We start from the raw sequence: 143500 nt of genomic DNA, 5'->3' as shown, positions 1-143500 counted from the left end.
CACAAGATACACTAGTGATCTGTCTCCATAGAACTGAAGTGTAATTGTGAACCACACACACGCAGACAGAGTTTCCAGCCCAAAGAGGGCAGAAACACCTTCAGTAACCCTTGGTTGTGTCTTACCCATGTAGTCTTTGCTGGCGGAGTGTCTGGCCAGATTTCTCAGCAGGCCGGTCAGGGGCCTCAGCTCCATGTCACTGTTGGTGTCCAACAGATCCAGCAGGATGGGCAGCATCCTCTCCTGCTCCACCACCACACCGCTCAGCACTGAGGCCCACTGGCAGAGAGGAGCAAAGATCAAATGAGTCTGTACTGAGTTCTGTTGATTGTTTGCTGTCGTTTTGGTTTTCTTAATAAGGAAGAATCCAATTTCCAAAACAATTTTATGATTTTCATTTTGGAATGTGAACATGCGTAGTTCACATTTCTGTGGCGTGTGAGGTCCTACCCTGGCCTCTCCTGCAGTGATGTTTTGCAGGGCTCCTATGGCCGCCTCGCGGCAGTTGGAGCTGCTGTCGCTGTTCTGCAGAACAAGCTTGTACAGCGCCACCACATTAGGGTGCCACAGCCACTCAGCCCCCTTAGGCTGTCGGGACACCTCGGACAGTATGGACAGATTCTGGTTACGCTGTGGGGGAGGAGGTGAAGGAGAGATCGATATTATTTACCACTCGTTAAATCTTTTAACCAACCAACAGTCCTGATCAACACAACCAAATATTTTATGACACAATACAAGTTTGACAAAATTAGCTGCAAGCAAAACCATAGAAATGGTCATTTTTTGTCTAGATCTGTGCAAAAAGGATCGATTGAAGGTATCGTTTGACTGGCGAAGTTTCGATACTACTAGCTACTGGGCTATTTCTGTTGATACCTTAATTAAGGATATTGAGTAATGATACCCAGCACTTGATGCACAAGGGTTAAGCTAATGTTAGCTGATGGAAAACTGACTCTTTAAAATGAGAATCTTGTAAAATGGGTCTTAAATATGCACTCAATCGCTACATACAGGACATTGTGCTAATGGGCGATGCTAAAGCTACATGCCGCATGCAAAAAGTCACCATCCTCAACACTTGCTGACTCACGTAGAAGCCTTTGTAAAAAAATAATAAGAGCACTGTTCCTGTATTTCTGTCCTAGTATACTAAGTGTGACTAGACTGCTGTGACCTGCCTTTGGTCTGAGACAGAATATCTTGAAAACCCAATGGCCAAATATACTGTGTGCTAAGCCCCTCCCCGGAGCAGTGATTGTACTATCATAGCTTAGCAACGGTAACTGGCACTGCTGGCCTGCCAAGCTTTTTATTTCCCCCCACAAACTGACGCAATGCGCATGGGGGCTGTACTGAGAGTGATACTCTGCATTTAAAGAGTTCAGAGGGTGGTGTCTTGTTGAGCTTTCCCAAAACCAAAAGCACAAGAGAAAGCAGTATGTCTGTCTGTTCATGTGCTAACGTTCTCATTGAAACGTACGGTTTGAAATGTGATGAATAAATCTCACCTCAGTCTCTTTAGTCCAAGTATGTAAGATATGCAGCCAAACAGGGTTATGTCATGGTGCCTTATCAGGAGTTGTCAAGATATCTGTGACTATACAGATCAATGTCCTCAGGTCCCACTAAAGTGAGATAAATCCTCCCTGTTCAGCCTCTTTGTAATGATCTGCTCTAAGCGACATGGAAAAGCATGTCTTATATTCAAACAGGTACTCTAAGGATGACTATGAGTACATACATGTGACAGTGGACCTCTCCATACTCCATACATACTCTCCGTAAGCCTCCGCTGCTTGCCGTTGAAATGAGTAATGTGATCTGCCGATTGTGTGTGTCGTACTGGAAACTGATCCTCCCTGAGGATCCGAGGCCACTTCTAGAGTTTCTATCTGCCGGGCCACTCATTATCTGGAGATTAATGAGATACCTGAGAGAGCCCTGACCTGCTGGATGTCACCGGCTTGACTGTTTCAGGCTCCAAAAGTGGAATATCTTTAAAATCACTTGTACGAAAATGACTCAACGTCTGATAATGATGGCGCATCTGACAAAGAGCGAGTGAGGTGAGGTAAGATGCATGTGCACGGGCAGTGTGGTCTGTATCTGGCTACATGAAGAAGACAGGCAGTTAAATGACCCGGATACACACAACCTGTATACGATACAGGCAGATCCCCATTGGCAAAATAAGTCATCTGACATGTAAACATTGAGTATGTTGTTGAGCGTGCGGAATAAAAACAATGGTTGTGTGGATGCTGTCTGCAGGACACCAAAAGAGAGTGAGATCGGTAAAGAATCAGCAGAAAACGTATTTAGATGGAAAGCATTGGAGAATCACAAGCAGACAGCAGGAATAGCAGTGACATCCCTAGAGGGATGTGGTGGGTGTGGCAGATATGCTGGTAGGCTGACATAATATCCAACACGTTTCTGATTATATCAGCTTTGGATCTAAAAAGTGGATGCATTTGGGACAAACTTATAGTCATGTTGATTGGTAAGTAATGCAACATTAAATCAATATATAAATATATCAAATGTGAAAAAATGGAAGAAAGACAACTCTTTTGGTAAAATCCCATAATGTCGGATTTGCATGCGTTTAACTGAATCACTGACTGAATATAATGCTGATAATTTCTATAAAGAATTCTAGTGACATAAATTGCCATTAACTCTTTTCTTAGAGTTAATTGATTATTAAATGTGATGCAGTATTAATAGATGTTTTTTTCTGGCCACTAAGGGAAACGGAACAACATTGACACATCTTCTAAAGTAGAACATCAACAGCAAACGGTTGTCCATTATTGACACATCTTGCAGATACAGAGCATCATCAGGATTGAATTTGTGTTTCCGTTGTGTAATTTCACGACGTTTGATGAATCTTACCTCTGTGTTTTTTTTGTTGTACAGAGAGAAGCAGCTGATGGCCTCGCCCTTTTCAGAGGCAGAGGCTCTCGTTGGGCCCTCCAGACGGAGTCGGACTGAGGGAGGAAGCTCCGTGTACAGCTGGTAGGACAGATTCCTCATCACACACAGTGAATTCTCCAAACCCTAAACATGAAGACAGACGGAGAGAAGAGACGAACGGGGGCAGAAGTGGAAAAATAAATAAACTACTGACCTGAGTGGACGCTGAAACATGTAAACTGCACAACTGGTAGAATAAGCTGAGAAGCTCATACTCTGATCCTATGGAATCTAATTTGAATGCCTGATGTCCTTTGATGTAAGAGATTACTGAGGCATTGAAACATCTCTTTTGAAGTGGGGTTGTATGAGGTACTCATCCATAATCAGAGTACTTCCTATAGTAGATGACGGTCGGCACGCCCTCAGTTCAAAGAGACAGACAGGAGTACCAGCACGGGAGCAAAACAACCGAAGCGAATCCACATCAGTTGAAGCGTACGCTATATTTAGAACATTTTAACAGGTTTACCTTGCCGTCAGACAGCTGTACAGTCTATGTTTTCGATGGGGAACTGTAACCGTGGTTTTCACCCTGTTTCCAGTTAGTGAAAGTCAACTGTAACATTTTGTTCGCCTAAGAACGTCTTGTTCAGCGCTCATAGTAGTTCCACCCTCTCGTGTCATAAAAAACAAAATGGCGACAGCATAAATGCCAAACTCGAGTCTTCAAAACCGTGGTCCACAAAACACTGTCACTAGTTCCACTTCTTATAGTGAACACTAGACTACATGACCTTTTCCCGCTTCTCAACATTGTTCAGATTTTGGTGAAGAATTGAGATGAAGTGTGACATTTCCAGAACAGCCACCTTGTTTTCTCCCTTTTAAAACCGAGGACATCCCCCCATGGCATGTTCGTCCAATCAGACGCAAGGAAGGGTTCACGTTGATGTTTAATTGAAGCAGTGCGTTTATCAATCATCTGCCAGGTGGTTAAATGTTTATGCCAAGTATTTCCCAAGAAATTGTGGGTCTGTTGGCTGTTGACAGTGCTCCTTAGTCAACGCCTGATGAAACGAGCCAAACCACAGTGAGTGGGGAAGAATGTAAGAGGAAAGGAACAGTCGGTGACAAGTCATGCAAGGACTTACTGTGCAGTCAGAATCAGAATCCCCTTTATTGGCAAAGTACATGTGCAAATACAAAGACTTTTCTCTGTGCTGTAGAGCTCCATTGTCCAAAAACTATTACAAACATTCAGTGAGCCACAACCTTGCACTGTGTGCAAAACTACACACATTGTTGTTTATATTGACTCGACCTCACATATACCGTCCTCACTACAGCTACAAATGTGGATTCAACTTTTTTTCTCCCGATTTGGAAACAGTTGCTAAAAACAACATTTTCAAGCGGTTTTAGGAAATTACTGAGAATTAGTGAAAATATATTGGTGAGCTTTTAAAGATTCACATCCTCAGTAGTGTTGTATCAGTATCAGGCAGATCCATACATATTTTAATGAGTCGGTATCGGCTAAAATAAAGCAGATCAAATTCCGTTCCTTTCATCTCTGAGCTCTGCTATTCTGTCCACTGTGAGTGGAGGTGAAGTTTTTCTGACTAACACTGAGTTCAGACACAGATGTTGGCAAATTACACGGATCCACTAAGCTCCAACACTACAAGGAGCGGTCTCCAAAAGATTCCAATAGCAGCTCCTTGTTTTTAGGTGTCGCTGACGGTGGCAGGTCGTATCAGCTGACGCTAATCAATATTGATTCTGTGAGTAACTTGATGACGGGACAAAATGAAACCGGTCGGTTGGAGTTAAAGTGCTTTCTGCAGCCGGAGGCTTTACTTGACCAAAGATTGTTTGTGAGGGAAGTTCCCCCACTCTGTAACACCACTGTACCATGTGAGTGGACTGAGTGGACTTTCTGTCTCTCTTCTGAGATGTCGTCTCGCAAGATGATTGAACCACGTCAATGTCTGGAGATGCATTCTCCCAGTAAATCTTTCCTAAATACTATATTGACAATTTAAGGTGATCAACTTTATAATACTGAACCAGGACCGTGCGTATCTGGATCTAGTAAGTACGGTTTGTCAGATTTATTAGTGGTCGCTATCACTGTGTCAGAAACATATGTAGTCAACATTTATCTGTATCTGATTGGACTCGGCAGGTTGCCAATATTAAAGGACTTGGATCGGGATCGGGATCCCTCGTAGGAACCAATGGGCTTGGGGTTGAGTCCAATGGACAAGGTAGGGGGGGTCAGAAAGTGTTGAGAACATGATTAAACTTCACATTGTTGGTTTTGGTCTTGGGTCCTTCGTTGACAATAAGAAAAGCATATAAAAACACATTCCTTATTATTTAACAATAATACGTTATTAAATATCCTAAGATGCCGTAAAGTCTTTCATTTGGTGTAATCTTGGCTTTTTGGTCTTTTGATCTCCAGCTCTGGTGCTCATAGCTTCTAATGTTGTGAAGGGTGCCGTAGCCATAACGACCATAGTGATAGTAATCAGACATTGTTATCTACGGTGTGTGAAAACGTCACAGGCTATAGCGGTGCAGGTCGGGGTTACCTTGTCGTCTGCTCTCTCCTCTTGTTGAATGTAGGACACCAGGGAGTCTACCAGGCCTCGCATTTCTCTCATCTTCTGCCTCGTCCTCTCGTTCACTGAGCTCAGGTTCCTTTGCACACAAACACACAGATAGAGACATAAACCCACGAGGCTATCACAACGTAACGCAGTAAAGCTGTCTCACTGGAATTCATCTCGGAGGGATTTTATGAATCTCATCTAAGACCCTTCAGTAGCAACTTCACCACTTTGGAAAAAAAAAGTACTTTTTGGATCTTACTGCACTTGCATGTAATTCTAACTCTTTACATCTCTAAAGTCAGAGACTGCATTCAGTGAAAGTCAGCACAAAGCGATCTTCTATTCAAATGTGCCTTTGAGGGGAGGCGCTTTAATGAATCAACGACTGGTCCAATAAATTATGTTGGCGTTTTGTTTCCAATAGAAGCAACCAAGTGCTGTCCCTATTCTCAACTCTGATTTGTGCCTCTGCCTTGCCAGCAGCTCCATAGCAACGGCAGTCGAGGTTCATGGATTCTAGTATTTAGTGCCATTCAGCAGACCGAACTGAGGGAAACAACATGGAGCAGCATTAGAACATTGGTTTTTGGAGTATCATTGTTACTCTTCAATCCTCGCTAGCAGCTCCTCAGACTTTTCATCTAGCTCCATCGTCACGTCAAGATTTTGATTTATCAATACTTTGATTGATGACAAATAACTGCTAAACATGACTCTCATCGGCCTCTGAAGGCGGCGGACTACGCCGTCGGGAAGTTAGGAATGACCTACGAATAATTCCAAGCTGAACCGGCCGGGGGTCATAGATATTTTATTTCTTTTATTTCTGATGTCAGTAGTTAGTGTATGGTCCTCGCAGACAGCACAGAGCCTGTCAGACTGGGCCAGTCTAACACTTTTAATATGTAGAAGGGGGATACGAGCGGTTCCTCCCAGTTTGGATCGAGCCTCGTTTTTGTTGTAATCTAATTGGCGTTTTCATCCTGAACATGACAAACTGTGACTACTAGTGTTTCGGCTCGCCTCAGCTTGTCCAACCGGTCTTGTTGTGATTTAGAGCAGTGATGGCGTGTTTATAAAAACTGAGGAGGCAGGTGTCAGCAAGACATCCTAGAGTCTCCCGAAGGGTCTTCAGCATCATCTACCACAAAAACTGTATTAATGCTAAAATGACTGCCAAAAGATTTGCAGCTCGCATAAAAGGCTTGTCCCTCTCAAAGTCCCGGTGCGTCTCTGAGCCTCAGCTGTACTTTGTGTACAGTGCTAATTGGCAAATTGGACAAATTGAAACTTTTGGTATGATGACACTGTCTAACCCATAGTGTTGAATCAGAGCCAGTGTTAGACACCAGGCTCTCCCGTGGAGTCACCTGAGGCAGCCGCTGGTGTTGTAGAAGATGTCTCTCTCAGGTGGACTCAGTGGGACGCTGCTGCACAGAGGAATCAGTACTTTCTCCGTCAGCTCTGACAAAGCTTCTTTGGACAGCTTCTCCTTCAGGTTGTCTCTGGAGGACAGATTCCATAGGACACCTGCAGTCAAAAACAAACTGGTTTTTATTCAGCTGTCTGAATACCTGAGTATTTTGAACCAGTAATATATGGATCGAGAGGACTCAGTTGCGATGCCTCATCAATGCACGGACATAAGGTCATATCGGGGTTGGAACCAGTCTGAGGTCAAAGACCAGTACTACCTGTGATGGTCTTCCGAAGCTCCTCGTCAGGTTTGTCGAGGATGCTGACGAGGCGCATCACTCCACCGGCGTCTATGAGCGCTGCCTTGTTGTCAGCGTTCTCGTAGATGAGGTTCCGCGCGGCGCCGGTGGCAAAACACTGCACTTCTTGGTTGTCACTGGAGAAGAGCTGAACTAGAGCTGGAACGCCATGCAGAACACGGACCTGAGAGAGAGAGAGAGAGAGAGAGAGAGAGAGAGAGAGAGAGAGAGAGAGAGAGAGAGAGAGAGAGAGAGAGAGAGACAGCATCAGGAACAACACACACCAAATACACACATATGGAGATGAGGTGCTGGTAATGGACACCAGGCAGACTAAATGAAAAAAGAGCAGACGGACAATTAAACACATAAATAAATTGCAGCAAGTGAGGGAAATATGACCAAACGCGTCAACGTGCAACCGTGTTACCTGGTTTTTAGCATCGTTGCAATGGTAACACTTGTGTTGTATGTATGCAGCTCCCAGAACTTGCAAGGCAGCATCTGACTCGGACAGATATCTGACAGCTGTAGCCATGTCCAGACTCAGCATACTGCACACACACACACACACACACACACACACACACACACAATTAATCAGATAAACATAAAAGTTTTTTCAAAATGTCATAATGGAGTGAGACTCCTTCAGCCTTTCATATGTATGCTGTGGAAACAGCATACATATACGTATTTGACAGGGCTACGATTGAAGATTACCCGGGCCAGAGGTGGCCCAGATGTTTACCCGGGTAAATGAATGAATGATGTGCCTCACCCTTCCAGTGGGTCATTGCTGTGTATCGACGCTCCGTCCAAGATATCCACTCCTTTCCCGACGCTCCTCACACTGCGGAGCGAGGCGGCCCGGTGGAGGGTGGCCTGGCACTGCCCTGTCCCCATGCCGTGGCTGGCCCTGGACACGTGCTGCTGCCACTGTGTCCCCCAGCCGTCCCCTGCCATGGGGACCCCCCTGCCGGTCCCCACCCAGCCCTCCTGGCCGAAGGCAGAGCCCTGCTGCTGCTGCTGCTGCTGCTGCTGCTGCTGGTAGTGCTGCTGTCGGTTGGTGATGCGACTGATGGTGCGGTGGGAGGGGCCCTTGTAGGTGTACTGACACGGCTGCTCCTCCTCCTGCCAGTAGCCTCTTTCCTGGGCCAGTGTCCCGCTGAGGCTGCGCCTTAGGGAGCCGAGGGGAGGCACAGTGATCACGTAGGAGGCGTTCTCTGGAGGAGGCGACACGGTGATAGAAGGTGCCTCCTGGTCGCCTTGGCACAGTGACTTGGAGCGTCTGCTTCTGCTGTGTGACTGATGGGAGGACTGGAAGCTGTTCTGGACCATGCTGGTTTGTTTATGGCCTGCCTTGGAACTGGTTTCCACAGCAGAGCGAGAGGAGAAACCAGAGGAGCGAAGGGGTACTGTGGGCATCTGCAAGGTGGAGATAAAAGGGTGACACAGAAAGATGAATACCTTTTCCCCAGCATTTCAGATATAAAAAGACAAATTGGCATATAACTTCCCCTGTACTGCAAAAAGTACTAGAGAGAAGCTTTCACAGTACAAACAAGAAAAAAAGTACCACTAGTATTTTCTTTTCTTAAAGGTGCTCAATATGGAATAAGGAGAATATCGATTGCCTCCACACGGCTCTAAACGTGGACAAGGCTGAGCGGCTAGCAGCTAACGGTGCTAACTACGGCAACAGTGCTGACAGAGCTACCGCTGTTAACCTGAGGAGGAACCGTAGGGTGGGGACGGCATTATCAGCTGTAGCCGCATGAGAGCAGCGTAGCGTCGCGGTGGTATGCTGGTGCCGGTCCCGGCTGCATACACAAAGCACAGAGAAACTCAGTTTAAAACACACACAGAGGGAGAACGACTTCCTTATCTGCTCAGGTACATCACTCCACTACGTCTTTATGTAGCACATAGTAGTTTGCTGCTATATTAGCGTCCTTAATAGTTTTTTACAAGAAACCGTGCTTGAGGCTAATGAAACTGTCTACAACAGCACAAAGGTGTTGTGAGACGTTCCACAGTAAACAGCTCTTCCTTCTCTCCTTCATCAAAGCTTGGCTACTGTAAGCTGCAGGAAGCTCACTGCTGCCTCTGCATTGTGAGACCGGCCTGTTAAAAGCCAAGAGAACAGCATCCTGTTTATATTTTTCTTGTCTTTACATTGTTCTGGATTTTGGTCAGCCAGGTTGGACAATTCGAACAGAGAGGAAACGTTATTCATACACATTACTGGCGCATTGCATTCCAGCGTGTGTGTGTGTGTGTGTGTGTGTGTGATGAACAACATCCCACTCTTTTAGAGGAATGTTAATGTTTTAGATAGCTAGAGTTAAATACTATTATGAATTACAACTTTGGTCTTATTTCATGGTTTTGACATCTTGGAACACACTGACATCTGAAGTGTCAGTCAGACAGTTTATCCAGATTATGTAAATCACTTTATTTGGAGATAAAAATGAAGGTAATACACTGTTGCTAAGAATCCCTCTTTGCACATGAAACCCTTCAGGAGACCTGCACTCAGTACAGTAGGTCAAAGTTCAAACCAGTCTGTAAACTGTTGGATGGTGTTTACAACAGACAGTTATTCATTTTGTCTTCTTTCTTTTTTTCTAACTCATTTTATCTACCCTGGGTGTGTCTGATAGTACAGACCGCTTGTGTTCTGTCAGACATAGCGATGCAGCTGCCCTCCCATAGCTCAGCCAGGGTCACAGCTATCACCGAGGTCATGTCAGGATAGTCAGACTCACCAGGATGTAGACTGTGAGTATAACAAGCCCGCCATTGGCTGCCTTTTTCAGACAGAATTCTTCCCACTCACACTATCTGTTTGTTACATTTTTGCAAGGGCACCAAAGAGTATAGAGGCAAAGAGACGAAACTCCGATGCTTTTTTGACAACTGCCACTAGATGTTGCTGCAGTTGTGTTGCGGCCATTTTGCACTGATCGCGCCAGTGAATCTGTCGCCATAGATGCACGCAGAGACGTCTGTAGATCGGAGGATTCTTTTTTAGGCTAACCAACTTCCCAGGATGAATACGTTAAATACCCCTTATTTATAGCTGGTTCTGCCGGCTTCCTGCTAGCTGTGTGCGGCTGTAATAATGTACATAAGCACATCCATGGGCTGTATGCTGTAAAGCCTGTGCCGTGGTGTAACGTCTCTGTTCCCAAACAACCTGCTATCGGCTAGAAGTTAGTAGCGTGTTCTTCCATGTATGTCCATTGCTCACTTTATGCTCCTCTGGGAAAAAGTAAAGCGAGTAGACAAATACGTAACTAAGTTAATAGTTACAAAAGTATGCATATTTATAATATTTAGGCTGACGTTTTACTGGCGTACTTTGATAATATGGTCGCTTTCCGTGCAAAATGGTGTAGCTCTGCTGCTTCACTTATTATCAATGTCTCGATAGTACAAAAATAAAAGCCGCCGCCCAAGATGATTGTGATGTGTGAAGAAATATAAACAACCCAGAGCTTGGGTTTTTTTTTCCTTAATGTGGAATTTTGATGGGATCACCCAGACCTTTCTTCAGCACTGGTATAGAGATAAAGCAAAGTGACAAAGAGACCGTCGTGCATTCAGTACTTGACATTTTTCGATACCTAATGCTACAAACACATAACAATTAAGCTGAGGGCATTGGAGGGGGGGGGGGGGGGACTATTTTCTTAAATCCTGGCAACGGACCAGATCTCAGCAAATAACTTGGGTAGTTCAATCTCACAACCAGGTTGCTTGTGTTGTGTATCTTTGGACTGCATGAGTAAACTCCACAAAGAAAACCATCAGTCAAACTTACAAGTCTCTGGCTGGGAGACTACAATGACTCCTCACAAGTCCACAAAGAATATAATACCTAAACCATCCACCAGTTCTTGTAGTAATATCAAAGAGCCATCCTTACAGGACACTGTAAGTGTAAAGTTTTAAGTTGTTGTGTTAATATGTTCTTGCATATTTACAGTGTAATGCAGTACTGGCAGGCGGTACTCACAGCCATGACGCGGCTGGGTGTGTGTATCATGGATCTGGAACTGAAACCAAGGGTGTGGGAAAAGCTCTTGGCCTCAGGATGGTTGTAGTCTAGAAAAAGGAAAGAAAGAAATATTAGTGTTTTTGATCATCATGCCATTGATGGTTCTATGTATAACCCTTTATGATCGTTTTTACAGATATTCAGTTTTATAAAAAGCACAGACCAACTATTAATGATAAGAAGACGTAGAAGATTATTACTTGCAAGACTCCATACTCTCTTTCTAACTGATGTCACCAGTTGGAAGGAAAACTAGCTTTTTTTTGGTTTCGGCTGGGAACCAACTTTTCGGGTTCTGAACAAATTTAGTTTTGATGAAAATGCTCATGACGTTTCAAACTTAGGTGTGCAAACCGTAACGGAACTCGTTGAATGTTGGTGGAAAAGGGATGTGATAGTTTGATCCGAACCCGTCTCCCAAACGTTCTCTATTGTATTGTATCTCTGAGAGGAAGGGCTGCTGAGATTTGTCTACGAGATTGACCCAAGGAAACAACGAAAAGTCGTTCGTAAGCATATTAACATGCCGTTGTTATCACTAAACAGAAATCATCATGTAAATCACATTTAAGTCTTTGTAGATAACAGTGATTGGGCAGAACTACTGTAAAACAAATGAATTCCCTGAACTTCACAGATGCTAATAATGTACTCAGACATCAAGGGACCTTAATATAGATTGCAGGATGTAACCGCACGTTTCACACTCTCAGAGTCTTGAGCACATTATACTGTAAAACAATATACACGAGTGAGCTGCTAAGAGTTGAGCAGAGAGAGGAAGGTGGGCGCTGCCTGAAGTTAACGGCTTGGAGAAAGAAACAACACACGCCATCCGGGTCCAGCAGGACGGAAGGAAAGGGGGGAGGAGGGGGGGGGGGGGGGGGGGGGGGGCCTGGCCCTGCATGCCTGAACGTAAGCATCATCAGGTCAGGGGTGAGGGAAGCTCAGACACGACCATCGCAGTAAGGAGAACACACACATAGTATATGTAATCCGGATCTCTTATTACACAGCAACAGAACCACAGGGATGGCAAACACCTTTACATATAAGGAAGATTTAATTTGCACAAAGTAAGCCAATTAGATTCAATGTATCAATATTTAACCGAACGCGCCTCCATTTTTCAAATCTTATCCTCAGCCCTACCTTTTTTTTTTTTATGTAGCTAGTAGTGATCCACGGGTCGACCCGTGGGTTCTGAGAAACTAAGAAAATACCACGAGTTTGGGCGGGCAGGTCAAAAAGTGACAAAGCAGCGCCCCGAGTAAGTTAGAAATAGTCCAGCTTCTGTTCCCTTCTCTCTTTCAAACACACACACACACACACACACACTCTGGACAGCTCCCGGGTTGGAGCTGCAGCAGGATCAGCATCAGAGCCGCAGCACTCAGTCCTATATATAATGCATGAATTTGGCACTTGACGGGTCGGGTAGTTAATTGACATATATTGTGATGAGCCGAAAAACAATCTAATCTGGCAACTCTGCTAGTGGATGTGTTTGGACGTGCATGATGATGGCGGACAGATCAAGTGTCTTCACGTGGAGATAGTCTCACTTCCTAACGTTTGTACAGCCTACGTTGCTTAGTAGATCTCATTGATGTGATATGATTACAAATGAAAACTGTGTCAAATTGAAAAATAAAACACAATACACTTTTTCAGATTCCACATATTGGAAATACAGAGTACATGCAATATACTGCTATATATGACATTTAGAGCATTAATATAGCAGCAAACAACCATTTGCTATGTAGAGATATAGTGGAGTAACGTCTACCTGAGCAGAGAATGTAGTCACTATCCCTCCCGTGTGTGTTGTAATCAGAGCTTCTCCTTGCTTTGTTGAAATGGCCCAGACCTTTTAGTGCATGTTAGTGCATGTTAGTGCACGTGAGTGTGCCCCACTGGCTGGCTCACGGCCGCCCCTCTGCACTGCGCTCATGTGACGGTCACGGTCGACAGCATATCATCCGACCTCCGGTTCCCCCTCAGGTAAACACGTTTTGCTCTGTCAGCACGTTTGCCGTAGTTTGTACCGTTAGCGCTGTCAGTAACGTTTGCTAGGAGCCGCCAGCACAGGCGTGGCCATGTTGAGAGCCGCTGAGAGGCAATCGAAGCGCTCCCAATCTTGTACAATGCACCTTTAAATTACCCCAGATGAGACCCCTTATTACCCTGCCTTCAAACTTGTCTCACAACACGCCATACAAACTCCTTCTGTTCAAGCATAACATGAGCTTTTCTGTGTATGTTTCTGACCTAGCTATCTATCTTGGTCATGATCCAGGAGAGTGGGAGTGTGTCCAGTAGGGGATCTATTGGAACGCCTTGCAATTATCCAGACTTCTCTGTCAGGGTGTCTGGTGTTGTCTCCAATCTACCCTAGATGTGTCTTTTAGCTCTTCGTTGAAGGTTTGTGAATCACATATCCGTTGTATTACTGCTTCAAATACTGAGAGAAGTAAGTCAAATGGTTAGGTAACAAAAACCACACTTGCATGCCATGAGAAATCCATAATATGGGAGTGCTGCTATCTTTAGTATGTTTTTAATCAACTCCTCTCTCAAAGTTTTATGACGCTGATTAAGCCCAGATGGCTCCTACAAAACAAGAAGCCTCTCAGTGATTTATGTATGTGTTGCGTATGGAATGTGCGCTTCTTCTCTCATTCGCCAGTATTTGGTCATTGTATCCAGCCGAGCCTTTCTCAGCCCCGTGTTCTCTCAATCCGTTCTTCGTCGCAAACTCATTTTTCCGCTGTCCCATGACATCCAAAAAAACAACCTCCAACACCTTGGTCTCCGGCACTCTAAACTCCACCCACAATAACCAGAGTCTTATAACTGCACGCAACATTAGTTACTCTCAACAATGCAAAAGCGTGGGGTGAAATGCGCAACATACTGACGATCCTTCAGGCTAAAAGGCCTAAAAGATTTGCATTAAAAGAGGCTCATATGAGATTTGCAAGCATTTTGATCGTCGCTCCACGGCTCTCAACATGGCAACGCGTGAGCCTGCGGCTTGTAGTAACGATGCTAACAGCGCAGTACAAACTATGGCAAACAGAGCTAACAAAGTTTACCAGAGGGGGGAGCTGGAGGTTGGGCGCTACGCTTCTGCGACTGCGCTGTCGGTCGGGATGCCGTTATTAGCTGTAACCGCACACCATCAACACACACAGAGGGAGAGGGACCTCATCCTCTGCTCAGGACATTAGGTTTTTGCTGCTAAATTAATGCTCTGAATGTCGAATAGCTCCTTTAAGCAGAACAGTTGAGACGGGGATGTGTATAGAATTGACTCTTTGTCATTTCGTTGGATCAAAGGTTGGACCTTGGCCTTGGTGGTTAGGATGGTTACTATGTGCCCTTTGCTTGTTATCTTACTCAACTGTGAATCTAACTTTATTCACAACAGATGAGAATATGGATGTTTTCACAAGCTGTCAAACGTGGTAGTTTTTATTACCTCAGGTAGTGAAAAACGACACGGCTCTGAGTTTCTGACAGTATGTCCAACACTCGTTATTTTAGGTCACAGGATAATAAAAGGCCAGAGGTGCTTTAACCGTTATTGTGTTATCAAAATGTAAGTACATCCAATTTTCTCTGATGCTTAGCCCTCTGACTCAGTGATAAATATGAGACAATGACAGCAGGCCCGACCCCACCGGCCAAAGTGCACACCGGTCTAAAATAGACTCTGATAACGGGCTGTGAAGAGGGGATTGGAAAGGAATGTTCCACACACTGGGTGGTCAATGAGCTTCGGAAGGGTGATGAACCACACATCAGCTAACTTTTTTTAAATGACAATTTAAAGAGTAGAGTTCATTCACACTCACCCACAGTAGCGTCTCTTGTGACTGCACTCATTTCCTCCTAAGTTTAGCATTATGTTGCTCAGCTCACCCTCTCCATCTGTTTCCTTTGCTTTCTTTTTTTTTAGTTTTTTGTAGCTGGACTGCCTCCAGATTATGTTGAGTTCAGACTACAATGTGTGAACTTCATCCAACTTTTTTCTCTTTCAGTGGCATCCAACTTGAAATGTCACACAAAAGAAGTTCCAAACTAAGGTCACAGCAGGTAATGTGCTGATTTCCTGACAGAATTGTACTTATTTGGACTATAGAAAAAAATAAACTACAATATGCTTACCTAACTTTAAACACCACACCTCTTTACCGTAAAACACATTTAAAGTCAAACTCACACTTCAATGCTCCTTACTTTTTGTGTTAGGAAATCTAAATTAAAGCAATGCTGCAGTTATTGTGCATGTTTATACATTTTAACACCGTTATTTGGCATATTTCAGGAAACAGCATCTCAGCCTCGAAATGCCACCTGGGCGTTTCCCATCCAGGCGCAGCAGATGACATGGATGGATGCCTAATGTTTGATTGAATCCATATTATAGTTATGAGCATTTTAATTTCAATATAATAATGACATCCATCAATCAATCAGTCTCTAACTTTTAGCGACATGGGAGGTGTGTGTGGATTCACAGTCCTCCGTACTTCCGTATTGCAATACATTCTAAACTACATTCCTACTTTTGGGGCTCCAATCAGATGGAGTGTAGCTCCCGTTGTCTGGTGCCGTCCTTTAAACATCTTTAGGCTGTGTGTGTGGAGGCAACGAGTCATTTGGGGTAAAACTCTACGTTACAGAAAGAAAATAATATCAAATCGTAAAACTGCGAATGCGTAATAGAACATTTCTAATGAAAAGGGATCCTTGTTGGCTTGGAGATATGCCGTTAGTCAGTCATTTTACTAGTGAAAGGAGGCCTCGCTCAAGCTTACATGCAGCTCTCAGAACAACACCCTGACCCCCGTGATGGGTCACACTGAGGTGCGGCTGTCTTATCAGACAGGAGAGGGAGTAGCGGTCCATTTCTCCTTCCTCTCCCTCACTTTCCTTTTAAAAAAGACGAATGCGAGGTCACGACTCGGCCCGCGGTGAGACGGATGAGGATCATCTGAGAGGCTGACTGGAGCAGAGACTATCAAGAGGTGGTTCTGTGTGCTCAATATTCACTTCTTAATTAATGGAGCAGCTGTTCTCATTCAACGTGTGAACAGTCATAACTATGAGACCGTCCTGACCGGACCTCTGATGTCATAATTAATGTTTCCATAGAGAGGGAAAAAAACAGGAAATGAGCAGGAAGTAACACACTCATGGTGCGGTTCTCATACTGCACAAATACCAACCTGTGTAGCAGACGAACTATACAGAACTATACATAAACAGCTATTCTGCCCTCTTTTACATACATTCTGGGTAAAACTGTGACATTTTATACATTTATAAATGTGTCATCTGCTATCAAAAAACTACGAAATGGCTTTTTAAAGTAAAATAACAAGAATAAACGTTGTGTTTTTTTCCACCAAAGTGCTGTAACATCAATCCTCTGGAGACTTTTGGAACAAACTGGACGACAATAATAACCGTGTGCATGCTTAGCTTTAACACAGGGATGCTAACAGCTCTCTGGCTGCGCCCCTGTCATATTATTAGAGCCAAAGCTGGAGCCCAACATAGTCCTGAGGTCCCTATTTTGTTCAAAATTCCACACCATGACGAGAACGTTCGTGACTGCATGCACAATAATGTTGCAGCGGTGCGCTTATATTCTCTCCAGACAGTTGGGTACGTGACATTTGATTTTGGTATGCGGCTCTGCTTGTCCTCAGAAACAAAATAATTAGCCGTTGGCTTAATTTGGCCCAATGACGTCTACATCTTCGAAAATTCAGGAGATACAGTTCTTCGAAGCAACAGAATCATTACATTTTCCCATAATGCAACTGTATGGCATCCCTCATTTGACCCTCCCTGCCTCCTAAATGCCCACTTCCGTCACGCTTTCTTTCGCCTCCGGTCTGTATCGCAGATCTTCTGTAAAACACGAGCTGAGTTGACCCCTGATGACGTCGTCGGGGTTGGAAAACTAAAGGTAGAGCATTGCTGACTTATTGACTTTTTTCTTAGTCTTTGTTATCGACCGGGCGCCAACACTTCAGAGGCTTATCTTTTAGAGTAAGACCGTTTAATGGTTACATTTACCCCCAAAACCCTTCCTGCCTCTGGAGCCAAACCCAGAAGCCCCCTCTTGTGTGTTCAAAGGGTGTACACTTACACTACAGGAAAGTGATACGTTTAACCCTCAGAGTACTCGGATCAAAGAAAAACGGCATATTTTATACACTGGCCTAAAACAGATACCTGCAGTTTCGTCTCTAACTTACAGAAAGTCACATCAAACTGCACGAGATTAATGTTTAATGAGCTGCTCTGTCAATGAATGCCAAACTTACAAGTTGACCCCCTGAGAACAGATGTTAAGTCATGTTGCATGACATCGTGGGGTGGTAATGGTGAGGATGCATGGTAATTACACCATAAACAGGGTAAGAATGTAACACAGCCAAAAAAAAAAGACAACATTGTGAAGTAATGCTATAATGCACAACACTGTAAACCCATGGACACTTTAGAGTCCCTGTAAAATAAAAGTGCCACACAAAATATCATAAAAGTATGTGTTGTTAACACGCCACAGACACTATTATAATGTAGCTCTTACTGGAATAAATAGGAACAACAGCCAGAGTATTAAACAATCAAATCAAGTTTGATACAATAAATACAATACAATAAACTCAGGATGGAGAAGAAAAGGCACTATGGGGATATTTACAGGAGCAATGTGGTAAATACGGATTCATAAAAGTGTTAAAGAGCGAACAACGGTTCACCAAACCCACAATTCAATCCGCATAGTGTCTAACATTTCACTGGTTTCAGTTGGTTTCACCATCTATCTATGAAATCACTCGCCTGTGCCCTGGTTTAAAAGTTAAAGTGTTTCTCATTGGAAAACAAATGTTGAACTTCAATATCGTTTATATTAATAACAACCGCTCATGTGACTAAATCATTCACAAAGGATTGCACAAAAATAGGCTTTACCACATAGTTATTTCACAGAGACTATCTATTTAATGAAGTGCCAGAAAGCACGCTATATATCGTGATATGTGTATCACTGCCAAAGCTGGCAACGAAGTTTACGCAGCCAAGTGATCGGACGTTTGCTGGAGGAGATGGTGGAGACTAAACACGGAGCTAAAAAGGAGACCGGACGTTAGACTTTACACCCATCAGGTGGCCAGACGACTCCAAAAACTAATGTTATTGGCTGATAATAAGTCACTGTTGTGTTAACAACTTGTTCCATCGCCAAAGTGGTAAAAAAAAAGACTATAGCAGCAGTAATTCTTCATTCCAGTAGTGAAGCCTATTGATCACTCAGACAAAGTGGCATTAACAGCCCAAATGTTGGTCTGTCTGTGTGAGTACAGCTACACTTTACATCACCCTGCTTTTTAATTCCATATCAGTTTTTTACTGGTGATTCTGTCCATGTTATTGCATAACATGTATTTCATGGCGCTTCAACCTGCTGTATGTTGGCTGGAAAACAACATCTAGAGGAGGACTGGCTCACCTGTTGATCCGATCAGCGCGTCGTCCAGTCGGGGCAGGGAGGAGGACCTCTTCTCCGCCAGCCGCATCCGGACCTGCTCCCGGACCCTCCTGGCTTTGGCCACCGGGTCCGGAGACGGGCCGTCCGAGGGAACCACGTAAGCGGTGCATGAGGTTTTGGGCTGCAGAGCGGACAGAAAACAACCCTCCGCCACCGCCACACTCATGTTCACAGTGTTAACAAAAAAACAAGCTCACACTCGGAACAAGAAAAGAAAAGTAAAAGTAGGGGGGGGGCACAAGGTCCTGCAGCGGAGAGGGGGAGGGAGGGGGGGCGCCTCGAACCGGTGTGAGGCTCCGCTGTCTGCGCGTCTGCTGTGAAATGGAGACCGGTCAGCGACTTTAACTGTCTGGAGGCGGGACGTTCAGGGGGGGGGGGGGCAACAGCGACCCACCTACTGTCAGCACGAGCGCGTCTCCGAGAAATGATGTTCACGACTGACTTGCGACAGCAGATGAAATGTCACGCCACCCGGTTTACGGTTTTCTTTTCAATTAACACCGGCTACTGATGAAATGTTGTTTATCACCACGTCCACATGCAATACAGGCAGGTCTTATTGCTGGTGGCGAGTTGCAAAAATAACCAGCTATAAAATGTTCTCTCTGTTTTTTTTGCAACATTTTATCTGCTTGTAGCTGATGTAAGCGATCACGTGTCGCAATATATCAATATGAAAGATGTTCGAATTAATGGAACCGTTCTTAAAGAAATGTTGCGCAGCCTTTTTTTCCCATAATCAAGTTTGTAGCTAGTGTGTTGCCCCTGGCCATGGACGAGTGATCCAACACACCTCATGTGAACTGAGGTTCTTGGCAAAGTAAACAAACTCAAGCTGACTTGCAACATACACTTTCCCAGAGAGGAGGGCCGTTGCAGAAGTGCACGGTGGGTACAGCTTATCAGCAGGTCTGATGAAATCCAGATGATTGGAAGTGGATGGCTCTGGTGTCCTCACTCTTTTTCTTTTCTTCTTTATCATCTGTCAGCCTGAATCTGACAGCTGCTGTGTAGGCCTCCTGTGTAGGATGTGTGACTTTGGTGACTCCCAGAGCAACAAACACAAAGTGGCAGACAATGCAAAATAATAATAATGATGAAAACTATTTGTAGGGCCTATTTAGGATGATTTAAGTCAGACAATGAGAGCCTAAAACTCAGAGTGGAGACGGTCTATTGTGTGGAGAGTTTCTGAGGTGAAAGAGGATCACGAGGAGTGCAAGAGGAGTGTCCAAAACTGGAAAGAGTGAATCGTGCGCTGTGTGAACTCCTCGCACTCTTGTTTGAATCTCCAGTGATCTCAGGCAGAAAAAAACGCACGCTCACTGTGACCAAATGTAATAAATGTGTCATCAAATGTTAGTAAACCTCGATATTACGTCACACGTGTGTATGTTGCGCAATACCTTGAAAATAATCATTCCTATCCCAACCGAGATGATGACTGGAGCCGTCGGGAGGGACAGGGTGGAGTGAAGTTCAGCTGAAACAATAATAATAAAATATTGCTCCCAATGCTCATGAGAAGCAGAGGAACATGTTTCCATGTAAACACAAAATGCTACTGGTGAGGTGAGGTGATCCAACTCTTACATAATGTTCTTCTTTGGCCAACACTTCAAATGAGTGACAGTTTTGCTAGAATAAGAGCCGCTTTCTTTGTTGATCAGGACTGGGTTGTTTCAGGGCTCAGGAATGTGGAAATGACCTCATCACCCCGGAAGCTGACATGAGAGTTGTTGGGGGTTTGGTCTGAGGAGCAGCAATAAGTCAGGGGGAAGAGAGCCTCTTCCCTGGGAAACAACCCTGAGACCCATGAGGCTTTCACACAAACAGAGAAAACCACTGACCCCCACTGTGGGTGTGGACGCACTGAGGTGGCGTTCTGAGGACAAGCTATGAAAAAAATGTCAAAGTAAATTCATTCCAGCTGAATTTCCCCCCTAATTGGATCATTTTGGGGGTAATCACAGGCTATTCAGACTGTGTTTTAATCGTCAGGATCCCACAGAATTGCAGCTTTAATGTACGGCTGTGCTCTTATGTTATTTACTTGTCGTGCGTCCAAGAAGGTTTAAGAGTATTTCTGAGCAGTATTTTTTCAAATGACTCCAGATAACAAAGAAACAAACGCGTCCTCATCCAGAATAACATCAAAGTCACAGAGACTACATTAAAATGGGATCTTCCTTTTTATGTCAGGGATTTTAAAGATTATAACAAATTAGCAACAGCAATAATAATAAATAAAACATACATTGATAAAAAAGAAATTACGGTTTATCTGTTTTCGGAAAAACGGTTCCCAAATCGTTTCATTTCATACGTTCCTTATTTTTACACTGGGTTTGGGACCAACCTCTTCGATAAGCTCCCCTAAGTCCTCACCCAGAGGAAAATGCCTGTAAGTGCTGACAGATTTGGTAAGATGGCCGAACCTGTCAAAGGTACGAACTCCCAGCATCACGACTTATATCGACCCGTTGATTGGAAGCAACGCTCCCAAGATGTTTGAACCTTGGTCGTTCATTGGCAGCCATGGGGACGGCCCATGTGCTATAAGAACAGCGCTGGGATTAGTCATTCGTGGTCTTTCAGAAGTTGCCTCCAGGATTGCTCTGTGTCGGTTGGAAGAAATGCTGAGTAAGCAGAACAACCATGCTTTCAAACGAAAGAGCTATGTGGTTGAAGGAGAAATGGAGAAGAAACTGGCAGAACTGTAATTTGAGGAGGAGGCTGAGCTCAAACGGAAGAAGAGGAGGAAGCAGAGAGAGAAGGTGCAGCAGAGACGGAGAGAGCTGGAGATCAAGGCCCAGAAGAAGAAAGTAAAGTTGAAAAGGAAGGAGATCGTCGCCTGGCTGATCAAACGGGTTCCTGAGGCCAGGTCCAGGAAGAAAAGGAGAAATCTAAAGCCTGCAGATATCGTGGTCAGGATGGATCCTGCTGGCCCACAAGGGTCCTGGCCACTCGGACGAGTCATGGAGGCCTCCGTGATCACACTTGTGTGTTCAGCACGTATGCAGACAAAGTCTTATGTCCTTGAAAGGCCGGTGAATGTGCCTCAGAAGCGGGTCGTCACTCAAATCAAAACATTGGCGGTTCGATCCCCGGCTCCTCTAGTCCGCGTCGATGCGTCCTTGGGCAAGACACTTAATCACAAGTGGCTTCCGAAGGCTGTGGCATCGGTGTGTGAATGGGTGTGAATGCTTCGATAGTCCTTATGAGTAAAGGAAGTCCATTTAATATCTACCATTCAAACTTTGCCCGCTCTATGAGACTTCAGGGTAGCAGGTCTTCTCAAGTATCCTGTGTAAATGGAACTGAAATGTATTCATCGCTGTATTATTTTGATTATGGCACCTTAAATTGTAATTCCTAGAATTGTATTGATGGCTGGTCATTACAATTTGGGGCTGGTATGTAGGAGCCATTTCTGGAGAGTGTGTGTAAGGACATAATCGGACAACACACAGAGTGACTTAAAAAAAAAAAAAAATGAGTTACTGCAAGCCTATATATTTATAACAAGCATGATGTATGATGCATGTGTAACGCAAGCTTACTTAGTTTTTTACGTTAAAATGACTGTGTTACTCTCAACCCGGCATGTACAAAATGAACATTCTGCAGGTTCTGATCTCCAGCCAACACCCATCACATGTCTGTAAATACAACTTTATGTCACTGTACATTGTCTGTCACATCAGCTTCTGTTTGTGTATAAAATGTTAAATGAAATGACAGCAGCATCGGCCCTAGTTCTGTCTCTTGTATTTGCACTGTTGAAGTCAACAAAGGAACGGTTTCCAGGGTGTGTAGCTTCAAAGGCATAACTAGCGCCAGATGTGTTGTAGGAGCTCACCTGGATCCCATTGTCCATGGTTCTGAAAAGAGGGAACGCCCTCTGATTCATCCGATCATTGTTTGATGTCGCGCTCCATCCAGAATGTGTTACTTCACTTAACTCTGAATTACGAAAAGATCACATATAGCTAGTGTTTCGTGATGTTAGGTGTCGTTACAGAAATCATTCTACATTTTGGGAAATTTTCTTTCCTGCCTAGAATTACATGAGAAGATCGATGGCACCTACATGGTCTGTTGGCTACATATTACGACAGCCAGGTGACAGTTAGCTTAGCATAAAGAGCGGAAACAGTTAACCTGGATCAGTCCAAAGATCAATACACGACATATAACGTGTTATTGGTAAGCTTTAGGGTAAAATGTTTTATCTCAATCACAATCTCTTTTGCACAAAATCAGTTTAGTCATGATAATAATAGAATTTGAATTTGTTATCTAATAACATTAAATGATGAAACTAGAATTGTTGGCGAGTGTCACTTTCGCTCACAATGGTCATTGATTAACGCTAAATGACCAAATACGTTTCAAAATCCATCACTGACGCAGACAGAACAGAAAACAGTCTTCTTCCTAACTGTCTCTGTCCACACTCCCTCTTGTGCACCAGGTGACAATATTAGTATACATATATATAAATATATATATACAGTAAGTACAGTGACAAAAGATTTGAGAGAGCAAATTGTGAGTACTACTGTATGCAGGTCGACATTTGAGTGTGGATCTGCACTGTAGATTGAAGTTCTGTAAGATAACTCTGGATAACACCAAATACAGCTCTATGTCTCCATCTGGTGGTTAGAAAACGCCACTGCACCCGCTAAAAGGATGAGCCTTCACTTCCTGGTCAAATTGAGCAGGTGACACAGCTCTCAGTGGAAGTTTGTGCTCAGGGCCCTCAGACTGACGGCTCAGATAGCGCTACACGAGTCCTCTTGCTGATCAAATCATCACATTTCATTCACAGTTCTGTCCCGGTACACAAATGTATTTCTACTGTGATCTGCGCATGTGCACTCGTAAAAGTTTGATTTACAGACCGAGTAGTGCTTAGACTTTGTTTTGTGCTCTTTCAAATCTTTTGTCATCACTAAACTCCCATAGAGGTTTCTTGTCCTGTCAGAGTAAAGCTATGAGAAGCATACACGTCAAAGTCACCCACGTCTGAATCACTTTAACAGACAGATTAAACAAGCAGTGTTTTGTATTCCTTGTCTGGAAAAAGGGCTCTACTCTATATGGAGGACATTGTCTAACATAGTAAAAAATAAAGCCTATTCAAGTTTAAATGATTAGCCCTATTCACACAATACTAGTATTACCTGGGGATATATGGTTTGTATTCATTGTAGAGGTCGGCTTCTTCTTAATTCCGTGAGAATCTGACCCGTCTGTAATCTGTCATGTAAATAATTCCGCGATATTTCACCAAACACAGAGCTCGTGTGATAACATTGGTCCAGTGTGCATCTTGGTTTGGTAGAAGTTTTGACGCCATCTTTGGTGCAAATTCTGGAGGCCGAAATAGTCCTGTATAATATGATAGTAATTGTCATAGTATATATAAATAAAATATAGCATTATATTTGTGATGTAAGTGGGTGTTATGCAGAGCCTTGATGTCATTTCTGTAAAATACAGACGCTACTTATCCCATGTGAATGGGTCACATGTCCCACAGACATGGGGGGTCATTTCTAAATCCAATGAAGTTACTAGCCTGGAGATAACAGGGCTATTGTCTACGATGACATCTACGAGAGGCAATGTTTTAATTTAGTTAAATCCCTAATAATAAATTAACAAAACCTTTTAGAAATATTACTCTCATTCTTTTTGTAGTCACCTTACGATGCAAGAACGGGCCTTGTTAGTCACCTTGTTACAGACATCACTGGCTCCGGTGATCCTCGACGAGGATGGCCGGTTTCCATTTCTTTTGTTATCATCCTTGTAATTTAAGTCGCAGTTGCTACTTTTCACAATGAGAAATCCTAAAAACAAAAGACAAGACCACCGGTTTTATTTGTAAAATACATTTAATCCCTTTATATTTGGGCAAACCGAAGTCTACAAGAGTAGAAAGGGGCTGAGATCCAAGTGGCAGTGGGTCCCGAGTGTCACTTCCCAAAATTCAAAAAAAAAAAAAAAAGGGCGGCAACGCGGACAACACTGTGGGGAAACACAGCTAGTGTCCTCGTCATTGGGGAACACCGCACTGGTGGCTGTTGTCATAATTCTTTATTTGATTCAATTATTCCATTGACTTCTTCTCAGTCACCACTGCCACAAAATATCTCCCTTTCTTTCTTGACTCCTTTGACGACGTACCAAACACTGATATCACAATACAGGAAGAAAAAAAAAAAAAAAAAAAGGCATACATTGTCTTTCTACAGCCTTCATGATTTTTGTTAGTACGTCAGAGCTGTAAATATTACAAGACACTATTTATTTTACTGTTTCTCGGTTTAAGTATGAGATGTTAACGAGACATTTTTTTATTTAGTCTACCGACAAAAAGCTGTGATGATACGCGAGGTTACACGAGACGATGTGACTTCATGTGCGGGTGCAGCTGTGCGTAGGAACAGACCTCAGGACAACAACATTTTGCGGTGGAGTAAAAAAGAAGCACTGCTGGACTAAATGAACGGCACGTTCGGTTGACCGGGTGGGAGGGATCTGATTGGCTGAACTTCAGCAGGCAGGTGAGACCGACTTGTGGTCAGTGTGGTCAGTGTCACCAATGCAATCAGCCTGCGACAGTCACAGAAGCAGAATCAAGTGACCACTTGTGAAATTAAATGCAATCCAATACAGCAGCCCACATGTAATGATACGGGGGTTTAGTGCGACTTGGTCAGGTATTAATCACGAGATACCGCGGATAGGTTTTGCATTTTAAGGGGAGCTACATGCTGGAACTACTTCTTCTCCGGGTGTTGTGACTTCCAGGAGTCTCCGCTCTTTATTTTCCTGGCTTTCGACCCGCTTCTCTCGCCCTGCACCGGGAACAGTTACCACCACGAGCGGGGACAACGAGGAGGGATAGTACGACGACACAAGCATGTCAGACGAGACGCGACTAGTCGGGACTAAACTTAACCAGACGAGGCAAAACCCCGATTTTCAGAGCGTCAAACCAAGGCTCTTTCTGCGGCAGCGCTGGCTACGGGCTGGAGTCTCGCCGTGCGCTTCCTCTACGAGCATGTTGTTAATTAAGTTCCTCCAGAGCTAAGCAACCTGGTACAGGCGGCCAATACATGGATGCATCAGGAGCACAGCTAGATGTGAGGCAACTTGCTTTAAATTATGGGCCATATTTCAATCTGAGTCCTCTGATTTAGGAGATTATAGTGTTAAGCGAGTTGCCTCCACAAAGAAGTGCACAGTTGTATAAAACGTATAAGGTTTTTTTTCCTCTTTTTGATTAATCATAGTTATGTAATAAAGATTGCACCAAAGGGGCGGCTTTCCAGAAATATTTCAAACCGATTTCCCAGTCCGGCAAAGCGCAGTGAAGAGATAACACTCAGAAGGAATGGCTTTTTGTTTACCACACAGTTGAAACTTCTTTGACTAAATTTGTGATGCAGGTGGTGATTCCTAAGTCTGGGACCAGGCTAGGCCAAACTTTCCTTAAAAGGTTTTCATACAACTGAGCACTCGAGACAATTTTGGACACACAATGAACAACAAACGGCCGAAGACAAATGGTCAACAAAAACCTCCACGGGACCAAAACGACAGACATCGGGCACTTTGACTTTGGTTCCAGCTTCCAAGAAATAACTGCGATTCCTTCTTTAGTCAGTTCCCGCAGACATCACACAGCGGCGTGGGTGTGAACCAGGACAACGGTCTTGTAGGACAGGGGCTGCGTGTGTGTGTGTTCGCCTCTCGTGTGGCGCGACGAGGCCAACACCAGCGCTTCACTGGTGTCGGTCACGTGCGCCATCATCTGGTTTAGTCTAGAGCAAGACGGACAAGCAGAGAGAGCGGGAAGGATACAGGAGAAGGATCTACTGCAATGCAATTTGCATGCTTCGGCAGTCATAAAGCACTGTTAATATATATATTTATATACAGTTTATACATAAAACAGTGAAAAAACATCCATTAAATCCAAGAATATAAGAGCATGTTCATAGGCGGAGGAAGCAGTAAAACCACTAATGCGTCACTAAAGGATTAGAGCACGAGCACCGGTGGACGTCATTCATGTGTGACAGTGTGATATAATATCTACATATCGGGGTTAGGAAAGCACTGGTCAAATATGCACAACAGCATTTGTCACTAACAAAACAAAACAAAAAAGACCGTAATTGAAATGCTCAATAGAGAATGGTCTACGTTGTCTTCTCAAAGAGCCGACTAAATCCAGCAAGCAATATATGTGACGTTTCCTGCTTTTATAAAAGAAAATGAAAAAGAGCGAGACGGGAGACGCTGCGCGCTCGTCCCTCCTTCTGCGGCGCGTCGCTTTAGTACACCGGGCTGTTGCGGATCCCGCAGCACAACACCATGCTGAAGATCATCTCGAAGATCTAGGACGACGAAACACGGGACAGAAGTGCTGATTAGAAATCATTGTCCTCAATAGAAACAAATATTCACATATTGTCTATGCATAAAGAAGTATTTAAAAACACACCCAAATAAGACCCAAACCAACAACGAAACAGTCCTATTGAGGATTGTTTGTGTAGCCAACACCTGATATTTCTGTGACATGAAGTCTTAACTCCATTAACGAACGACGATGAAGAAATAAAGTTTGTCACCAAACTTTATTTTGGGTTTGATCTTGTGCGATTTGTTGACAGCAGTATAGATTTCAAAGAAGACAAGTGTCATCCTTTAATCCAGACCAAGTAGTTTAAAATGTCCAATAGACAGACAACGAGAAACAGAGAAACTTACCTTACATTCAGGAATATAAACATGTTGAACGTCTAAACACTAGCAGTCATACAAAGCCTACTTCATTCAAATAAGAAAATGTTCTGGTCAATAAAATGTGTCTTGGCCACAGCTGTCAGCCTCCATGTAGCTACAGCTACTGAACTTGTGTTATGGCGGTTATGTTATGGCTCCTTCTGTACGCTTTTGGAAGGATTCATGGAATAAGTACACCGTGTCTCACCATAATAACTGCGACCACCAGGGCGGCGATACCAATCAGGTAGATCTTATCTGTGAACAACTCGGAGATCCTCGAGTGGCAATTCTGCAAAGGAGAGCCGAGAAAACACGTCATTTATAAACGCTTCAAAGCAGCAATCATTTATTTACTTTAGCCTCATATTTAAGTACTATTTCATAGTTGTACCAGTGACCAGTTAGCCCTCGAATTTGTTGGCTGGACTGACGAAGTCATTGGCGCCATACCACTTTAAACTAATGCTGCAAAGTGTGTGAAATCAATCGTTGCAGAATTCTATATACCTAACCCTTGCATTTAGTCTATTATGATTACACACACAGTCAAAAAATAAAAGATTTTCAGTCCATGTTTTCTGTCGCCCATTACTTTTGGGGTAAAAGGCCAGTGCTTTTATTTTGTAAAGATATTGGCTACATGTGCTGGAAAAAAACACCAGTTCCATATAACGGAACACAAGACAGCCCTGGCACACCGGGGTCTTGGATGGGACTCCGGTTCATTTCAGTAATGTCGATGTGCTGCCAAGAAATCAAGTTTAAGGCCCCCGTGCAGCACAAGTGGTGAATACAGATAACTCCCCCCCCCCCCCCGCATATCTTTCCATGAAGACTTTGCACTGAAGCAGCCCTCGGTGATTCTCCACACCGCAGAGTTCTGTTGGAACTCTATACTCCCATTGGTTATCCCATCAACAGACGACGGCACGTCAGTGTTCCTCAACCTTTTTCAGGCCCCCCCCCCCCCCACCGACCCCACAGAGCTTTCTCACAGCAGAGTAACAGAAAACACCAAAGAAATAGTTTGACGCCATGGCAAAATACGCTCATTCACCTTCTACATGACAAGATTAATACCACTCTTATATTTGAGTATGAAGCTGGAGCCAGAAGAATATATAACACACAAATGTAGCTGTTTTCCAAAGGCTTTCCTGTCCGTGACGTAAGCTCTGTCGTGTGTGTGTGTGTGTGTGTGTGTGTGTGTGTGTGTCTGTCTGTGTGAGAATGGAGCTGGAGAAGAAGACGCTGTGTTTGCTGAGACACTTAACATTACATTACAGTCATTTAGCAGACGCTTTCATCCAAAGCGACTTACAATAAGTGTATTCAACATCGGTATTCAAGAGAACTACTAGTCACCAGAAGCCATAAGTGCATCTCCTTTGTTAAACAAGCATCTAAGAGCATAAACCAGAGCAAACGTACAGAGCAGAAACAAACAAATACAATAAGTGCAATGAACTAATACCAATACAATAAGTGCTGAGTGGAAGGCTCAGGGCAGCACTTCTTTGTTTTCCTGCCACTATTTTGTGTGATTCAACCAACGGGTTCGTGGGAGAACTTCACTCTTTGTCTCCGACCCGTCAGTGGAACATTACAAATGTTCATCCAGTCACACTCTCTGTGCCTACAATGCATTATAAACATAGTGACAATGTGTTACAATCTGCTTTATAGCACTGTATAAATATATAAATAAGTACTCGTAAATATTCATGTTTCATAACAACAATCACAACAAATAATAAAGCATTCTAGAATGACTTATTGTCACTCTATTATCTATTATATTTTTTGCAAGAATCATAGTGTATTGTAATTCTCATAGTTGTCTTCTTCAGAATCACTGCAGTGATGCGTTATAATGTGATTATAAGTTACTATAAGGGTCATTGTTTGCTTTAAGTTAAACAAATATTAAATATCTATACAACTAATAAATTGTGGTGTCATAATTTGTACTTTACTTACAGCAAACAATAACCACTTACAGTAACTTGTAATCACATTATAATGCATTATAACAGTGATTATAATGTATTACAACTATGGGAATAATAATAATGATCCTTGCTAAAAGAAAAGGTCAGTGACCAGCGATCATGAAGTCTTTTGATACATGATATAAGTCATTATAAAATGCTTTATAATGTGTTTATGATTAAAGCATTGTGAATATTTATGAGTGCTTGTAACTATACAGCGCTATCAGACGATCATGGAGCATTTATAGTAATGTTTAAAATGCATTATAGACATGGGCGTGTTACATTTCATTCTTCAACGCTCCATTACATCTCGATGACATGAATAATAAATGAATACTGAATAATGATTGGTGTTAACTTTGACTATTTGATGTAACTCAGAATGTCTCGTGACAGTCGGAGCGTGAAAGTGTTGACGATCACACTTACGACTGACGTCCCTTTGCTGGGGCAGATGTCAGTCAGGCCGAGCTTGTCCGTCATCTGCGTCAGGAAGGAGGTCGCGTGGCCTTTCCCGCAGCAGCTCAGCTGAAACACACAAAGCAACACAGTGATGATCCCTGTGCTCTACATGGTGTCCTCTTACTCAGTTTAAAGCACTTCACATTGTCAGGTTTGTCTTTTAATAACTTATATGATTATTATTAATAAGCTCCCCAGGTGGGGGAAACTGGTTTGCAGAACTTCTCCCTATTCTCAATTCCTCTTTCGAATGTTTCCTGTGAGGATATAATTATTAAGTCTCTGATATAATGTAACAATGCTATAGGTTTATGTTAGTTCAGCTGCGTTTATGAGAAGTAGGGCTGGGTGTCGGTATTCCATATATATATTTTTGGTGTCAACAGAAATAACCCAGCACCAAGTAGTATCCAGACGTCTCCAGTCAAACGATACCCGTATGCAAATCTTTTTGTACCCAGATCTAGAAAAAAAGAAGACTTATTCGTGTGGTTTGGCTCACTGCCGCTACTCGATTTAAAGCGACGTGTGATTGGCCCCTGCAGATTGTGGTGTGGCGAAGTGGAGCACGGCGTATTTGACGGCGCTCGGCGGTTCAGCGTGCCAGGATTCCACCGGAATGTTGGAAAGCGCGGCTTTGCTACACGCCTGTGGCATCTGATGGAAATAAATGAGGCGGCGGCGGCGGCGGCGGCAATCAACGCAACTGAATGGTTCCATTCACGGGACGGGTATCGAATGAAGTAGTATGAAAATAAAGTACTCTATTGGTATCAATATCTCTTTAAGGGTACAGGTCATTTTTTTTAAAAACACCCAGCCGCGGTCATGTGGAACGGCAGATGTCTCAAAACACTACATTACCCACATATTAACAAAACAAGATGGCCTAGTTTAAATTAATAAAAAGATGACCCCCATTTTAATGAGCTATTTTTTAACACATCTGTTGTGCTGATAAACCAGGTGCGTTTTTTAGCTCCATCCAAACAGTGGAAGCGCTCCAACTGTGAGTCAACGAATATCATTGGTCTCAACATCATCCGTTAAAATCGCGGAACACGCACCTCGCCGCGTGTTCCGTCACATCAGTGGAGAGTTTAGGCTGCTATTTCACAGATATCCTTTATCCGTTATTTCAACGAGTGCTTCATCAACGCGTGTTGTCTTCCACCGAGTGGAACATTCCATTCAGGATGAATTAAGTTCTATCTCAACAGTAATTAGGAAGCCACTCAAAGCTGATTCTTTGACTTTTAGATATTTATCATTTTAGTAACTTTCACAAGTTGAACGCTAAACATAAATAGGTTCACAAAAAAGTTGAAAGGATTCAAATTAAAATTGCCTACAAATCATTTTTCGACTCTCCGAAGTACATCTTATGTTTCTCCTAGTTAAAAATACACACACAAAAAAGTAACACATTTACAGTACAATCGACTTGAACACAAAGTGAAACATTTGAGAGTGCATGTTCGTACCGTGTCGTGGAAGACCTTGAGCACGGAGGCGGCGGCCTGTCTCTTGCTCAGGTCGGTGGTCAGGGTGTCTGACATGGCCTTTTCGTACACGGAGTCATAGTAGTTGATCATCTCCTTCGACACCTAAATCGGGAAACAGAGGTTTCTCTGGGCTCGGCCTCAAACTTAAAAAAGTGTCCCGGGACAGAGACACTAAAAACATTCAGCATCGAATGACATGAAAGGGCATTCGTACAGAGAACCACTGCGTTTTAAAACAGGTCTGACAAGTGAAGCTTGTGTAGAAGTGTCTGAAAGCTGCATTCTTTATAGTAGCCCAATAGTCAACGCCTCTGATTATAGTCTATGTATAGAAGTCTATGAGAAAATGACTCTACTTCTCTCTTGATTTATTCCCTCAGTAAACATTGTAAACATGAGTTTATGGTCTCAATCTCTAGTTTCAAGTCTTCTTCAATACAGCATGATGTTCATTTAGTAGATTATGGTTCATTTAGAAAACAGAAAAGATAAAGCAGGTTAAGCTTTAAGGCGTGACCATCTTGTGATTGACAGGTCACTACCACGGCGTTGTCTAATCTGGGAGTTAATAATAATAATAATAATAATAATAATAGTAGTAGTAATAATAATAGTTGTCCGTGTTTCTGTCTTCAACCCTTTCACGGTGTGTTTTCAGCTCATGAAGGTTCATTGTAACATTGTTAGCTCCACCCTCTCCCTCACTTCTGGTTGCTTTTTACGTTCAAAGCCTCTATTGAGGTATAAGAAATAAGCTTTCAATATCTGTTCGTCACCTTAAAGAAACAGGTTAAAAAAATAGATTTTGTGTTATTGTGGTTGTATAATACAGGCGCGTGCCTCCCTGTGTGTGCGGCGTTATTTTTAATTCTAGTCTATTCTTCCTGTTTAAAGCCGACCTGTAGTTCTGCAGAGTTGTGCAGATAAAGATCCGGCTGCACTAATGTTATTAGTATTAAACTATTTGTAGAATTAGATTCCAGTGGTGACTGCCTTTTGGATCGTTTCTGACTCATGTGATCCAAACAGTTCCAGAAACTGCAGAGTATTGTATCCTGTATCCTGTGGGTGTTTTGCAGTCTTACGGTCTCTTTGTGCATGAAGCCCCAGATTCCGGCTGCGACTTCGCAGGCGAACAGGATGACCAGGCAGGCGAAGAACTGCGGGACAGAACAGAAAACGTCAGATTACCGGAGGGATTTAGCAAACAAAAGGTTTTACTTTTGAAACAAGAGATAAAATAAGGCCCCGTGGAGTTTTCACAATCAGCGTTACTCACCAGAACACACTGTGTGAATCCCTCAGCTCTAACTATCATGTTGAGTGCATTTCCATCCTCACAGAACATTTGCACTGACGCTTTTTTTTTAATTTTTTAGGTATTTTAAAATCCAGCATTGTTTAAATTCATGTTAACTGGCTTGCAGTCTTCTTCTTCCCTGCTCTTGCTGACACACTGCAGCATATCTTGGCATGTTTGCCGCCCACCTGTTGATCAGTGGAACAGCGTGAAACCATTGGTAGGGCCGAGGACGCCGTCAACCGCATGTGCACGGGTGTACACAACAAAAACGGGGACCCACCCAAAAATGTCAAGACAACTTTTATTTATTTACAGAGCGCCAAATCATAACAGAGGTTACCTCATGACACTTTTCAAAAAAGAGCAGGTCTAGACTGTACTCTTTATAAACAGCTCCATGCCGCTACTTGAAATCTAAAACTCCACAGGGAACCTTTAAATGTGACTCACAGTTCCCAAAAGACACTGGGACTCTTGGATGGCGCCGTAGCATCCGAGGAAACCGACCACCATCATCACGGCGCCGACGGCGATCAGGATGTGGACACCTGGACAGAAAGACAGACTTGATTAACATCCGTCGGCATCGCGCACACATTAACAGGTTTGAAATAAGAGGGCTGATAGGAACGCTGCAGTGACAACCCGGCGTTCTTGAGGAGCTTTCTAAGTCCCCTCTGCTTCTCAGAGACAAACAAGGTACTGCAGACAGCAGTTACAAGAATGGAGACCACTATAAGGCTTTCAAACCGCCGTGGAAGTCTTTTTTAATACCTCTGTGCATGCAATAGTGTCTGACGGGCAGCAGACGGCACAGTCTTGTGTCGGTGCCAGTAGAATAAAGTGAGTCATGTTACAGTTATGTTCACAGGAAGTTCTTTTTTTTCTTGTTTTTTTTTTGCTGGCTCCCTAATTCATTTATTTTTTATTCATCCTGGACATAAAACAGGTGCTGCACTTGTTTCTTCTTTTTGTATTACTCTCCTCACCCAGAGCGTGTTTCCTGTGTTAGGCTGTCAGATGCTTGCAGGTTAATATTGGACTTATTCATACAAATATGTATTCTTTCTGAATGTCTTCCATATCAATTGCTTTGAATAAGCCTGTGAGGAAAGTAAAAAAGCACTCTAATCTGCAGAAAATCACTTCGGTCTTGTTTTCTCCAATCTTTTTTTTTGGTGAGTTTCAGTCCAATAAATATAAATGATTGCCCAAAGACCTTCCTGTGTTGTAGATGGTTGAATGGGTTTTTCCATACAGTCGTTTTAGTTTCCATTCACTGCGGTTAACATGAAAAAAAAAAACCTACGCGCAGGCAGAGATTTGTTTTGGGTGAGGTCATTTATCACGGTGATTACATCTGGTTTTAACCGTGCTGGATGCATTTCAGAAGGAAACTGTTAATTGGTGGTGTGTTCGTGTGCAGATGAAAGGCCTGGAAAGGTCAGATATTAGTTGATTAGTTGATGCTTTCACAGACCAAAGAAAGCAAACATGAACATGGTGAGAAGGAAAATTAATTTGAGGGCTCCTTGTTTTAAAATGGTGCAAGTCAGCCCCCTACTTTCCTGTTTACTCACTATACTCGCTCTTCTTTCACATCACTTTTCATCACACGCCTCCCGCCGCTGTTAAACAAGCAGCAACTGCTTCCAAATGAATCCCGTTAAACCTAATTAACTCAAGCAGCTGCCGGCAACACAGTACACGGACACAACAGCTAGCCTAACAGCTAACTCGAGAGCCAGTATTAAAAGTTAAAAGCAGCAACTAGCTGGTTAATTGTGGGGTTCGCCGTCTTGATTTTCACTGTGTTGATTGTGAAGATGCCCCCCCCCCCCCCCAGCCAGACCTTTCAGGTCTACGTCCACGTTGTGCTCGTGTTGGGCGTATCGGGGAGTGCAGCTCTTTGTGCGTTCAGCACCAGCATCATTACTCCTGCTTGTCAGCTCTCACACATAATTTGATTCTGGACCACTAACTGCTCCCATACCACATTCCCCCATCCCCCACCTCTTTCTCTACCCACAGAGCCACTCACACGAAGGCTAATTTGTAAATCGATATCTTGGAGACCGACCAAGTGCTCCCTCCATCTCTTACGTTGTGGCCCTCCAGTCTGACATGGTCCCCCCCCCCCGACCCTCCTTGGATGCCGCTCGGCCCTCCCAGTCGCTCCCTCTCTTCGCCACCGCCCATCTGTCCTTTCTATTTAATGCATCTGCTCGTTCAAAATGATGCTCTCAATAATTCCATTTACTTAAAATGTCTTTTCCTGTCTGCCTTGATTTAATCTTCCCATGGATCCTCTTCCATTATGCTCTCTCTCTCTCTCTCTCTCTCTCTGCTTCCTCTCACCATCCAAACTCTGCGTCCGCCTTGTTCGGTCCGTAGAGGAGCTGACGGGCTACGTGACTCTCAGCGTTGCAGCACGGCCATGAGATGTGGAAAGATCATCTCAAACATATCCTAGTCTTGACCGTTTTCAGCGACTTTGATTCACATGTTTTGGATCTGCGCCAGCCTTCGTGTTTGGATCTCTAATCCACACTAATTGTGCGATTTTTGTTTTAAAATAGGCGTGCCTCCTGCGCATTTAGGCAGTAGCAGCATTGTAAAATGCAGAATGTATCTGCGCAGCAGCTGCTGGCAAAGACAACGATTCGTTGTCGTTTGTTGAATTAATCGCTGGTAATCATGGCCGACGTCGTTTTGTTTTCTTCTGGAAGGTGATAGGGTGTGACGAATCAGGGAAGGGCACGCTGTGACGGGAGACTGTATATAAGAAGTAGTCGTGACGTCACCCATTGGTTTGTGGGTTGCCGTTTTGAAGCCTCGAGTTTCGCCATCTTGGCTTTTTTGCATCCGATGAACATAAGTTACTAGATTTGGAATGCGGAGGAGTGACGTAGAGACACCGTATACGGCTGTAGTAGCGGCAGCGACCTGTCAATCCCAATAAGCCCGCCCTAAAGTATAATCCTCTTGATGGTCTGTTTGACTCTAAATGGAGCATCATTTATTAAATGAACATCATGCTGTATTGAAGAAGACTTGAAACTAGAGCTTGAGACCATAAACTCATGTTTACTGAGGTAATAAATCAAGTGAGAAGTGAGTCATTTTCCCATAGACATCTATACAATCTGACTTCTTTTTACAACTGTAGGAGTCGCCCCCTGTTGGTCAGCAGAGATAATAGAAGTTTAAAGACAACTAAAAAAAGTTTTTTAAACGTCTCCGTTTTCTCAACTTGTCATGACCATTGAGGTAGTGTGGATGCGTAGACATAAACACAGCAAAAGTTATGAGTTTCAGTGCAGATGTGGCCTTAGTGAGACACCTGGTATCACTATCGATGTGCAACCTATTTGCCCTGCCCTATTTGGTGTCGATGGTAATTGGTCACCTAATATTCATTATGCGATTACGTTCCCAACACATCTGGCCTCATTCTGTTAAACTGGAAGGAGTCTAGACCTCCATATCACGCCAGATGGCTTAAAGATGTACTGTTTTGCTTAAAGCTGGTTAAAATGTGGGAGATTAAGTCGAGATTTTACCGAGGTATGCGGGCCATTTTTTAAATATTATTTGTAAGCATGTTGAACAATACTAGAAAGTAGGTTACACATCTGGATTATTTGTCTTCTGTGTCCGTAAACATATTATTACGGTAGCTGTAGCACGATCTGAATAATGTACGTTCCTGAAATTCAGCCTATTGTGTTTCATCCGCTCACTGCTCCAAATAACATGTAGAGCAGGTGGGGTTTCCCTTAAGTGATGGAAGCTAGCAGAACAACGCACCTCCAAATATTTTATCCAGATGCTGCGGCGGAGTCATCCGACTATTGTTTCTTATACAATGCCAGCCTTCCTTTCTGCTGTTGGAAGTTTATTATTAATACTGCAATCCAGCCATGTAAGGACACCAGAAGTTCTTGTCTTCAGACTGGTGCCAACGCTGTGGAAAAGAACCCTTTTAAGATGGAACTTCACGGAGGACACCGAAAGACTCGTCAACCCGCAGACGGCGTGTCAGCGCTGCAGACTAAACTGTAAACGCTCGCACACAGCTACTTTGTTTTATTCAGTTTTTATCTGTCTTTCAAAGCTTTTGTTTTTTCATTTTCCCCGCTTAATGTTTTTACTTTACTCTCTTGTCTTCCAGAGAACCTAACAGACGTGCAGTTACACGTCCGTGGTGACAGATATGGTGGTTTGTTTGTAGCAGCGGGTTTCTACGCACCGCTCTATCTGAGATCACCATCCAGCGGCATTCTGACTTCAAATGTAACACAATAAAACACAGCGACCTTGCAGCTTAATAAGAGACAAACAATATCATCTACACACACACGATTGTGTCTGTGGTTGTTTCTTTATCAAAGTTTGTAGCTCTTTGCTCGTCAATAATATGTGCGGTCAGTTGTTGTTTTGTTTCTCCTTACATTATAATAAGACCGTTTGTTCTTATTTTACCCACATATAGTTATCCTCTAGTCCTAGAAATGTGAATCTGTGGTTTAAAGTTGGGAAGAACAACCTATGACAATGAACATGTGGAGCACAACTCTTGATCATGAGCGGAATATACAGTTGAATACTTTAATCTGAAGTTTCAGTACCTTCCTGTATGAGTCTATTACTCCGCCCCAAAAAAGCCCCGCCTACATGTGAAGAGGGAACGCTCCTCTGACTCTGGTTCTATTTGTGGTGAGGTGGTACCGAACGCTGCAGGTCTGGTGCAGCTGTGGGACTTCCCAACAGTGAGTCACGCTGGTTTCGTGTTCTGGGAATCAGCTCAGTTGTCCCGGCGACATTAAAACGTGTCAGCCAGTTCGATGCGTTTGCTGCTGAATAGCAAAGTGAGAAGTGGTTGAAGTGATAACTTCCTGAAGCTCCTCCGGCCTCGGCCACTGTATGCAGTGTGTGAGCCCAGAACCCAGAACCAAACGTGATCATCTGTCATGAACTTAATGTACGTTTTAACAGTTATAACCACTCTGTAACTAAGAATTACAAGCTCCAGTCTTGTGACTTATTTAGATTATGAAATTAAATGATTTTTATTTGTTGAATGACTTTAAAGGGCAGCACCCTAGCACAACTAAGGCAGGTATGGTAGGCCTAAGTTAAACCATGAAAATAAGTCTTTCATCTGTAGGGCTGACACGAAAACAAAAGAACTAATTCAGACGAATTAATGTGAACACATCCCGCGTGGCCGCCAGGGCATGGTGTTCATTTTAGACGCATAACCGAGAGTCATAAGTCTGCTCTATGATAAAAAATAAAAAAGGGAAGCGTTTCTAACCAAATTCATTCAGGAATAGTATCGTCTTACTCATACTGACGACCACAGACGCTGTAAAGATCATGTAACCCGTGAGGAAGCTGACCCTTCAACTCCTTTACTGCTTAGAGAACCGATGTAGCTGGAAAACAACATGACGTAACAGGAACCAAGACGTCTCAGAAGCATGAGCAACATTACATTTCTTCATTCACTTCACTTTCAACGGATCATTCAGCTGCAGTTCAGCTCCTTTTCTGTTCAGTTGAGATAGTTTAGAGAACAGACTTCAGTGAAAAAGTGATCCGTCTATGAACCGACACACTCACGGTGCGGTTAGTGCTGTAGAGAGGCGAGAGGCGGCCCCCGCCATCGGGCTATTGTGTCTGCGAGCGGGTATGGGTGAGAGAAAGGAGAGAAGCAGATGTGGGGACTCATGTGGGGGGATGAAGAGGGGAGAGGGAGGGGAGGGGGAGAAAAAGGGCAGACGGAGATAGACGGAGGGAGGGAGGGGAAGGACTAAAGGAAAAAATAAGGAGAAGTGAGACTCTGACACTAACCACAACCAGATGGGCTTGTAAGAGGGGGGGGTGGAAAGAAAGCAGGCGGAGTGAGGGAGAGGAAAACTTTCACAGAGGAGGGAGGAAGAGGGTGGGGCCGGTGAGGAGGAGGAGAAGAAGAAGAAGGGAGGGCCAGTGAGGAATTTTTTCCTAGACCGACGAGGCTTTTTCTCCCCTCCTCGGGAATGAGAGGGAGGCTTTATGTAACGGGGAGGATGCAATCATTGAGGCTGGAGAAGAGAAAGTCCCTAATGTAGTTCCTCTCTGATTTCTTTTTTTTTGTTGCATTGAACAACCACAGCTATGCTGCCTCGGAGGACGGAGACGAAAACAATGACTCAAACACACCCTCCATTTTTTTCCCGGTTCTGTAGCCGTGTTTCAGAAGGAGACGGGCGAGCGCTCACTTGTATTTAGTAATTACACCGTCATCCTATCGTCATCCCTTTTCATCCCTCCTCTTCCTCGCGGGGCAGATGACTAATGCTGGTTTGAGCAACTTTTAAGGGAGTCAGATGATGAGCCGTGTGTCCTCCGTTAGCAGTGGTCACACATCGCTGGTGAAACTGGGCGAGGCGGGGCGGCGGCGACTCATCGTCCTGACGCATTTTAACACCAGTTTAATAATGAAGGTCCGCTTTGTACGTCCCGTGCTGTGATTGACTCTGCTCAGCTGAAACAATCAGTCGATCAATCAACACAAAATTACGCTTTTCTTTATTTTATATCGCGGGATACTTGTAGGCAAAGGAGTTAAATAATGAATTAAAAATATATTTGATGTAATAAAAAGGTACAGGAAGAAGAAAAACGCAAATCTGAGCGAGATGTAAATTGTTTCTTATTTTGCCTAAATTACTTTCTCTGTAGTTTCTGGTTCAGACGCTGAGTTTTAAGCCCGTTTGGCTCCATTTTGTCATAGAACACGAGCGTTTTAGATTACAAACAGTGGGGAGCATATTTCTACTCTTTTTAACATTTCAGAGTAGCCTATTTCGTTTTCTTTTGTGCTGCAATATATCAGATTAAATCGACTAATCCCTAAAATAGTTGATAGATTAAATCGATAGAAAGTTAGTCGGTAGCTGCAGACCTATTCATTTATATGTTAAAGTCCTACACTCCATCTCTAACTTTTTAATAATTAATATCATATTCATCTGAATCATAGGACTCTAAAGGAGATCCACCTATTGTGTCCATTAATAGTCAGATACATTATCACATGCTTTTCTTTAAGCAGCATACTAAAAGGGGAACCTGCTGAAACTCTTTTTATTTGGCTTTGACAGAAATCCACGATCAAATCACGCTGCGATAAATATTAAATGTAAACTTATTTTGAAAATTCAGGCCAATGTCACATCCTGTGGTCTGAACTCCCTAATATGGGCGTGTACTGTATTTTGTGCTATTTTGAGCATAGCTCCAATTGTTTTACCCTTTCAGTAAAATAGAAAGACATAAACATAGAATGGGGTTGTGCAATACGAGTTTCCTGTCTCCATGCTGTGACTTTATGGCTTTTTCTTTGAGCTCATAAAGCGGTCTTTCCACAACCAGAGCAGAATGAGAATAAAGAAAAGACTAAAAAGCACAGAGGAGCATTTCCATTTGAATGAGTGACATGTAACTGGGCCTTGTTGGCAGACAAAGGACAGTGTCGCCGTGTGGAAATAACAGAAATGAGCAGAAACACCGACACATCGCGAGTGTGGCAACAGGTTTTTTTTTTTTTTACTGAACTGTGTCCAAAGGTTTGAGCAAGAGGTTTCCCACCAGACAGAGACAGATGAGGTACGTACTGATGTAGAAGGTGCTGGGGGCGTGGGCTCCATCAAACTCCAGCTCCAGCAGGTTGCTGGTGTTGGGGTCGTGCCTCAACCACAGGGCCACGCCCAGGATGACACCTCCCGCGAGCTGCAACACAAAACACACAACACAGGCACTTCCTTCAGTTCACCACATCACACTACATCGTGCTGCTTACATTAGAATCTGATTTTTCTCATTTTCACACTCGAGTTCTTGCAAAAGCAGCCGTGGTCACTTTAAATGACACAAACATTCACTGAAGGAAAAGTTCTACATTTTGGGAAAGAAGTTCATTCACTTTCTCACTGAAAGTTAAATAAGAGATCGACACTCGACACTAAACATGAAGCTGCCGCCGGCAGCTGGCTAGCCTAGCTTAGCACAAAGACTGGAAACTACACTTATAGAAGCGTAGTGTAGTAATGAAATGTTCGGTGTCTTTTTGAAGCACCCAGGCAAACACAATAGCATCTAACATCTGGACCCGGGGCTTCAGTCGAACTATTCCACTGGTAGCATTCCCAGTTTCTCTCTTCTTCACTGGCTCAGTCGGTCTCTCCCTGACCGCACTTCCATCATCAGTGTCTGAGGTGGAACCTCTCGTCGTCTCTCTCTCTCTCTCTCTCTCTCTCTCTCCTTATTCTGTCCCTATTAACATTTGTTGGGGGGAGGGGCTTCTGGGCTTTAGTGGTAATCAACGGCAAAATATTCGAACCTTCGGCAGGAAACACTCACTCACTGTGACCAGAAAGATCACCACCGACCCTTTTAATAGAAAAAATGTTTGTACTTCATCTTCTAACAGGAAAGCCCTGCACATGCAATGTGTCCCCGAGTAGCTGCAATGTATTGTTCTTCAGGGGCGGTTTACATTGACAGAAGTCTGCCGGAGCCCTCTTGTTTGGCCCGGGACAAAGACGTCCTAAACAAGCCAACTAGAGTTAGCATAAACCTCAGCAGGCACACAGCAACAAGCAGCAAAATAAACCACAGACGGACCCCGCCCCCCCCCCCCCATACTTCGATACGTTCAAAATAGAGAACGTGGCCAAAGAGAATATCTATATAGAACCAGTTTCTGTGAATAGATTTGAACCAAAACAACCTCAGCCGCCGCCCCCCCTCCTCTCCCTCTCTTAGTGAAGTTCATTCCAGAGCGAAGGCCAGCTGCTGCCAAGCAACCAGATCAACACCATAACTGGCAGGAGTGCAGCAATTCAACACACACACCCACACACACCAGCACCACAAAATGACTCACTAACTTCAAGAGAACCCCCCCCCCCACCAGCGAATTACTCGTCACTGAGATGTCTGACGGTTTAAACAGATTTCTGAGAGGCTTTCATTTGCAGCGTTTCTATGAAGTGATGAGTAGAGGGGGAGCCCGACAGAACATGTTTAGGACCAGGATGTTTATGCTTCGCCTGAGACGCAACTGAGGCTGGAGCAGCTCCAACTACCGGCGACTGAGGTCAGGAACAGTGCTGGTCCCAGGTCACGACCTTAGGGACACGACGCTAACGGGTGTGACTCAGTAACTCATCTACCAGCAGGAGGTTTAGGAGAAAGTAATAAACCACGAGACGGCATTTGGGCAAAAAAAAAAAAATACGGTATCTGGGATCTTTGAGTCAGAGGAACTGGCGGATTTTTGAAAAGATCAACCACAGATCTCAAACTGTTTCAGACCAAATGTAGAGAATCGCTGAAACTTGAGTGATGTTCTGCTATAGTACTTAGAAGACTCAAGATTTTAAAAGAGGAGCCAAAAGGTCCTCTACCGGCCACTAATGACTGAGTGGTTAAGTAGAGCTGAAACAGTGCTAACAGTGTCAACGACGGCAACGGCGCTGAAAGAGCTAACGGTGTTAACCTGGGAAGGTGAACCTGGGGGGGGGGGGGGGGGCACTGTGCTTCCGCAACACAATGCCGATTAGCTAACCAGCGGGGCACGCTAACATGCGCCAACATGGAGCAAAGGCACGGCCGACCCGGCTACGTAAACAAGGCACAGAGAAGCTCGGATTACAGTACAATACAATATATACAATACAATAGTTGTTTGATGCTATATTCATGCTCTAAATATCAAACCTAGCGCCTTTAACGTCATTTCTTTAACTTAGTGTGTGTTTGGGCTCTTTTCTTTTTTTGGGCAAATGAATTACACTCAAAATACGAGTGTAGGGATTATTTTTCAAGATATTATCATTAGTGTATTATTAACATGATATTAATATTTCCTTTTTTATATATATATATCACGGTTATCGTCAATCGATATCATCGCGTATCGCGTCACCCCTACCCTTTAATAATGACTGCATTCATTTGAAGGGCCTCAGTATCAGAACCCTGGCAGGGCTTTGTAGGACTTTAAGGAGCATACCCATCAGTAATGTTGTTAGTGAGCAGTCCAACCAGAGCAAGTCAAAATGTCTGACGAAACAAAGCCTTTTGTCTGAAAAATCTAAACTGAGAGGCAAGAGGACGTGCGGCCGCTATGTGTCTTAAGTAGGTAATGACGTTAGGGCAGACGAGCAGATAGGCTAACCTGCTCCGGTTTTCACCGCATTTTTATTGTCTCACATTCCACACCGAGGGGTCGCCGTGTCTTCCTACAACCTTGTCTTCCTACACATGGGGGTCGCCGTGTCTTCCTACAACCTCGCCTGCCGTCCCCACAGAGAGACGGCTCCTTCTGAGCAAAACCCAAGACTAAACGTTCAGAGTCGAGTTGAACTTGTGTGTCGTAAAGACGGGTAAAAGGTCCTAACAGCTGTGACGGTATCCTCACACTTAAAGAGAAACTCTGAAAGGTATCATCCAGTGTGAGATCAGCACAGATCAGCCCCCCCCCCCCCTGTGTCTATTTCTGCCTGATGCCCCCGCGAGTACATGGGGGTTGTAGAATGCTGGGCATGCTGGAGGTCTGCTGTTCCCATAAGTCTGCTATATCACCACACTGATGCTCTCCCCCTATAGCCTCTTAACCCTCTCAGTGTCTTGTGTGATTTATGGAAACAGGAGGTGTCCCCCCCCCCCACCTTTCTTTTAAAGAGACAGACTCCGCGGGGCCGGGCCGCTCAACGACCGCACGCCGCAGTTTAAAAGTGTTTCTTCACATCCACCGGACTCGTCCGCTCTGACGGAACCCTCCCTCTCAAGAGCTCTTTAGAAGCAGTCAATACAATGCTAAAAGGGTTAAAGTGGAGTACGCGTTGAAAAGAAAGGAGGAGACGCCGTGGTGCATTAACGGTCACGTTAAACGTCACTTCTCAGGAGTGTTGCCAACACTTCTTTATCGGTGGCTAGTTCGAGTCAGGACTTGGACCCGTGTCACGAATTGCAAGCTTCTTAACTCCAGCTGAAAACCTTCAACACTGACTACTAATGTGTGTGTGTGTGTGTGTGGCTGCGACATTACCATATGTACGATGTAAAAACCATCACGCTGCCCACGCATGTGTGCATTTGACTGATTGGTGCAGCTAGACTGGAGTCGTGTGCCGGACTGAGTCTATGTGGCCGGTGTACTTTTAACAAGAACCTCTTTTAACATTAATACCACTAGAAGGTCGGGTCCACTTTCTCATCAGAAGCCGTCGATTAGCAACACAAAAGGCTGTTTCTTTAGCTTTCTTAAGCAGAAAACGAACCCAGAGTAAGGGTGCTTCCATTAAAAAAAAGCCTTTTAAATGCTACAATGCTTGTCATATTGTGACTTGGCAATTCATGAAAAGTAACAGAAATCTTTATGGTGTTCAATTTGAAAATAAATAAATCATGATTTGATAGTTTTGCCATATCGCCAACCCCTTGCCTCTAAGGACCCTCATTTTTAACAACCGATACTAGCATATTAAATTCACGAAAAGGTCTCAATAGCAAAGGTAACAGAAGCTAGAGGTAAATCTAATGGTCACTGACACTTTACACACAGGCCTTTAAGATGCAAATTAAGGAAATTAGTACATCTTTGAAGGGACATTTGTTGTTCTAACGTGGATATGATACCTGAAGGCATCGTGTGTAGACGCAGACAGCTGGAGCTGTTATCTGTGTGAGATAGTGGTGGAACTGTGGCTTAATCATTAGCTCTCAGGTCCCTGAACAGTTAGACTGAGGTAAAGTGCAGCCAACTGCTTCCTTCTTCAACACCAGCACTTTAGTTGTCATTCATAATGGATGACGGCAATCAGGCTGTGGACGGTAGTCGCAGGTAACAGCATTTCCTGGTGAGGTTTCCTGGGCCTTAAAGTGTCGGCCAGGTGTAAAAAAAAACACCAATATGAAAAAACAAGTGTTGTTCAAGCTAAATGTTTCAAACGTAATCTCTATTCAGATTTCGCCATACTGAGCTGACCATGACCGTTCTTTGTAACATGGTAGAGCTATGTTGCCCTCAGGTGCCCGCTGGAAATATCAGAATTACAAGATTTAATGTATTTAAACATTATAAACATTGCAAATAATACATGTATAATACATGTTATAGAAATGTATTTATTGGCCATGTAAATGTGGAGACATTTCCAAAAAAAAAAAAAAGGAAAACACAAGACAAATAAATGTGACATTTAAAAGCAAACAAGGATAAATCGATAATAAAAAATGTGATGAAACATGACAAAACTCTGCCTTTCAATTTGATAAAATCCTAAATCCGACACGGAGTCGAATAATTTATTATTCAATTGACAGAATATCAATCTGCAACATGTTCTCTAAACAAGAGCTCTGTAGAAGTCCAAACTTGTGACTCATCACTACTTTCCATAGAAAATGAATGCTGTATTTGACAGAGTCTACTGCTGCGTGAAACAGTGACACAGCGAAAGTTATGCACGTCTAACTGGACAACACCGGGACAAAGAAATGCAAATATCTCAAGAAGCATGGGGGGGGGGGGGGACGTTACAATTACGCCTTTTTTTTAACGTGGAACCAATATTGACTGCAACACTTTAGAACTTTCACCACTAGCTTGCCTACGGTCTGCAACATGTCAGCCTCTACTGCACCTACTTAACATCCTCTGTTGTGTCTCCATTTCTCTCTGCAAAGAGGCTGGAAGTGTGACCTTTATCAGAGTGATTGATGAGTGGGCGACACCCCCCGCTTTAATCTGAAAGTTGCTATGGAAGAGTGTATATTTAAAACGAATAGAAATGACCAACAAAGACATCGTCTGCTCTTATAATCACCTTCTGTTCACCCCCCCCTCATTTCTGCTCGTCCTAAAGACAGATGACTTTCTCTTTTCCTCCCCTGAAATGATTGGTCTTGTCATACTATTGTCGCATTTGTATGACGTTGTACGTAAAAGGGTCTGTTGACCGCCATGAAATTTCGTTCAGGTATCATGGTCCCCAGAGGATGAACCCGACTGATTTTGGTGATCCTCTGACTTTTCCACGAGCACCGCCGTGGCATTTTTGGCTTGACAACTATCACATGGGTTGCCATGAAATATGGGAAATACATTCTGCTTTCTTTAAAAACATTTTTAAATATAAATGGCACACGCCATTGCTACAGATCGTGCGAAAATGAAACACGGTATCTGTGATGTTTGGTCCTTGCTGTGGATTTAGTAGAACAAAACGTCCATTCACTGACAGTTTAGTTCTATTTGAGGCGATGCCATCTTGTTTGGATGATGATGATGAATATTCATTCAACGCGAGTTGATTGGAGGGAGAGAGAGAAAGACATTGACTGCTGGTCAGATTGACTTTAAACGAGAGAGAGCGGCGCACTGCGCTGTCAATTATTTCGATGCTTTCTAGGGGATATAGAAACGGTGAATTCAGGCTTCTTCGATTTTTTTTCCCAGCTCCCATCTTGCCTACAATGTTTATAGCTTCTTGCTATAACATTAGACAGTGACTGCATGTGCATTGTAAACCGCTGACAGACACATTCTACACAGCTGGAAAATGTAACCAACACAGAACACTTTCTGAAAGCTGCAATAAAAACGCACAAAAAAACAAATCTCTTATTCGCAGGCGACGCATTTATTAAAAAAAGAATTTAAATTCTGAACACGGCTGATTTTTTTCTTTGCCTTTTTGTATTCTATATAAAATATCTAAACTACTGCAGACGCCGCGTCGACGGCCTGTTGCGATTGGTCCAGACTCCACACATGACGTGCGTTTTTTACTTTGTCTGAGTGGGGGAAACGACGTTTTAGTTTTTATTGTGTATCGTAAATATGAATTGTAATTATTAAAATGTAAAAGTTTCCAAAAAATATATGTTCTCCCAGTCATTTAGGATGGGCCGGCTGTACAAGTGGGCGGGCCTAGACCCGTACGGCCCCGCCCACATTCTTGGTAGATCGTGAAAGCGAACCGCGTATTTCTACCGTTTACCATGCGACAAAAAATACAGTTACCGTAAAATTCTGTGTCAGGGTATTATAAACCCTCGAGATCCGGGGTTATGTTTTACTGTCTCAACAACACCACAACAACAACAACACGCCCCCCCCCGCCCCTTCTGTCTTCTGTCCGACTTTATTTATATAGTGGCACAATTTGATTTCAGGACAGAAAGAAAAGAACAAATAGAGCAGAAGGAGCTACAGCAGCTCTCACACGGGAAGAGCGAAAGCTAAACACACGCACATTTTTTTCCACGACCCATCACCCAACACGGGGCCTGGACTCAGCAAATGGAAACCACCACGACGAACCCCCTCCCCACAGAAATTGGGTGGAGGATGTAATCCAAACAAAGCCATTCTCCAAACCCGAGCGAGGCAGTCTTCACCGCAGACCCCTCAAATTACAAGATGTTTCTACCGGCTTATTATCGGCCCATATTGTTATTAAGAACCTCCGTCGGTGATTCTAAACGGTTGAACCGTGAGTTTGATTTCACAACAAACTAAAACTATCGCGTGAACTTATCCTTTTTTGGGGCTAAACGCACTATTTGTCTCCCGTTTGCTTTTCTTTCTTAATGCTGATTTAACACGTGAGGCGGCTCTACCTCCGCACGTTAGGGTTTTTCTGTATAAACTATGATTTTCACCAGCTCGCGGATGTTTATTATAGTTATGTAAATTAAACACACACACACACACACGCATTTTCTACCTATTTATTTTGGCCAAACATAATTTCGCCATAGTCTCCCCTAGTGGCGAAGAAAAAAAAGAAGCCCTCACGCGGTTCTTCGGGCGGTAGAACGGCCGAACGTACTAAATCCACGAGATGGAACGTTACCGTGGATGTTATCCCGGTGTCGTTCATCCATACAACGGGCCGGCAGCCGAAACAAACAGACCGCTTACAGACCGCTAAGCGCAGAGAGAAGAAGGCGGAGGCACCGAAGTGAACGCCTAATGTGTTAAATAAAAATAAAACCGAGGCTTGCTGCTCACCCAGAAGATGAAGTTGAAGAAGAAAAGCAGGTACTTGATACATTTGGTGCAGCCTTCGACTCCCATGGTGGTCTGTTTAGTCGAATGTATTCGGAGAAAGAGTTTATACGGGACGGCGGCAGTGTATGCGGGCCGGGTGTCTCGCGACGTGTGTAACGGGGACTGAGTCTCGACTGGGAATCCTGACTTGAGCTCGGAAACCGAGGCAACACCCAACTCCTCCCGCCCTCCCTTCTTCTGTCCAGTCCAAAACACAGTGGACTTCCGGTAAACGCCTTCAAAATAAAACGTCGATTTGCTAACATGCTTCGACACTTTGGGAGGGAGAGGTCTGCTTTGCTTCTGTAAATTAATCTCCCACCGTTAAAAAAAACAAAACCTTCTGTCTTACCAGTCAGGTTAGTATGGAAGACTATTCACGCAGAATAATTAACTGAGTTTACACACGCTGTAAACTCATTGCCATATTACTTATAACGGTGCCCTGGCAGCATTTATGGAGGTAGGTGGTAAATGTTAGTTCCCACGCAAACAAGACAAAGAAGAACTGAGTGTTGGGCATCAATAATATCTCATGGACCCGATCGTACACGGCTTTGTGAGCTGTAAATGTATTTGATAAAACATGCCCTCCCCTCACACTCTCGACCCTATAATACTCACCACGTTTATGATTTAATACTTGATACTTTATACTTTCTGTTATTATTGAACAACTTGCCAACTCTATAATTTTAAAATCACAAACTGGGAGGAGACCCCGGGGAAGACCCAGAACACGCTGGAGGGATTATATCTCCCGGCTGGCCTGGGAACGCCTCGGGATCCCCCAGTATGAGCTGGAAAATGTTGCGGGCGAGAGGGCAGTCTGAGTCAGCCTGCTTGGCCTGCTGCCACCGCGACCCACCCCGGATAAGAGGAGGAGAATGGATGGATGGATGGATGGATGGATGGATGGATGGATGAATAATAAGTGGCAATGTGTGCATTACATGTCCTGTTCAAACATGTCCTCACTTGCCAAATGTGTTATCAATCTTAATGGAACATTTTATAATACATTTGTGATTTCTTTATAGGGTTTTATCAGAGAATTTGAATTGTTTGTTGAATATTTAGACTTTTCACTGCAGTCATTCTCGAATACCTCCATTGTGGTAAGTTCAGTCTCCCCAATGTGGGACCAATTAAGTTCCAAAACCACCATTGTTTATGACTAATGTGTCACCCGTTCAACTGTAAATACTTTAAATCACATATTGATACAATTTCATGTCTATTCGTCCATTACAGATAATGCTCGCTTTGTTACATATTGGTTGCTGGTCATTCTAATTAGGCCCACTTAGTTGCAACTGAGTGTCTGCGGTGTTAGCTTACCTGTGCTGAGCCTGTAGTTGATGTCAGTAACGTGCATTCAACGTGCCCTCTTTCAACCATTTCTCATGTGTAAACGAGCTTGTTGAATTGCATTCACATGTTATCTACAAATATGTTAATTGTTACAGTTACTGTGCCTTGGCTTGCTAATATCAGTTTGATACAAACACCATAGGCACGGATCTGTATTGTAAATTGCTGCCTACTTTGATAAAGGAGTGGTTCCTCTGCTCTTCAGCTGTCGAAGGGATAATTGAGTGTGGATAGTTGGCACCACGGTTCCACCTTGTGGAAAAGTTGTGCATAGTAGTAAATCAAAATCCGATCGCGTGACAAGACTTAATCCAGTATTCCATTTCCCTAAATGTAATATTCTTGTAATCAGTACACCAGGTCTGAGATTAGTTGTCATTTTGATGCGATGCTGCACAAACCACACACACACACACACCAGTCTGAGACGAAAATGGAAGTGAGGAAAGAAAGCAGACGACTAAAATCAATATGCGCACACACAGACAGGCTTGTCTCATGTTTCATCCTCATCTCAACTGATTCAAGGGCAACGTTTTAGCCCAAACACAGGAGACGTGAGGCTGTCGGTTTTATGTGTATCCGGGCCTCTAGACACGCACCCTGTGTGACTGCAAGGTTACCGGTTTGAAAGCAGCTCGGGAGCATCGGTGTGTTGTCTGAATCCTCCGGTTTCTCCTAACTGAACTCTCAAAAAAACAATGTGCTCGGCCGCCACTTGCAGCTATATTTTTTTTATTGGATTGATATCCACTCCATGAAAGCATGCTCCACACCCGTTTAACAAACCACATTGTAATCCATTGTCGTCAACAACGCCTCATAGGGCTCCATTAACAGAGGAAAGGTACAAATAAGCAGCGGCGAACAGAAACACCAAGGATCCATCTTTACAGTGTGAATTGGAGACATTAACCTTCACATTGTGGCAACAAAGTCGGGATTTTGGTGTTATATTTATAGTTAAAAAATGTATATTTTTAACTTTATTGTACATTTATACAAATTCAGACTCATAGGTGTTTGTTGAGTCGGTTCAGGGCGTCTTCTACAATGTCCAGCTCATGCCGGATGTCTTTCAGCATGCTATTGATGCTGTTGGTGTCCTTCAGGACGTCCACACTCTGGGTGTAGGGGTCGTAGCGTACTGTGAATGGCCGCCAAATGGTCTTGGCAAACTCCCTGCAGACACACAAAAAGTGAGTTACGTCAATAGCCCAGTTTAACCTTTGACATCTCTGAAACATTGTAGCTACAAAATCATTCAACCAAAGTTTTGTGTGTAGTCATTTAAAGGCAATTCCAGGATCCATCACCACAGTGTAAAAGACTTCAGGACTTTCACATACTCAGAAGTTGAATTGACTTGAATATATCAACATAAACAACAACACTGAGTTACCGCCTTGGGAAAAATATTTTTACAGCTAAGCTAAGGTCCAGATGCTTGGGATGCTAATTGTCACCGCACGAAGAACAAAAACTAATTTTGCTGTGATACAGTAGATGCTGCTGGTGAAGAACTTTTTGGGGAATGCACTCGTTTACGTGACCTGAGAAGATTGATAACACATTCCATGTCTGTGCACCAAGTATGGAACTAGAGCCATGAGGTGATAAGCCTAGCTTAGCATAAAGACTAAAAGCAGGGATAAAAAGGCTAGCCTGGCTCATCCAACTCCACGAAGGACAGTAAATGATGAAACTTTTATCTGATAATGTTACTACAGTGCTGGTGTAATGACAGAAGTGACCCTTTGCTATGCCCCGCTCCCTTGCTACTACTCTGCCAAGCTAGCTTCGAGCCCACACTGTCACTAACTGCACTCCCTGCATAAATACAGGACTGTCTCAGAAAATTAGAATATTGTGATAATCCCCATACGTGTGATTTAGTTTACTGAACCAAGCTGAGTGTTTTTCAAGGCTCAGGAAACCCTTGCAGGTGTTTCGAGTTAATTAGACGATTCAAGTGATTAGTTGAATACCCTACTAGTATACTTTTTCATGATATTCTAATATTTAGAGATAGGATATTTGAGTTTTCTTAAGCTGTAAGCCATAATCAGCAATATTAAAAGAATAAAAGGCTTGCAATATTTCAGTTGATTTGTAATGAATCCAGAATGCATGACATTTTTGTTTTTTTAATTGCATTACACAAAATAAAGAACTTTATCACAATATTCTAATTTTCTGAGACAGTCCTGTATATGACAAAAAGTGAAAGCAGCATGTATACAGTCAGTATACCTTCAGTAGTCTGTATACCTTCACTAGCTTGTGTAACACTATATATATGGCAACACTAACTAACGTACTATGCTGATGTTAGCGCCGCAGATTTTTATGTAAAAATGTGACATTTTAGAAACGCATCTCCTTCCAACCTCTCTGGGTAACTAGTATAACTATTACACGTTTAACCATGACCTGCTACAAAATTTTAAAACCAGCCTGAAAATAAGGCAAATCTGAAATTGCATGAGAGTCTATGGAGCAGTTGTCGGTCCTTGGTCGAAGCTGGCCAATGCTGCACTATGATTTGCCAGTCTGCGTTTGAGGGTGGGACTTAATGGAGGGTGGGTTGGTTGGATTAGCTGCTAACTGCAACAATGATGTTGTAAAATCTCAAAATCAGAGAGTTGATCAGAGCTACATTTTTAACTGACCTCATTTTGTTCTTGGCATCCTCAAAACTCTCAGAAACAAAGTACACGTCCTGGAACGTAGTTATCATGCACTCCTGATTACAGGTCACCACAGGGTCAAAGGGAAGGATATGGGCCTTGTCAGACAAAGCATGCTGAAAGAAAACAGAGACGTGTTGTGTGGTCACATTCACATACTGAGAGAATGCCCCTCTGGACCTGGTTGGTCAAGTAACATGTTTTTGGCTGACTGCATGTAAATGCAATTACAGAATTAAAGTAACCTGGATTGCTACATAGGAGAAATGTAAAGTATTTTTTTTTAATTCTCATAAGTGGTAGTGAAAGCTAGATAAGAACTTCCTCTGAACACCTTTTGCTGGATATGAGCTGATGCTACAGAAATGTGATTTAGGTCAGTATTGGTTTATTCATTTAAATCATGAAACAAATTCAGATGTACACTTAAATGTCTAACTTATTACATATGTAGGAAAACCTGAGTAGGATCAATTGGCAGCTACTCATACAGAAGTTCACAGTGTAAGCAACAAGTGCAGCAGATGAACTTGCACTGAAGACAGCAGGTCGAGTGTTACCTTGAGTTCACTGATGGAGGACAGGAGTCCAGCTCCATAGGCCCTTAGCCTGCCAGCCTGCTTACATAGGCCAAACTCCACTGTGAAGAAATAACACTAGAACAAAACAGGTTTTCATTTGTACATCATCCTTTTCAAACACAGTATGAGAATGTAGTAGATGTCACTAACTGAGTTAGGTGTGCGAGTTTGTGCCTATGGTAGGGATGTTATTGTCTTTATCAGTACTGCGTCGTCTCGGTTCTTTTTCAGGTGTATTGATAAAGGATTCACTTCATCAATACACCTAAACCTTTGGTTTTATTGCATTTACAGTACAAGTGTATTGTGCGCACGTGCGTGCGTGCGTGCGTGTATTTTTCTCACTGTGGCCAGTTTCTGCACAGCATCATCTGAAGCTCCCAGCGATGCTAAACCAATTTCTTGAGAGAACTGGGCGAAGCTGGGCTCAGCGAGCAGAGGAACGTGACCCAGCAGCTCATGGCATGTGTCTCTACATCCAAACATGAGAAGGCAAATGCAGGTATTGCTTCACTGAAGCGCTTACAAAATAAACAGTAGTATGAAGTGAATGCCGTTTGTGCGTAAACGTGTGTACTCACGGTTCAGGTGTGTACAAAGGCTCGGAGCTGTGGCGGACATACTGAGTGCAGTGGAACACTCTGAAGGCCAGGCCCGCTAGGAAGTCCCTGGGGGAGAGGTACCCAGCTACTGGCCGAATGATGAAGCCTGAGCGCTCTATACACACACACACACACACACACACAATATCTTAGTTTCTTTGGTAGAGAGAAGTTCCGTTGAAAACTGTCGACAGTGAAATCTATGAATTACCAAGCTAACCAGGATCAATTGGCCCTTAATCAAGAACCATGAACAGATTTACACTGAAGTGACACGTACGAGTGATTTAAAGGTCATATTGATAACATTATTACGTTGACGAATAATAATTAATTAACATACAGAGCTTTTACAAAGGCAGTGAATGAATGTGTCATGAATGAGTACTGACGTTGCTTCTAGGACACGTTGCCGTTGAAATTTGAATTTCACCAAAATCAAAAGTCCATTAACCTCCATTGTAAAGGTGCTGAAGCATAACTTATTCTTGAAGTTAGGCGATGGAACCTTAGCCTTTTCCTTGGAAACGTTTGGCAGAAAATAATGTACTTTTTAAGATCGTAAATAAAATAAACAACTATAAGGCACGGTAGAAGAAAAGATCATGAAATTCATGTTTTGTCTTCCAATCTTTCAAAGCTGGCATCTTCTTGTCATTAGATAAACTGCTGCGTAAGCACTCGGCCCTGGCAAATGCTGAAACACACTTGTCCACAGTTTTGTCCACACTTAAATACGACCCACCTGATCGGAAAGAGATCGGATACAAGAAGCGGCTGTAAAAGGCTGGATAAACACTTGAAATTTTCCGTAAATTCTATACAATAAAAGTCTGTCGTCATTTTCTGTCGTCTTCCTCCCTGCGGTATTAGTAAACCTGTTTTATTGAAGAATAGTTGCTAACAAAGCTCCACTAATTCGTTTTTTCCCTACAGAATCCCTAAAAAAAAAGCTTTTAATTTGAAACAGCAAAATTGGGAAATGTTGAGTTTGTGTCAGCCTAAACGGGGCTCAGCTGGGCCCAGCCCCAGTTTTTTGTTTTGGCGGAAGGATGATTGATAAATTGTCCGGATTGTTCCCACGTGCTGTCCACACCTCACTCAGTTTTTGAACTCCATGAGAGCCAGACCACCTCGGCGTGTTCGTCTGACCGAGCGAACAGACTTGACGGTCAATGTGTCCGTTGGGCGTGATCGGGTGACAAAAAGTCGCATTGAAGAGACAAGTGTGACCTCGGGATTCAAACAGTTACCCTTGAGGAAGTGCGAGACGTCCTCCAGCTGGGGGATGTTGTCTTCGCTGTAGTTGCAGTGTTTGGTCAGCAGGGGGAGGTTCTTCAGGTGCTCCTTGCATGCGTGGCTCGGGTACAGCTTGTTGAGCTCCCTGAACACCACTCCCCAGGTACGCACCTCCTCTGCTGTGAAGTCGACACGAAGAATAGGATCGCCACTGACCAAACATGAAGAGGGAGTTAGCTTATATCAAATAGAACTTTGAGAGATCGAACATAAAGATGGGAGAAACAATGTGAATTCATTTACAACGTCATTTTGTGGTACAGTATTAGCATATCTCAACAAGCTGTGATTTAACTCTTAACCATCAACAGTGTGTTTCTTTCATCTAGTTGGTCAGATTAACACTATTACTTCTTTATTGGTATTTTTTTTACCATTTTCCAACTGAGAAAACTAGTTTTGTCACAGAATTATTTCCAATCATCGGTGACATAAAACAGCAACTTCAAAACACATCTTCATCTTCAAATGTAGTTTATAATCAGGGCCGTAACCAGCGGTTGTATGATGCGTTTAACTGGTTCCCACTTGACTCTGAGGCATTTCCGTCAGTTACTTTTTGTTTTTAACGCATTTTCGTCAACAATTCTTAATATTTAAAATAAAAATTTCATCCATTTAGCTTATTATTTACCAGTTCTTTGTTGTTTTTAATGATTCCTAAAGAAATTGGGGGGGAAAGCCTTTTTAAAAAAAAAAAAAAAATCACACATTACTATTAGCCTTCTTATTTTCCTGACTTCAAGACTTTTTGGCTTGTTTACCCAAATATGTGTGACATCATTTTATTTGGTCTGGCAGTTGTTAATTCATTTTCTTTCTTGTCAGCTTTTGTGCACATGACGCTTATAAAAGAGATGTAGCAGATGTGGCATTGACTGCTATTGTCCATGATCCCCCTCCAAGACGAGATGGCACAAATCCTTTCTCTCCTCGAAAGACCTGGAGAAAGTTATTCATGCTGTTGTAATTCTGTATATACTGGAATCGGCACAAATCTTTTATCACACCTTCAGTTGGTGCAGAACTCTGCAGCAAGACTTTTAACTGGTGAACACATTTCATATTAGGTTGTCATCCACCTTACCAATGTTTAAAAGCCGTTTTAAAAACCTATTTATTTTCCCTGCCTATCCGCTTTGATCTTAACTTGGCACTTGTGTGATTTGTGTTAGTTTGTTTTGATTTTAAGGTTACTTTTAGTAATCCAGTCGTTTCAAATGTATGACTGCTTATCAATGTGCAGCACTTTGTTGTGTGTTAAAATGTGCTATACAAATACATTTTGATTGATTGATTCCGGAGGGTTTCACCCTTACATTTCGAAATATATCACCTAAATCAATTTTATACATCAAATCAAAACGAAACAGTGGATCTCACAGTTTGTAGCTCATAGCCAAATCAGCAAAATACTTTCTTCTTTTACGGTACATGTTGTCTTTAAATCCCTGCAAAAAAAAAAGAAAGAAAGAAAGAAAAGAAAAGACAGACTCACAATGTCAGTTTTCACAATTCCCCATATTATAAAAGTAAAGAATGTATCAGAGCTGCTCTGTAACTGTGTAAACTGCGTACGTCCTTACCGGATGGTCGGCGTCTAGTTCAGAGCCATACATCAAAACCCTGTTCGCAGACTGATCCAAATCAGAGATCTTCTTAGGGAACCAGGGCACATCAGCCATAACTGTAACACAATTCAGGTCCAGTTCAATTAGAGGTCTGCTTGCATCTCATTACGTTAATGTCTGCGCTTGTTGACGGGCCTTGGTTATGGTATCTACTGCTATTTAAACATGAATTATCTTATTGTAGATCATGTGGGCCTACTGTCATCGGGTAGAGTGGAGTTCTCAAATGGAGTAATCTCAACAACATCGGTGTGCGTCCTTAGCAGCTGAGTCAGCTCCTTGAGCTGTTCATGGTCAGTGTCGCAATCCACAAAGATCTCAAAGTCTGAATTCCTCCGCTTGGACTTGCGGGACTCGATATGAACGAGGTTGATGTGTTTTTCCTGCACATACATAACATGCAAGATGAACAGAACATGTGGAATAAGCTTCCGTGCATGATCAGACTCATCCAGGTTAGATCACTACAACAAACAAAGATTAAACAATTTGAATTTAAAGATAACAGCATGCATTTTAAAAAAACAACTTTCAAAATAAAACACCCACCTGGAAAAGCCGAAGTGCCCTGACGAGACCACCGACTTCATTTTTCAGTGAGAATATGATGGTTGAAACTCTTTTCGCAGAGCCGGTGGGCCTTCCAGTGGAGATGCTCCTGTTGTCCTGCTTCTCACCAAATTTACTGAACGCAACCTCAAAGAAAATAAGACATCTATGCATCAGTGATTTTCCTACAGTCTGAAAAAAAACCAACAACCATATTCTTCAACGCTTACTGAGCTACGGATCAGATCACTCAGCAGCAAGACAAACTTATGCTCGCATGGGTTCGCAAAGAGTCAGTGAGTTTCCGGAGATTTTCCAAGGTGAGTTAAGTGGGGACTGCCCATTGTTCCGAAAATACACACTCTCCCTGCTACAAACAGAAGAACATTGCAAATGATTATGCAGAATGAGGACATCGGAATGATACACTTAGGTTTCGGGTAAAAATACCAGGGGCAGAGTAGGGCAGGTCATGCCTTCGCCATGGTTGGAGGAAAACAAATATTGCCACTGCAACAGCCTTTAGCGTAATAATTAGCCATGCACTGTTGTTTGTTGCAGGGAGAGTTTGTGTTTTGTGGCATCGTGCCTTCTGAACAAAGGAAGTTTGTTAACTTTGGGATAACGGGCTGTAGGACAAATGGACTTTCAGTCCGATGGGATCATTGTTTAGGAATAATGGCCCGGCACCAGTTAAGCTGGGGAATTCTGCTCAAATATGAAAATCCTACACTGTTGTCCGGTTTGGATGTTCATAACATCTTGGTCGCCTTAAAAATGTCTTGTTCAGCATTCGGTTGAACTCTTGTGTCACTTCTCTTTCAAAAAAACAAGATGGCAACGACTAAAAAATAAGATTGTGACGGCCAAAAGCCAAGATGCCCGAACTCAAGGCATCAAAACGTTAGTTAACAAACCTATAGTTGTCTTCACAGTGACTACATCCGCTTCTCATATACGGTCTGTGACTACGTCTTGATTGGCTTTGTTGCAAGTTGTAGTGAAATGAATCAACACAGAAAAAAAAAAATGGCTCAAATGATCCCTTAAAGTCCAATTTAATTTAAAAGGTGCAATCAGAGCATTAATATAACAGCCAACAACTACTTGCTATTTAAAGCAACGGGCCACACTGTTAGTGCATTGGTGCATGTTTGTGCATGTCAGTGTGTCCCACTGCTTAGGTCACGGCTGCCTCTGCACTGCTCCCATGTGGCGGTCACAGCTGTTAACACCACCCTGACCACCATAAGCTGCAAGCCGCCGGCTCAGCCTTCGCCATGTTGAGAGCCATGTTGATTGTGACAGGGAAATTTATGTTCACATTATCTTACTAACATTATTCAAATGTAGTGAGTAATTCATGTTTAAACTGTGAATCCTACATTTATGGGTTCAGCATTAAACGGTTGTATTGTATGTTGATATTGAAAAGCTAAAAACTGAACAGTTAGAGTTGAATGGATTGCGTATGCTATAAAAGCCTGTTATGTTATACAGGCTAGGTTTTTTGGATACCCCTGAATCCTGGATTGGATTTTGGACTCACTGGATTGGATTTTCTCCCTGACGAGGGAGATGGCGAGCCACTCACGTGAACTGGATTAAGGATCCTAGGAATTCTTCACCTGCCCTGCTATCAGTGTGGTAGGACTGAGTGGAGAGGCCTCAGAGAACAATTGAACAGAACATTCTTTTTGGGAGGAGAAACATTTTATTTTATTTAGGGTGCACCCAGTTTAAAAAAAGACATTTCGAACAGAAAAAGGTTGAATGCTGGCATTACTAAAATTGTTCTATTAAGTGTATGTTATTACAATCATCTTGCTCTAAACTTAACTTTGTGTCCTGTTACTCATTGCGGTGTCCTGTTGTTCATTACCTCTCCTTTACCAATCTAGATACTGGTCCAGTGAGCACTTACCCCACAGGTGGGCTACATAAACATATTGCAAATGTAATCTGAGTCTGGTTAGAGAGCTGCTGTGGGCCAAACTCTTCAATACTACTAACAACACTTCGCCCATGACACGTCGGCTACAACGTGACTTTAAAAAAAAAAAAAAAATCTGTCTCTCTTTCCCCACCGGCACTCTTGTCAAACACAGATATTGAGATGAAAAAGGCACTTCTGATATTTTCCCAAATACCTTTTAACAATCAAAACCCATTACCAATAATACCAGTGATATAAAAACACGTTGACATTATTTTTGTCTTCAAAAAGCGACCTCATTTCCATTTCCACTTCAGAGAAATAATAATTTGACAGTTTTGATGGGCCGCCACAGAGCCATGCCAGCTCTAGTCGTCAACTAACCAATCAGGAGGTCACCTCAAAGAAACATCAAACCACTAATGGAAAATAACAGAACTCAAGCATTATCAGGGCTACTTACTTCATTGTTGAGCTGCTTCTCCTCATAAGCAGGATTAACCGAGTCAAAAGACCCTTCTCTGCGTGACTCGTGTTCTTCGGAATTCTTGGCGTACATGCCTGTCTCCAGATCAGTAGTAGAACTGCAATTGTTGCTCGGTCAATTTGTGTATTCTGCCCCAAGCTACAGCTCAGCTTGAAACTGGATGGGTTCTCTGAAAGGAAGACGTCTCTTTCAGCAGTTGAAGGCTTTCCAGATCAGCTCCAGTGTGAGTTTCCAGCCGTACTGTATCACGGAGTGAAATGCTGTGGTGTTTATGAGGCTGTAGTGGAGGGGAGGGAGCAGCAATTTGTTTCAGCAGGACGGAGATTAGTACAGGTCATTATTGACTTCAGGGCGGACCCATCACATGGCCTGACACACACACACACTGTCATGATTAGGCTTTGCCTCTGTGTGCTGTGTGTCTGTTATTCCACTCTACCTGTCAGTCACTCCCTCAGCCTAATTCCCTTCACCTGTCTCTGATCATTAATCAAGCACTTCCCCCTCATCAGCACAACTCTTCTCACCTGTTCTTCCCTCTACATAAACTCCTGCCCCTCAGTCACTCATTGCCAGATCCTTGTAATGTCTACCCGCCTGTTCGGCTTGTCCTGTTCCCGGGTTTCCAGTCTGCCTTCCCTGTCTCATTCCTGCTGGATTTTACCCCCCTCGTCTCTTGTTTGTTCTGTGGATCTCCTGCCGAGTCCTGTAAATCTTCTGTTGGATTATTGTTCATTAAATTACCTTCTTCATGCTACTCTGCCTGGTCTGCGTTTGAGTCCTCCATCATGCCCCGTGACATGCACGCACACACAACACAGGTGGCAACCTGTGGGTTCTGAAGAGTGAAGCCAATGCGAAAGTGTCTTTAATCTTGCATTCTCTCTACTGGCCATCAGGGGGCGACTCCTCTGATTGTATAGAAGTCTATGAGAAAATGACTCTACTTCTCTCTTGATTTATTACCTCAGTAAACATGAGTTTATGGTCTCAATCTCTAGTTTCAATACAGCATGATGTTCATTTAGTAAATTATGGTCCATTTAGAGTCAAATAGACCATAAAGCGGAGTATACTTTAGGGCGGGTCTACTGTGATTGACAGGTCGCTACCACTACCAAAGGCCTATACGGCTACTCTACCAGTGCCTCACTCAGCAACAGTCCAAATATGGTCACTTCCGTGAAAAACGAAGATGGCGGCGGCCAAAATGCCAAACTTAAGGCTTCACAACTGCAGTCCACAAATCAATGGGTGTCGTCACGATGACTACGTCCACTTCTTCCATGCTGCTACATTATGAGGCTGTGAAGCACTTATTGAATGATAGGTTAGTAGCATAAGAATCTTTACGTGTGTGTGTATATATATATATATATATATATATATATATATATATATATATATATATATACACACACAAAACGCTTTTCCTTTTTCCAAAGTTACGAGCTCCAGAGGAAAGACTCAACCACCGAGGGAGGAATGTAAAAGAAGCTCCGGTCGGTCCGGTCACAGCAGAGAGTGGAGTCTCCAAATATGTGGTTCAAGGTTTCGGGTTTATTTCAAAGTGAGAAACTCTTGACCCTTCGTGAATGACAAATGATGATGAATAAAAGTTGTTCTAATTGATGCCCTATGAGGGAATTTTATTTTACAAACCATTAATGATATCATTAGTTAGAAAATATGAGACCTTTGTAAAGGATGACTTAATAGACACTTGTTCCAATCATTAGCTTTGATCGGCCTAATGTTTTTTTTATGTGTGGCATAATTTCAGGTTGCTGTCTCGATGAACCAGGCAGGAAGGCTGAGAGACCAAACCTTGCTTGCACGTTGTCACTTATAGTTGCATCGTAAATTTTTGCATTTCACTTACATGTAAAGTTTTGCAAAGTTGTAGGCAACATCGAGGATTGTTGAGTGTGATACTTTCTGTTGGTCAATGTTGGTCAATTCCTTAAAAAGGGAAGTGGTTTTCAGCTGATCGGCCACAACTGGCCACCGATCGGTCTCATATTTCCAATTTTTTGTCGCATTATAGTTTTACTTTGGAGCACAGCAGCACAGACGATAACTTTCCAGGTCCAAAATAAGCCGCGGAGGAGCATCCATAAAACATTTTCAACAACTAACTTCATCAGATATTTCTTAGTACTCAGTAAAACGAGTATTGAGCAAAGGTTAATTTTAACGTTAGCGTGACGTGTTCAAATGTAAAATGTTTTTTTTCTGTTGAGAAACAAGATAACAGTTTAAAGGAGATGTTTTCACGGCAATATAAAATAGGTATCGGAGAGGGAATTATGACAGGTTTAACTTCTTAACACTAGCTGTAAGCAGCTTATAATACTTCATTAGTACTACTAATGCTTGGATTAAAACACAAATTAAAGCGTATATTCCAATGATTTAAATTGTGTTTTAATGCAACTAACTAATATAGATGACGGTAACAAAATAAAAGGATGACATTTCGAAATTCAAGACGGTTGGCGTTGGTAAAAAAAAGCTTAGTCTGGAGCCTTAATGTCAATGAAAGTTTGTAGAAAGAAAATCCCAATCGTCGAATCAGACTTTTAGACAATCTGATATCGGAATGGGCCAAAGAAATTGCAGTCAGTGCGTCTGTGGTTGTTTTTGTACTGTTACCAAGGTAACAATAACAGCTTTAGTGGGTGACTCCTAAAAATGTGTTAACGATGTTGCTATTATGTGCAACCAACATGTTTACGAGCTCTCACCCTCGGTAGCCACATTAGGGGTGAAATTAATGAGATGTCCTCTATCGCAAAAAAAAACGGACTAATGAGTGAATCAGACATTCTCCCTGAACAGCTTCACACACGTCAGACCTATAAACTGGACTTCCAATGGATCACAATAGGGCGTTGATTCCCGACGTTCAAGAGACGAGTAAAGCCAGGTGCTTGTTTAACTGTTCGCAGCATTATCTGCTGTTACACGAGTCAGACTGAGGACGTGGCTTCGTGATGTGCTCGCACACGATGATCGTGGGTTTCTGAATCACAGGGATGTCAGAGGGGGGTAGGCCACACGGACTTACCTCTTGAATAGAGTTCTGCAGGAATGAGTCCTAAAAGCCTGAAATGACTCAGCATTTTGCACCTCCGGATCCCTAGCATCTGAAATAAGGTCTGGGATTAACGCAAGTTTAACATATTTTAACGTTTTGTTCGACAATATGATATGTCACTAAATACCCCTGTAGTGATGTTTCTTTAAAAAAGGCGTGGCCAAGTGAGACTCCCGAATGTCATCATGCCGAACACTAGTCCTCCTTCAGCTTAGTGGCGGTGAAGTGAAGACATGTCAGAGTGGTGTAGTTGGTTTCACTAACTAATCCAATCCGACAGCAGAAGACGGACATCGTTAACCGGGAGAGTGACAGGACTTCTGTAGATATCTTAACACTCATAACACTCCACGGGGAACCTTTAAACAATCCGCTGATGCCGCTCAACTTTCAGAAATGTGTATTCAGTCCTTCATTGCATTTAGCGCACTACACTCGTGATTTCTGTGTAATTCCTGGTTATATTATTTCATAATCTCCCTCTCCACATAACATCGCGTATTCTAGTGTGGAGACAATAGATATACTCCTACATCACGTTGGTTCACAAGTTTTCTTTATTGAATAACAAATCAGTAAATGGGGAAGAATAGCTTAATATTAACATATTTTAGGTTGTACCTAAACTAGGAGACAATTCAGGGCATCTGAGGCAGCCAAAGCAAACGAACAAATGCACAATGAGCAGCTAAGTCTTCAGTATTCAGTGGTGGCCTCATCCTCCTGCCCTGAGATGATGCGCCTTTTGTTGATGGGTGCTTGGACCCCGCTTCAAGGATAATTAATTGTAATTATGCAACACAGGGATGGGCAACAATATTCAGTTGTAGCTCATTTGAAACGCAACAAACACACGACAGACAAAACAAAAACAGCAGTACATTCCTGTAGTGCTTTTTTTAATTTTTAAATGTGCATCATAAGGAACAGTCACCGACCTCCCGCTGCTGCCATCCATCTTATTTTCCTTCGACGGGGCATCAGACAGCCAGGAGCATGCTGGGTAGTGGAGTAGCCTCAGGTCCTATAGCTAGGTCAGCTTAGCTGTCCATCTCTGCTCTCCTCCCTCTCCTCCAGGGCCAGGTTAGTGGCGTTTGGTCCGGCAGGTCTGGCTGGTTGGTCGTCTCAAAGTCCCCTGCACTTAATCCCCACACCTCCTTTTCAGATGTTGATGAATGTATTCTGTCATATGTCATTAGTGATAAACACAAGAAACAACAAAAAAGGACGAAAATGTAGAGAAATTCATGGGAGCTGCAGCATGAGCCGCCGCCGTTGCCATAGCTAAGAGGTCTTGCAGGTCTATTTTTTTTTTCCATGTTGAAAACATCAGTTGACACATATTTTCCGCTCAGAAAATTTTTCAATCGGCTAATTTGCGTCACAGTATTTTTATTTTGGCCTACTCCGATATAAGAAGGGGGCGGGGTCCTTGGCCTTTTTTCTAACCCCCCCACACCTTCACTCCAGGGCCCTGGCACATGCCCGCGTTGCCCACGCAGTTATCCATCTATATGATGAGTAATTGTAATTACAGCAAGAGACAGGAAGTCTCCATCTGGTTCTTTAATTTTTGTCTGTAAACGGTAGCCTGTCTCTAGGAGGCCTCCATACGAGACCTGGTGCATTTAAACACATTTACAGCCGGATATGACCTTCAGCAACCCTCTTGACAAGAGAATCACTGGTGCAGGTTTGTTCACTTTAGTAACAAGTTATCTGCAGCCAGGAGGTTCTATTCTTCTTTTTTTCTGAGAGGTAAATCTGACCATCGGTGCAATCCATCTGCGATCCATTTGCTCTCTGATTACACAATCAGAGAGCCCAGGCCCTTTGTGGTTGTGGCAGGTATTTTACAATGTCCAATTTGTTGCTCGATTTCATTCTGCTGCGCTGGAACATTTAGACAACTGGAATTGCGGTCAGAGTCGGATTCATAACGTACATATAGCAAGAGATTAGTTGCACTCTCACTGCAGGTGACCTAGACTGGTGACCTATCCAGAGTGCATCTGTCTCTTCCTCAATGCATGATGGCTTGGCAAAATACCAGGGTGGTGGGGACCAAAATGTATAACCATAGCTGATACAATCACAGGTTAAGCCCTGCTTACCTCGTTCTTACCTGCTGCCATTTTGGTTCAGCTAATTGTGTGTCCCAATTATGTAATAATGTTATTTATAATACATTGTTTCCTTGTTTTCTCTCTGGCTTACTTCCCCGTTTACTGTATTCAAATATATTTGAATGTTTGACTGCCTCCTGAAACCGTCTGCAAGTATCTTTCTCATAAAGACTGACGTACTACTACATAAGGCATGATTACCTTCTAGATTTTTCTGATCTTTTAAGAAAAAAGAAGAAAGGATAGAAAGGTTGCTAAAAGGTTTTCCTTGTATTGACTTTAGATGTAGTTGCCCTTCTCCACGACTAGATGCTGCTGAATTGCACATTCATGCAGTTCAGCGATTGCCTCGCCAGTTGGTCCCAAACTGGAGTTTCCAAATAAAAGCCCAATATATTTCCTTAAAGTACTGTATAACAGACCAAATCATTATCACCACCGTCGTATCATTCAGAGACTCATTTATTCAGTGTGGAAAGTTGTAGACAGTACATGGACTTGTGTCCAGTCCATTTTTAACCAATTAACTTCTCCCTCTTCACTACATATGAAAGGCAAAGATTGTACTGTGTACTCCACTACATTTATTTACCAGGAATATTTACTAATCACTTTCATTTTACGTACAAAATGTGCTTATGAAATATAAAATATGATGCATTCTTATAGATTAGATGCCACGCATGCCCACATAGGTATTTGTTTTGAACGCAGGGCTTTTATTTGCAATTCATTTTAAAATGTGTGTGATTGTAACTTTGCCTTAAGAAAATGATCTGAATATTCCGTCTCAGGATGATTTGAGCCCCACTGGGTCTCTATGGAATTTAATTTCCTCTTTTACACATGAAACACGACACCCGTCTTAAAAAAATGTATAACAAATGTATTGAGGATGAACCCTTTATGATTTCAAGTATGTCCTGCTGCATTGTGCTCTACTGTGGCCACTGTGGTTTGAATTATTTATTATTTATTAATTATGACTACAGGATCAGATGAGAAGGATGGAGGAGCTCAGGACCAGATGGAGAGCAGCAGTCTCCTTTCTGAAGTAGGCTCTCTCCTGTGTGCTTGGTGTGAATATTTTCAGTGCGTATGTGCTTGTTTTCAGTGTGTGTTAACATTTCAGTGTGTGTGTGCTCCTCTCCAGTACATGTGTGCTTGTTTTCAGTGCATTTGTGAACATTTTTAGTGCCTACGTCAAATTCTTTCAGCGGCCGTGTGCTCATTTTCAGAGCTGGTTTGAATATTTTCAGTGCGTTTGTGCACATTTTCAGTGTTACTCACTGAAAACCGTTCTAATGTTGTTCACTACGTACGTCAGTAAGTGAACGCATCACCATTTGAATGCACTTCAGTAGCCTACATATGTCAGTAAGTGAACGTATCACCGTTCATATGCACTTCAGTGCTGGCTTCCGCAAGATTTTAATCATCTTTTCCAGAGGGAATTTATGTACTGTGAATTACTGCCAACTTGCTCTCAGTCACCGGTGAGCAGCTCCACTGATAAAAGCGACTGATTCGGTCAACTCTAAGTCATCGCAGATTTACCTTTGGTTGGAGGCATGACCTTTGGGACTGGGCTCTGGAGCCTGGAAGCATTACATTGATAGGACGAGGGGAATACTGTAATTAAAGGTGAAAATACAAAAAAGGGAAAAGTCTCAACTGAGGAATGACCTAAGGTGTTTGTGTACCATCTGAGGAGGATGCTTACTTTGTAGATGTGTATGAAGTGTGCATGTTCCTGCTTTGTATGGCCTCGCTTTGTATGGCCTCGCTGGGGTTTATCACACCGCTTTCTAATGCCGCTCTGTGTTGCAGGATGTGTAAAGCACTGGCAGAGCAGCTAATGGTCTGCTGGACACAATAAGATTTGAAAATAATACAGTTTTAACGACAATTGCAAATGACAAATTCTTTGAAATATTTTTCCCTCCAAAATGTTGCTGTTGAGGCTTTCAAGGAGGGTCTCAAGTGTCAATCAAGTGATTGTCTAAGTCCATTCATCATAGCACTCGTGTACAAGGCTCTCAGACACGCTCAGGGAATTACCAGCAGACAACTGCTATGTCCATTCACACAGCATCTGTAATCTTACAGATTATCAATAATTTACATATTTAAAAATTGTTCAAATGTACTCAGTTGCCATTGTCTTACATTTCCATCGCACCTTAACTATGCACCAATACTGCTTTTATCGTGGTTGACAAACGCCACATGTACGGAACGCGGCCCTCCTGTAGGCTGTAGTAGTTAGGTGTAAGCGCGATGTACGGAATGCGGCCGCAGCTTGTCTGGTTCCTGTCTCCGTCACATATCGGGTCTCCCTGTCGGATACAGCACTTTACGAGCTACCTTAGCAAACTTTGAAACAAAGTTGCTCTACATAGCTAGGCTGTCTGAAATATAAAAGAGAACGCGTCCCATTAGCAGGGAGTGGACAACATGCCTGCCGTTTCTAAAGGCGATGGGATGCGTGGCCTGGCCGTGTTCATCTCCGACATCAGGAACTGTAAGTTGTGTTTATCACCTTCACAGACCGCTCTTGGTCCGGCTAGTGACAAGCTAGCTGGTGCAATGTTGACTAGCTACGCGACCGGCGGTTTCCAGAACGCATCAGAAAAGCGTGTCCCTTTGCCCGTTAGCCGCGATGGCAACTTTAATTTATCAAAGCGGGGTTAGACGACCACTCAGCTGCGCTAGCCCTACACGAGCTAACCAACGTTAGCCGCTAGCTTCCAGTTGCTAACGTCACGTCGAAGGGCGTGGACGGCACGGCTAACCGGAGATAACGTCTAAAACGGCCGTTTGTATTTTGGAAGTGAGCGTTTCAAGTTTGTAGTTTACGAACAGGGTCCTGCGAAAAGCCGTTCACACAATTCACATATAGAGTGACCGTTTAGTCCCTGTGAGGGCTATTTCAGGTGGCGTTAGCGTCAAGAGGACGTGCATATGTTTTAATGAGGCGCAGCTGTGGTGTGTTTGACGTGTCTTGTTGCCCCAGGTTTTGTATCCTAAAGTGGGCCTAAAACCCGCCCAGCACGCGCTTAAACGTTCTCATTGGGTTTAAGCGTCCAAGCCGGAGACCTCCAGAGGAGCTGTCTGTCAGTTTAAAGTCACATACAAATATCACACATTCAAGAGTATTTCTAGAGGGCGGAACTGTTGCCAAATACGTTGCTCAACATTTCCCTTCTCACAAAGTGTTGATCAAGCATTGTAGAAGTATCCACAGACTCGTGCTGGTCAGAGTACCAAATGTAGCCTATCCAAGCACATTGCACTGTGCTATTATCACAAGTTTATTTAAACGTCCCATAATCATGATGTATAATCTTGTTATTAGGGGGAAAAAGCGTAAACATAGTTATTCCAAATAGAACTTGGAATGATATGGCTTTATAATAGCGATAACACTAATTTAGGGACAATGCAAAAAGTCATCTGATACTACACTGATCTATGGTGGTGTTGTCAGTAACTGGTCCCAGCTCCTACATATCACAGTTTTGAGCAGAAGTTTCTTGTTTCAGTGTATACTGTCAGCAGCCGTCATAACCTAGATAACCAGCACCATAAAGGTGTACCTAATAAAGTGGCCCCTGAGTGTAGCTAACATGTCTGTTTACATGGGGCTCCACTGTTCTTTATAGAGGGCTGCAGGCATGACCTAGTTTTTGATCGCCAACCAGGAAGTCAGCATCGCCCTGGTTACCGCGACATAAAGCCGATGCGCTGTTCCCATAACATTGTGTTGAGTTACACATCCTTTCATTCTGATGATCACAGCAAGTAGAGTTTCTTTCCCTCAGCTCGACAAAAAGCAGCGAAAACAAGGAAGAAGTATTGTATTCAAATTGGGTGATCGCAGCACTACGTAACATAACAAATGTCTTCATCTGTTTGCAGGTAAAAGTAAAGAAGCAGAGGTGAAGAGGATAAACAAAGAACTGGCCAACATCCGTTCCAAATTTAAAGGTAGGTGAACGAGCTAAACTACAGTGTGTGGCATGGATGGCCACTGGTTCTCCTTCCAGCCAAAGACTGATTTGTAGTACCTGGTGTGTGTTTTGTTGTTGTTAATTGGAATAAAAACTGTTGCTTTGCATGATGCAAGTTGCTGTTTAATCTGCTTCGCTAACTCATCTTGTGACCGAAGTTCTTTCCCATTTCCTAGTTTGTACGTCCTCGATTTCTTCAGCCCTTCCCACGAAATATGTGTGACGAGGAGAGCGGACACAAAGCTAACTGGCATTTAACAAATAAGACGTCCTTGTCCCGTAGCCGTCATTTTAACGCGACGTCAACTGAATATGACGCGCGTCACAGCTGCATCAGCTGTCCCACTGTTTTGTTATAACACTGTATTTTATGATCTCTCTCTCAGATGAGCATAACAGTGTTCATGACAACTTATATATTTACTTTTAATTCCATTCACAACATGACAAGAACATTGCAGTCCTGTCTATACGTCAACGTGAAATACAACAAATTAGTGCTAATTGCAAAAGATAGTTATTGAAATAATAATTTGTCGTTAGCAGCTGTTTGCACGAAACATCATGTAGCGATTATAGCAGTTGAATTGGATTCAGCCTTCATTCCAGATAAAGACACAAGTATTATCAAGGTGAAATGTCCGTTAGAACAGAGCCTTCCGAGGCGAAATGGCGAAGGCCAGAAAGTTTGATCGTGCATCTGAACGTCTGAATATCTACAACTTATGAATTAAAAAGGAAGTTACATTTGGGTGCCGCCGTGGTTTGAGACCATCCCAGCTGTGTGTCACGCCTCTTTAATATGTCACGGTGCCGGAAAGACTTCCGGCGTACCCTCACTTAAAGCTCCTCTAACAAGTCTCCTCGCTCTCTGAGATGCATGTTAGGAATCGGGCCGTTCGTCAAGGCTGAGCGCTGAGATCGATCCTCCGGACCTCACACCGTGTCTCTGCTTCGCCCCTTTTCAGTTGCTTCATAGTTTTTTTGTTTTTTTTTAATGGCTGTCGCTGTGTCTGCACTTTTTTAAAAGTTCCCACACCTCACCGTCTATGTCTGCCTCCACGTTGTGTTGGTGTTGTTCCTCATGCCACCTGTTCCACACTGCTCATTCTGGCCTGTGCACATTCTAGCATATTCCCTATGTGATCCCTCCTGCCCCCCTGTATTATGCCCAGGTTTGACCCAGTATCATTAGCAGTGATTGTTCTTCCTATGTGCTCTTTAAAAGTCTAAAAGGCCAAACCAAATCCAGCGCTGGAAAGCTATGGAGGGAGGAGGTTCCAGACATTGTTTGACAATCCATCGAGCACTCGCTTTCAAGCACACTGACCCTTTTACTAAAACGTTTACGATTGTGTTTTAGTGCCCTGTGGGGTCGCCCAAGTGATCCGTTGAGCCTCTGTAATGCATTTGCACTTGGGCTGAACAGTTTAAAGTGTTGTAAGGGGTCTGATATCAGTATAACGAGCAACACTACTGTAGTCTCTGAATACATGCGTCCTGTGTGTAGAAATACTGCAGTTCACTGCGTAACACTTCACGTTGATTGTTTGACCCTTCCTCTGAACAGAAACTGTCTGTCCTGCAGTGAGTTTAGCTCTGTTAGCCGTTAGCTCTGTTAGCCAAACACACGGCAGGACTCTGCTGCTCACCGGCTGCTAACAGCTAGCTAGCTCTCCTCCAATCAACATGACGCGCTCTGTTGTAGTCAGTGTTTGTTTCAGTTTGTCATTTGCTAAGATTTAGTTATACATACATACATATATGGATGCACCGTGTCAGACTTACTTTTGGGTACTTTCCAATACATATTTCTATCAGATGTTCCTCACTCTCTGACTGTAACAAATTAAATATACAGCATGATGCTGTTTTTTTTAAAGTTCACCTTTGTGTTGTGCTGATACAAACAGCATAGTTTGCAGTAGGGATGTTAATAATGAACCGCTTAACAGACATTTTGACTTAATGCAGTTGAAACCGTAGTGGTCAGTCCACCTTAAGTGAGCCTGGGCTTAAGTTGTCGCTAGCTTCGGGGCTAACCCCCTTGGCCAATCACCGATCATGGATCATGGATCATGGATCATGGATGGATTAAAATTGATTATTTGACCATACAAATGATTTCAAAGTTTCTTCTTCTCTTCCATTACTCACTGGTTTGTATACAAAGACTGAATGTACTGATATGGCGATGTCAGACCATTGAAATCCCTGCGTTTTTAACTTCATGTAGACATTCATATCCATATTTATTTGTGTGTGTGTGTGTGTGTCTGTAGGAGACAAGGCTCTAGACGGCTACAGTAAAAAGAAGTATGTCTGCAAGCTGCTCTTTATCTTTCTTCTGGGCCATGACATCGACTTCGGACACATGGAGGCTGTCAACCTCCTCAGCTCCAACAAGTACACGGAGAAACAAATTGTAAGTTTGTCCTCGCGTTCATCCAGTGCCTGAAGTTGTCACGCAAATATGTTTGTGCGAAGGGACTAAGGGGCATACAAATAACCTGACGTGTATTGTTTCTCCTGTGTGTGTGTGTGTGTGTGTGTGTGTGTGTGTGTGTGTGTGTGTGTGTGTGTGTGTGTGTGTGTGTGTGTGTGGTGGAATTGTGCTTTGAATCCATTTCCTGCTTTTCTAGGGTTACCTGTTCATCTCAGTGCTGGTGAACTCGAACAGCGACCTGATCCGTCTCATCAACAACGGCCTCAAGAACGACCTGAACAGCCGCAACCCGACCTTCATGAACCTGGCCCTGCACTGCATCGCTAATGTGGGCAGCAGAGAAATGGCCGAGGCTTTTGCTTCTCAAATCCCCAGCATCTTGGTGGCAGGGTTTGTACATGAACGTTTATGCATCGATGTTTCAGCTGATGTGACGTCTCTGAGAAAACACAAAGTTGGGACTGTTGAACATAAAAAAAATAAAAAACATCAATAGACTGTCCATGCGAGGTCTAAAATGACGCATTCATGTGCTCATCATTGCACATTTTGATAAAATAATACTAACTGAAATTTTAAATTGCTCTTTCATTCACGCCGTTTTTTTACCGCTTTGCCTTGCCAGCTCTTTTCTTCCCCACGGGGAACTGAAGCAGTCATGTCCATCTATGCTCTCTTCAAAGACAGTAATCTTACCTTGCAGAACACAGGGGTGGCTGGTTTGTTTATGTTATTGTGTGACTTTGGTGTTTTAAAGGGTTCAGATTCACCAAGGTCAACTGTAGACGGTCATTAATACACTAACTATGGATAAGTACCTCATACAAACCCACTTTCACATTTTTTTTATATCCTTAAGATTTCTATTATTTCAGACCAAACTTCTGTTTTATTATCAGCATTTCTTCTGCAATAGCTATCCCACTGTATTTGCATTGTGTCATTGCCTCTTATATAGCGGTTTGCCATTTAAATCATGATCATTTGAATATCAATTACTCACCCTGTTATTTGGAATTCTTGTATACAACTTAGTTTTTCTCACACGCTGAATGGAGAATCAAGAGCGGAGAAAAGTCTAGAATGAATTGCAGTGAATGCCGTGTTTAACAACAACATACCTATATCAACTTAATCTCTCACACAACTCGTGCAGAATAATCAAAATCTCCTTTATCCGGCTCTATGCTCAGTGCTCGCTATTTAAAACACTTTAGACTCGTCCGGACTGTTGATGAGATTAAGATTGCAGGACTGAAATCTTAAGGATTATAACTTTTAGTTTTGAAGTTTTGACCTTGACCATTCGTGATGGATTAGGATGAATCAAGTCGTGTTGTGCTTGCCTCCATCAGGGACACAATGGACAGCGTGAAGCAGAGTGCGGCACTGTGTCTGCTGCGGCTCAACAGGACGTGCCCTGACCTGATCCCCATGGGTGAATGGACAGCACGAGTGGTCCATCTGCTCAATGATCAGCACCTGGTAAGACTATATATATATATATATATATACTATCTAAGCGAGTTTTGAGTGTGTAGGTGTGTGGCGGTACACGGAGGTCACGGTTGGGTTCATACCCGGGGTTTAGGAGTCATGATGCGGTGCGACTTCGGTGTAGGGGGAACAAAACAAAACGAGTGCATAATGACACGCTTCTTATTCATTTATTTTGAACAGACACTAGTGCAAGTGTCAAAAACGGACAGAATCCTTTTGCTGGGCACTGGGGATTCACTTTGCCCTCTTGTAACTTTGGTAAACTATTTCATTATAAAAAAAGCTCCAAAAACCCAAAAGGTTACATTTCACTAAAAGGCTCTGAAACTGAATAGCATCTCTTATGTTTTGAAATAATGGTTTGGCACGAATGCATGAGCAGTGTTAATTCTAGGGATGTGACGAAATAAAGTATGCTCAAAGCAGACATATGCATACTAGATATGTTTTCTGGGTGTGCTGTGGATGCACACTATTGTCCCACAATGAAATGTACAAAGGAAGTAGAGTCGCTCACAGCTGGAAAAAGGTTGCACGCACTATCATTTTACTATCATGTACTAGCTGCTAAAGCAGTACACTGTGACGATTAGCACGTAGTACATATGTATAAATTAGTATGTAGTATGGACTCTGTGAACCTGAAACGCAGGGTGATGAAGCAATGTGTCGGTTGGTCTGTGATTGATGTGTCAGGTGTGTCTGTCTGTTGTCAGGGAGTGGTGACATCAGCCGCCAGCCTCATTACCACTCTAGCCCAGAAGAGTCCCGAGGACTTCAAAACATCCATCGCACTGGCGGTGGCCCGGCTCAGTAGGGTGGGTGTCTCTCTGTAACTTCATCTCACTGAGATCAGCGATGCACTGATGTGTTGTGTTGTTCTTGCTGGTCCAGATCGTGACTTCGGCATCCATCGACCTACAGGACTACACTTACTACTTTGTTGCAGCGCCGTGGCTGTCCGTCAAACTGCTGCGCCTGCTGCAGTGCTACACTCCACCCGGTATGGTACTGTGTGTGTGTGTGTGTGTGTGTGCGTGATTAGAGTTTCAGAAATCCTCCAATAGAGACTAATAATGTTCATCCTGAGCTTACAATTCTTGGCATAATTCAACATTTTGGAAAATGTATTTTAGTATATATATATTTTTTGTTCTGAGAGTGAGACAAGTTCAATATCAATCTCATACAATAAGTTCAGAGCAGGAATATAGAATGTGTGTAGCCTAGCTTAGCATAAAGACCGTAGGCGGGGGAACAGCTGGTCTGGCTGCTCTGTCCAAAATGAAAAACACACAGACCTACAGATCTAAAGGGCAACTCATTGTCACTCATTGTCACAATGACCCATGGTGGTATCTGTATTATTTATCTTTTTCCACCCCAAATCACAAAAGCTTCTCTTTTTTTTCACATTTCTGTTCATGCACAGGTTGAAAAAACAAAATACATCTTGTAAGTAAGGCTGCGTTAAAAAGCATCTTTTCCACTTTGGAGAAGAGCCACTGTATGTACCACTACCTCCTACCCCTAAAACAAGAGTCATCATTTCCATCTTTAAGCATAGAGCACAGCTGCAGGAGGTGATCTTTGACACTAGATGGCACCAGAGTAGAAACAGTCAAATGGAAAAAAAACAACTAATGCTGTGAGCTTTGAGATAATATATCAGTTCATCTGATTATTTTGAACAATGAGGTGATAAAAACATTGCCTGAGTTTAGTGAGAACCAGCAACGTGGGCATTTGTCTCTGTTTGTGGACGTTATTATGTGGTGAGACTGAGTCAAAGCTATGAGGTGTTCAGAACATAATCTTTGTCGCTGCAGAGGATGCGGCGCTGCGAAGTCGTCTGACGGAGTGTCTGGAGACCATCCTCAACAAAGCCCAGGAGCCACCCAAGTCCAAGAAGGTCCAGCACTCCAACGCAAAGAACGCCGTTCTGTTCGAGGCCATCGCCCTCATCATCCACTACGACAGGTTGGCCACGTCCGCCGTGAATTCCCCCCATTGGGTCACTAGATGGGCTTTAAGCTAACCGTATTTGCCTCCCGACATGTTGCATTGGGTGTTAGTTTTCAGTCTGTAGACGCCGGACTGTAACATTAATAACACTAAGCTTTATGAACCTCTCATCTAGGTCACAAGGCAAACCCAGCCTCATTAGTTCACATTCCAGTGTTGCGCAGCGTTGGGTGTGTTTTTTTTGGAAGTTGAAATGTGTGTTGGCATTCGGACCCTGCAGCTTAGTCGTTGTATCTCGTCCGTTGCAGCGAGCCCACCCTGTTGGTACGAGCCTGCAACCAGCTGGGCCAGTTTCTGCAGCACAGGGAAACCAACCTCCGTTACTTGGCTTTGGAGAGCATGTGCACGCTGGCCAGCTCCGAGTTCTCTCACGAGGCAGTGAAGACGCACATAGACACTGTGATCAACGCTCTGAAGGTGAGTCCTCCTGCAGCTGTCTGCCTTTTGACAAGCTCTGGTAGGTTAATGTGGAAATGCTGAAACCTGGTGGGTGGGTGGTTGTTTTTAATCCATCTGATCAGTGGGGAGCTATGGAGTCTTGAAAGTGCCCCTGGAATTGTTTTGCACTTTTTCAGTGGTTATCTATGATCACTTAATTGGTTGTTGCCTCTAAAAGCAAGTTATCGAGTGGAGTTTTGCTCTATGGAGGATTCATAAAACGTTCTCGTACTAAAATAGTGTTGAAGAGAAGTTAGAGAAAAGCGCCTTTCGCCCTTAAACAGGAAGTTGTTTTAACAATCTGCTCCATTCCGCCCTCAGCACGCAGGAAGGTGCGAGGTCCCGTTCGTTCTTTAATTCTGTTTGTTGTTATAATTCTGTTCTCATTCCGTTAAGGGTCATTGTAGCGGATAATAATAGTGTAATGTCGTATACCGTGGAATAGTGACATTTTCTGAGATGGTTATCATACCATGAAAATCTTAAACATTACAACCCTAGAAGTTAAATCATGCAAATCATTTTCCCACATCGCTCTATGTAACAGTTTCACATAAAATGAGTCATTGCTTATAAAGCTGTTGGTCAATTTATAGTTATTTATGATAATTCAACATAATCCACACTGTGGTTGTCTGTGACACTAATGAACCGAGACGTCACTCAAGCTCCGCTTTGTAAACGTTTCCGTTTTTTTCTCTGGAACCTTCTGACCAAGCTGATTAATTAAATCTCCACGACACATAAATACACCTTCTTTACACAGATGGATCATTAGTACTGTGGATGTATTACTCAGCAGAACTGTGTGTGCGTCCACCACCAGCTCCTCTGGTTCTAAGTGCTTCTGAGCGATCAAAAGATTCTGTTCATTTCAGTCTTGGAGTATTTAAAGGCATAATTTACCCCAATTTGCAATAGCCTGGATTTCATTCAGCAATTCGGTCAAATCGATCGGCTGCAGTGGGATTTAAGTAGCTACAGTAGACATTTGTCATACATTCTGTTGGTGTTTGTTTTCCTCACAGACGGAGCGAGATGTGAGCGTCCGCCAGCGGGCCGTGGATCTGCTCTATGCCATGTGCGACCGAAGCAACGCCAAGCAGATCGTGGCAGAGATGCTGAGCTACCTGGAGAACGCCGACTACTCGATCAGAGAGGAGATAGTGGGTCACCAGCGCAGGCCTGTTCACCATTCGCCCCCCCGCCTTCTCTGTGTGCGGCTCCCACCCTCAGCCGGTTGCTTTTTCTCCCTCAGGTGCTCAAGGTGGCGATCCTGGCGGAGAAGTACGCCGTGGACTACACCTGGTACGTGGATACCATTCTCAACCTCATCCGCATGGCCGGTGACTACGTCAGCGAGGAGGTGTGGTACCGCGTCATCCAGATCGTCATAAACCGAGACGAAGTCCAAGGCTACGCGGCCAAGACCGTCTTTGAGGTGAAGATTTATTGAAGTCAAGCTGGGACGCATCTTTGTCTTAATGCACTGTGTACTACCAGTGAGGGATTGTACCCTTGTTGCTGGACTATGTGAGGTCCACATGGACATTGTTGGCTGGCGGGTTACCACCTGTTCCATAGTAAAAGCATACTTGCAGTAGGTAGCAGTGTATATTCCTAACGTCGTCATGCTTTGTGAACCTTCGTAGGCGCTGCAGGCTCCCGCCTGCCACGAGAACCTGGTCAAGGTGGGAGGCTACATCCTGGGAGAGTTTGGCAACCTTATTGCCGGTGACTCGCGCTCCAGGTAAACAGCATCCACATACAGGACAGAGCACTCCACCCTTTTGAAAATCTAATTTCAATATATAGGGTTGGTTCTCCCAATCTACAAAGAGAGTTTTTGTTTTGGTGCTCAAAGCATTAAGCAATTCCACAGCAATGTCTCTTGTTCCCCTTGTTTTTAGACCTCATTTTTAGACCTATTTTTTCCTTAAGAAGTATTTTTATGAAGCCAAACTATCTGCATGGCTAGATACAACCAGCCTTATGTTAGAAAATATGTATTTGGGTGAACCAAACCTTTAAAGAAATGCTACTGGCATCAATATGCTGTCTTACAACTAAACATGGTGCTGTGTTGACCACAGGAAACGAGTAGAATGTCATATACAAGGGCAGTATTGACTTCATTTTGTGACCGGAGCTGAATGTGAACGTCCGGAGGTTTCACCGCTTCGTGTCGTCTTCTCCTTCAGCCCGCTGGTCCAGTTCGACCTCCTCCACTCCAAGTTCCACCTGTGCTCCGTGCCAACTCGGGCGCTGCTGCTGTCGGCCTACATCAAGTTCATCAACTTGTTCCCTGAAGTGAAGGCCACGATCCAAGAGGTCCTGCGCTCAGACAGCCAGCTCCGCAACGCCGACGTGGAGCTTCAGCAGAGAGCCATCGAGTACCTGAGGCTCAGCTGCATCGCCAGCACCGACATCCTGGTTAGTGAGTTGTAAATGAAATACTGACCACGCTTAACTGTCTCACACACGCTCAAGCGTTCACAGACACACTGTTAGAAAAATTCATTTGGTTTTGCTTCTGCTACTTCAGTCACTTGGTTGTTCTGTGTCATTCTTCCTGTGCCAGCTATGTGAGCTATTATTCCATGACTTTCTCTGTAAGGCTCCCTTTTGGAGATACACATACTTTTCAGCTTCCCGACATGTACCCACATTAACTCACACACACTCTTTACGGTAACCTGCTACATCGAATAAATCTGCCGTCTGAAATCAATACAAAGATTGTAAAACTAAAACCTTCAGGGAGAAACGGCAGAGACGCTACATCACGCAGTAAAAGCCAATGCATTTAATGAGTGAGGACTAGATCTGTCACGTCCAGTTTAAATACGATCAGCAGGTTACAGTGGTTGAGTGAGCGATCACGTCGTGCAATTGCTTTCACAGTAATTAGTAGTTAATTAGAGCAGCATGTTGCTCTGGTTCATTTATTTTCTGTGAAGTCGAGACACAAACACACAGTCGGTCACAATAAAGTTAAGATAGGGTTTAAAACGCAGGTCAAAGTCTCCGCCAGTCTGGAAAGTTTGATAACCACCAGCAGGGACACATTTAGCCGAGTCTGCATGAGTCTCATCCTATTTGCTAAGGGGGCTCCGATCGGGATTTTAAGGGCCGATGGCTGGAAACAGCCTCAGCTGGTCTTGATCACAGGGGTCTACTTGCAGCCCTTATTGTGTAGCACTATTTATTTATTTAAATAAAACACACACACACACAGGCACAATTTACAACTCTGTTGAGGCGCTTTTAGTGTCGAGATATTGTCTCGTGTGTTTTGCGTCGTCTTATCGGCTCCCCTGATCGGCTCCCCTGATCGGCCTTAATAGAGCCCGTCCATCAATCTATTTAGAACGACTATCGTCCGATAACAATCGATGTCCAATAGATCGGAGCGCGCCTAATGTTTGCTTATCTTTGTTTTTGTACCTGTGACATGTCGTGCAGTCGGAGTTGGTTCATTGGTTTCTTTACACTTACCTGGCAGTCCTTTACAAACGCCCAAAAAGCGTAGCTATGCTCCGACCCGAGGTGTCTGAACAGGACATTTGAGTCATTCTTGCGTCTGCCCCTCCTCCCGCATGCTTTTCCGCCCTCTGCCATTTGGAACAGCCATAAACATTTTGTTGCCCTCAGACGTGGTCATGTGACACGTTGCTTGGAGCATCAACGTGTAGTAAAAAAACATTAGCACCCTGCCTGTCTCTACTGCGGGATGCACTATGATCTACTACTTGTAGGATTTTAATAAGTTATAAAAACTTAAAAGTGACTTGTGAGTCGTGAGAACCACTCTTTGTATCATGTTGTGCCATGTGATTTTATGCTATTTCTCTAGACCTGTGAATCAGCATTGCTATTTGCTGTTTGTATTGCACAGGTTTAAGGCTTTACAGTATTATCTCTCTCTCTCCGCAGGCCACGGTCTTAGAAGAGATGCCTCCGTTCCCAGAGAGAGAGTCGTCGATCCTGGCGAAGCTGAAGAGGAAGAAGGGCCCGGGCAACGTGCCCGACATCGACGACGCCCGGTGGAATGTCAACGGCAACGCCAACGCCAACGCCGAGCACAGCGAGAACGATGAAGCCACCAACAAGGTAAACCCCGCAGTGGAGCTGTAGAAGTCGCTGTGAAGGAAATCTGGCCAGCAGAGCTTTTTACCAAAAAACGTTCATTCCGAACAAGTAAAGAAATGTCACCAGTTTCTCATGCAAATGAGCTCGTTTAAGGATTTCTGAATGTGTTCGACTGGTAGCATTCATCCCTAAAACAAGCCTGCATCACACTAACGATATTCTTAAAGTCATGTTCTTTTAGTGTTTCCTTGTTCTTCACCTTTTACTTGTCTTCTCTCCTTCCTTCCCGTTTTCCCCCCTCTGTCCTTGTTCTCCTCTCTCGTTCCTTTTCTCTTCTTTTCTTTCTCCATCAGTTCTCTCCTTCACTGATGGCAGACCTTCTCCCTACCAACAGACCCCGCCCTGTCTCCTCTAGTCCCACCATGCTCTCTGCTGGGACCATGGTACACCGATAGCTAGGAAAGACACATCGTATGATCAGTTACATAATTATTCATTGTCACTGGAGTGGCAGGCAGCCGCTTTTGTCTCTCATATATCCCACATTATATTAGTCATGTTCCTTCCCCTTACTTTGTTCTTATTTACACAAACCAGCACTGAAGAGGTTTGGGTTTTGTTTGCTTGCATTTCTAAGGTTTTGGCAAATCTTATTTTACTTTCTTTGAAATCCCCACGCGTTACACTGCATTAAAGTCAAACGTAAAGTCAATTTTAAAGCTACAGAGGGCTGAAGCCACAGGACTACCAAAGGGTTTTGATGTTCTTCTAGCCATCACCAACACACCTGCTCATCTCCATAACGTGGGACGAACACAACGCATGAGTGTGCTGGGTTAACCAGCATCTACTTTTATCAGTGGAATACAAACTGAACAGCACAGCGTTGAAGGTTTTAAAGTGACACAAAAGTATCAACATTAGCGTTGTAACGATTCTCCAAATCCACGGTTCTGTTCATACCGCAGGTTTTCTTTTCTTTGTTTTCGGAAACCGTTTCCGTCTCGGTTTCAGAACCGTTACACCATCAACATACATGATGACGTTCCTCAGCCAATAGCGCTTCACAGAAGCTGGCAGTGTGTCACTTACAATGTCATCTCTCAGTCAACCAACCACACGGGACAAGCCTAAACACACAATAGCTGTAGTGTCATTATAGCACATGTTTTATTACACAGAAAGGGATCTCAAGCTTGAGTTTGTCTTAAATGTTCGAGCTCTAGAAACCAGGGAATTAAATATATAAAAACCTATACACTTGTGTTCAGACGTTGATGGGCTTTGTATGTTGAAGTGGATATTTCTTTATGTTTCTCTGCCAGGGTTCCGCCCACCCCTTCACAGACCTGCTGAATCTAAACTCCAGTCCTTCAGCAGGAGCCAGCCTGCTAGTGGATGTGTTGTCCGACAGCTCCGCCCCTGCATCCGCAGACGTGTCTGAGGAGAACTTTTCCAGGTGGGACCGTACTGTGAGCTTAGTTGATGAAATCGGCAGAAAGCGCGGTTTCACGTACTGTAGAGTAATCCACATTCCATGAAGTATTACTGGGACAGTTGGATCACACACAAGAGACACGCTAAATATAAGAACGGTCAAAATCCAAACCGCAGAGGTATCCTGACTTTTAATCAAAACTCTGTAAACACGGGATCTTGCATTCTCAAAATGGAACTGGATGGTGACTTTTATTGTGTTTTAGGGGTTGTAGGTACGTCTGTCCGTACGTCTGATGTCTCAGGAACGTCTGGAGGGAATTCCTTCTAATATGGCACAAACGTCCGCTTGTACTCAAGGATGAACTGATTAGAATTTCTTCGTCAAAGGTCACTGTTACTTCACAAAAAACGTGGCACCCTATCTGGCCCGCAGGCCATAAGTTAGTTATCACCTTGCCTGGTAAACACTCTACTTCCCCAGTTTGTAACATAGGCTTAAAGGGATAGTTCAGGTGTTTTGAAGTGAGGCTGCTGCCCTCATCCTCAGTAGTACATTGCTTTGCTTGGGGGCGTGCCAACATCTCCTGTGGGGTAACACCACAGCAAGTTCTCAAGAGTTCTTCGTTGTAAATTTGTAATTGTGTGCTTGTGAATTCCAGGTTTGTGTGTAAGAACAACGGCGTTATCTTTGAGAACCAGCTGTTGCAGATTGGACTGAAGTCCGAGTACAGGCAGAACCTGGGTGAGCAGCTTTACTAATCGTCTCCAATGTGCTTGAGTTCTGCATCTTTTACTTTTGTGAAATCTCATCAGACCTCATCAGTTTTTAAGGATGCTTCTCACCGGCTGGCATTATTTATATCACTTTAAATGTCGTGGTCACATGTTGTTACTATAAGAACGAACTCAAACATAGTTTACCTGCTGTCGTCCCACAGGTCGCATGTATGTGTTCTTCGGCAACAAGACCTCCACCCAGTTCCTCAGCTTCTCCTCATCGGTCACCAGTAGCGACACCCTCAAGACTCATATCCTGACCACTGCTTGGTAGCTTCTTGTCACAGACTTGACTGTCCCTGTCCAGCCCACAGTAAAGCCCTGCGGTTTACTTAACACTTGCAACTGAATCAACAACCAGATGTATGCTAGTGTCCTTTATGTATCTGTAGAGTCCTTGACCCGCCGTCTCCACAGCTGAATATCCACGCCAAGCCGGTCGACCCCACAGTAGAAGGCGGGGCTCAGCTCCAGCAGATCCTCAACATCGAGTGCGTGTCGGATTTCACAGATGCACCGGTCCTCGACATCCAGTTCAGGTCGGTGTCTGGATGCGTACTTTATTCTTCACGTCTTTTAGTTTAGTTCCACGTGCTAATTTCTGACGGTTTGTGTGAACAGATACGGCGGAGCTCTTCAGAACATTGCCGTGAAACTCCCCGTGATGCTGAACAAGTTTTTTCAGCCCACGGAGATGGCATCCCAAGACTTCTTCCAACGCTGGAAACAGCTCGGAGTGTAAGGCTCACTTTACATTATCAACGCTCCATGGTGTCCTGGTTCCTATCAGCATCTGTCCCTGTCAGGAAACAAAAGGAAGATTTCTTTAATAATCAATATCATTGGATCGACAGTGATCTGAAAGTATAAAACACAAGTATTTAGTGTTTTATGGCTGAATGTGGCTGCAATCAGAAGGTCAGTTCTTAAAGGTACGGTTCACCCGTCCTCCTCGGCTGAGCTGTAACGTTAGCTAGCTCAGTGGTGCTAGGTGAGCTAGCAGTGTCTGTTAGCTTTAAACTATAAACATGAGCCTCAGGTAGCCAGTTCTATTTTGGATCGTGTTCCAAGTCGATAAAATACCTTATGGAATCTTTTGTCTCTCCTCTCGCTGTTTCTTAACGTTGTTCATCACACTCTGAAAGCAGGCTTCCTGTCTTTAGCTAGAGTTGCATCCTCTGGTTTTTGTCAGTGGCAGATTTATTCAGCTGTAACTAATTCAAAGTAAGTAAGGTACTAAGTAAAAGGGAAAGACTCCGAGCTGGCGTCTGTACTCGGCCAAAGATCATATGTAAGGTTAAAAGAAGCAACGTCACACTTCACCTGAGTGGACGGGGAGTTTTTGTAGTTCAACAAGGCAGACAGTGTGCTACATCTTCACTCGTGAAATAATCTCTCTGAAACACGAAGCAGTGTGACGTGCTTTGGACTGCTCTTGGCATTTAGGTCATGTATAAATGTTAAGCTATTGACAGAACGAGGTTCAAACAGGTCATTTATATTGTAAGTAGACTATCATTCTATAGTAACATGTCCTGTTCCTGTCCTGCTGGAGATAAGTGAGTCTCTCTCTCTCTCTCTCTCCTCTGTGTCCTCAGTCCTCAGCAAGAGGTTCAGACAATCTTCAAAGCCAAACACCCAATGGACACAGATGTCACCAACGCCAAGGTAACAACACTCACTTCTTTAAGGGTAACTGCTCAGCATCAGCCATTCAGTGAGAAAATCTGCATGAAAGATTTGATGATTTATAATGCTGAATTTATAGCAGCTTTTCTAAAAAATGCCAACGCTGTTTTGGACTTTTTTTGTTATTTTGCTATTACACTACTGTAGTTTCTTTAAAACAAAGTGGGGCGTTTTAACTCACAGGATGGTCTTGAATCTATTTAGTTCCCATAATAGAAACGTGTACCAATAGCATGAATGCTATAGTTGTGTATATAACTTACTAACTCGTCAACCTGAACGGATTGTGACCGTCCCTTTAATAGTTGGTGGGCGACGGTCTTTGTCATCCAGGATGAGGGATGCCACGGTGAGGGCGTTTTCTCGTGGGTTCATAAAGTTGCGACAGCGCCGGTGTTACCGATTACACAGACATGTTACAAGATGAAGTATTTGTTGGGACCCTACGCTATTTGAATGCAGGGCTTTCGTTTCCCTCTGAATCCCTGATAACTCTTGTTCTGGACCTTTCAACCGTACTTGCAGACTGTTTGTGCACTAAAAGTACAAATTCAGCATTCAGTCGCCAACTTTAAGACTTAATTTGGTGAAGTTGAGGTATTGAAATGACTGGTGCATTGAGACTTGGTCTATGATTTCCTTAAACCAGATTATTCCCCTCATCAATCTGCGGGTTTGTCTCCGTACAATCATGATGTTTGTTTAATTTCTCTTCTGTAACGTATCTTGCAGATCTTAGGTTTTGGTGTAGCTCTGCTGGATGGGGTGGATCCCAGTCCTGCCAACTTTGTCGGAGCCGGAGTCATTCACACTAAGAACACTCAGGTGGGCTGCCTGCTCAGACTGGAGCCCAACACACAAGCACTGGTAAAGAGACACACACACACACACACACACTCACAGACTCATCCTTGTATTGAACCTTCATATAGCTGGTGCAACCGTGTGTGTGTGTGTGTGTGTGTGTGTGTGTGTGTGTGTGTGTGTGTGTGTGTGTGTGTGTGTGTGTGTGTGTGTGTGTGTGTGTGTGTGTGTGTGTGTGTGTGTGTGTGTGTGTGTGTGTGTGTGTGTGTGTGTGTGTGTTTTTTCCTGTTCAGATGTACCGTCTCACCCTCCGGACCAGCAGGGAGTCTGTGTCTCAGCGACTGTGTGATCTGCTCTCTGACCAGTTTTAGACTCAACACAGCTCCAGTATTTCTACACCTTTTACTCTCCTAGTCTCTCTTTACATAGAATTGATGTATTGTACAGTGTAAATTCTTTTCTTTTTTTTTTTATTTGACTAACTCCACATGTAAATGAAGTGAAATGTATTTTTTTCCGCACATAGCTTTACTAATATATCACTGCTTTAAACCTGCCTTTATGTACTCACACTGAGCACCTTAGCCGAGAGGGGGGAAAGGCTCTGGATGCTTCTCTGCAGTGTTCCGCAGCTCCACACTTTTGAACAGTTTATGAAATATTGTGTTTTATTGCTCGGGTACTGCCTCTCTCATCCAAACCAAGAGTTGGTTTGGATGCATTAGTGAGATTGAGTTAGTTGAAAATCTCAGTAACATTGTAAGCTTACCAGTGATCTCAACAATGACATCCGTTGTTCCGGCAGCCTTCCTATGACACTTTTGTGTGTTTGAAGAAAGAAAAAAAATAATGCACAGAAATGGGAGGTTTTCCTCGACTTCTCGGCCATTTTGCACTTGATAGTTTAAAAAAAAAAACTAGTACGGAAGTCATGAGACGGCAAAATTATTTTGGGTGGAGAAAGTTCCTGGGATCCATTTTCTAAGTCTGATCGAAATAGTTTTCTCTCCTGTGCTTGAAAAAAAGTTTTGGCCAAGATAATCTTCCCAAGTTCCTTAATTATTTCTAATTCACCTTTGGAACAGGTGAAAGGTGTGTTTTTGTAATTCCTATTTTGGTCACATGGGGCAGAAGTGCACCACTTCCTCATGTTCTAAACAGGACTAAAAGCATTGTTTTCCTCGAGGTGAGTCTTATTTTGCGTAACTTGCGAACACACAGTAAATGTTTAGAGCACATGGAGACATTAACACTCACCTGGAAGAAAACATGAATGCGTTTGGTGAAGACTGCCGATCGAAATGGAAAACAATTTCAGATCAGACTTGGAAAATCGATAACCAGAAAAACATTTTTTTTCCTCACTTGCTTCTCTGGGCTTCCGTACTGATAGATATAGATGAGGTCATCTTTACTTCAGTGTCAGAATTCTCAAATATTTCACTCATTTTACACGTCTGTCATCTCAGGAGTAAAAAAGCAAAGCTTTGCATTGTGGTATTGTTTAGCAAAAAAAAAAAATCTCTTTGGATGCTAGAATTTTTGCTGGTGGCATTTTTTTGAGCTACACTGTGCACAAAGTTTACACATCGAATTCAGGCACTCCGATAAAACGGGAAAGAAAATCAATATAGAACACTAGGTAGCACACGGATATGAATGTCTGATTCTGTTTCCAGTATATAGTAGTCTGATTCACGTACTCCTCCGCTTTCTGCGCTTTCTATTTGTGAGGGCGACGTTGCTGCATCCTGCGCTCAGTGCCGCCATAGACGACTGTGATCGGTGTAACGAAGTGCAAACGAGCCGGAGTGTGTTTGTTCTCCCAATAGCAGAAGGATGAGCGGTGACACCAGACCGTTCTCCAGTGCTGACACAAAGCTGTGGAGACAGGTCCACAATATCTACTCAACTCCACACAGTGCCTGTGAACAGAACAAACCTTCAAATAGTAAAGAGTAATATTTCATATATATATATATATATATATACTTTCACCTAAATGCATTTATTCACAGAACACTGCCAAACTGTTAGAATTTCTACATTTCAATAACGTATGGTGTATTTTCTGTTTTATAAAATGTACTTTTATCATAATCCTTGATTGCGTGTTTGATGCTTTACATGAAGACCGGCTCAGTTCAGAGGCGATTTAAAAACGATCGTCCTACCGCCGCCTCGGTAGCAGTGTGCGCGCGACAAGCAGTTGTGTTCCGCAGCAAGACTCCAGAAAGTCTTTGTGCCCGACGATCAGAAGTAGTCATAAACCCAGTAAAACGCCAACTTGTCACTTTTACGCTGCTTTTTTTTGTACGTATTAAATAAACAAGACATAGACAGGTTGGTGACATGTTTTGATTGGATTGAGCTACACTGGCTTAATGCTTAGCTTAATGTTTAATTAATGCTAAGCTAACCAACTCATGGCTGTAGCTTCATATTCACTAGATGAGAGCGATATTGATCCTCTTATCTAACGCTCAGCAAGAAAAGTGAATAAGGGTATCAAAATGTTAAACTATTCTATAACAGTTTAATGTCCGAGCTGTTGCTCGGTTGCTGGAAACACGACTCCAGTTAAAATGCTAACGTTGCTCAGAATTAGCTGTAGCTAAGCTACTGTTGGCTAACACATTTCTACAAGGTGATAGGTCGGTGTTGTGTTTACAGCTTGTTTCCGTGGCTCACTGGTGGCAAAAAGAAACATACAGGTGTAAAGGCAATTGTGTTGTTTTATAACCTGGGTCTTGTTTTCATATTTTTTGTCCGGTAAACTCCCGTTCTGTGCACAGCTTTATACCCGGGTCCATTAAAATACAAGCCACAGATGGCTTTTCAGTCCAATCTTAACCACTCACCAGCCTCACGGCTTCTGCCATCAACCTAGTTGGGGTAAAAAAAATATATATATATATATTTTTTTTTTATTGTTCACTTCCACTTAAAAGCTGGACTCAGAGCGGTGTTCAAGTGAAGATGATGCTAAACTACACCGTAGATATTTGGGCCCTAAACCATGACATTAAGATGGTACTACAGCACACACTCAGTGCTTACGATCAGTTACTGTACTATTTTAACTACAAATTGTCACAATGCTGATGTTTTTTGTGCCTTCTAACAAGTGTTTCGGTCTCTGTGCCAGACCGCTAGATATCTTGTTATTTAAATGTAATGTCATTTCAACATTCAAACAAATTAAAACTTATATTTCTTGCTTTTTAATGGAAAAAAAACCCCATGATTAATTATACTGTATCGTTATACAATATGTTCAATATAACTCGACTCACAAAATCGATCATTGTCCTGTGTACAGTTGACCACCTGGATCTCTACCATAAGCCTTTCTGCTGGACGGCTTACCGTGAGTACTACAAAGCACCGTTTAGTGTAAATAGTGCTGTTTTGCTTTGGAAGATTCAAAGATGGCTGCTCCAGTTTCCATTCCTGCCATGTATCACCTGTGCTTTAGGAAAGCTCCAACACCAAAGGGAAAGTGAAGTGGGGACATTTTCTGTCACAACTTATTAGTTAACAATCAATCTTGAGATATTTAGACTTTGTATGTTTGTAATATTTTCCCAGCAGCAAAGTTTAGTGTCATTCAATTCTCACTTGGGTCATGAAGCGCTTCCCTCGTCTGAGAAAGAGTAAACTGTCAAAATGTTGGTCCTACGCTCGCGATCTTCATTTCAGAATGACATCGCGTAGAGAGATTAGTATCTAGGTAATAATACTGGACTGGTTTCCATGTCCCACCTCTACATCGGCCTCCATCCCACATGTTTTCACAGGTCACCTCTTTCATCTGTCTCACTGTAAACCTGTAGAAAGACAGTGTCACTTCAGTTTTATCTTTAATTTAGGAAATATAAATTATGAGCTACCATCATAATTTTGACATGTCATAACAGTGGCTCACAGTGAGTATTTTTTATAAGGCAAAACATCCGTAGAATAAACTAAAATGTACTTGTTAAAAAAAAAAAAAAAAAATGAGCCACTGTCCTGGAAGACACCACAAGACAGTGGAGCAGTATCAAACACAAAGTCTCTCACAGAGATGGTAAAACTACAGTCAGTGAGATAAGATGAAAACCAGTCTTAACCCCGTGCCAGATCTGACGACCCAATCAAGCAGCCTCTTCATCAGAATACGACGGTCTACAGTGTTGAATGCAGAACAATCGCCTACATCAGAAGAAAGGATGTCATTAGGAACCGTCTGATGATTGGTTACAGTAGAGTGCGGTTTACAATCCTGGACTGGAGCTGGTTGGCCACAACCTTCAATAACACTTGACAGAAAGGGTAGTTTAGTTCATGAGCGAGGCCGGATCGAAGTACATTTTTGTTAATATGTGCCGGATAGTTTACAGATGTGTGTGTGTGTTTTCAAAATGTGCCCTTACAATCCAGAGAACTTTAAAAAGGCAAATAATCGAAAGCACAATAGCTTCAAAGGTTTATTTTATTTGAAAATCCTAAACAGAGGTATATTAAAAGCACCCCGATAGTGTGGGAATTAAGAGATTACCTTCTAATCCAGAATAAATGTGTAAAAAGCAGAGGAAAGTTGACGTCGACATCGTTCTCTCGTACAAAACATTTGTGCCGATGTCGCCATCCGTTCATTATGAAGTAACACAGATGCAGTGATTTACTGTGATTTAATGCAGTGAAGTACTCAGATCCTTTACTTCAATAAAATTAGTGAAGTACTGACATTAAAGTATACCTTAAGTACCCTTTTAAGCAGATCTTTATTTTTACAATCATACCTCATAATTTATTGCTCGATTTCAATTTTTTTATAATTCGAACCTGAAAATACATGTAGTGGAGGAAAAAAATACAATATCTGCCTCTGAACTGGAGTATAAAGTAAATACTCAAGTAAAGTACAAGTACCTTCAAATAGTTTTTAAATACACCTGAGAACATCGAGTTCATTACATTTCACCACTGCAGTGAGGATGGACGGACACTTTGAAGACAGCAGAGCTCACTGTCACAGACATCGAAGTGAAACATCCACGATGCAGGTTTTTTTCCAACTAAGTACAAAAAGACGTGGTGAGGACTTTGGTAGTGCTCGGCAGGCCCGACGGCCCTGAAAAGTCCATGTGTAATCAGAACTCAGTCCTTATAGCGCACCTCCGATCGGAGCTCCTTAGTGACGTAGTTGAGCAGCGCGGCGGTGACCTGCTGCTGCAGCGTGGCGTTGCCCATCACCAGGGCGATGAGCTGGGCCGCGTCCGTCCAGTTCAGGTTGTTCAGGACGGCCGCGACTTGATCGTAGAGCTGCTGTCGCTGGGCGGGAGGCAACTCCATCAGGATCTGAGGCAGAGGCCGGAACTGTTCGCTCGTCAGCCAGCTCACGAGACTGCCCACTGTTCCGCCTGGTAGACAACAAGAGGGGGGGGGGCTTTAATCAGGCAGCTGTAGAGAATGGTACATTTTGTTTGTAGTGTTTATTCTTACCAACAGCAAGCCCTGGAGGTCCAGCCAGCATCCCGCCTACAAAGGCGCCTCCTGCTGCCACCATCGCTCCTTTGGCGGAGTTTTTCACTGTCACCTTGATCTCATCGTGGGCCGATATTTCGCAGCACAGACGCATGATATCATCCATTCGTGGAGCCATCCCTGCGTCGAGACACTCACGGAGGACAGTCGACTCTACTTTGGTGTTGCCTAAAAAGAAGAAAGACCCATCTTTGAACCTTTTAGATTAAAATTTGCCCCACAGTTGCAGCACAGAATGAGTTTTTCGGAGCAGAGTATTCACACGGATAAGACGGTACAGTGTCCACCAAACATAATCTAGTCGCTCGTCACATTTTGTATTTATTTATTGGTCTATTTGTTAGGGACAGTGCACATTAATAAAACATTCCTGTAACTGCGCCAGAGTTTAACTACTACTGTGTAAAGAGAATACTGCTGTTAAAAATAACCTCATTTGTTTAAAGTGTTTGCAAAACAAATGTTATTGCACTTTCGTTCATATAGCAGTACTTTTAAAATAACAATGAGCAATACATTACTTTTGAATTCATTATTGAACTTTGTGCATAACAATGTGATTACAGATTGTAATCGTTGCCCAGCACTAATAATAATAATACAAGATTACATTCACAAAGTTATGCATTATAGGAGACCCTTATACTACATTGTCAAGTACGAACATGACATGCAACACACAGGCTCATAAAACAACACATACGAAGCCAATAAATGAGGGATAACTATGTCAAATAGAAACATGGACTATATACAAGGTTATGTTGCATTGTTAAATCACATTTTTCTGGGATCAAAATTATTTTACTGGTGCAAATTTCAATAACAAATTTGCAAATAACAAAATGACCAAAATACACTGACATCCTGGGATCCTGGGGGCCTTTGGGCAATTTATACAAACTGTATATTATTGTTCATGCAGTAGAATACAGACAGAGAATGTTAAAACATCTGATCTAGAACTGATCTGCTTTCAGCACGACTGTCACAATACGGTTTCACTTTTACTTGTACCACATAAACGCCAATTTAATACACAATGACGTAATGCTGCCTTCTACACTGCGGGTTCCTCGTTGCTGCTGTTAATTCGTAGAATATCTCAAGTCAAACTGTTCGCGTTATTAATGATTGGTAACATCCACCGTTATGTATTTAATTAAAATGAGCTGGTTTCTGGACGGAGTTTGGCGGGAGAGGTTTCGTCTGTTTAATGCTCGCTAGTTGAACCAGGTACAAATAAACTGACTTAATGTAACTAGGTGGGCATAGTATGACACCATGCTTCCATAATGTTTTTTTTTTTTCAAAGATAACTTAACGACAGTGATAGTTGGTTAAATCGACAACGGTTTGATTGAATGCAACAGACGCTCAAGTTTCGTTTCTATTTTAATACCGAAAATAAAAGTACCTTCGGCTATCTTTGTCTCTATTTCAGCAGAGACACGAGATAGAAGACAGCTGACACCACCTTTCCCCCAAGAATTGTCTAATTGTTACAAATACCTTCAGTCCCGTCCTGAATGTGCTGTGAAGTGGTAGTTTTTGCTCTTTTGCGAGCATTCGGCTTTGAACAAAATGCGCTGTCACCAAACTTCTTTGCTGTTACTGCACTTTGTGTGGGGGCCGCCCCCCCCCTCGCCCCACTTCCTGCTTTACAAAACGCTACCAGAGAGTATATAACAGACAATCGAGGCGAGATCAATACTTTCATCAGAATGCCGTTGGAAACAACATGGCCGCTGGTATTGTGTCATATATCATCCGATGTCTTCGCTTTTCACCGTCTCTCTGCCGGTCCAGTTAGAGTATTTCCACATTTGTCAACTAATAGGCTATGGCAAGGGGCTTTTTATTGTCTTATATTGGCACATTTTGCGCATGCGCGCTACACAAACAATGGCTGGTTGCTTGGTGTAGGGGGGGAATTATCTAGAACTGGATGGTCTTCAAACTCTTTGAAGATAAATTAGCTAGCTTGTCCTTACTTTGTCACTTACTTACTTACTTTGTCCATAGCCCATTCGCTCATTCACTTACATTAATAAATACTAAATAAGTATTTAATTTATGGGAATGGTTGAAGCATTACTGTCCAGTTTTACAGGAATGAACGGAGGCTTAGAAACTATTAGTTCACAGTAGACAACACTTTTTGTACATCATTCTCGGTGTTTGTAAGCTCGGTTACTGTTCCACTGTTACAGTTTGAGAAGAGCGTGAACACGAAAATGTGTATAAAATCATAGACATAAGAAGGATAGCACATGAAAAACAAAACGTAATATTTCCGTCGACATTGACGTTTCAAATGTCACTTCTACATTACATCCGTGACGCAGAGGAGAGAGCGCGTTGGTTCGTGGATATGTGATGCGCGCCCGTCCCGCCTTATTTGGGCGGGATTTGATGACGTTTCAGGACGAGGGGAGGACTCTCGCCGATAAACAACTTCGACATCAAAACAATCTCTAAAGAACAGCAACATAGCGGGATCCTTTCTGCGCAACGGCAACACCCGAAGACAAGCATACGTCTACTTTACGTGAAGTAAGTCAGAATTCACATCTCTGAGCATTTACCGAACTGTTATGAGACCTGTATTGTATTTGTCTTTTGTCCTATAAGTACTGTACAAACCTCCGTGGCTGTGTGGTGCGTTTGGTTTGATGCGTTGGTGTACGTAAATAGCAGTACTTATGGTACATTTTGCACTCCATAAATGCGATGCGATCACCCGATGTGAGCGGCTGTGATTACATGAAATAAAGCAGCGCACATACAGTATATCTGAGCAGGCAGTCAGCTGTTTCGCTCTGTGTGATATCAGGTTATTATTGGCCTGCTGCTGTGGGACTATGTCTGTTTACAGGGAGAGGTCTGGTGTTGACAAGCAGGCGGTAAGGAGGAAAACACCACTCGATTTTATGAATCTATGTTTTGTCTCGTAATTATGGCCATAATATTTATTTTGTGATATACCATGAGGGTACTTTAAACAGATGAGGAAACGCAGATCTGCTGCTGTCTTTATGGAACATTCCTTTGCGATCAGCTGACAAGGGTTTGACAAGTACACATTGCATCTTCACACAGTATATTTGATGAAAAGGATGATGTCATTACCTCACGATCACTACTCTTCTCTTAGTGTGACAGTCACATTTCTCACAGGGTGAAATGCTGCCTCACAATAGCAATAAGTGATATTAAAAAGAGACTAAAATATCTTTGCCCAAGAAATGCCACGATGGCAACCTGCACCAGGGACTAAAACAAAAACAAATGTTCTATAATGCTGGAGCAGGGAGCCACATGGGTCACCCGTTTGGGACAAAAGGTCAGTCAGCTGCAGTGTGAGGGTCAAAGTGACTTCCTCTAATATGGCAGCGATCGGTGTAATTTCAGCCCCTGTTATCACCCTGTTCCCACAGCTGTTTCAGCTCTAAACTGACCCCCTGACTGGGCGTCATAGCGACGTAAACAACTCAGGCCGCTCAGGTTTCTGAGCTTGGCACAGTGGAAGCTGTTGCCGATGCTGAGCAGGCAGGTGTCCACGGAAGGCGGGTCTTTATTGGGACCGGGTCATGGGGGAGCACTTGCATTGCTAATGCCTTTGGTGCATTTCTTGTGATTCACCTGCCTACCTGTTATTATTTTTTTTCAGATTGCAACAGAGGCACAAAGATGATCGGTAAGCTTCTTTCTCATCTGCTCGGGAACGCCGGCGAGGACTTTGAGGCAGCGGATGACACTTACGAGGAGCTGATGGAGTTTGAGGAGGGAGGATGGGTCATTGTTGATCTCCCAGGTGAGAAATAAGACACAGTGCTTTATTCACATCTGTAAGATTTAAATGTGTCCTCGGCTCAGTGAGGCTACAGCTTCTGCTGGGATGAAAACAGGTCAGATGTTTGAACTGGCGTGTGGTTTGTACAGAGAACGGGCCGCTGACGGCCTCCGAGGTGGATCCCCTGGAGAACCTGCTGATCGAGCACCCCAGCATGTCCATCTACCAGATGAGATGCGGGGCGGGCGGAGCGGAGGAGGAGCTGGACTCCGAGGAAGACGAAGAGGACACCGCCAGGTTAGTCTCCATTAAGCTTACACGTCTGTCTTATTCCTCTGTGTCTTAATAGTTCCCGTGACTGCATGTCGTCCTTCTCTTAAAAGCATACTGCTTTATGAGTTTGTTTGAGTCTAAATGGACCATAATTTACGAAATGAACATCATGCTGTATTGAAGAAGACTTGAAGATTGAGACCATAAACTCATATTCACAATGTTTACTGAGGTAATAAATCAAGTGAGAAGTAGAGTCATTTTCTCTTAGACTTCTATACAATCTGACTTCTTTTTGCAACCAGAGTCGCCGCCCCCTGCTGGTCAGTAGAGAGAATGCAAGTTTTAAGACACTTCTGCATCGGCTTCACTCGGTAGAACCGGAGCTTGCCGCCTGGTTTTCACGCAGAGCTGGCTTGCAGTAACACTTTCATCTCTCTCATGTTGCATAGTGTAAATCAATGCAATAGAGGCTTCTTAATTTGCTCAGCTGGTTTTAATGGATCACCTTGTGTCTCACTTTTCATGCGTACCTCGAACTGCCGTATAAACCCCCAGTATATGCGCAAGCGCATTAGACTACCGTATAGACACATAGCACCTACTATTTCATGAACATACACTGTAACACTTCCGCTGTGTCTGTCCAGGCCGGTGGCAGTGAGGCGGCACGTATCATGGCGTCTGGCTGCCTGGGGAATCCCGCTGCCCTGCAACGTCCAGCTGCTGGCGGTCCAGAGGGCCAGGACCCAGGCCGAGCGGAAGAGGCTGGGCCGCAGCGCCCTCCACAGGCAGAACCTGGCCAAGGCGCGTTTCTCCCCGGCAGAGAGACGCTACGGCCACTTCAAGCAGCCCTGCCAACGCCTCTGCAACTACTAAACACAGGAGCGACGCAACTGCTTGTGAGAGAGGGGGTGCGTTTCAAGTTGCAGCACGGTGCCTTGACTCTGAATCACTCAGGTCTTTTCTCGCCATTGTTTCACCTCACACAGTTAATTCTGCACATCCACCGAGGCAAACCACTTCCTGTGCGGTGAAACGATCGAACAACTGAACCACAGCAAGTTGTTGTTTTTGATTTTAATAGAGGCAACCTGCATTGCATCTCTCACGTCCGAAACCGCTGAGAACAATGAATCTTAATCTCCTAAATTACCTTGTGACACTGACACAAAAATATGAAAACTTCAAACAATACTTTTCTCTATATGAATTAAAAAAAAAAGTATGATGCAGTTGGATTACAGCATGTTTTTGACGGGTTGGTGGTATTCAGAATGTTTTATATTATGTGCCTTAGCTTTAGACATTCTTGTGAATGTGAGTGTGTTAAAATTGAATTTACAGTATTTTCGTTCACCATCTGTGAATTTCCTAATATAGATGCTCCTTTTGTTTGACTCTGCTTCAGGAATAATTACAAAACCACTGTTTTGCGTTGAGTCTACCATTCTGTTCTTTCGAGCGGGTGGGTTCTCATTATGTCACATGTTTTTTGAATGTAAATACAGTTGAAAATTATGCTTTTCTATTTGCGTGTATTTATAAAAATGTAAAAAAAAAGAGATTAAAATCTTGTTTTCTTAAGATGGCTGTATGTGTTTAATGTGTCACTACACGCAGTGGTAGTACAGGTATAATACAACGTGTTTAAGGCACTGGGGGCGATGACAGAAAAGATTCTCTCTCATTGTCGTAGGTCACGTATCTTTCCCATGAACCTCTTCACTTGCTCCGGGTCGACTGCGTCGGCCCAGTGGCCGCCCTCCTTGAAATGAGATCCGACGATCATTCCATGCGCATCGAGGTAGCGTTCGATGTTGTCGTAGGTCACTCCAGAACCTATCAGCACAGGGATTCTCACAGACTGGGAAACCTCTGCAAAAAGACAAGAAACAGCTTATTTTTTAAATACATACAGTTTATGGTTCCACAAATCCATGATAAGAGGAAAAAAAAGCAAAAATACCTAATGGTAATATTACGTCTTTCAAGGCATACAAAAAACGTGATCCTTCCCTTCTCTCACCTGCATGGAAGCATCTTCAGTACATTCTAACTAAATCTACACAAAGCAGAGCGTTACGATCAAGAACATTACTAATATGCTAAACTGCATCTTTAGGTTTACGGTTATATCGATGCAGCGTGCACTTTTTAAAACTGTGGGCCGGTCAATGAATGCTAATGTTCAGGATTTAATTTTCAAATGTCAAAAACTGCTCGAGGGGTTGAAATTGAAAAGGTTACAACATAGAAGTATTCAGGTATTGATCAGAAGTTGTCAATCTAATCCAGGCTGAAACTAAAATTTAGTTTCTTTAAAATAAATACTGTTTCTCCCTTCTGCGTTACTGCGTTTTTTTTTTTTTTGTCGGCGACTCACGTTTTCTCAGTCTTGGATAGGGAGGAGTGAGCGGAGGGGTATTCAGTGCATTGCAATCTGCAACCACACCGCTAGATGCCACCTAAATCCTACACACTGTCCCTTTAGGTCCATTTTAAATGACCGGGAAAAACAGCAATCATTGGTCAGTGTGATTTGTTCTGAAATTGTTACAGAAAATGTTACCTGTTTCTGCATTTAACTTCTTTTTTTGGTACAGCACACTAACTAAATATTGTTTTCCCCCTTTTATAGTGTGTGACAGTTGTATTTGTCTGTTTCTATTGTTTGTATTTATTGTTGTAGCAAAGTTTATGCTGCCTCTCTCTCTCTCTCTCTCTCTCTCTCTCTCTCTCTCTCTCTCTCTCTCTCTCTCTCTCTCTCTCTCTCTATATATATATATATATATATATATATATATATATATATATATATATATATATATATATATCTCACTCACACTCAGAGGAGCCTAAACCAAGAGAGGCTGTGATACACCCGGTGAACTTTGGACAGAGGAGGACCTCCACACTGACATGTGAGCTCCAGTATCATTCTGTCCGACCAGTGTCAGATATTTGTGTTACCGAGATAAACAGTGCACATGTGTGTGTGTGAGGGAAAGAGATGGGGGAGAGTGTGAGCGTGTGCATGTGTGTGTGTCAACACACATGCACTCGCGTCGCGTGCATTAACCCAGGCTGAGTGCCTGTTTAGCTCCAAGTGTTGACAGTCTTGTATGTCGTGTTGGAGACTGTTTAAAATAGCAGCCCTGGTGTTGCTATGAGATGGGCACGGTCGGATTCAAGACCCACTGACTAATTCTGGTAGACCACCACAATGTAAAAAATACTCCATTACAAGTGAAGTATTGAAAGTGCAGGTACTCGTAACAATGTGAGAGGGGCCAGTTTGTATAATAGTATTGGGTAAAGAGGTATTTAGATAAGTGTAAGTCTCAATACCACGATTTAAAAATACTAATTTACTCCAAGTCCTGCATTGAAAATGTTTTTTTTTTATGTAAAGGTATAGAAGTTAAATGTCCTTAAAGTATCAAACGTAAAAGGTGTTTTATGTTTTTGAATCAGACTTTGTAAAAACCATGTGTTGTACGTAAATCTTAATCTCCAAAGTAACTATAGCTGACTGGTTTTGTTGGCCAACAAGCTGTGAACATATTGACATATTATGAAGTAGATATGACAAACCTGCCAGCAAACAGAACACATCCAGTAGATATGGAGCAACATTAGCACATCTCAAGAGTTACAATCTTCTCTCATGGTATTACATTGTTAATTGGTTAGTTTAACTTGATTCATTGAAAAGACGAATGTCGAATCAATCTAATCAATGTTGAAAAGTAGCTTGTGTTGTGTTGCAGCCTTGTATTCCCGTCCAAATGTATTGCCAAAGCATTAAGCAGTGCATGATCAAAGCATTCACATGAATCCTGGTTAAACGGAGCAGGAAGCTGTTAAGCGGCGCTCACCTCTAAGTTCCCGCGGGTCAGCCTGCGCTCCGGTGGCCGCTCCCGTGACGATGAGTCCATCTGAGAGGAAGAACTCTGCGGCACGGGCCGTTTCCTCGATGCTCACGTCCGACGTCAGGGCATGGGAGCTGGGGACGACACAGTATGCACAAGTATGCACAGGCGGAGCAAAACTAGTCTGGGACAAAACCGAGATTAAGTCTGGACACCAGGTTTACATCAATCCGTCAGTCTGTCTCTCTGTCCCACACAGTCTTATATGACTTCTTATTTTTTTACTTAGTCAATATATTTGTCTGGAATCCTTCATATTTCTATATTAGAAATGAACAAATAAAGTAATGTATTTACGATATATGAATAAGGAGAATCAAATGAAACCAGGGACGTTCTGGTTATAGGGTATGCACCTTAACCGTTGGAACTCTCTTAGATTTAAGAGCATATTTCAAAAGAAACGATAGATATGTTTTATCCTTAAGTTTGAGTACCAATGAAGGATTTGTACTTTGAACATAAACTTAATTTTACTTTCAGCAGTTTGACAAATATGGGCCTTGATGTGATTTCTTTTTTTTTTAAACTACAAATTTAAAACCCTGCCCGACCCAATTGACAGCCACGGTCAGGCAAACTACTGACGAACTTTGTCAAGTTCAAAGCAATTTCTATGAATCTTCATCTACGAGCAGTAAACGGAGCTGGATCAGCAGTTAGTCCTGCCGTTGCCAATTATGTCAGTATCATGAGAGGAAAAAGTAGTTCCAAGTGAACCACTACAGTTGTATTCAGAGATATGAAGTGTCAAATATGCTTTCAGGCTTTTTTTTTCATATCAGTGGCTCATCAGGTTTGACATACTATTCAATCTGTACAGATGGCGATCTGACCTGTGCTTCTTTTTGATGTCGGTGAAGATCTGCACATGCTCAGCTCCGATCTGCTTGCGATATCTCAGTAAGTCCCCGGCGCAGGCATTCAGGAGACCCTCGTCGGCCACGTGAGAAAAGACGAAACCCTCCGCCCTGATGAAATCCAGACCTGTGACCACACAGTGATATTACAATACTATGGTTGACCTACCGACCTTAACCGAGTGTGACACACAAGTGGCTGACCTTTGACCTTTTGTAGCCTCATACACAGCACAACAACAATGTTAATGATGTAAAGACTGAACCTGAAGCCAGAGCTACGGCCAGGGCCTGCTGGTTGGCAGAAGACAGTATTTGCACTCCGAGCGGCAGGCGAGGACAGACGCTCCTCACAGCAGCGCATACTGCGGCCATACAGGCGGACACCTCAGGGCCCACAGAGAAGGAGTACGGGATATCGTGCATGTTCTCAATGATCACGCCATCCTGAGAGAGGGTTTTACGGGGAATGGTTACCGGCGTGCCCTGGAAGACTTCAAAATGTGTAAGGAATGTACACACGGTGTGAAATGACTTACAATCCCTGCATCACGGTAGATTTCTGCCTCCCTGCATGCTTCTTCAGTGATTTGGGACATTTTCATGCAACCCAGCGGGGTTCCTGAGATATCAGAAATTATAGCTCCCAAAATATGCAGTGATGCAATGCAACTAAGTACATTTACTCAAGAACAAATTGTACTTTACTTGAGTTATTCCATTTCATTCCACTTTACACTTTTACTCCACAATTCAAAGATAATATTGTAGGTTTTTACTCAGCTATGTTAATTTGTTATAGTAAATAGTTACTTTACAAATTTGCCACACAAAACTACAGGACAGTTTTTTCACAGTGTGGTTTTGCTGCTTACTTGAGTTAGGCAACTGAATACTTCCTCTGCCACTGCTAAATGTACATTTGAACATTGAAGGACACAGGTCAGTGCAGTCTTAGTTTACCTGGTAAGGCTTTAACATGAACCATTCCAATAACCACGGGTTTTAGGCGTCCAAAAAGATCCAAAAACTTCATGATCCCGTTTTTCGTGGAGCAACCAGAGAGCAGAGAAAGAAAAAAATCTTGTTTTTGTCTTTCTAAGCGTGGGGATCACATGACCGGCCAAGGGTCAACTTTAGTAAATCAAACAAAAAACAATTTAAATAATAAACCGTCTCCAAAAGATAGTGCAGAAAACAACTGTTTCTCACTGCAACTGGATTAAACAAATTTGTTTTCACTGCATTAAGTTAATAGAAATAAGTGTTTACGTTACGTGATTGCGGTAGGGACGTATAGATACTGCGACCCATGCTGGAAATGGGCGCCCTAACCCGGCAGAAGCATCGGCGGGCTAACATTGCTGATTTTTAGCTAAATAACAGATGCGCCTACGGTGACAGTGAGAGACAACAACGCGTGGAGTCCACACAACGAATAGGCCCTATTACTTCGCCATAATTCGGTCGCGTTACTCTTTATTTTAGATTTAATCGCAAGGACTACGGCTTTGTTTACATCCGACAGACTAGCCACGCGGTTCCCGGGCACTTCCTCTTTGGAAGCCCCGCCCCCTGCAGCTGTCACCGCAGCGGTCCCGCCTCCTCGTTTTGTTAACTTTATAAACGTATTTTTCCTTTTCTTTATCGCAATATTCGCCGACTATATAGAAACTACGTGCTCTGCACGCGATATAGAGTCGAAACTGGGGTGAACTGAGTGGATATTTTAGCATAAAGAGGCGGTGGAGCTGGAGGTTTAGCGCCAAGTTAAATCCACTCCTCTCTGACGTTGACGCTTCAAGTCATCTGTTCTCTACAAGGCGCCAGCTCAGAGGAACTAGCCCGGCCTGGATGCACACACACGGAGAGAGAGAGAGACAGAGCACCCCCCGAGTCTGAACAACAAGTCTGTGAAGTTACACACTATCCATATTAGCTTTTAAGACGTGGATAAGAGTGAACTTCAAGGGCGGAATCTTGAGGTGAGTGGTTGAAACGCTACGTTTACCGTCGAGTAAGCTATGTCGAGCTGCAACTTTTTTTGTAGCTGCTCCGACTTGAATGCTAACTTAACCAAACACCGCAACAAGTTGGACAATGAGTTAAAGGTTTGTTCGGATGTTCACACGTTTAAACGACGCATTGTTTCAAACCGGGTGTTCGGTGTCGTCGCTGTTAAACGGTGAATTGAGACAACACAGGCCGCCTCAGCTGTGCCTGTCGTTAGGCCATTATGTGGCGAGCCAGCTGTCCAAAGTTATTGGGGGGAAATAACCAGCTTAGCCTTAAAAATACGCGAAATAACAACGTTGAGCGGCTAACATAGTGTCTGATGTTATTCGGTGGTTAGTTTCACGAGTGTACTTGTGTTACGTGGTGCTCTTTTTCGCGACTTTTAACACCGCGTACCGTTTCCATTTCCCCGCGCCAGACTGCGTCGGGCTTTGTCAGAAGGAGGGAGTTGAGAGTGGGGGTTGGGAGTGAATTAAATGCTTGTTTTAAACCCTAAAATATAACTCAAACATTTCTCATTCACAGGTTTACTCCGAAACGGACACATACCCCAACTATATATAATGCGAGGAAAACGGTGAGTTGGCTATTTGTTTCATTCATGGCTCTTTTTAAGCGCCTCAATCAAAGTGTGTGTGTGTGTGTGAGAGTGTGACGACAGAAAAGCAAAGTTGAGTGGATGGAGCTTTAGCCATCCGGCTAGTTAGCTCGATGCTATGGGATCTTATTTTGGCCACATTCACATATTTAGCTTGTTAACGTGTTTTGTGTCAACTCTTGGGAGACTCACGGCGTGTACGTGTTTCTTCTGTGCCGCTTACAGGGAAGAGACAGAACCGACGTCTGTTGCTCCCGAGGCGCCCACAGAAACTACAGTACGACCGAGAAAGAGGAAGGCAGATGTTGCCATTGTAAGTAACATTGGTGTGAAAAGGCTTGGAGACGAGCCGAGAAGTGGCCGACACAGCAACTTAGCCGTGGCTAGGTTGCTAATGTCCAAGTAGGGCCTACTTGAACAACTCAAATATAAAACTGCTGTTGCATATAATCATCATTGCTAGCAACTAAGTGAAGTATAACTGATTGATGCAGCTGATATTGTATTGCATATGACTACTGCATAGTTCATCATATTATATATTTTTTTATTGGCGCTTAAACACTGACCAGTTCTGTGAGGTTTGATCTGAATCACACAATGAATGAATGTCCTCTTTTGCTGTCCTCCAGTATTTACAGGATCTGGATGAGGAGGTAGCAGAGATGACCAAGAAGAAGCAGCGTGACTGCGAGGTATGCTTTGTGATCTTTTTCCACATTCGGTCAAGTCTCAACCAGCGCTTCGGTTCTCTTAACGTATCAGTGGCGTTTTTACTTCTTGGCTTAATTGTATCAAATGCAACACAACTATGAACTTGGTTGCTCATTCCAAGGGTCCTTATTTGCTGATCTGTTGTTAATTCTGCCTCAACTAGCTCTCCACTCTCTTGCTAGGTGTGTCTATAGTTTCTTATCAGGATTCAATGTTCGCAGTGAGCTTGGCAGCAGAGTTTTACCTCTGCTGCAACGTGTTTCAGTACTGTGACTTCACCCTCACGTTTTCTGTGTGTCATCGCTTTGCTCTCCCGTGAAGGTGGACTGGAGTCCCGATGCCAGTTACACAAGTCCCCAGAGGTGGATCCCCACACCTGATCAGGAAGAGGACCAACCCGTCGCCCTGATAAACGTGGGTTTCCCCCACTACAACTTCAACAACGTGTTTGTAACTCCCGTACGTTGCGCACCGCTTCCTGCGCTGTGGTGAGTACTGTTGATTTTCTCAGGTTAGGCTCCACATCATGCCGCCACCGGTTCTACCTAATCACACACACATGGGAGGGTCAGCCTATTGCCAAAGCTTAGCCTGTCGTCTTTCACTACATTCCCTTTTCTGTAGTTGTGGCTAGCAGTTTTCTCCTTTGCCATTTTTTAATCACTACCTCCTTAACTAGGGCTAAAATACAGCCCTGTAGGAACTAGATTGAAAAGTGTCAACTCCATCTCGTGGTCAATGTATCTGACTGTCCAAGAAAAATCCTACTTCAAATGCAAGTGATTGTTGTACCATTTAATTTTGACCATGCTGTCCATCTCTGTTTTATTCTCAGCTGGGCCAGTAAGGATGTGGTGTGGAACAACATGTTGGAGAAGGATAAGACCTACAGCAGGGACGTCCACGTGATGGACAAACATCCTCACCTGCAGCCCAAGATGAGGGCAGTTCTCCTGGACTGGCTCATGGAGGTCTGTCGCGTGTGTCTTATTGACCAGTTCAACATCTCTTTGTGACAACACCACTGTAAACAAAGCGCGTAATGCTGGTAGTTTCAGCTTTGGGGGGGAGGGGGAGTAAATGCTGCATAACCATCTACTGACTTGCACATTATGGTTAATTTGACTCTCATGCGTTCTGTTTCACACTAAGTTTCATGTAGAACTAACTCGTAATGTACTGACGCTCGTGGAAACTACGATGCGGACAACAACACGAGGCTCTTACACAGCTTTCAGTCAAGTAGTACCCAAAAGGTCTCTGGTGTGGCATTGAGGAAAAACACTGTTCTAAACATTGTAAGTCACATACTGTCAAAATGTACAACATGGAAGCAATTTGTGACATTTCTAAATATTGATGGTAAGACAAGAAACACAAGTAACTCCTTTTTTTAAGCAACACATTCATAGCTTAGAGTTTCCCCTGTCTTCACCTCTTCTGAATCTTTGCTCCAGGCTCAGTAAAGGAGTATAAAATAGGAAAGACGGTAGTTGGCAGGGATATAAATGGCTCTTCCAAGTAGCAATAAAGCTTTTCCTGAGACAATCTTCTCCTGATACATGTTCCGTCATTACCGTGACCGTCCTGATACCTTTTTTTTTAAATGTCCATAGTGCACTCTCGCATGCGAACCTACCGGTGAATATGGTTTGAAGTCGCGTGCGTGCATTGATGTCCTGTTTGTGTGCATGTTTTTAGGTGAGTGAGGTGTACAAACTGCACCGGGAGTCGTACCACCTCGCCCAGGACTACTTCGATCGCTTCATGGCCACGCAGAGAAACGTCTTCAAGTCAACGCTGCAGCTCATCGGCATCACCTGTCTCTTCATCGCTGCCAAAGTAGAGGTAAGAAGTGTTCGAGACACACAGTGAGACGACAAAGCACAAATCTCTGGGTGTTACGTAGCCTGCAGTTCTTTCTGGTCTGTGTTGTGGGCTAGCTTGCTTTAGGGGCTTCATCTTAGTTGCACTACCTCTTTTTACAATATGTGGTTTGGTTTGATTGGTTGTAATAATGCTTATCTCTTGTGTGTTTTTTTTCTTTCTTCTTTTTTCTCCATCCCCCAGGAGATGTATCCTCCCAAAGTCCACCAGTTTGCCTATGTTACAGACGAAGCCTGCACTGAAGATGAGATTCTCAGCATGGAAATCATTATAATGAAGGTAAAGAATGTGCACACATCAATCAATTGGCCCTTAGTTTGCTGAATCACTAAAGGTAGACGACAGGTGTTCTCTTGTCACAGCCCTGGAGCAGAGGACAGTCATGAGTTCATCTAGATTGAAGTTGCAATCAGCCGTACTGCTGTTGGTGATGGTTTTTCTCCAACACTGCACGTTGTCTGCTCTTTCTCTCCGTTTCTACCACAGGAGCTGAAGTGGAGTCTCAGCCCACAGACTCCCATCTCCTGGCTCAATGTTTACATGCAGGTGGCCTACCTGAAGGACACCGACGAGCTGCTCATCCCCAGATATCCCCAGACCACCTTCACACAAATCGCAGAGGTATGTCGTGCGTGTCTCTTTTTTTTTTGCCTCACTGATCAAAGAACCTCTTCAGTAACACAAAGCATTGACCGAAACAGGAGGCTTTGAGTAGATTTGCACAGTTCAGTTTAGTTTGACACGCGTTTCAACCGTGTGAGTTGTCATGAGGGACCAAGTGTGTGTTTAATTGTGAACCCCCCCCCCCACCTGCTTTCATTCGCAGACCGGTGTCTTGCTGTTCTTTTTCCATATCCCACTCAATTACCTGTCTGTTTCGCAGCCTTTTTCTTTTGTCCAAGGAAGTGACAAAGTTAACCGTGAGAGTGAAATCAAAAGCACTGAGTTTTTGCTGGCTGTCTAAAAAAACTAAACGAGAGAGAGAGAACGCAACTTTATAGTTCACAGTTCCACCTAGCGGCACCAACATCGTTCCTCTTTCGCGTCGCCATGTTTACAGTTGAAAAGCGCTCTGCTTCTATTGGTCAAAGTCACGGCGGGGGCACGTCATGGAAGGCAAAATAAAATGAATTTAAACATGCTGGTCTTTCTGCCGGGAGGTGGCGAGGCGTCCCACAGGCGCCGTCGACTGTGACGCACTACATGAGAGAGAGTGATTGATTATGGTTCCCACTCCGAGCAGACACCCTACGTCTCCAGTCGGGCTATAATTTAGACTGATGTGGTGTCGTCGGAACCCGTCTTTAGTACCATCCAGTGAATACTAAGACATCAAAGTTCCACTTGTTGCTGCCCTACAGTTGCGAGCTCCGCAGTTCAGCTTTCAGAGAAAATGAAGTCTTATTTATTCAGAAATCTATGATACACACAGTATTTATGTAAATACCACGGACGATTTTGTCGTGGCTAATGAGTATTTGCAGTACTAATTTTGAGATATGCTCCGATATTTATAGTTGTTTTTCTCTGTTTTCTTTTCTCTAGTTGTTGGACCTGTGTATGCTCGACGTGCGATGCCTTGAGTTTTCCAACGGCATCCTTGCTGCTTCAGCCCTGTTTCACTTCTCCTCTCTGGAGCTGGTGGAAAATGTCTCTGGTAAGAACAAAGTTTTTCTTTTATTCTTATAGAATAATGTTTTTCGTATTTCCTGGTTGTGTTGCCCCGAGGTCTCACGCCGCTCCTCCTTGTGTCCTTGCAGCTCTGAAGAGGGTGGAGGTGGAGCAGTGCGTGAGGTGGATGGTGCCGTTCGCCATGGCGCTGCGGGAGGTTGGTGGGTCGTCCATGAAAACATTTGCAGGAATCCCCGCAGATGACGTGCACAACATCCAGACCCATGCGTCCTACATCACGTGGATGGTAAGTGAAGTTATCGCAATAAATAAGAAAATGCTGGGAAAAAAAAGGTGCTGTTTGAGGCATTTATCTATAGTGTGTTACCCACAGTAGATGTTTGAAGAAACAGACGGGAGTATCAGCACAGGAGTGAAGCAATGTACACAATCCTATCTGTTTAGGTGTACGCTATATTTAGAATATTTCCTCAAAGCCAGCAAATAGTATTTTTACCTTGCAGAACTTGGGGGTTCCTGGTCTTTGACAGTTTAGTTTGTTTTTGTCAATTAAGAGTTAGTCGCACATTAACAAAAAACCCAAATCGATCGAGGGAGGGGCAGATCGGCATCCCCTGAGTTCTGTAAAGGGAAAGTTCTGGTGTCTTTTTGGATATGGTGGCTTCAGTCCCCCATCAGAAAGGTAATGCGGTGAAGATATTTTAAATGTTGTGTACACTTGAACTGATAGTGATGTTACTTGTTCAAATGTTTTAAGTTTCACTGCTGCCGCTGTCCACCGCTTTGCTTTGCTTACTGTCTGCATCTCCATACTAGGGGGGGGCGTGTCGACCGCAGGTGATGCACTGACAATAGACCTCATACAACCCCACTTTAAAACAGTCCCAACTGTCTCTTTTCAAAACGGGTGGGAGCATTTAACCTACAACTGAACACATCTGAAATTCTGTATAAATACTCAACCTTAAATATTTTGACTCAGACGCACGTCTACTCCTATATTGAAAATTTCACATCATGCAAATATTTCACTTGCAGTATGTGTCTGTACACTTGAAATGTCCACAGTGTGCTGGTACAATTTGCATAATAGACCCAATGGGCTTCCAATGGTGACGTTACAAAATCCTGCGATAAGCTCGAGGAAAGCTTAGCCCCCCCCCAGTCTAATGACAGCATGGTTAATCTGTGTGTTTCTGCTGTGTACAGGACAAGGCCTACTCTTACCAGGATGTGGAGTTGGAGCGTCACGTCAACTGCCCTGTACCTTCAGGTGTCCTGACTCCGCCCCAGAGCAGCGAGAAAAGCGAAGAGTCGGTCCGCGTGGATGCCGCAGTGCTGAAGATCCGGCCCAGGATTCGTACTCCATCCCCACAGCGGCACCTTCCGAAGCAGTGAAGCAAACACTGAAACTGCCGAGACGACGGCAAAATCCTAATTCAGAGTTTTATGTTTTAGCTGCAAGCGGAAGAAAGTGTGTTTTTACTCTGAACAGCGGCACCACTGCAGTACCTGTGCACACATGTCCGATGGATTTTCAGTGGGGAAACATTGATGGAAATATAATTATTTTATTTCCCCTTTCAAAGCCATGCTGATTACTTGGATCCAGATGTTTTTAAATGTCTCTGCCGTGGGTGCATACATGGACTTCGACTAAATTGGAGAAACACTGACGCACAGTGAGCAAATGGATTGGATGGCCCCTAACCTCACAGGAATGGTACCTATTTAACCCTCCAGTTAAAACACACAGTGAAGGGCTGTTAGTGATGGCATGGCCCAAAAGGAGATATATATATATATTATTATTTTTTTTTTTAATGGCATTGCTCGCATTAATTACCAATAACACCTACATTTTGTGGTTGCCATTTTTATTTTCTATGCAGACGCCAAATTGAATGGACAGTTTTTGGAGTCTCTACTTGATTTATAGTGTGTGTGTGTGTGTGTGTGTGTGTGTGTGTGTGTGTGTGTTTGGGGGAGGGTGATTGCTGTTTTTAATCTATTAGTGGCTTCATTTGCCCAAAAACTATTCCTAGGGTCATATTTGGCTCTTTGTGCTGCTATAAAAGTGGGCTTTGCATAATGGAAGGGGAAGAGAGAGAGAGTGTGTGTGTGTGTGCGTGTGCGCGTGTGTTTTTGTTTCTACTCTTGCCATTTGATTGGACAAAACACGGCCATGTTTTGCTGAGGGACCAGTAGCTTGGCTACCTAAATGGACAAGTGAACCAGCCAGGCTTCAGAAGCTGAAATATTGATTGTATTTAACTTTTAATTAATTTCTTTTTTTTTTTATCCCAACCTGCATTTTGTCCCCCCACCACCAAAATGTAAGATTTTTATTTGACTTTTTAAAATAAAATGCTGCTACATATTTTTCATTTAAGGACCGTTTCTGAGGACTTTGCTTAATTATATCTGTTTTTATGTAATAGCTTTTCTCTGATGAGACATTCTGACAAATGTTTTCATGAAATCCTAATGGTGTCAATATGCCATTTTAGTGTGTAGCTTCCATGCAGTCACGTTATAACGGATGCATGTCTACTTCATTCCACCAGATGTCAGTATGGCGCTGTCAGTTTGGATGCCGCTTATATGTTCTCACCAAGAAAGAGAAACATGCAAATATACCATCAAAGAAAACATTGAGCAGATCATGTGAGATATAAGATACTGAAAAGATATGAAGACCACTCAGTTCAGGGTCCAGTTATCATCGGCCAAACCGCAATTCATTTGTAAATTAATAACTGAAATGTTAGACCGTGCGGTTTTAGTATTTCTTTTTTTTTTTGGCAATCTTAAAAAAAAAAAAAAGATTCCAAAGTTGTGCGGTAAACCTAAATGTGTGAAGTAAGGTGTAAAATGCATTTTTTTTTTTTTTTTTTTTTTTAAATATGTAATGGTGTGTAAAAATGTACAGATTTTATTGCTTTTATACTTTTGAAAATATATCAAAAATATAATTTTAACTCCATTTGACACTATGTAGCTCAAGGTTGTTCTCCTTATCAAACACTCTCGTAAGCTTCAATTTAAAAGATACTGTTACCACTTTTAATATTGAATACACAATCTGCCAGGGTCCGCCGAGCATGTCGGGAGAGGGAGCGTGGGAATTCTGCGGGGTCCGTGCCCACGGCAGAGCGCCCGCTATCGGCTGTCCTTAAGTGTTCACGCACCCCTGCATGCGGAGCCTCCCAACAGGCTTTGCAGGCCCTGACTAGACTCTCACATCGTCATGACTGCCTCTCCAGCTCCAGCCTCCACATTTTTACGGAAAGTGCCAATAATTGAAATCTACACTGTTGAGATCTCGCTTCAAAAAAGCTAAGCTGATGTGTCAATCGTTCAATATTTCTGTAGAACGAGTCTCCCGCATAGCAGTAGCTTATTTAAGATATGTATTTACATGTTAAGGATACTAGTTGGTCAAGGGATGCAAACATCTTTCCGTATCAGGCCAAATGTGTGCACGCATTTAACAAATACTGTAAATAAATATTATTAATATTCAAACAAGAACTTCAATCATCCACCGATGAACTCCGGGCTTTACGTTTACAGAAAGTATTAAGTCTCCTCAGAGACTGCTAAAAATTGCCATAGCTGACTATATTTCAAGTCATCTTGGCGGGGTATTGGGTTAAGTTTTCAACCAGCAACAATCACGTCTCAGTAAAACTTCATAGACTATGAAATTGCCTCTGCGAAGGGATGCCTATGGCTCCAAAAAGATTCAACTGTATCTGGTCCGACACTCACAAAACACATGGTGCAATGCTAGAACCTCACAGGGTGTCCGGTCATGCTAATGGTGTATGTGATTGGCTTGTTGACTGCAAGCCACGCCTTCTCCATGAAATGGCAGTCATGGCTGGATGAAGAAATAACACACCCTTAGGATAACCTACTTAGTGAGAGTACTTTGGTAAGCAAAGATAATAATGGACAGGTGTATTTGATCATGAATTCTAACCTGTTGAAAAAGCTGGTAGACTGTAGACAGAAAATGCAAAAAAAGTTCATCTCTTTGGTGGATATTCAAACAAGAACTTCAATCATTCTACCGATATTCTCCGATCTTTACATTTATACAAAGTATTAAGTCTACTCAGAGACTGCTAAAAATTGCCATAGCTGACTATATTTCAAGTCATAACTTTACTTAAGTTACTTTATTTTTAAAGTTGCTTTTTTAGTTACTTTACTTTTAAAGTTACTTTTTTAGTTACTTTACTTTTTTAGTTACTTTTAAAGTTACTTTACTTTTAAAGTTACTTTTTTAGTTACTTTACTTTTAAAGTTACTTTTTTAGTTACTTTACTTTTTTAGTTACTTTTAAAGTTACTTTTTTAGTTACTTTACTTTTTTAGTTACTTTTAAAGTTACTTTACTTTTAAAGTTACTTTTTTAGTTACTTTACTTTTTTAGTTACTTTTTTAGTTACTTTACTTTTAGAGTTACTTTTTTAGTTACTTTACTTTTAAAGTTACTTTTTTAGTTACTTTACTTTTAAAGTTACTTTACTTTTAAAGTTACTTTTTTAGTTACTTTATTTTTATTTGAAAAACTCTTATTCCATATCCCTGTAGTGTTGATTCAGAGTAAGCACTGCATTAATTACAACACCTTGCACATTTGGAAAACCAAAACTAGATATATCTTTAATTTCAACCAACATATAAACAGTACAGTACACTACCTTACAGGTTTGGAGAATAGAAGTCTGTGTTCAGTGCATAATGTGCATGGCATGGGAGAAGATACATTCATCACCAGGTTGACCACAGCTGGCCGCTTCACTCCTCTGTGTCGGAGCTGTCTGCTGCGTCGGTGTTGTGGGTCAGCATGTAGTTGTCGATGGAGGGGCAGTTGTGGATGGAGTAACGCAGACGCTCAGCGAGGATGACCTGGCTCGTGTAAGGGGGCAGGCGAAACAGGAAGAAGCAGGTCTGTGCAGTAGGGAGGCCGTTGACGGGCTGTAGGACATGATAGGGGGAAAAAGTTTAGTAGTTTGTACTATTGATATGTTTGCCCTCGTCAACAGGCTCGTTATTTCCGTTAGCGATGACCTCACCCTATCAACCTTGATGATTTGGAACTTCTGCGTGATATCAGCTGGGTTGGAAGGCAACCTGGACCGGCCAGAGACGAAACGGAGGAAAAGCACTCGCTCCTCATTGGTGAACTCCTCCAGGCTACCTAATGTTCATCAGGCCTTATCCCGCCTTTCTGTCCTGCTGTAAAACTGTCACCTTACTCTCCTGATATCAAAGCCTTTTTGTACTACTGCACCTGACCTGCATATAGTTTGATTTATTTTAGGTACTGAAGTTGTAAAAGTTCCTTTTAAAAGAAAATGCCTTTTGTAAATAGTAATTACTGCAATTTAAATATTTTCCTTTATTGTTTTTATATTATGCATATAAGAACATGAAAGTGTATTTTATTACAGACGTATTGTTTTTACCTTGTTTTCATCGGTCAGTTTATGTATTGGATGCTTCTGGACTTCCGTGTGTTCAGTGAATTATGTGCAAATGCAGTAAAGAAAAGAATTTAATGATGAAACCCAATTGTGTTTTTTCAGTTTGTTCTACTGGGGTTAAAGTCGAAAAACAGTCAAAAAAGTCATTCAATCAGGAGAGACTTCATTAGAATTTCACAATAATTTATTACACATTGTACAAATGTGAATAGTGCAACGTCTTTGGCGATTGGACTCCATCCTGAAGGAAGACAATCGATGTTGATGAAGGGAGTTGCTGCGGAGTTATAAACAGCATAGTATAGGATGTCGAAAAAAGTCATGAAAAAGTCAGTGTACCATGTCGAAAAGTCATAACTTTACTTAAGTTACTTTATTTTTAAAGTTGCTTTTTTAGTTACTTTACTTTTAAAGTTACTTTTTTAGTTACTTTACTTTTTTAGTTACTTTTAAAGTTACTTTACTTTTAAAGTTACTTTTTTAGTTACTTTACTTTTAAAGTTACTTTTTTAGTTACTTTACTTTTTTAGTTACTTTTAAAGTTACTTTACTTTTAAAGTTACTTTTTTAGTTACTTTACTTTTTTAGTTACTTTTTTAGTTACTTTACTTTTTTAGTTACTTTTAAAGTTACTTTACTTTTAAAGTTACTTTTTTAGTTACTTTACTTTTTTAGTTACTTTTAAAGTTACTTTACTTTTAAAGTTACTTTTTTAGTTACTTTACTTTTAGAGTTACTTTTTTAGTTACTTTACTTTTAAAGTTACTTTTTTAGTTACTTTACTTTTAAAGTTACTTTTTTAGTTACTTTACTTTTAAAGTTACTTTACTTTTAAAGTTACTTTTTTAGTTACTTTATTTTTATTTGAAAAACTCTTATTCGTATCCCTGTAGTGTTGATTCAGAGTAAGCACTGCATTAATTACAACACCTTGCACATTTGGAAAACCAAAACTACACATATCTTTAATTTCAACCAACATATAAACAGTACAGTACACTACCTTACAGGTTTGGCGAATAGAAGTCTGTGTTCAGTGCATAATGTGCATGGCATGGGAGAAGATACATTCATCACCAGGTTGACCACAGCTGGCCGCTTCACTCCTCTGTGTCGGAGCTGTCTGCTGCGTCGGTGTTGTGGGTCAGCATGTAGTTGTCGATGGAGGGGCAGTTGTGGATGGAGTAACGCAGACGCTCAGCGAGGATGACCTGGCTCGTGTAAGGGGGCAGGCGAAAAAGGAAGAAGCAGGTCTGTGCAGTAGGGAGGCCGTTGACGGGCTGTAGGACATGATAGGGGGAAAAAGTTTAGTAGTTTGTACTATTGATATGTTTGCCCTCGTCAACAGGCTCGTTATTTCCGTTAGCGATGACCTCACCCTATCAACCTTGATGATTTGGAACTTCTGCGTGATATCAGCTGGGTTGGAAGGCAACCTGGACCGGCCAGAGACGAAACGGAGGAAAAGCACTCGCTCCTCATTGGTGAACTCCTCCAGGCTACCTAATGTTCATCAGGCCTTATCCCGCCTTTCTGTCCTGCTGTAAAACTGTTGTCAGTCATGGCTGGATGAAGAAATAACACACCCTTAGGATAACCTACTTAGTGAGAGTACTTTGGTAAGCAAAGATAATAATGGACAGGTGTATTTGATCATGAATTCTAACCTGTTGAAAAAGCTGGTAGACTGAAAACCCCCAAAAAGTTAATCTCTTTGGTGGATATTCAAACAAGAACTTCAATCATCCTACCGATGAACTCCGGGCTTTACGTTTACAGAAAGTATCAAGTCTCCTGAGAGACTGCTAAAAATTGCCATAGCTGACTATATTTCAAGTCATCTTGGCAGGGTATTGGGTTAAGTTTTCAACCAGCAACAATCACGTCTCAGTAAAACTTCATAGACTATGAAATTGCCTCTGCGAAGGGATGCCTATGGCTCCCAAAAGATTCAACTGTATCTGGTCCGACACTCACAAAACACATGGTGCAATCCTAGAACCTCACAGGGTATTCGGTCATGCTAATGGTGCATGTGATTGGCTTGTTGACTGCAAACCACGCCTTCTCCATGAAATGGCAGTCATGGCTGGATGAAGAAATAACACACCCTTAGGATAACCTACTTAGTGAGAGTACTTTGGTAAGCAAAGATAATAATGGACAGGTGTATTTGATCATGAATTCTAACCTGTTGAAAAAGCTGGTAGACTGTAGACAGAAAACGCAAAAAAAGTTCATCTCTTTGGTGGATATTCAAACAAGAACTTCAATCATTCTACCGATATTCTCCGATCTTTACATTTATACAAAGTATTAAGTCTCCTCAGAGACTGCTAAAAATTGCCATAGCTGACTATATTTCAAGTCATAACTTTACTTAAGTTACTTTATTTTTAAAGTTGCTTTTTTAGTTACTTTACTTTTAAAGTTACTTTTTTAGTTACTTTACTTTTTTAGTTACTTTTAAAGTTACTTTACTTTTAAAGTTACTTTTTTAGTTACTTTACTTTTAAAGTTACTTTGTTAGTTACTTTACTTTTTTAGTTACTTTTAAAGTTACTTTACTTTTAAAGTTACTTTTTTAGTTACTTTACTTTTTTAGTTACTTTTAAAGTTACTTTACTTTTAAAGTTACTTTTTTAGTTACTTTACTTTTAGAGTTACTTTTTTAGTTACTTTTTTAGTTACTTTACCTTTAAAGTTACTTTTTTAGTTACTTTACTTTTAAAGTTGCTTTTTTAGTTACTTTACTTTTAAAGTTACTTTTTTAGTTACTTTACTTTTAAAGTTACTTTACTTTTAAAGTTACTTTTTTAGTTACTTTATTTTTATTTGAAAAACTCTTATTCCGTATCCCTGTAGTGTTGATTCAGAGTAAGCACTGCATTAATTACAACACCTTGCACATTTGGAAAACCAAAACTACACATATCTTTAATTTCAACCAACATATAAACAGTACAGTACACTACCTTACAGGTTTGGCGAATAGAAGTCTGTGTTCAGTGCATAATGTGCATGGCATGGGAGAAGATACATTCATCACCAGGTTGACCACAGCTGGCCGCTTCACTCCTCTGTGTCGGAGCTGTCTGCTGCGTCGGTGTTGTGGGTCAGCATGTAGTTGTCGATGGAGGGGCAGTTGTGGATGGAGTAACGCAGACGCTCAGCGAGGATGACCTGGCTCGTGTAAGGGGGCAGGCGAAACAGGAAGAAGCAGGTCTGTGCAGTAGGGAGGCCGTTGACGGGCTGTAGGACATGATAGGGGGAAAAAGTTTAGTAGTTTGTACTATTGATATGTTTGCCCTCGTCAACAGGCTCGTTATTTCCGTTAGCGATGACCTCACCCTATCAACCTTGATGATTTGGAACTTCTGCGTGATATCAGCTGGGTTGGAAGGCAACCTGGACCGGCCAGAGACGAAACGGAGGAAAAGCACTCGCTCCTCATTGGTGAACTCCTCCAGGCTACCTAATGTTCATCAGGCCTTATCCCGCCTTTCTGTCCTGCTGTAAAACTGTCACCTTACTCTCCTGATATCAAAGCCTTTTTGTACTACTGCACCTGACCTGCATATAGTTTGATTTATTTTAGGTACTGAAGTTGTAAAAGTTCCTTTTAAAAGAAAATGCCTTTTGTAAATAGTAATTACTGCAATTTAAATATTTTCCTTTATTGTTTTTATATTATGCATATAAGAACATGAAAGTGTATTTTATTACAGACGTATTGTTTTTACCTTGTTTTCATCGGTCAGTTTATGTATTGGATGCTTCTGGACTTCCGTGTGTTCAGTGAATTATGTGCAAATGCAGTAAAGAAAAGAATTTAATGATGAAACCCAATTGTGTTTTTTCAGTTTGTTCTACTGGGGTTAAAGTCGAAAAACAGTCAAAAAAGTCATTCAATCAGGAGAGACTTCATTAGAATTTCACAATAATTTATTACACATTGTACAAATGTGAATAGTGCAACGTCTTTGGCGATTGGACTCCATCCTGAAGGAAGACAATCGATGTTGATGAAGGGAGTTGCTGCGGAGTTATAAACAGCATAGTATGGGATGTCGAAAAAAGTCATGAAAAAGTCAGTGTACCATGTCGAAAAGTCATAACTTTACTTAAGTTACTTTATTTTTAAAGTTGCTTTTTTAGTTACTTTACTTTTAAAGTTACTTTTTTAGTTACTTTACTTTTTTAGTTACTTTTAAAGTTACTTTACTTTTAAAGTTACTTTTTTAGTTACTTTACTTTTAAAGTTACTTTTTTAGTTACTTTACTTTTTTAGTTACTTTTAAAGTTACTTTACTTTTAAAGTTACTTTTTTAGTTACTTTACTTTTTTAGTTACTTTTTTAGTTACTTTACTTTTTTAGTTACTTTTAAAGTTACTTTACTTTTAAAGTTACTTTTTTAGTTACTTTACATATAAAGTTACTTTTTTAGTTACTTTACTTTTTTAGTTACTTTTAAAGTTACTTTACTTTTAAAGTTACTTTTTTAGTTACTTTACTTTTAAAGTTACTTTTTTAGTTACTTTACTTTTTTAGTTACTTTTTTAGTTACTTTACTTTTAAAGTTACTTTTTTAGTTACTTTACTTTTAAAGTTATTTTACTTTTAAAGTTACTTTTTTAGTTACTTTATTTTTATTTGAAAAACTCTTATTCCGTATCTCACACTCACAAAACACATTGTTGCAATCCTAGAACCTCACAGGGTGTCTGGTCATGCTAATGGTGCATGTGATTGGCTTGTTGACTGCAAACCACGCCTTCTCCATGAAATGGCAGTCATGGCTGGATGAAGAAATAACACAGACTTAGGATAACCTATTTAGTGAGAGTACTTTGGTAAGCAAAGATAACAATGGACAGGTGTATTTGATCATGAATTCTAACCTGTTGAAAAAGCTGGTTGACAGAAAACCCCAAAAAAGTTAATCTCTTTGGTGGATATTCAAACAAGAACTTCAATCATCCTACCGATGAACTCCGATCTTTACCTTTACACAAAGTATTAAGTCTCCTGAGAGACTGCTAAAAATTGCCAAAGCTGACTATATTTCAAGTCATCTTGGCGGGGTATTGGGTTAAGTTTTCAACCAGCAACAATCACGTCTCAGTAAAACTTCATAGACTATGAAATTGCCTCTGCGAAGGGATGCCTATGGCTCCAAAAAGATTCAACTGTATCTGGTCCGACACTCACAAAACACATGGTGCAATCCTAGAACCTCACAGGGTATTCGGTCAAGATAATGGTGCATGTGATTGGCTTGTTGACTGCAAACCACGCCTTCTCCATGAAATGGCAGTCATGGCTGGATGAAGAAATAACACAGACTTAGTATAACATACGTAGTGAGAGTACTTTGGGAAGCAAAGGTAACAATGGACAGGTGTATTTGATCATGAATTCTAAACTGTTGAAAAAGCTGGTTGACAGAAAACCCCCAAAAAGTTAATCTCTTTGGTGGATATTCAAACAAGAACTTCAATCATTCTACCGATGAACTCCGATCTTTACCTTTACACAAAGTATTAAGTCTCCTGAGAGACTGCTAAAAATTGCCAAAGCTGACTATATTTCAAGTCATCTTGGCAGGGTATTGGGTTAAGTTTTCAACCAGCAACAATCACGTCTCAGTAAAACTTCATAGACTATGAAATTGCCTCTGCGAAGGGATGCCTATGTCGCCAAAATGATTCAACCGTATCTGGTCCGACACTCACAAAACACATGGTGCAATCCTAGAACCTCACAGGGTGTCCGGTCATGCTAATGGTGTATGCGATTGGCTTGTTGACTGCAAACCACGCCTTCTCCATGAAATGGCAGTCATGGCTGGATGAAGAAATAAAACACCCTTAGGATAACATACGTAGTGAGAGTACTTTGGGAAGCAAAGATAAACAAGGAACAGGTGTATTTGGTCATGAATTCTAACCTGTTGAAAAAGCTGGTTGACAGAAAACCCCAAAAAAGTTAATCTCTTTGGTGGATATTCAAACAAGAACTTCAATCATCCTACCGATGAACTCCGATCTTTACCTTTACACAAAGTATTAAGTCTCCTGAGAGACTGCTAAAAATTGCCAAAGCTGACTATATTTCAAGTCATCTTGGCGGGGTATTGGGTTAAGTTTTCAACCAGCAACAATCACGTCTCAGTAAAACTTCATAGACTATGAAATTGCCTCTGCGAAGGGATGCCTATGTCTCCAAAAAGATTCAACTGTATCTGGTCCGACACTCACAAAACACATGGTGCAATCCTAGAACCTCACAGGGTGTCCGGTCATGCTAATGGTGTATGTGATTGGCTTGTTGACTGCAAACCACGCCTTCTCCATGAAATGGCAGTCATGGCTGGATGAAGAAATAACACAGACTTAGGATAACCTATTTAGTGAGAGTACTTTGGTAAGCAAAGATAACAATGGACAGGTGTATTTGATCATGAATTCTAACCTGTTGAAAAAGCTGGTTGACAGAAAACCCCAAAAAAGTTAATCTCTTTGGTGGATATTCAAACAAGAACTTCAATCATCCTACCGATGAACTCCGATCTTTACCTTTACACAAAGTATTAAGTCTCCTGAGAGACTGCTAAAAATTGCCAAAGCTGACTATATTTCAAGTCATCTTGGCGGGGTATTGGGTTAAGTTTTCAACCAGCAACAATCACGTCTCAGTAAAACTTCATAGACTATGAAATTGCCTCTGCGAAGGGATGCCTATGGCTCCAAAAAGATTCAACTGTATCTGGTCCGACACTCACAAAACACATGGTGCAATCCTAGAACCTCACAGGGTATTCGGTCAAGATAATGGTGCATGTCATTGGCTTGTTGACTGCAAACCACGCCTTCTCCATGAAATGGCAGTCATGGCTGGATGAAGAAATAACACAGACTTAGGATAACCTATTTAGTGAGAGTACTTTGGGAAGCAAAGGTAACAATGGACAGGTGTATTTGATCATGAATTCTAACCTGTTGAAAAAGCTGGTTGACAGAAAACCCCAAAAAAGTTAATCTCTTTGGTGGATATTCAAACAAGAACTTCAATCATCCTACAGATGAACGCCGATCTTTACCTTTACACAAAGTATTAAGTCTCCTGAGAGACTGCTAAAAATTGCCAAAGCTGACTATATTTCAAGTCATCTTGGCGGGGTATTGGGTTAAGTTTTCAACCAGCAACAATCACGTCTCAGTAAAACTTCATAGACTATGAAATTGCCTCTGCGAAGGGATGCCTATGTCGCCAAAATGATTCAACCGTATCTGGTCCGACACTCACAAAACACATGGTGCAATCCTAGAACCTCACAGGGTATTCGGTCAAGATAATGGTGCATGTGATTGGCTTGTTGACTGCAAACCACGCCTTCTCCATGAAATGGCAGTCATGGCTGGATGAAGAAATAACACAGACTTAGGATAACATACGTAGTGAGAGTACTTTGGGAAGCAAAGGTAACAATGGACAGGTGTATTTGATCATGAATTCTAAACTGTTGAAAAAGCTGGTTGACAGAAAACCCCCAAAAAGTTAATCTCTTTGGTGGATATTCAAACAAGAACTTCAATCATTCTACCGATGAACTCCGATCTTTACCTTTACACAAAGTATTAAGTCTCCTGAGAGAATGCTAAAAATTGCCAAAGCTGACTATATTTCAAGTCATCTTGGCAGGGTATTGGGTTAAGTTTTCAACCAGCAACAATCACGTCTCAGTAAAACTTCATAGACTATGAAATTGCCTCTGCGAAGGGATGCCTATGGCTCCAAAATGATTCAACCGTATCTGGTCCGACACTCACAAAACACATGGTGCAATCCTAGAACCTCACAGGGTATTCGGTCATGCTAATGGTGCATGTGATTGGCTTGTTGACTGCAAACCACGCCTTCTCCATGAAATGGCAGTCATGGCTGGATGAAGAAATAACACAGACTTAGGATAACATACGTAGTGAGAGTACTTTGGGAAGCAAAGGTAACAATGGACAGGTGTATTTGATCATGAATTCTAACCTGTTGAAAAAGCTGGTTGACAGAAAACCCCCAAAAAGTTAATCTCTTTGGTGGATATTCAAACAAGAACTTCAATCATTCTACCGATGAACTTTGATCTTTACATTTACACAAAGTATTAAGTCTCCTGAGAGACTGCTAAAAATTGCCATAGCTGACTATATTTCAAGTCATCTTGGCGGGGTATTGGGTTAAGTTTTCAACCAGCAACAATCACGTCTCAGTAAAACTTCATAGACTATGAAATTGACTCTGCGAAGGGATGCCTATGTCTCCAAAAAGATTCAACTGTATCTGGTCCGACACTCACAAAACACATGGTGCAATCCTAGAACCTCACAGGGTGTCCGGTCATGCTAATGATGCATGTGATTGGCTTGTTGACTGCAAGCCACGCCTTCTCCATGAAATGGAAGTCATGGCTGGATGAAGAAATAACACACCCTTAGGATAACCTACTTAGTGAGAGTACTTTGGGAAGCAAAGATAACAATGTACGGGTGTATTTGATCATGAATTCTAACCTGTTGAAAAAGCTGGTTGACACAAAACGCAAATAAAGTTCATCTCTTTGGTGGATATTCAAACAAGAACTTCAATCATCCTACCGATGAACTCCGATCTTTACCTTTACGCAAAGTATTAAGTCTCCTGAGAGACTGCTAAAAATTCCCATAGCTGACTATATTTCAAGTCATCTTGGCGGGGTATTGGGTTAAGTTTTCAACCAGCAACAATCACGTCTCAGTAAAACTTCATAGACTATGAAATTGCCTCTGCGAAGGGATGCCTATGTCGCCAAAATGATTCAACCGTATCTGGTCCGACACTCACAAAACACATGGTGCAATCCTAGAACCTCACAGGGTTTTCGGTCAAGATAATGGTGCATGTGATTGGCTTGTTGACTGCAAACCACGCCTTCTCCATGAAATGGCAGTCATGGCTGGATGAAGAAATAACACAGACTTAGGATAACATACGTAGTGAGAGTACTTTGGGAAGCAAAGGTAACAATGGACAGGTGTATTTGATCATGAATTCTAACCTGTTGAAAAAGCTGGTTGACAGAAAACCCCCAAAAAGTTAATCTCTTTGGTGGATATTCAAACAAGAACTTCAATCATTCTACCGATGAACTCTGATCTTACATTTACACAAAGTATTAAGTCTCCTGAGAGACTGCTAAAAATTGCCATAGCTGACTATATTTCAAGTCATCTTGGCGGGGTATTGGGTTAAGTTTTCAACCAGCAACAATCACGTCTCAGTAAAACTTCATAGACTATGAAATTGCCTCTGCGAAGGGATGCCTATGGCTCCAAAAAGATTCAACTGTATCTGGTCCGACACTCACAAAACACATGGTGCAATCCTAGAACCTCACAGGGTGTCCGGTCATGCTAATGGTGTATGTGATTGGCTTGTTGACTGCAAGCCACGCCTTCTCCATGAAATGGCAGTCATGGCTGGATGAAGAAATAACACACCTTTAGGATAACCTACTTAGTGAGAGTACTTTGGTAAGCAAAGATAAAAATGGACAGGTGTATTTGATCATGAATTCTAACCCTTTGAAAAAGCTGGTTGACAGAAAACCCCCAAAAAGTTAATCTCTTTGGTGGATATTCAAACAAGAAGTTCAATCATCCTACCAATGAACTCCGATCTTTACATTTACACAAAGTATTAAGTCTCCTCAGAGACTGCTAAAAATTGCCATAGCTGACTATATTTCAAGTCATCTTGGCGGGGTATTGGGTTAAGTTTTCAACCAGCAACAATCACGTCTCAGTAAAACTTCACAGACTATGAAATTGCCTCTGCGAAGGGATGCCAATGGTTCCAAAAAGATTCAACTGTATCTGGTCCGACACTCACAAAACACATGGTGCAATCCTAGAACCTCACAGGGTATTCGGTCAAGATAATGGTGCATGTGATTGGCTTGTTGACTGCAAACCACGCCTTCTCCATGAAATGGCAGTCATGGCTGGATGAAGAAATAACACAGACTTAGGATAACATACGTAGTGAGAGTACTTTGGGAAGCAAAGGTAACAATGGACAGGTGTATTTGATCATGAATTCTAAACTGTTGAAAAAGCTGGTTGACAGAAAACCCCCAAAAAGTTAATCTCTTTGGTGGATATTCAAACAAGAACTTCAATCATCCTACCGATGAACTCCGATCTTTACCTTTACACAAAGTATTAAGTCTCCTGAGAGAATGCTAAAAATTGCCAAAGCTGACTATATTTCAAGTCATCTTGGCAGGGTATTGGGTTAAGTTTTCAACCAGCAACAATCACGTCTCAGTAAAACTTCATAGACTATGAAATTGCCTCTGCGAAGGGATGCCTATGGCTCCAAAATGATTCAACCGTATCTGGTCCGACACTCACAAAACACATGGTGCAATCCTAGAACCTCACAGGGTATTCGGTCATGCTAATGGTGCATGTGATTGGCTTGTTGACTGCAAACCACGCCTTCTCCATGAAATGGCAGTCATGGCTGGATGAAGAAATAACACAGACTTAGGATAACATACGTAGTGAGAGTACTTTGGGAAGCAAAGGTAACAATGGACAGGTGTATTTGATCATGAATTCTAACCTGTTGAAAAAGCTGGTTGACAGAAAACCCCCAAAAAGTTAATCTCTTTGGTGGATATTCAAACAAGAACTTCAATCATTCTACCGATGAACTTTGATCTTTACATTTACACAAAGTATTAAGTCTCCTGAGAGACTGCTAAAAATTGCCATAGCTGACTATATTTCAAGTCATCTTGGCGGGGTATTGGGTTAAGTTTTCAACCAGCAACAATCACGTCTCAGTAAAACTTCATAGACTATGAAATTGACTCTGCGAAGGGATGCCTATGTCTCCAAAAAGATTCAACTGTATCTGGTCCGACACTCACAAAACACATGGTGCAATCCTAGAACCTCACAGGGTGTCCGGTCATGCTAATGATGCATGTGATTGGCTTGTTGACTGCAAGCCACGCCTTCTCCATGAAATGGAAGTCATGGCTGGATGAAGAAATAACACACCCTTAGGATAACCTACTTAGTGAGAGTACTTTGGGAAGCAAAGATAACAATGTACGGGTGTATTTGATCATGAATTCTAACCTGTTGAAAAAGCTGGTTGACACAAAACGCAAATAAAGTTCATCTCTTTGGTGGATATTCAAACAAGAACTTCAATCATCCTACCGATGAACTCCGATCTTTACCTTTACGCAAAGTATTAAGTCTCCTGAGAGACTGCTAAAAATTCCCATAGCTGACTATATTTCAAGTCATCTTGGCGGGGTATTGGGTTAAGTTTTCAACCAGCAACAATCACGTCTCAGTAAAACTTCATAGACTATGAAATTGCCTCTGCGAAGGGATGCCTATGTCGCCAAAATGATTCAACCGTATCTGGTCCGACACTCACAAAACACATGGTGCAATCCTAGAACCTCACAGGGTTTTCGGTCAAGATAATGGTGCATGTGATTGGCTTGTTGACTGCAAACCACGCCTTCTCCATGAAATGGCAGTCATGGCTGGATGAAGAAATAACACAGACTTAGGATAACATACGTAGTGAGAGTACTTTGGGAAGCAAAGGTAACAATGGACAGGTGTATTTGATCATGAATTCTAACCTGTTGAAAAAGCTGGTTGACAGAAAACCCCCAAAAAGTTAATCTCTTTGGTGGATATTCAAACAAGAACTTCAATCATTCTACCGATGAACTCTGATCTTACATTTACACAAAGTATTAAGTCTCCTGAGAGACTGCTAAAAATTGCCATAGCTGACTATATTTCAAGTCATCTTGGCGGGGTATTGGGTTAAGTTTTCAACCAGCAACAATCACGTCTCAGTAAAACTTCATAGACTATGAAATTGCCTCTGCGAAGGGATGCCTATGGCTCCAAAAAGATTCAACTGTATCTGGTCCGACACTCACAAAACACATGGTGCAATCCTAGAACCTCACAGGGTGTCCGGTCATGCTAATGGTGTATGTGATTGGCTTGTTGACTGCAAGCCACGCCTTCTCCATGAAATGGCAGTCATGGCTGGATGAAGAAATAACACACCTTTAGGATAACCTACTTAGTGAGAGTACTTTGGTAAGCAAAGATAAAAATGGACAGGTGTATTTGATCATGAATTCTAACCCTTTGAAAAAGCTGGTTGACAGAAAACCCCCAAAAAGTTAATCTCTTTGGTGGATATTCAAACAAGAAGTTCAATCATCCTACCAATGAACTCCGATCTTTACATTTACACAAAGTATTAAGTCTCCTCAGAGACTGCTAAAAATTGCCATAGCTGACTATATTTCAAGTCATCTTGGCGGGGTATTGGGTTAAGTTTTCAACCAGCAACAATCACGTCTCAGTAAAACTTCACAGACTATGAAATTGCCTCTGCGAAGGGATGCCAATGGTTCCAAAAAGATTCAACTGTATCTGGTCCGACACTCACAAAACACATGGTGCAATCCTAGAACCTCACAGGGTGTCCGGTCATGCTAATGTTGCATGTGATTGGCTTGTTGACTGCAAACCACGCCTTCTCCATGAAATGGCAGTCATGGCTGGATGAAGAAATAACACAGACTTAGGATAACCTATTTAGTGAGAGTACTTTGGGAAGCAAAGATAACAATGGACAGGTGTATTTGATCATGAATTCTAACCTGTTGAAAAAGCTGGTTGACAGAAAACCCCAAAAAAGTTAATCTCTTTGGTGGATATTCAAACAAGAACTTCAATCATCCTACCGATGAACTCTGATCTTTACATTTACACAAAGTATTAAGTCTCCTGAGAGACTGCTAAAAATTGCCATAGCTGACTATATTTCAAGTCATCTTGGCGGGGTATTGGGTTAAGTTTTCAACCAGCAACAATCACGTCTCAGTAAAACTTCATAGACTATGAAATTTCCTCTGCGAAGGGATGCCTATGGCTCCAAAAAGATTCAACTGTATCTGGTCCGACACTCACAAAACACATGGTGCAATCCTAGAACCTCACAGGGTGTCCGGTCATGCTAATGGTGTATGTGATTGGCTTGTTGACTGCAAGCCACGCCTTCTCCATGAAATGGCAGTCATGGCTGGATGAAGAAATAACACACCTTTAGGATAACCTACTTAGTGAGAGTACTTTGGTAAGCAAAGATAAAAATGGACAGGTGTATTTGATCATGAATTCTAACCCTTTGAAAAAGCTGGTTGACAGAAAACCCCCAAAAAGTTAATCTCCTTGGTGGATATTCAAACAAGAAGTTCAATCATCCTACCAATGAACTCCGATCTTTACATTTACACAAAGTATTAAGTCTCCTCAGAGACTGCTAAAAATTGCCATAGCTGACTATATTTCAAGTCATCTTGGCGGGGTATTGGGTTAAGTTTTCAACCAGCAACAATCACGTCTCAGTAAAACTTCACAGACTATGAAATTGCCTCTGCGAAGGGATGCCAATGGTTCCAAAAAGATTCAACTGTATCTGGTCCGACACTCACAAAACACATGGTGCAATCCTAGAACCTCACAGGGTGTCCGGTCATGCTAATGTTGCATGTGATTGGCTTGTTGACTGCAAACCACGCCTTCTCCATGAAATGGCAGTCATGGCTGGATGAAGAAATAACACAGACTTAGGATAACCTATTTAGTGAGAGTACTTTGGTAAGCAAAGATAAAAATGGACAGGTGTATTTGATCATGAATTCTAACCCTTTGAAAAAGCTGGTTGACAGAAAACCCCAAAAAAGTTAATCTCTTTGGTGGATATTCAAACAACTTCAATCATTCTACCGATGAACTCCAATCTTTACATTTACACAAAGTATTAAGTCTCCTTAGAGACTGCTAAAACTTGCCATAGCTGACTATATTTCAAGTCATCTTGGCGGGGTATTGGGTTAAGTTTTCAACCAGCAACAATCACGTCTCAGTAAAACTTCATAGACTATGAAATTGCCTCTGCGAAGGGATGCCTATGACAGAAAACCCGCAAAAAGTTAATCTCTTTGGTGGATATTCAAACAAGAACTTCAATCATCCTACAGATGAACTCCGATCTTTACCTTTACACAAAGTATTAAGTCTCCTGAGAGACTGCTAAAAATTGCCAAAGCTGACTATATTTCAAGTCATCTTGGCGGGGTATTGGGTTAAGTTTTCAACCAGCAACAATCACGTCTCAGTAAAACTTCATAGACTATGAAATTGCCTCTGCGAAGGGATGCCTATGGCTCCAAAAAGATTCAACTGTATCTGGTCCGACACTCACAAAACACATGGTGCAATCCTAGAACCTCACAGGGTGTCCGGTCATGCTAATGGTGTATGTGATTGGCTTGTTGACTGCAAACCACGCCTTCTCCATGAAATGGCAGTCATGGCTGGATGAAGAAATAACACAGACTTAGGATAACCTATTTAGTGAGAGTACTTTGGTAAGCAAAGATAACAATGGACAGGTGTATTTGATCATGAATTCTAACCTGTTGAAAAAGCTGGTTGACAGAAAACCCCAAAAAAGTTAATCTCTTTGGTGGATATTCAAACAAGAACTTCAATCATCCTACCGATGAACTCCGATCTTTACATTTACACAAAGTATTAAGTCTCCTGAGAGACTGCTAAAAATTCCCATAGCTGACTATATTTCAAGTCATCTTGGCGGGGTATTGGGTTAAGTTTTCAACCAGCAACAATCACGTCTCAGTAAAACTTCATAGACTATGAAATTGCCTCTGCGAAGGGATGCCTATGTCGCCAAAATGATTCAACTGTATCTGGTCCGACACTCACAAAACACATGGTGCAATCCTAGAACCTCACAGGGTATTCGGTCAAGATAATGGTGCATGTCATTGGCTTGTTGACTGCAAACCACGCCTTCTCCATGAAATGGCAGTCATGGCTGGATGAAGAAATAACACAGACTTAGGATAACCTATTTAGTGAGAGTACTTTGGGAAGCAAAGGTAACAATGGACAGGTGTATTTGATCATGAATTCTAACCTGTTGAAAAAGCTGGTTGACAGAAAACCCGAAAAAAGTAAATCTCTTTGGTGGATATTCAAACAAGAACTTCAATCATCCTACAGATGAACGCCGATCTTTACCTTTACACAAAGTATTAAGTCTCCTGAGAGACTGCTAAAAATTGCCAAAGCTGACTATATTTCAAGTCATCTTGGCGGGGTATTGGGTTAAGTTTTCAACCAGCAACAATCACGTCTCAGTAAAACTTCATAGACTATGAAATTGCCTCTGCGAAGGGATGCCTATGGCTCCAAAAAGATTCAACTGTATCTGGTCCGACACTCACAAAACACATGGTGCAATCCTAGAACCTCACAGGGTGTCCGGTCATGCTAATGGTGTATGTGATTGGCTTGTTGACTGCAAACCACGCCTTCTCCATGAAATGGCAGTCATGGCTGGATGAAGAAATAACACAGACTTAGGATAACCTATTTAGTGAGAGTACTTTGGTAAGCAAAGATAACAATGGACAGGTGTATTTGATCATGAATTCTAACCTGTTGAAAAAGCTGGTTGACAGAAAACCCCCAAAAAGTTAATTTCTTTGGTGGATATTCAAACAAGAACTTCAATCATCCTACCGATGAACTCCGATCTTTACCTTTACACAAAGTATTAAGTCTCCTGAGAGACTGCTAAAAATTCCCATAGCTGACTATATTTCAAGTCATCTTGGCGGGGTATTGGGTTAAGTTTTCAACCAGCAACAATCACGTCTCAGTAAAACTTCATAGACTATGAAATTGCCTCTGCGAAGGGATGCCTATGTCGCCAAAATGATTCAACCGTATCTGGTCCGACACTCACAAAACACATGGTGCAATCCTAGAACCTCACAGGGTATTCGGTCAAGATAATGGTGCATGTGATTGGCTTGTTGACTGCAAACCACGCCTTCTCCATGAAATGGCAGTCATGGCTGGATGAAGAAATAACACAGACTTAGGATAACATACGTAGTGAGAGTACTTTGGGAAGCAAAGGTAACAATGGACAGGTGTATTTGATCATGAATTCTAACCTGTTGAAAAAGCTGGTAGACTGAAAACCCCCAAAAAGTTAATCTCTTTGGTGGATATTCAAACAAGATCTTCAATCATCCTACCGATGAACTCCGGGCTTTACGTTTACAGAAAGTATCAAGTCTCCTGAGAGACTGCTAAAAATTGCCATAGCTGACTATATTTCAAGTCATCTTGGCAGGGTATTGGGTTAAGTTTTCAACCAGCAACAATCACGTCTCAGTAAAACTTCATAGACTATGAAATTGCCTCTGCGAAGGGATGCCTATGGCTCCCAAAAGATTCAACTGTATCTGGTCCGACACTCACAAAACACATGGTGCAATCCTAGAACCTCACAGGGTGTCCGGTCATGCTAATGGTGCATGTGATTGGCTTGTTGACTGCAAACCACGCCTTCTCCATGAAATGGCAGTCATGGCTGGATGAAGAAATAACACACCCTTAGGATAACCTACTTAGTGAGAGTACTTTGGTAAGCAAAGATAATAATGGACAGGTGTATTTGATCATGAATTCTAACCTGTTGAAAAAGCTGGTAGACTGTAGACAGAAAATGCAAAAAAAGTTCATCTCTTTGGTGGATATTCAAACAAGAACTTCAATCATCCTACCGATGAACTCCGATCTTTACCTTTACACAAAGTATTAAGTCTCCTGAGAGACTGCTAAAAATTGCCAAAGCTGACTATATTTCAAGTCATCTTGGCGGGGTATTGGGTTAAGTTTTCAACCAGCAACAATCACGTCTCAGTAAAACTTCATAGACTATGAAATTGCCTCTGCGAAGGGATGCCTATGGCTCCAAAAAGATTCAACTGTATCTGGTCCGACACTCACAAAACACATGGTGCAATCCTAGAACCTCACAGGGTGTCCGGTCATGCTAATGGTGTATGTGATTGGCTTGTTGACTGCAAACCACGCCTTCTCCATGAAATGGCAGTCATGGCTGGATGAAGAAATAACACAGACTTAGGATAACCTATTTAGTGAGAGTACTTTGGTAAGCAAAGATAACAATGGACAGGTGTATTTGATCATGAATTCTAACCTGTTGAAAAAGCTGGTTGACAGAAAACCCGAAAAAAGTTAATCTCTTTGGTGGATATTCAAACAAGAACTTCAATCATCCTACCGATGAACTCCGATCTTTACCTTTACACAAAGTATTAAGTCTCCTGAGAGACTGCTAAAAATTGCCAAAGCTGACTATATTTCAAGTCATCTTGGCGGGGTATTGGGTTAAGTTTTCAACCAGCAACAATCACGTCTCAGTAAAACTTCATAGACTATGAAATTGCCTCTGCGAAGGGATGCCTATGTCGCCAAAATGATTCAACCGTATCTGGTCCGACACTCACAAAACACATGGTGCAATCCTAGAACCTCACAGGGTATTCGGTCAAGATAATGGTGCATGTGATTGGCTTGTTGACTGCAAACCACGCCTTCTCCATGAAATGGCAGTCATGGCTGGATGAAGAAATAACACAGACTTAGGATAACATACGTAGTGAGAGTACTTTGGGAAGCAAAGGTAACAATGGACAGGTGTATTTGATCATGAATTCTAACCTGTTGAAAAAGCTGGTTGACAGAAAACCCCAAAAAAGTTAATCTCTTTGGTGGATATTCAAACAAGAACTTCAATCATTCTACCGATGAACTTCGATCTTTACATTTACACAAAGTATTAAGTCTCCTTAGAGACTGCTAAAAATTGCCATAGCTGACTATATTTCAAGTCATCTTGGCGGGGTATTGGGTTAAGTTTTCAACCAGCAACAATCACGTCTCAGTAAAACTTCATAGACTATGAAATTGCCTCTGCGAAGGGATGCCTATGTCTCCAAAAAGATTCAACTGTATCTGGTCCGACACTCACAAAACACATGGTGCAATCCTAGAACCTCACAGGGTGTCCGGTCATGCTAATGGTGTATGTGATTGGCTTGTTGACTGCAAACCACGCCTTCTCCATGAAATGGCAGTCATGGCTGGATGAAGAAATAAAACACCCTTAGGATAACCTATTTAGTGAGAGTACTTTGGTAAGCAAAGACAACAATGGACAGGCATATTTGATCATGAATTCCAACCTGTTGAAAAAGCTGGTTGACAGAAAACCCCCAAAAAGTTAATCTCTTTGGTGGCTTTCCAAACAAGAACTTCAATCATCCTACAGATGAACTCCGATCTTTACCTTTACACAAAGTATTAAGTCTCCTCAGAGACTGCTAAAAATTGCAAAAGCTGACTATATTTCAAGTCATCTTGGCGGGGTATTGGGTTAAGTTTTCAACCAGCAACAATCACGTCTCAGTAAAACTTCATAGACTATGAAATTGCCTCTGCGAAGGGATGCCTATGGCTCCAAAAAGATTCAACTGTATCTGGTCCGACACTCACAAAACACATGGTGCAATCCTAGAACCTCACAGGGTGTCCGGTCATGCTAATGGTGTATGTGATTGGCTTGTTGACTGCAAACCACGCCTTCTCCATGAAATGGCAGTCATGGCTGGATGAAGAAATAACACAGACTTAGGATAACCTATTTAGTGAGAGTACTTTGGTAAGCAAAGATAACAATGGACAGGTGTATTTGATCATGAATTCTAACCTGTTGAAAAAGCTGGTTGACAGAAAACCCGAAAAAAGTTAATCTCTTTGGTGGATATTCAAACAAGAACTTCAATCATCCTACCGATGAACTCCGATCTTTACCTTTACACAAAGTATTAAGTCTCCTGAGAGACTGCTAAAAATTGCCAAAGCTGACTATATTTCAAGTCATCTTGGCGGGGTATTGGGTTAAGTTTTCAACCAGCAACAATCACGTCTCAGTAAAACTTCATAGACTATGAAATTGCCTCTGCGAAGGGATGCCTATGTCGCCAAAATGATTCAACCGTATCTGGTCCGACACTCACAAAACACATGGTGCAATCCTAGAACCTCACAGGGTATTCGGTCAAGATAATGGTGCATGTGATTGGCTTGTTGACTGCAAACCACGCCTTCTCCATGAAATGGCAGTCATGGCTGGATGAAGAAATAACACAGACTTAGGATAACATACGTAGTGAGAGTACTTTGGGAAGCAAAGGTAACAATGGACAGGTGTATTTGATCATGAATTCTAACCTGTTGAAAAAGCTGGTTGACAGAAAACCCGAAAAAAGTTAATCTCTTTGGTGGATATTCAAACAAGAACTTCAATCATCCTACCGATGAACTCCGATCTTTACCTTTACACAAAGTATTAAGTCTCCTGAGAGACTGCTAAAAATTGCCAAAGCTGACTATATTTCAAGTCATCTTGGCGGGGTATTGGGTTAAGTTTTCAACCAGCAACAATCACGTCTCAGTAAAACTTCATAGACTATGAAATTGCCTCTGCGAAGGGATGCCTATGTCGCCAAAATGATTCAACCGTATCTGGTCCGACACTCACAAAACACATGGTGCAATCCTAGAACCTCACAGGGTATTCGGTCAAGATAATGGTGCATGTGATTGGCTTGTTGACTGCAAACCACGCCTTCTCCATGAAATGGCAGTCATGGCTGGATGAAGAAATAACACAGACTTAGGATAACATACGTAGTGAGAGTACTTTGGGAAGCAAAGGTAACAATGGACAGGTGTATTTGATCATGAATTCTAACCTGTTGAAAAAGCTGGTTGACAGAAAACCCCAAAAAAGTTAATCTCTTTGGTGGATATTCAAACAAGAACTTCAATCATTCTACCGATGAACTTCGATCTTTACATTTACACAAAGTATTAAGTCTCCTTAGAGACTGCTAAAAATTGCCATAGCTGACTATATTTCAAGTCATCTTGGCGGGGTATTGGGTTAAGTTTTCAACCAGCAACAATCACGTCTCAGTAAAACTTCATAGACTATGAAATTGCCTCTGCGAAGGGATGCCTATGTCTCCAAAAAGATTCAACTGTATCTGGTCCGACACTCACAAAACACATGGTGCAATCCTAGAACCTCACAGGGTGTCCGGTCATGCTAATGGTGTATGTGATTGGCTTGTTGACTGCAAACCACGCCTTCTCCATGAAATGGCAGTCATGGCTGGATGAAGAAATAAAACACCCTTAGGATAACCTATTTAGTGAGAGTACTTTGGTAAGCAAAGACAACAATGGACAGGCATATTTGATCATGAATTCCAACCTGTTGAAAAAGCTGGTTGACAGAAAACCCCCAAAAAGTTAATCTCTTTGGTGGCTTTCCAAACAAGAACTTCAATCATCCTACAGATGAACTCCGATCTTTACCTTTACACAAAGTATTAAGTCTCCTCAGAGACTGCTAAAAATTGCAAAAGCTGACTATATTTCAAGTCATCTTGGCGGGGTATTGGGTTAAGTTTTCAACCAGCAACAATCACGTCTCAGTAAAACTTCATAGACTATGAAATTGCCTCTGCGAAGGGATGCCTATGGCTCCAAAAAGATTCAACTGTATCTGGTCCGACACTCACAAAACACATGGTGCAATCCTAGAACCTCACAGGGTGTCCGGTCATGCTAATGGTGTATGTGATTGGCTTGTTGACTGCAAACCACGCCTTCTCCATGAAATGGCAGTCATGGCTGGATGAAGAAATAACACAGACTTAGGATAACCTATTTAGTGAGAGTACTTTGGTAAGCAAAGATAACAATGGACAGGTGTATTTGATCATGAATTCTAACCTGTTGAAAAAGCTGGTTGACAGAAAACCCCAAAAAAGTTAATCTCTTTGGTGGATATTCAAACAAGAACTTCAATCATCCTACCGATGAACTCCGATCTTTACCTTTACACAAAGTATTAAGTCTCCTGAGAGACTGCTAAAAATTCCCATAGCTGACTATATTTCAAGTCATCTTGGCGGGGTATTGGGTTAAGTTTTCAACCAGCAACAATCACGTCTCAGTAAAACTTCATAGACTATGAAATTGCCTCTGCGAAGGGATGCCTATGTCGCCAAAATGATTCAACCGTATCTGGTCCGACACTCACAAAACACATGGTGCAATCCTAGAACCTCACAGGGTATTCGGTCAAGATAATGGTGCATGTGATTGGCTTGTTGACTGCAAACCACGCCTTCTCCATGAAATGGCAGTCATGGCTGGATGAAGAAATAACACAGACTTAGGATAACATACGTAGTGAGAGTACTTTGGGAAGCAAAGGTAACAATGGACAGGTGTATTTGATCATGAATTCTAACCTGTTGAAAAAGCTGGTTGACAGAAAACCCGCAAAAAGTTAATCTCTTTGGTGGATATTCAAACAAGAACTTCAATCATTCTACCGATGAACTCTGATCTTTACATTTACACAAAGTATTAAGTCTCCTGAGAGACTGCTAAAAATTGCCATAGCTGACTATATTTCAAGTCATCTTGGCGGGGTATTGGGTTAAGTTTTCAACCAGCAACAATCACGTCTCAGTAAAACTTCATAGACTATGAAATTGCCTCTGCGAAGGGATGCCTATGGCTCCAAAAAGATTGAACTGTATCTGGTCCGACACTCACAAAACACATGGTGCAATCCTAGAACCTCACAGGGTGTCCGGTCATGCTAATGGTGTATGTGATTGGCTTGTTGACTGCAAGCCACGCCTTCTCCATGAAATGGCAGTCATGGCTGGATGAAGAAATAACACACCTTTAGGATAACCTACTTAGTGAGAGTACTTTGGTAAGCAAAGATAAAAATGGACAGGTGTATTTGATCATGAATTCTAACCCTTTGAAAAAGCTGGTTGACAGAAAACCCCCAAAAAGTTAATCTCTTTGGTGGATATTCAAACAAGAAGTTCAATCATCCTACCAATGAACTCCGATCTTTACATTTACACAAAGTATTAAGTCTCCTCAGAGACTGCTAAAAATTGCCAAAGCTGACTATATTTCAAGTCATCTTGGCGGGGTATTGGGTTAAGTTTTCAACCAGCAACAATCACGTCTCAGTAAAACTTCATAGACTATGAAATTGCCTCTGCGAAGGGATGCCTATGGCTCCAAAAAGATTCAACTGTATCTGGTCCGACACTCACAAAACACATGGTGCAATCCTAGAACCTCACAGGGTGTCCGGTCATGCTAATGTTGCATGTGATTGGCTTGTTGACTGCAAACCACGCCTTCTCCATGAAATGGCAGTCATGGCTGGATGAAGAAATAACACACCCTTAGGATACGCAAGGATAAGCACGTCTTTGATTTTGAATTCTAGCCTCCTAAAATATAATTTATAATATGTTTCCAGACTACCTGAGAAAGCTTGTTAGTGGAGTTTTACAGAGCTTGAATCTCCAAGATCATGATGACAAGCAGAGCGCTGCAACAGAATGAGCTAAGTTGAGTCATCGTCCATGGTGTCAAAGCGTGACAACATCACTGGTCTACAGCATATCACAAAGGTCCAAAGGTAGTTTTTGCTTCAGTATACTACTCTACCTACTATATGTTTAATATGTACTGCTCAGTGGCAGTGAACATCACAGATTTCTCTTTACAAGTCAATTATCTGTTCTTTGCTGATGTCTCTTGATGATGTTCATTTCAAAGTTATGACATCAACCAGACTTATCTTAATCTGCTACTGGCTCTAAGGTAGCTTTATGTAACAGATCAATCATGGGTCAGTTTGTTCGGCTAGTTCAAGACTGGCAATTCACAATAATCCCTGCTTTTCTGAGCCACATGTTTGATCAACTGCCACTCAAAAAACAGCTCTACTATCGAGACGGGAGACTGTAAATAGCCACAGAGAATCTAAACCGGCAACCACATTAAGGGTTGTTGTTAACCAGATCTAGACTTGTTTGTCTCCAGTGGTTAGTTTCTTCTCTGTATGTTGATGCTGCCAGTGGTGTTGTTTGCTTCAGCTGAGCAGAGTTAAAAACCAGGCCAGACCTCCCTCAGGGCCTTGCCACCGTCCCATGTAAACAAGTTGCAACAGTGTATATTAGCAGACACTTTGATGTCACTGCTGACTTAGTTTCTCTTCTCTTACTCTTAAATATTTTATTGACTTAGGCTAATTCACGGCAGCAGAGTTAGATATTGACTATAACAAGTGCTTTGATTGCTGTTTTTCAGGAACTCAAAGGGATAAGTTCATCTTATGTCATATGATAATCATCAATAGTGTTTCAGCAGCACGTACTGTATAAAAATCCTGCATGATTTCCAGTTCAGATCAATTTCAGACAACCTGAAGTACCCTTAGACTGTGAGAAACATGTCTGTGTTCAAATGCTCAGGGACTTTCTGCAATGCTCTTTAAAATGTGTGACTGCCTCCCTCTTGTGGCTACTCTAATTAAATGCAGGACCACTTGCTAAACCACGGATTCCCTCACAGGAGCATCAGGCTCTCCCCTCTGAGAGGGCACACGGAAAGAAAAGGAATTTTGTACAATTGGGATCCGATCCATGTGTCTGAGAGAGAAATTAATGTTTTCAACATACCATTAACAATCCCATAACTGAATTGTATGCTACAGTCACTGGAGGTCCCCTCTGAGTACTTAAAGATATTTGACGGGATGTGTAAAGAAAATAAAATGATAAGCGTCCACATATAAATCTAGGGAAGTTACAGCATCCAGTCCAGCAGAGAGGTTTAGGGCTGCCGAAACTTCAGTATTATTATTACGCGCTTCGTCTGAGACTCCTTGCACACTGGCCACTGCCTCCAGTGAGGGCTCAACCGTGGTGCACTAAAAACTCTGTCTCAGCTCCTCTTCCTATTACACCGTTTGTACACAAAACCGTCTAAACATCTTAAAGCTCAACCAATTATATCTCATATTTAGGGCGTATGGAAAGGGATTGCAAAGATGATTAAGTTGAATCCTTATTTGAAAAAAGTGTTTGGTTGAATCCAAAGCTTTGCATTGATAAACTCCCCTTTTTGTGGAAGGAGTGCTTTGACAAGGCAATCCTTACACCGGGAGTTTTGTATTGTGAGGATACACTAAAAAACTTAAATAACCTATCACTATAATACGGTTAGTCTAGATCTCAATTCTGGAGATACTTACAAATAGGTCTTGCTTTAAATATGGTTTGGGGGTCATATCTTCAGGTCCCACAAGCAGCAGAGATGACATGAGGCATCCAAATATTATAAAATGTTATTGTCCTATAGGGAAATAAAAATGTGGCAGCTCTGAAAAATCTTTGGGAAAGTGATCTCGGTGTATCATTTGATGAAGAAGATACATGGGCTCAAATTCGGGGACAATTCTCGTACAATGTCTTGTGATTTGAGGATAAAATTCTACATTGTTACTATTGGAACAGGATTTTCAGGATCGGGTAATTGAAATGGGAAAGGTTGCTGCATTTGAAAGGATGTCATGTAAGAATTGTAATGGGGCAGAAAAATGTTGGCTTGCGTGGGAAAGTTCTATTGCTTTTATAAGTGCACCAGAGAGTGAGGGTGGAAGCAAAGTCTTAATTTGTACTGAGGATTAATGCATTTATTATTTAATTTTCTATATACATATTTTATTTATATGTTCTTTGCAGTGGCTGGCCGGCAGGGCCTGCAAAGCCTTCTCTGCTGACCTAAACAGAATCACAAAGTTAGCTATTTTATAATTTAATAATTTTTCTTAAATACACTACATGTATCATAATTTATAAAAATATTTTTCCCATTATCTTATTTTCTCATTGCACAGCTACTGTGCTCCTCAGTTGCTCTGCATCCAGTGCAGCTATTTTTAAGTAGAGCTTTTATCCAATCAGATTTCACCTCTGTGTCTCTAGGTAGAAGAGAGGCCTGAGGCCTGCAGACTCACAAGTGAATCCATGTGCAGTTTAAGTGATTGGGGACGATATTGTTGATTGTCATAGTCTTCAAACAATCAGATCTTTAGTTTAACATTCTTTGACGCGCCAGAGCGGCCTGCTGGCCTACAACTACGTCAGCATTATGTGCAGCTCTGTTTTGCAGATTCAACGTGTGCTGTGATTGGTCAGTGGGAGCACGTGACTATTGTGAAGTGAAATTTACAGCAGAGTGTTAGTCGGAGTAGTAAGAGTTCAAATTGAAAGATATGGATGAAATTATGATATCTTTTGCATTTTGCTTGGTGTATATATATATATATTTTTTTTTTTACCTAGCTTTGTTTTTTAACTCAATGGCGGAAATTGGAAGAGAAACAGATTCGTGAGTTGGGATTTAACCGTGGGATTAAACTCTTTGTCATCAAATAAAAGAGGATGTGATCAGCATTTGGTAAGTCAACTGGTTTGTTTTTTTACATCTAATATCTGAATGGCCCTTGAGTGTGTAGCAGAATGCATGTTACTGCTGTTGTTTTTCCATTATGCTAGTTAGCCTAGCCTCCCAGAACACTTTCGGAGCCCCAGCTGTTTTTGTACCGGTTCAGAGGTCACAGGTTGTCTCCTAGTGAGCGCAGAAAACATTATATTTCCTACAATTTAAGCTTCTGCATTTTCCAAATGCACTAGTATTATTCAAACGTATTGTTCGGTTTGTAAGCCTCGTACCGAACGGTTTAATACGAATACGTAACGTTATATAGTTAAAGCCCAAGAAACGAATAATAATCCTCGCTGTGGCGCCATCATGTGGTTAAAAGCAGTTAAGGCCCAGGTATGAAATGCACGGCCCGCCACTGGTTCTTTGGGGTTACACAGGGTGAGGAGGAAGCAGTGGGGAGAGATATAATGTGAATTTGTGCATTGGATTGTTGACTGTTTTGCATATTGAAAAACAAAAATTGCATTTAATTGCATAAAAAAACATACCATCAACGAAACACCTCTCCAACAAAGTGGACTTTAGTTTATCAAAGGCACAATTTTGCAGAACTGGTGTATTCTATTGCATGGATTGAGGTCGTTTATGCACAAGATGACTCATGTTGGTTGATTTTTATCTGACTGGCCTGTTTCCAATTTTTTCCTAGTTGGGCAAAAAATCACAAAAAAACAATAATTTGAGTGATGTGAATATGGTCCACAAAACCACCGTTGTTATATGCATTTCTTTACATTTCTCAATAACTAACATGTCAAATTCAGAAACAATGCTTCGTAGCCCGTAAACCTGTTCTGGAAATCCTGTGAAAGTTTTGCAATAGAAACACATATGAAGTTTATATAGAACTTCACAATTTTCCTTTTGCATTTTAGTCATGCTGGTATTAGGTTGGTATGCTAACCACACACTGAAACATCCTTGAAGGCTGTGCAAACATATTTTACATTTGGCCGCAGCTAAGAAGGTGCAGTACATCAAAAATAACAGCTGTCTGAAGAAGGGAAGGTATCATGATGTGATGATGTGTCGCCTCTGGTTTGTGAGGTCCCTTGTTTTGAATGAGTATGGATACAGTGTATAGACCTGTTTCATAGCAGATATGTGAAGCTGTCAAAGCAGATGTGTAACTAATGGCACCGATGATGGCTCTGTTCCATTCGATTTCACAGTAAGCCTTGCCAGCAAGCCACACTAGTGTCCTGGACTGAAACTGGCACACCCAAATGGAATACAGTCATTAATAATGTTACCAGTAACACCTGTGCTTTTCCTGCTATGGTCCAAATGTCTGCAGTATAAAAGGTAAATTATAGTATGTGTGCTGAGGTTATACTATTTTTGTGTACTACAAAGCATTTCAAATTTTGCATTAAAAAAGTATATAATAATAACCACCATTAAGTGAAACATGGTTATGTTTCCCCATTGAATCCATTATGCACTTTCCAGTCTTTTGCGATTCATATTGAGGATTAATAGTAAAAAGCAGATTTACAACAGCTTTAAATGGAACAGATAATTAGGCTTCACAGCTGTGTCCTGTGAGTACCATATGATCTGAAATATTAAAAGATATTTGTCAATGAGAAAATGTATCCCACCAGAAACACGTTTTGGGTTACACTTTCATATATTCATGTATTATTTATTACTATTATTGTTTTATTGAATTAATTGTTTTATCTTCACGACACCATTTAAATGACCCATACCTTGTAAGATGACACATTATATATATATATATATATATATATATATATATATATATATATATATATATATATATATATATATATGTATACATATAGACACATATATGTTTGTAAACCATGGAGCATCTAACAGCACAATATCATGGCCCCATGCAAATACAAACAGGGGGCATTTAATGTCCCAGGAGATCTCCAACAATGGAAATGAAATAAAAATCACTCAGCCTTACAACTATCAATATAATTTAACCATGTAAAGTTTGAGGATTTTACCTTTTGAAAGTTATTTCTCTCCTTCGTGGTTGTCAATTGTCCTCAATTTCAATCAAATTTCAATCTGGAACATGAACTTTAAATGCAAATCATGACATAAAAGGATTGTTCAGTTCACAATAATCACAGAATCTTCAACCACACCTCTGTAAATTCCGGTCTTATTATAGCAATACACCACATCTTGTATCAGTGAACAGAGTCTAAAAGTAGTATTTGTCACATTTATAATATTTCTTAAATAAACATTTAAACACTCATTTGATATTTGAACACCTCCACATTTGTTATAATGAAGATAATGTTTCTCACAACAAAATGATTCAACATGCATTATAAACGCATTATGCTTTACTCTGTTAGGAGTTGGGGGGGGGGGACCTTTCTTTGTTCCATATTATATCAAGTGCTGTTCAGAAGCATCTGATGTTGAAAATATGACATAATAATGTAAATCAAATCTTCCAGTTGCAAGTGCATTAAAATGAAGTGAGTACAATACATACACATTGCATATTCTACATATCAAATTGGAAGGGAATAAAAAATATTATCAAAGACTCATACTTTGTTGTTTCTTCATTCAGTCTCTTAACAGCAACTGTTTGACATTGTTTCTGGGGTGTCAATGGCGCAAAAATATTTTGGTTCTGCTTCTGTAAGTTGGTCTGTGGCAGACACATGATTTCCAAAAAATTCTTGGCAAAGTGCTCCATTCTCCCGTGACGCTTGATAAAAGGTTTATGGATATAGTGGAGTAATAACTGCCTTGGCAGAGAATGATGTAGAGGTGGGAATCACCAGAGGCCGCACGATACGATATCATCACCACAATCAAGTCAAGATCTTATTGCGATTTGAAATTTCTTTGCAATATACGAAGATTTTTTTATTTAGATTTTGATATATTGCGATTTATTACAGTTTTTTCATAATAAGATGAAATCCTTTCTTGGTTCAGCTCACGTCAATTATTTTTATTGGAGGAAAATGTGTTTGTCAGTCAAATAGAAAGACTGTCATACAAACCTGCCATTATGCACCTGACATACTGAACTGTTAGTATACAGTGTACTACAGTTGGACAGAAATATTCGACTATTCAGTTATGTGTTTGTTGGGTAGGTAGCCTATTCGGTTTTAAATTTTGGTACTTGGACATTCGTTTTCTAATTTTCTTCAACACCTCGGGATAACACAATTTCATTAAACACCAAACCTTTGGGAAAATGGTTCTTATTCAGCAACAAGTACAAGCTTTGACTATTTGCCGTTGATTACTACCAAAGCTCCGGTGGCAAAACAAATTGTATTTGAGACAGTCTTGCAGTCTACATAGTCCAATCCTGCTGACTCCCGCTGACAGACACAGATAAAAAACTCTTTGTAACTTAATTTGTATTAATAATCAATAGATTATGTAATAAAAGAATGATACTTGGCGTCTGTGTATCGATACAATATTGCCATGGAAAATATCGCAAATACTGCTGTTAGCACCGTTATCTGCAAGCCGCTGGCACAGCTGTTGCCATGTTGTTGCCATGTTGAGAGAAGGCGGCAAGTGAAGCCAAGTTAGAAGTGTCCTAAACTTGCAGTCTTTCAAAAGGCCATCAGGGAGCGACTCTTCTGGTTGCAGAAAGAAGTCTAATTGTATGGAAGTCTATGAGAAATTGAACCTACTCCTCACTTGATAAATTACCTCAGTAAACATTGTAAACATTAGTTTATGATCTCAATCACTAGTTTTAAGTCTTCTTCAATACAGCATGATGTTTATTTAGTAAATCACGGTCCATTTAGAGTCAAACAGACCATAAAGCAGGGTATGCTTTGGGTGTGGAAATCTTGTGATTGACAGGTTGCTACCGCTACCAGAGCCGTATACGACTCCTCTACGTCACTCCTTTGCAGTCCAAATATGGTCACTTACCTTCACTGGTTGCACAAATTCAAGATGGCAACGGCCGTAATCAAAGACAGCAACGGCCAAAACGCCGGACTCGAGGCTTCAAAACGGCAGTCCACAAACCAATGGGTAAAGTCATGACGACGACGTCCACTTCTTCTCACAGTCTGTGGTTTAGAGCCATTGAGAGGCAATAGAAACGCTCCCAAGCTTGCATATAGAACCTTTAAATACATGTAAAACCACTCTTATTACCATTCCTCCGCTGACGAACCAACAGTATCATGTATTTGCCTGTATTAATTTTGTTGTCCCTGCTTAAGCAAACAAATACCTTATTAAATTGTATTTAGGGATTTGTAATTTGTTCAAGACACATTTGTAATTGTTCTTCAGTGGGTGTCACGCTTCCAGACGTTACTTAAGTATCTGTATCTTCCCCTACAATTTAGACTGAGGGGGACATATTTGGAGTAAATCTTAGAGCTGCATAGTACAATAGAGCATGTGTGGATTAGGCCTATTTAATAATGCGAGCACAAAGGCACTCTGTTCTTTTAAGTCTTTATGGGATTTCATAATGCGTATATGTGTGTGTGTGTCACACATGAGAGGCCGCTTCCTGTCGATACTACTCCACACATCCCCGGTTCCTTTTCCATTGTAATTCCTTTAATTAAAGTGATTTTATTCACAGGCACACAGCTGGCACCGGCTACTTTCCATTAGCCATCTGAGTGGACGCCTCGTTCAGTGGGAGGACCCGCACTGGGGCTGCTTCCTATGGAGCACACAATACTATTTTCATCTCCCAGCTGAGTTTGTTGTGTGTTTTGAATTTATTAATCATTGATTTTAATGTGCTGCCTCTTGACAGTGGCAGCTACCCACGCATTAATTAATTCCTACTTCCCGCCCTTACAAAATGGCATTTAAAAACAATGAGAGGTCGGCTGGTGTTTCCTCTGACCTATAAATGGAAGGCGTCAAAAAAAGCAAAATGTCAAAATTTGCTTTTATTTGTTCTTCTCTTGGCAGATTTTATTGCCTCCTTTTATTTGATAGAGCAAGATAGAAACGAGGTTATTTTAGGTCTATTGAAATGATGTGTAAATACAGTTGTGTCACCTTTAATATTCCGCTCGTCTTTTTGGGAGGTTGTGAAATGCAATAATGTCTCTTTTGTCGGGCATGTTTCCCTCGGTGCACCTGCTTTGCATACGGCATCTGCCAGGAGCACTCTCAAAGGAACTGTGGGTCTTAAGTTGGGGATAAAGGTGCATTGCCATCAACAATAGGTAGTCTGTGTTTATCCTTTGAGGTCTTAAACAACTATGTGTACAAAGATTTGCCTTCCTCGAATTGGTGGAAATAGAAAAAGGGAGATTAGATCTTAAATTAAGCATATGGTGCTGGAATTTGAATGGAGTTGGGATTTGAATGTATTTATGGAAGTACATTCTTTTTTTATTTATTGAGCAGACCTGAATTGTTCATCCATTTAAATGAGTGACTGGTCTGTGTGTTTGAAGAGATAAAAGCTCGCTCCTAATCCTTATTGACACTCCGGGATGCGTAAAGACAGCTATTGCTAAGTCCCTGCAGTGCCCTGCCCCATGGAAAGGGCCTCATCCCTATTCACACTGGGTTGTTTAAAGCTAAAGATTTCCTGACAGATTGCTCTCAACAGATTGATTAGCACATGTTGTGAGACAGACAACTAACCAAACTGGGTGTGGTGTACGTTTTGCATGCCTGCACGGCGGCGGTGGTGGTGCTGCTGTGTGCGCATGCAACCCCCAAGTAAAGGGGGAGTCGTGGAGTGCTTATCGCACGCTTCAAAAAGCATTCCCGCTATAATTAAAAAAGCAAACAACCACAGTCGTAACCTGATGGCGTTTAGTGGGAGCCCCGTGGAGCTTCGGCACAAAAACTGCAAACAGTGCTGACAGCTGCAAAAGATAATACACTTGCTCTTCTCGGCTCACCTCTATCACACTCGAAAAATGACTGTTATGTAGGAAGAGGAGAGGTAAATAGATACTGTGTGCATACACACAAAAAGTGCTTATGCGTCACAAACCTACAGTACAGTGAGGCTGATCTGTTTGGATTGCAACACAAAGACATTTGAGGTGCCCGGGGTTTTTCTGGGGACACGAGTCGTTTTTTTAGAAACCGCTGTAAAATAATCAGCAATATTGGTTTCGATGAGGAATCCAAAACTGGATTTTGGAGCGCTTGCACATCCGCGCCGACTTGCATCCCCTGCTCTGCCCCCTGTGTGAGCGCCGAGTTGCTGTTCTCCTGGTACAGATGCGAAGCCTCTGGCTCAGCCTCGCTACAAAGTAAGAAAAAAGAAAATCGTTCCCATGCAAATGTTGCACTGTTTGACATGTTCAATTAGACCCTTGTGAAGAAAACGATCGACGCTTTTGAAGAGAGACAGTTCCCACTGTTAGTGCACCTATGAAGCCCTAAAGCTGCTTGGCCTTTCCTCCCCCCTTCCTCCTCTCTCTCTCTCTCGCTGTCCTCCCTGTTCCAGCCTCCCCTTCCTGTGCCTGGCCTCTAAAGGGAGAGAAAGAGAGAGATCCATCGATCAGTGGCGATCGTTGAGCGCCCGCCCCGCCTCCTGCCTCCTGCCTCGCATTGTTTTTATCTCATCTCTCAACCCTGTTGCCATGGCACTGAAGATGGCACTTCAACCCTTGTGCTTAATGATCTCTTGGATGATAGCCTACTTGTCAGGCATTCATGCCCTGTTCTGTTGAAATGCAAAGACAGAGAGGAATGAGCCGCCGCTGCTAGTGGAGGGGAGGGGTGGGTTATTTGAACATTTTATTCTAAGCTTAACTGGTAGTGAACATGGCGTTATGGGTTATTTACCAAATGAGCTGTCTTAAACAGCTGTTTTGTTTCCTCTTCCTGGCCGGCTGAACCGTGTTCCCCGAGATGGACATCCAGAAAGACAGAGAAGCCAATTTGCATTCATTTAGTGTCTCCCTTTTGTTTTGCGGCATTACTTTAAAAGCCATCCCTCTTTTCTGGCAGTTCAGCGCTGGGTGAGGGATTACCGCTCATATAAATAGCTGCCATTGATTTGACTAAGAGAATGCTTTGTGTCATTATGAAGGCAGAAAATCCTAATTTGGAAATTGGAACACACAAAAAAAAAGAAAAAAAGAGCTGAGCGTTCAATTCATATCCGTAATCCACCACATTGCATGAAATCAGGGGTGTTGCGCTACAATGCTAGATTTTCGTCATCGCCGTGATGGAGACAAAGGTAGCGCCTGGAGCCATCGTGGTGGTGCTACTCAGCAAGGGAATGTGTCATTTTATTATGTTTTTAATCTGGCAACCTCCCTCTGCGCTTTGCTGCGTGGAAGGCCTGTGCAGGGAGAGCTCAGGGGTTGCGATCCTGGAAGAGTGGGGCTCAAGACGCCAACAATCGTCACGAATCCGTAACGAAAAAGTCAATAATTAACAGCAAATATGTTCAAATTGCGAATGCAGTCATGCCTAATCACATATAACATGGGGGAGATGATGTGTGCAACAATGATTTAAATATGGATTCAGGCATCTCACTGAGTCAAACACATTAGTGACTGCTTATTGATTGAGATTCCTGGAAAAGAAGAGATATGCCGGCTCGC

General features: G+C 42.2%; 8 protein-coding genes across 9 annotated transcripts in view; 3 read left to right on the top strand and 5 right to left on the bottom strand.

The window, feature by feature from the left end:
• Positions 1-19131, bottom strand: part of LOC306697618 (plakophilin-3-like) — a 29307-nt gene extending 10176 nt beyond the window's left edge. Inside the window, exons 1-10 of the mRNA XM_079161624.1 lie at positions 18880-19131; positions 11295-11383; positions 8049-8695; positions 7698-7821; positions 7247-7451; positions 6923-7082; positions 5532-5640; positions 2908-3072; positions 451-630; positions 126-279 (exon numbers count right to left, since the gene is read on the bottom strand). Of these exons, the coding sequence (XP_079017750.1) occupies positions 126-279; positions 451-630; positions 2908-3072; positions 5532-5640; positions 6923-7082; positions 7247-7451; positions 7698-7821; positions 8049-8695; positions 11295-11383; positions 18880-19084 (2038 nt within the window). The 5' untranslated portion in view covers positions 19085-19131. The remainder of the gene's footprint in view (positions 1-125; positions 280-450; positions 631-2907; positions 3073-5531; positions 5641-6922; positions 7083-7246; positions 7452-7697; positions 7822-8048; positions 8696-11294; positions 11384-18879) is intronic.
• A 5677-nt stretch (positions 19132-24808) lies between these two features.
• On the bottom strand, positions 24809-48246 carry LOC306698599 (CD81 protein-like). The gene is made up of 8 exons (XM_079162973.1): positions 48079-48246; positions 40667-40781; positions 33453-33550; positions 32785-32859; positions 31679-31801; positions 30162-30260; positions 27941-28024; positions 24809-27341 (listed from the first exon to the last, which is right to left on the bottom strand). Exons 1-8 carry the CDS (start codon positions 48142-48144, stop codon positions 27279-27281), a joined length of 723 nt encoding a protein of 240 aa, XP_079019099.1. The 5' UTR covers positions 48145-48246; the 3' UTR covers positions 24809-27278.
• Positions 48247-50401: 2155 nt separating this feature from the next.
• Positions 50402-63876, bottom strand: LOC306696656 (tryptophan 5-hydroxylase 1-like; the record flags this gene model as incomplete). The annotated part of the gene is made up of 12 exons (XM_079160319.1): positions 50402-50673; positions 52164-52297; positions 52742-52837; positions 53108-53234; positions 53344-53479; positions 54618-54814; positions 56047-56114; positions 56250-56350; positions 56494-56677; positions 56844-56990; positions 59243-59363; positions 63824-63876. 12 exons carry the CDS (start codon positions 63874-63876, stop codon positions 50505-50507), a joined length of 1533 nt encoding a protein of 510 aa, XP_079016445.1. The 3' UTR covers positions 50402-50504.
• Positions 63877-66815: 2939 nt separating this feature from the next.
• On the top strand, positions 66816-87017 carry LOC306715997 (AP-2 complex subunit alpha-2-like). Of its 2 annotated transcripts, XR_013767704.1 has the most exons (23): positions 66816-67016; positions 68414-68482; positions 70788-70930; positions 71148-71341; positions 72307-72436; positions 73168-73269; positions 73346-73454; positions 74281-74431; positions 74725-74893; positions 75943-76080; positions 76173-76355; positions 76567-76664; positions 77116-77347; positions 78851-79027; positions 80332-80465; positions 81106-81188; positions 81385-81475; positions 81640-81762; positions 81845-81961; positions 82822-82891; positions 83645-83779; positions 84010-84998; positions 85040-87017. XR_013767704.1 is itself a non-coding variant. In XM_079186517.1 (22 exons), exons 1-22 carry the CDS (start codon positions 66950-66952, stop codon positions 84085-84087), a joined length of 2793 nt encoding a protein of 930 aa, XP_079042643.1. In that variant the 5' UTR covers positions 66816-66949; the 3' UTR covers positions 84088-87017. The 2 variants fall into 2 exon arrangements, 1 of the variants encoding a protein (XP_079042643.1); XM_079186517.1 differs by having other exon boundaries at positions 84010-87017.
• A 1164-nt stretch (positions 87018-88181) lies between these two features.
• LOC306700180 (protein C19orf12 homolog) lies at positions 88182-90892 on the bottom strand. The gene is made up of 3 exons (XM_079165120.1): positions 90761-90892; positions 89207-89416; positions 88182-89124 (listed from the first exon to the last, which is right to left on the bottom strand). The coding sequence occupies exons 2-3, from the start codon at positions 89364-89366 to the stop codon at positions 88862-88864; spliced, it is 423 nt and encodes a 140-aa protein (XP_079021246.1). The 5' UTR covers positions 89367-89416; positions 90761-90892; the 3' UTR covers positions 88182-88861.
• A 773-nt stretch (positions 90893-91665) lies between these two features.
• On the top strand, positions 91666-94898 carry LOC306694867 (tumor protein p53-inducible nuclear protein 2). The gene is made up of 4 exons (XM_079157907.1): positions 91666-91804; positions 92922-93065; positions 93194-93341; positions 93968-94898. The coding sequence occupies exons 2-4, from the start codon at positions 92942-92944 to the stop codon at positions 94194-94196; spliced, it is 501 nt and encodes a 166-aa protein (XP_079014033.1). The 5' UTR covers positions 91666-91804; positions 92922-92941; the 3' UTR covers positions 94197-94898.
• Positions 94899-94952: 54 nt separating this feature from the next.
• LOC306698012 (uncharacterized protein F13E9.13, mitochondrial) lies at positions 94953-99263 on the bottom strand. The gene is made up of 6 exons (XM_079162149.1): positions 99076-99263; positions 98652-98734; positions 98379-98559; positions 98089-98239; positions 97199-97326; positions 94953-95195 (listed from the first exon to the last, which is right to left on the bottom strand). The coding sequence occupies exons 1-6, from the start codon at positions 99146-99148 to the stop codon at positions 95005-95007; spliced, it is 807 nt and encodes a 268-aa protein (XP_079018275.1). The 5' UTR covers positions 99149-99263; the 3' UTR covers positions 94953-95004.
• Positions 99264-100011: 748 nt separating this feature from the next.
• On the top strand, positions 100012-107338 carry ccne1 (cyclin E1). The gene is made up of 12 exons (XM_079157293.1): positions 100012-100097; positions 100654-100705; positions 100952-101039; positions 101359-101421; positions 101762-101928; positions 102276-102411; positions 103142-103288; positions 103511-103606; positions 103814-103948; positions 104873-104984; positions 105088-105245; positions 106169-107338. Exons 2-12 carry the CDS (start codon positions 100692-100694, stop codon positions 106355-106357), a joined length of 1305 nt encoding a protein of 434 aa, XP_079013419.1. The 5' UTR covers positions 100012-100097; positions 100654-100691; the 3' UTR covers positions 106358-107338.
• The last annotated feature ends 36162 nt before the right edge of the window (positions 107339-143500 follow it).

This window comes from Pholis gunnellus, assembly GCF_910591455.1.
Source record: "Pholis gunnellus genome assembly, chromosome: 1".
In the NCBI taxonomy this organism is placed as follows: Eukaryota; Metazoa; Chordata; class Actinopteri; order Perciformes; family Pholidae; genus Pholis; species Pholis gunnellus.
The sequence above is the reverse complement of the archived record's forward strand: the minus strand, read 5'-3'. Positions and strand labels throughout refer to the sequence as shown.

What these genes read in the sequence shown, in the direction of transcription:
- LOC306698599 (XM_079162973.1), bottom strand. Translation starts at nt 48,144, where the DNA reads ATGGGAGTCGAAGGCTGCACCAAATGTATCAAGTACCTGCTTTTCTTC. An exon ending in TCTTCAACTTCATCTTCTGG is followed by an intron (nt 40,782 to 48,078) that starts GTGAGCAGCAAG and finishes TTTGTGTTGCAG; the next exon opens with CTCGCGGGAGGTGTCATCCT. An exon ending in GCTTCATGCACAAAGAGACC is followed by an intron (nt 31,802 to 32,784) that starts GTAAGACTGCAA and finishes TTCCCGATTTAG; the next exon opens with GTGTCGAAGGAGATGATCAA.
- LOC306715997 (XM_079186517.1), top strand. Translation starts at nt 66,950, where the DNA reads ATGCCTGCCGTTTCTAAAGGCGATGGGATGCGTGGCCTGGCCGTGTTC. An exon ending in GCCGGTGACTCGCGCTCCAG is followed by an intron (nt 76,665 to 77,115) that starts GTAAACAGCATC and finishes CTTCTCCTTCAG; the next exon opens with CCCGCTGGTCCAGTTCGACC. An exon ending in ACGATGAAGCCACCAACAAG is followed by an intron (nt 79,028 to 80,331) that starts GTAAACCCCGCA and finishes TTTCTCTGCCAG; the next exon opens with GGTTCCGCCCACCCCTTCAC.
- LOC306700180 (XM_079165120.1), bottom strand. Translation starts at nt 89,366, where the DNA reads ATGGCTCCACGAATGGATGATATCATGCGTCTGTGCTGCGAAATATCG. An exon ending in ACCTCCAGGGCTTGCTGTTG is followed by an intron (nt 89,125 to 89,206) that starts GTAAGAATAAAC and finishes GTTGTCTACCAG; the next exon opens with GCGGAACAGTGGGCAGTCTC.
- LOC306694867 (XM_079157907.1), top strand. Translation starts at nt 92,942, where the DNA reads ATGATCGGTAAGCTTCTTTCTCATCTGCTCGGGAACGCCGGCGAGGAC. An exon ending in GGTCATTGTTGATCTCCCAG is followed by an intron (nt 93,066 to 93,193) that starts GTGAGAAATAAG and finishes TGGTTTGTACAG; the next exon opens with AGAACGGGCCGCTGACGGCC. An exon ending in GACGAAGAGGACACCGCCAG is followed by an intron (nt 93,342 to 93,967) that starts GTTAGTCTCCAT and finishes GTGTCTGTCCAG; the next exon opens with GCCGGTGGCAGTGAGGCGGC.
- LOC306698012 (XM_079162149.1), bottom strand. Translation starts at nt 99,148, where the DNA reads ATGAAGTTTTTGGATCTTTTTGGACGCCTAAAACCCGTGGTTATTGGA. An exon ending in GGCCGTAGCTCTGGCTTCAG is followed by an intron (nt 98,240 to 98,378) that starts GTTCAGTCTTTA and finishes GTGTGGTCACAG; the next exon opens with GTCTGGATTTCATCAGGGCG. An exon ending in GACATCAAAAAGAAGCACAG is followed by an intron (nt 97,327 to 98,088) that starts GTCAGATCGCCA and finishes TGTCGTCCCCAG; the next exon opens with CTCCCATGCCCTGACGTCGG.
- ccne1 (XM_079157293.1), top strand. An exon ending in GGAAGGCAGATGTTGCCATT is followed by an intron (nt 101,040 to 101,358) that starts GTAAGTAACATT and finishes GCTGTCCTCCAG; the next exon opens with TATTTACAGGATCTGGATGA. An exon ending in CCTTCACACAAATCGCAGAG is followed by an intron (nt 103,949 to 104,872) that starts GTATGTCGTGCG and finishes TCTTTTCTCTAG; the next exon opens with TTGTTGGACCTGTGTATGCT.